Raw genomic sequence first — 144,179 nt, 5'->3', positions numbered from 1 at the left:
TTTTAAAAAGTCAAAGTAGTTAAAAATGGATTAAAAATCATGTCTATATCCCTAGTTGTTATCCCCCGTAGTGTTATCTTTATACTACTAAACTCAACTTTGTTTACATGCTTGAATATTTATTTGTTTGTCTGATTTGCTACTGGAGAGAATCTGCACTATGTGTAGAGCTGTAAAATAGTATGCAGGTAGAGAACAATTTTTGTTTTCAGACAGACTGTTAATCACACATTTTATTAAAGACGTTAATTAATTTGTTGATTTATTCATTGGTAGATTAACTACAGTAATTATAAGTTTCAAACAGTGGCTTTACTTTGACTGAATAGTGACGTAACATGATTTGTTTAATTTTTCATCAACAATGGCGGCTTCTACAGAAGAAGATTATGTTCCCATTCCAATGTTTAACACGTTCTAAAGCTAATTTTCTGTCGGCTATAACTTTAACAATACGTCCGTTTGCTGTATTTATTACGTTCGTACACTTATATCAATTTTTAACTGTCTTTTTACTTTCTCGTATATACGAAGTATAGAGAAAGTATTGTAAACGTGCAAAAAAAAAATCGAGATTTTTACAAATCTCGACGTTTTACACCTCACTGATACGGAAAAACATAATTTTGCAATCGTGTCCGTATGTCTGTGTGTCTGTGTGTCTGTGTGTATGTGTGTGTAAACACTATAACTTGAGTACCATTACAGCTAGGATGATGAAATATCATATATAAGTATTTTATCAAAATTTTAGATCCGTATCAACTTTTGTGCGAATTCCGATAACCGGAAGTGGTACTTTTTCTACTTTGAATTTTTCAAAAGCCTATAACTTGAGTACTATTTCAGATAGATAAATGAAATTTCACATGTAAGTAAAAGATCTATTTTTCTACCTTCTTTCAAATTTTGAGTAATTTCAGTTGACCGGAAGTACTAATTTACTCAAAAAACGAATGTAAATTTATAAAGTACTAATAATATTGCGCACTATTATGCACATTTTGTTTTGGCGTTCGCTTGGTGCGCAATTGTTTTTCTAATAGATTCTATTCTATTTTTAGAATTTTAAGTAAACAAAAATCATGTCTATATTCCGAGTTGCCATTCACGTAGTGTTATATTAGAATATTCGAGAAAGTTTAGGGGAGATCACTCCCGGTTTTTTTATTAAAACAAACTACAAAATCATACGCCAACAAACATAGGTCCTTAAATCTAACAAGTACGTGAAAATTTAATTTACCAAAATGTCCATTTTATGTTTATGCTTAAGTTTGTCACGCTTGAGATTGTATATTTGTTTAAACTGTTCTTTAGATCCTCCTGAAACAAAAATAAGAACAACATGTTTATTAAGAGCTTAAAAGTCCTGTAAAAAAATAATATTTTAAACAATGCGACTTACCGTGGTCTCTAGGTTGGTCTCAACAGTGTTGAATATAGCGTTGTATATCTCGTGGGGGATTGGTCTCCCCTTAACCAGGACAAAAAGCCTGTGACGTGGAACGGTAATGACCCTTGTCTCCTTCGCTTTTAACTGGACAGTCAACTCGCTGACAAACTGGTGTGGACAACTTGAGGAGCTTCGAGGATGGTTTCTTGTACCCTGTATTTAAATTGGGTGTAGTAAAAACCTCTAGAAATTACTCGATCAGCATGTCTACATTCACGATATGTAGTACATTTCTTGATATTGCCAGCATTCACGATATGTAGTACATTTCTTGATATTGCCAGCATTCACGATATGTAGTACATTTCTTGATATTGCCAGCATTCACGATATGTAGTACATTTCTTGATGTTGCCAGCATTCACGATATGTAGTACATTTCTTGATATTGCCAGCATTCACGATATGTAGTACATTTCTTGATATTGCCAGCATTCACGATATGTAGTACATTTCTTGATGTTGCCAGCATTCACGATATGTAGTACATTTCTTGATATTGCCAGCATGCTACAGAATGATTGGGCTTTCAATAGCATACCTGGAATTTCAATTGGTATACAACTATATAGCTCGGGGTGGGGGTGGGGGGGGGGGGGGGGGGGGGCTAAACAAAGCTCAGCCAAAGGTATGGATGGCAACGACTATGATTCTATTTCCATGTTAAGTGCACGATACAAAAATTAAACTTGGAATCTGATGGACCATGCCCACTGTGTTTAGTCGAAGAGTAGCAATTGATTGATCGATTTGTATTACTTTTTACTTGCTGTTGGTCAGAGAAATCTATACAATGACGTTAAGCAGCCAATCTGGATATGGTTTGTGCATGAGATATTCAGATAAGATGACGTAAAGATAAGGGACAGTTACAATTAGAAAAGAGAATTCACTTTTTCAACTTAAAAAAATAGGATATAAAAAATAAAGTATTCTATAATCTTTTTCAAACTATTAGATTTCAGAAAAAAATTAATATTCCCTCATCTCCCATGTAGATCGAGGGAAGAAAGACAGTACAATCACATAAATCAAGTATACTGCTATTAAAGATAAATTCTACCTCTAATTTATTCACGTCCATTAAAGTATTACATGATTTACCTGAACAGGAAAACACGGAATTTTTTCAACAACATTTTGCTCCAATTGTTCTAGTAGACATTCTTCAACCTTTTGCTCTGATTGTACTGGTAGACATTCTTCAACCTTATTTTGCTCTACTGGTAGACATTCTTCAACCTTATTTTGCTCTATGTGTACTGCTAGACATAAAACAGTATTACATTTTAAAAAAATTGTAAGTTATATCAAACTAATCAAATAACTTAAGAACAACTATAAACAGTTTATTTTTATTGAACTTAGTTCTGGCAGCATAATAATGTAAAACAATTTTGTTCCTAATAACCATTGTTATTATTTAGTTATTTTTATGTCTTTAAAACGCGGGTTATCTATGCATGTATAAACATAATCAAATATGGACTGTTTAAAAACAAAAAAATAAATTTAAATTTACTTAACAAAACTAATAAAAACCTTACCATTCTTTATTGAAGAAAAACGTCTAGATTTTCGATGATAATCCATGCCACAACAGTATGGTGAAGTTCTTTTTTTAATTTTCTTTTCTGACTGTCTTAATCTAAAATATAAATATTTGTCTACATATAAACATTTTTAAAAAATATTTTAAAAAAAATGTCAAAGCGATAGAAGGGCTACTAATGTTTAATACATCTTTTTTAAAAGACATTTTTTTTTTGTTTCTGAAGATCTGATTTGCTATCAACCTTTGACCAAGGTTTTACCAGAGATACAGTAGGTAAAGCTGTAATGAAATATCGGTAATGTATTTTTGTAACCAAAGCATGATATAGCATAGGAAATGTGCTGAAATTTATTTATTCATGAATTTAAAAAATACATTTGTATTATAGTGATCTGCAATTCATTGCTGTTTTGAAGCCAATGGGACTATTTAATTAACATGTAAAGTAGGACTGGAATAATTTGTTTTTGTTATTTTTTAGATTTTTAAAAATTAAAGCTAATGAGTTTACATTTTTAATGCACTAGTTATAATAATATAATAAAGAAATTTAAACTTAAGAATAAAGACTCCATGTTTTAAATATATTTAAATATTTACTTTATAAAAATGAAAAGTACCTAAAATAAGTATGTTGATCCGAACATATTCTCCATAAATTCTTTGCCAATTTAAAATGATCCAGCTTCCAATTTTGCCATGTAGGGTTTTCTTTCTTTAAAAAATGATATATAACAACACATTATTAACAATTCTATAAAGAGAATATAAATTAAATGTTTTATCTAATTCTTTAGCAGAAATACAAATCCACAGTATCTATGTTCGAAGAATTTAACCCATATTATCCCAAGGTCTCAAATTTTTATAATTTTTTGATATGGTTTAGCTTTTGGGCACTGAATGAAGGAATGACTATGGATTTTTTTTAAAAATCAATACTTTTTTAAATATCGATTTTTAAAAAAACGTCCCATAAATGGGACGCTAGCAACGAACGGCCCCATGTACATTTATTGAAAAATAAAATCATTTATCACGAAATATGGCTAATTACGCGAAAATTAAGCTGTATACTGATTTTGCAGTGTTAGACCAATGATTACATTGTTTAGGACAGCAAAAAATACTGATAATGATCAATTGGGTTAGCCATACCATGGTCTAAAATGGAGAAATTATGTTCAAAAGTCTAGTTTTTTTCAATCTAGCATCCATCAAAGTGAACAACTCTTGGAAATAAGTAAAGTTGTGATTAGTACATCTAATTATACACACATGATCACAAATATTGTTATTATTCATCGAAACTGTAATATAATTTAATATAAATAATTGAATTTTTGGGGGTAGTACTTGATATTTTCAAGGGTGGGGACTTAAATTTCAGGGGAAGGGTGGACATTGGTAAAAGTATGTTTTGTATATAAATTCTATTTTGTTCTGGGGGCAGAGCCCCCCCCCCCCCCCACCCCCTCCTCCGAAATGATGCCTGAAAGAAACTCTGCCCTCAGTGAATTTGCAAAAGATGATCCGGTCGTCCCAGGTGTCATCCACCCATCTTCTCTTTTGTTACCCTCGCTATTCCCCCCCCCACAGGCGTATATTAGGAAGTCTGAGGGGTAGGGGTGTGCAAATCGAAAGTCTAAGGGGGGGGGGGGATGCAAATCGAAAGTCTGAGGGGGGGCGGTGCAAATCAAAAGTTTGTCCCCGGTCGCCGGGAAGGGTCGCTACGCCTCTGAGGGGCCCACTAACACTTTTTGCATAGGGGCCCGAAAATCCTAGCTACGCCACTGCATCAGACATCTTATTTCTAGGGCACAGATCCGTCTCTGGGGGCCTGTATTGAGTGTTCATGGCTCTCATCCATGTATGCACCTCACTATGCGAAAAGCTCCCAATCTAGCACCAGGAATCTCCTTAAAAAGTTAACAAAGTAAAACTGGTATCGGGAACCTTTGGAGGGAAATATTATTGGGGCATGACAACTGTACACAGCTAATTCACATTTCTGCTATATGTAGCTTAAGCTCTCTTATATGAAGATAGTTAACCAACCCCCATGGCTGAATCGTTTCACCTAAATCGTGGCCATTGTTATTATTCTGTTTTGTTATAATTTTAATATCACGCGCTAGTATATTTACAGCAATACTAAATTAGTTTGTATTCAATGGTATTAAATACTTCAATAAGTATAATTCTGAAAACTTAAAAATAAAATGTAAGTTTTTCAATATTTGCAATTTTTTTAATACAATAATATATAAGAAAATATAGCTCAAGGTCATAATTAAATATATATAAATACTACTCAACACCCCAAAGTCAACAGTTAACAAAGTCAACAATTGTTTCACTATAAATAACCATTTAACATGAATATTTGCATCTCTGTTTCTCGCTAGTGTCAAAAAATTGTGACATTTGTGTAACAATCTGCATAAATATAGGTCAAGGTCATAATTAAATATCTATAAATACTACTTAACACCCCAAAGTCAGCAGTTAACAAAGTCAACAAATGTTTCACCACAAATAACCATTTAACATAAACATTTTCATCTGTGTTTCTCGCTAGTGTCCAATAAATGTGACGTTTGTGTAACAATCTACATGGGGCCATTCGTTGCTAGCGTCCCACTTATGGGACGCTTGTTGTACACTTGATATAACCAAGTAGTAAAAAAAAATTTTTATTCTTAAATTTTTATCAGATAGAAATATGGTACTGCTACAAGTTTCAAATGTATTTTGCACTTAAAATGTTAATATTTTAGAAGATATGCATTTTCCTGTGCGCATGTTTTCTTTTTTCCGCCATTTTGACAAGTCCTGCAAATCCGGCACTATAACATTTTTCTAAATTAATTTTTTTCACAAAACACACACAAATTCAATAGTCTAGCCATTTCTAAATACAATGAAACATAATTTGTGTTTTAACTAGTTTTTAATAAATTTTAGCAATTTTTTTTGCAAGCGTCCCATAAGTGGGACGCTAGCAGAATATGGGTTAATCACGTCCGAATATTGGAATTGACATTTTTAAAATCTAAAACTTTTCACACAATGACTGCCTCCGTTAAGAAATATAAATTCAAATGTATCTACATTATTTTTTGTATAGTTTACCTCTTTAGGCCTAATTTTGATGCAAAAGTGTTTTTGTTTATAGACAAATCGTAATATTTTGGGCCATACAAATCTATGAATGCGGAAATTGTCTTTGTAAACTGTAATGCCATTACAGTTTACTCCGATATTAACGGGCACCTTGTGTAGATCTCTAGCTTTATGAAGATCTACTCCATACAATGCTAACTTTTTTACATTATCCAAAAACGCCATCTGTGCCTCATGGTGTGTTTGACCCCTGAAGGTAAAAATAATACATTTAATGTGTCGATTAAGGCATTATGCTTTCTGTCCTAATTTAAAGTTAATAGATTTCTTATGCATTAACTACAAATGATCCTTTTTTTTCAAGAGTATAATTAAATTGAGCTTTATTGTAGTTTACTTACTTGTGCTCTTTATGGAACTCTGCAATTTGGTCTAGTAATTTAGGCTCATGTTTAGCCAGAAAGATGTTATTGTGTTCGTATTTCGAACGACTTTCACGGACATAGTCACCAAGTTCTGCTTGCACACAATAAGATTCTAACAAAGCAAGCATTCCGAAACTGCAAGGCAGTCTACAAGGTATAGATTGTATTTGTAACTTTATATAGTTAAATTATACACTTAAACACCTGCAAAAAGCACATGGAAATTATTCAAATATTATTCACACACACATTATAAATTATATTTTGCATTGTTTTTAAAAACAACAGATACCAAATGTTTTCCTACATATTTAATAATTTGACTCTCAAAAATTAGCTTTTGACTCATAATTATTACATTTTGCAAAATTAGTAATATTTATATTGTAATTCGTCTTGATTTTAACCTCAAATGTTCAAAATTCACTAGCTTTCATTTAATCAATTTGGTTTTATTTGAACTATGGTTGTAGAAAACACTGTTACTTTTTTTAATTTGTATATGATCATATGACAAACACATTCCTCTTTATTATTTTTAATGCATGTTCATTTAATATTTAGAGAACTAATTAGTAAAGTAGAACGTTTAGCATTGATTAATGTTTTGTTATTTACCGTCCATCCAACAAATCTGTCCGAATCTGTAGAACGACCAGCGACCTGTAATACGTTTTTCAAATGAAAACTTTATGATAAATAAGGATGAAGTAGGTTTAAGTAAGTAAAATCATCCTAATCATAGAACGTGTGGTAATACAACACAAAAACGTAGTAGTCCGAAGGATAAAGTATATGCAAGTAAAATATGAAAATGTAACGTTATTTTGATAGGTTTTTTTTATTCGCTAAATTCGTTCAGGTAATGTAATATATTTATATTGAACTTGAATGCATTATGTTATGAAACTACAGACAAATGCATATTTATATTTTTCTATTTTTAAAAAACAGACCTTGTAAAAGTTTCTGTCAGTTTTGTTGGATCTGGAGGATAAAACTTCAGGGCAAATTCAAACTTCCAGTTTCCTCCTACCAAATGCATAATTTTAACGATTAAAAAGAAAAATTTCAATCAGGTGGAAGTTTATAAAATTATTATAATGTTAATAAAAGCAATACATTTGTAATTATTTCAGTAGAAGTAAGTTTATTTATATTTTTAGAAGCTTTATTAAAATAAATAGTTTTACAAGTGATTGGCAAAATCACACATTTCATTATGATTTAAAACTGTCATTTATTTGACAATAATTATTATAGTAGTAATTTTTAATAGATCATCGCGGGGTAATTGTATGTGAAATTTACTTGATTTAGATAATAATAATTTGATAATACAATTTTATTTATGGTTTTATATGTTAAATTTATAGATACATTAAATTTTTATAGCACATGGATAAGACAAAGTGCTTTTATATATTTTCTTTCAAACTGTTTGTATTTTCTTTTCTTAAAAAAAGTAACAACTATCATCTATAAACTTAATATATTACCCAGTGATAACTATTCCTGTTGCAGCATAATTCCATTTAAACTAAAAAAGTTGAAAACTCTGAAACTTACTCTTTATTTGAGAAGACATTGGCTTGTTTAATTGAAGCCAGAACTAAAAAATAAAAATTATACACACAATATATAATATATATATATATATATATATATATATATATATATTATATATATATATATATATATATATATATATATATATATATATATATATATATATATATATATATATATATATATATTTACAAAAATCTATATGAGATCGTTTATTCTTAGCTTTGATGCTACATTTTTAAACATGTCCTTGGGGCTAATGAAGTAGAGTTCACCTGTTTCCGTCCCCTCGCTATACAATGGGAACGTGTGATCCAGGGTCGGACTGACAGCACTGAAGGGATGCAAGGGTTAATTGTATGCACAATAAAAAAAAGTGCGAGAAACGTAACGTAGTGTACGTTTTTGTAGCCCTGATATACTGCTAATGCTGATGTTTATAGCTACAAGGTGTGAATGGCGTCAATTATGGAGTGTTACTTTAAATACTGATTACATTATTTTATTTACTAATGTATAAATACTAATTATGTATAAAATACATATACATGTATTTACTTATATATATATATATATATATATATATATATATATATATATTCATATATATGTATTTATATCTGTACTTCAATACTTTATTTATACTGTTGTTACCTTATGTTCTGTTATAGCATTTGGCTTCTTGTGTTGGCTTGTGTCAATTATGGAGTGTTACTTTAAATACTGATTACATTATTTTATTTACTAATGTATAAATACTAATTATGTATAAAATACATATACATGTATTTACTTATATATATATATATATATATATATATATATATATATATATATATATATATTCATATATATGTATTTATATCTGTACTTCAATACTTTATTTATACTGTTGTTACCTTATGTTCTGTTATAGCATTTGGCTTCTTGTGTTGGCTCAGAGGCACACATTCGAACACATTACTCTAATTGACACACATCAGAGAAACAACAATAAATGTGTCTTAGTTAAACATGTAAACCTATATACAATTGTTTGTCTTCAAACAGGAATACTAACAATCAGTTACTAAATATTAGGATAGACAAAACATACGTTTGATATACATCATTTGGAGGGATGATGAACATGTCTAGATATGTGTATATAACATACTGTAGGCTACATAAATATGCTATGATAAAATATACATGTCTTTAATTCTGTCTATTAAAATACAGTCATTAAAAATATACGGTCATAAGAAATCCTTGCAAAACATGGCAAGTGACAATTTTGAAAAAAAAGTAGTTATCTTTACGGCAATCTTAATTAAGAGTCAGTTGTAGTACTCTACAAACATTTGCTTGAAAACGTAAAAGCTTTCAGCAGTAAAATTTTGTAAAACATAAGATTAGTTAATAGTAAAAAATTAAGAGTCATTTTGTCCAAAGAAAAATTAGGTTAAAAAAAAAACGACTGAATTAAATTAAGTATAATTATAATTTACTTTCCACTTAGTTCAACTGAATATACATTTTGATAATAGTCAAACATCTGCTTGAGAAAATATAAATGCATTTGAATTTCAGATGATCGTTAAAAATTATATATTACCAGTTTTTTCTCTGGTGATAAAAGAACGGTGTATTTAAGACCAAAATAGTCTGTTTCTGTTACTTTAAAATGATTACAAACAGAGTTATACAGGGCTTGCCCTACGTCGTTAGCCTGAAATCAAAATACGTTTACTCTAGTTATCTATCTAAATATATAGGCATCTAAATAAATAAATTAATAAATACACACACACACACATATATATATATATATATATATATATATATATATATATATATATATATATATATATATATATATATATATATATATACATATACATATATATCAAATCAAGATACATTTACTCTAGTTATCTATATTATATAGTCATCTAAATAAATAAATAAATTAATTAATTAATACATACATACATATATATATATATATATATATATATATATATATATATATTTACTTATTTATTTATTTATTTATTTATTTATTTATTTATATATATTGACTCGCACATATTCTGATTGGTTGGGTTTTATCTTTTTACTTACATTTATATCAAAAGTTTTGCTGTCTCCGTCGAGAAACTGAACGGTGCAGTTGACTCTTTCACTGGGATGGTTATTGTCCATAGCATGTACCAAATGGCTGCTCATGTTTAAATGTATCTGCTCATCTAAAAACCTCAATTGTTTATCAAGCAAAAAGTGAATTCTATTATAAAATAATAATAAAGTAAAAATGTGTGTCGTAAAAAGGTAAAAATGAATTGTACGTGAAAAAGCAAAACGTTGAGTGTTTTTGTTGTCTTGGTGTTTTCTTAAAGAATTGTCTTCTTTACATCATAGTGAAATGTGTTGAAAACAGGCAATTGCTAATTTTTTTGTTGCAACTTTTAAGTCATATCTTTAGTCCCTGACCAGTTGTACAAAAGTAGAAGAATAAAATAGCTGTCAAAAACGATTCTCTAAATTTGAAGTTCGTGCAGACATACACATATTCCCTCATTTGTAAAACATTATAAATGTGAGCCCAAAAAGATAGTCTAGCTCATATCAAGTGTCTCTCTGTCTGTCTGTCTGTCTGTTTGTCTCTCTGTCTCTCTGTCTGTCTGACTGTAGACTGTCTGTCTGTTTGTTTGTTCAAAACGCACAAGCCGGAGGGTAGTCTGTTTGGTGGCATGCATATTAGAAGCATCAAACCGACTATCTTTTTAAACCTGCTATAATTTTGTAAAAAATTAACATGCTAGAGTATAATCCGTAAATGGTACATAACTTTAAAAAAATTATTTCACTGAAAGCGACCAATAATGAAATAATTAGTGTTTGTCTCCCCTGTATAATTTCGACTTTCATATATATATATATATATATATATATATATATATATATATATATATATATATATATATATATATATATATATATATATTTACAATGCAGTAGTATATACTTACTTCGTGACGTGGACAGCTTGACAAAGAACTGTAAGTCTACCTTGTCCTTATATCCATGTGTCTTGTCCTAGACAGCCGATACGCTTGTCAACAAGTGGGCTAAAGAAAGGCTTAACTCGAACTACAGACGTATTCTTAGAAATGTCTAAGATTGCGCAAGTTTCTGAGAACTCATGTCATGTAGAATAGGATACAACTGATATTTAGCAATGGTTTAGAACTAGTTATAAGACAGTGTAACCTATCGTTCTTTACCTGTGATTTACCTGTATTCTGTGTCATGGGCTTGATTCTCAGTCTGGATGGTTTTAGTTTTGTAACTCGGGTTAATAACACAACAAGAAAGGTGTTCTGATGTCAGTTTATGGACGGGTGGACACTTGAACACGTTTATGAATTCACCAAGTGCGTGTCTATGATGTATCTTCTTTTATTGTTAATTATAATATCAATAAACTTTGGCTGTCTGTGAGAGTATATAGCCCCAAACGTTCCCAACCACCACCTTTCATACCCTAAGTAAAATCTATCTTCACTGTCACTTCCTTTTAAATAGCTCCGATGCTATAGAAGTGTGGGTGCTCTGTGTTAACTATTTTAATATCAATACAACGAAACATACTATAGTTATGTAACTATGTAAACAAAAGTGGCGCTACTCTAAGTATATGCAAATACTTATAAGTAACAATGCTTGTTTATTAAGCTTATAGTCATTTAAAATTAAATTGAAACAACTGTAATCTCGTATTGGTATAGGTAGAACTCACTGAGTCCACCCAGCTCTAATGTCAAACTGACCTTCTTTAGGGAAAGTAGGTGGGGCATAGTGATGATCGCCTATCAAATTCATATGCCGCGGTCACCCAAACTGATGAGTTCTACTTCACCTGTCATATGGGCTGTCATGCTCAAAAAGATACTTTAGTTTTTTTCCTTTGTTTATTTTTAAATTTTAATATACGAGTCTTTAAAGACCATCTAATTTGGAATACCAACATCTGTCTTTGTGATTTGAAACAATTTCCTTAATGTTATAATCATACGTCTTTGGTAAAATAAATTGTCTAGTTAAACACAATAAACCAATTCATTTGGATAGTTCTTTTATTCATATAATCAATATCTGTTAACAGTTGAATAGATTCAATATAAAAATACTGCGACAGTAGCAATACAAAGCAGCATTCAAAGACACAGACGCGGATAAAGTTCGACACACACATGAACACAACACCAACAACCTTGTAGAGCCGGATATGTGACCGTGTTGTGCAAGCTTAAGGATATTAAAAACACTTTAACAACTTGTGCAATGATGCATGCCTGTAGTAGCTAGTGGTTCTATGATGTTTATGTATAACCAAAGATCAACAACAAAATATAATCGAGGCACAAATCAATTGTTGGGCGTAAGATAGGTGTAAGAAAAATCTGATATAGACGAAACATAAAAGAAAGACTTTAACTGAAGGTATTTCAAATAAAAAACAATCGAAGAGTTAGTGCTAGGTGTTGTGTATGCAGGTATTTGTATCCACCACTGTCTACGCCTCTAATAGTAACAAATGTGTTTCAGTAGATATTTAAAAATTGATCTGATATCGTAGTGTTGATACATCTGATTACAAAAAATATATATTTTATAATATAATATATATTATATAAATATAATATTATATAGTATATATACTTTTTTTATATTTTTTTTTATATTTTTTAATGTCATGTACAGTAACATTAAAAATGTTTCAGTGCGTGTAAATTAACGGTAAAAATATAACGGTATAGCTCACCATAATTAACAAAGCAAACACACTTTAATTTAAGCTAAGAGAACATGAAAACTTCATATTTTGGAATAACGTAACAATAGGAGATACAACCATATGTTGTGTTTTAAGGATCAGTTGTTAATTGCTAGATATTTGTTTTTTATTTTTATTTTACACATAGTTAACGTTAGTCTAACAGAAATGTGTGTTCTTTTTCTCCAAAAAGTGACAAGGTCTGGTAGGCTACATGATAAAAAGATCTGATCGATATTACATTGTAACACAATATAAAAGACTACACACCTTCATTTTCAAGTCGGCTGTCATCTTAACTATATTTAATTTCTCACAAAAAAACGCCTATGTTTTTACTATTAACATAATTTTATGACTGACACTCAAATATCTACGTTTGTTAAAACAAAATTAACAAGAATGGTCTAAACTCTACTGGGTTAGTTATGAACTTCAACATAATAAAAACGATGTTGAGCTGAACGTAAATTGAATATCACTTCAAGTACCAATCAACGTAAAGCGAATGTCGAGGTGAATCAGGCAAAGTGGAGCTACTGTTGTGTCAGTCAACACACGAACACACACGCAGGGACAACACAAACATACGCACACACTTATTCGAACACAAACAGAAATGCCAACACACACCATGTACATTGGCCTACATATCCATCATGTAACAGAATGTCAAAGGCTTACGAATCAACGAAAAATGCATTTAACTTTAAAACCTGTTTCTTCACATTAGATTAACGCTTCCGCTTATTGTGCTTATATTAAGGGAGATAATATTTGAGTATGGACGTGTAGCTTTATAAAGGGAGGTAATATACATTTTATGGGGGATCTTTTATTTACTTAGGAAAGTAATGCTTGTACTTTTGTTTTCGGCTGAAGTAATTAGTAGCGTGTAAAGGCAGAATTAAGAAAAACGTGTGGAAAACTATAGTTGCTCAATTAAATTTTTCCATGTTTTTAAAAAGGCTTCTATATAATGAATATATTAATTCATTTCTTGGAAAAAATATTTTTTAAAAAAGGTTGTATTTGGAAATATATATTTTCCTCCATGCAGGCAGGCGGGCAAGCAGGCAGCCAACGAAAACATAATATTGCGCCAATTCTCACGCTGTCTTCTGACATTTCCATCTCATTACCGTCACGTGTTTAAAAGCTGTTGAAACGCTGGCCATTACCAGGTCAATTACTTAACATTTAACGTTTTTTGAACTTGCTCGTGAGTGCATACCTCCAGCCTAGATTACAGACATGCACTTACATACCTATATATACACTCATACATCCATACATGCATACATTAACTTACATACTTAACACGTTTATTTATTTGTTAAAACGACTGAATACTTACTATAAAGAGAACTCTCAATAAATTTTAAACAATTATTCTCATACATAAAGAGACACGCAAAATGACAATACTCACAGTCGCTTGTTTATAGGAAATAATATTATGTACATCCAACTGATCTAATCAATAGGGAATTGACAAAGTTGAATAAAATACAACAACACAGACTTGCCTACTTCGTCACGAGTTTTATATCCCAGGCTTCAGTCAGTCGTCCCTGAGTCCACCCTGTTAGGATGAGTACTTGACTCAAGTCAGGAAAAGTTAAGGCATTTTGGCATAGTGCTGACAGTACCATAACTTCGAATGACGAGATAACAGAAACATGCTAACCCGACTTTTAAATTTTAAAAAATAAACTCATGGTGCAGATGCTCTCATTTAACGGGACAAACAAACAAAACGAAAACATTTTTGTAAATACATAAAATAAAATAATAAACAAAATTCTCGATTTTAATAGTATTTAAATAAAACGAAATTCAAAGACTAGTTGAGAATATTTTTTTTAAAGTCGATTTCTGATAATTATTCTAATGTGATAATTTTTTTGGCTCAATTTACTTATGTTCAGGAACAACAGCTATGGTAGTAGAAAACTGTGTATAATCAGAGTTTCTTCCAGGCATCTCTACTGTGGGCCCCCCCCCCCCCCCAAAAAAAATTCTACCCCCCCCCCGAACGAAATTAATATAATTTATATAGAAAATATATACTTTTAACAGTATCCGCCCCCCAAAGAAAGTCCACAGTCCCCCCCCCGATATTTTCAAGTGACCCCCCCCCCCGGAGAAAAATATCTGGAAGAAACACTGTGTATAATGACATCGTAGATTAGCTGGCCTTTCGTTATATTTAAATACTTTGGTAATAGGTCTGGCGTTAACAGACTGGGAGCAAATTGCTGAAGAAACTTTTGAGTTTTACGTTGTTTTTTTTTTAATAAATTGTTTAGGTAACCTGCTACCATTACACTCGCCATTATACATTAGGTCATACGTCGCACACTTGAACAGACGTTCTATAAAGGATGGCATAGTTCAACAACCTTCTACATTTTTTTTTTATTTTACTCACGGCAAAAACATGCACGTGCACATGCAATATGAGCGTCAATAGTGAAAAAAAAAAACAACTCCAAATTGTTTTCTCACCTGTGGCCGCCTCGTCCTGATCAAGATACCATCACTCATGCTTTCATTTACTGACTTGCCGTGCTCTCCCCTATTTCTTTTTCTAAATAAATTAGTTACTTCCCTTTGAATGTGTTTTTTTAAATTCTCATTGCTTAACTTCTCTCAAAACATTTGACTTCCAATGATGATAAGACGTCCTCACATCAAATATTTAAAAAAGATTATTGTGTACTTTGTGTACTGTCCGAGACAAACCAGCTAACTGTAAACATGTTCCCTGAAACTGTCGATAGTCGACATAATCCATGAAGTTGGTTAACCAAAATGTTCAATGAAGCAGGTCAAAATGTTCCATCAAACTATCAAATTCTTCCAAAAAGCAGGTCGACATGTTTGTTCAATTAAAATTTCGACATGTTCCATGAAGCAGGTAAAAATGTTCCATGAAGCAGGTCAAAATGTTCCATGACGCAGGTCAAAATGTTCCATGGTCAAAATGTTCCATGAAGCAGGTCAAAATGTTCCATGAAGCAGGTCAAAATGTTCCATGAAGCAGGTCAAAATGTTCCATGAAGCAGGTCAAAATGTTCCATGAAGCGGGTCAAAATGTTCCATGAAGCAGGTCAAAATGTTCCATGAAGCAAGTCAAAATGTTCCATGAGGATCAGGTTTAATTGTTCCATGAAGCAGGTCAAAATGCTCCACGAAGCAGGCCAAAATGTTCCATGAGGATCAGGTTTAATTGTTCCTTTTGTCATGTGGGATATTCCCCTGAAACGATAAATTACACCAGCCTGTTATTATTTGTATTCAGCTCATTGTGCAAATGTCTGATAATAGCAGACGATAAAAATGGCGCCCAAATTATTCAACAAAAAATGTAACCGTTTACCTCATGAAATCGTTACATGAGAATCCACTTGAGACCATACCCTACCGCAGTCTCCAGCTCCGCATATATCGCATGTTACAATAGAGATCCGCGCATCTCATTCGCGCATGATCAGTTCGACACGGCAGACTCAATTATAAGCCAACATTGGCCGGAGCACTAGTTTTTATTTTGCTGTGTCAATCTGACCCAGGCACAGCGAGGTTCTAGACAGATGTATCGCACGCGTCTAGAGCTGAGCACACGGGTTCTACACAGGGGCAGGTAGTATCTGGTGCTAAATTTGTGATCTGTGGTTCCAGTGCCGAATTTATGTAATATTTTGAAATTTCGCTGAACGGTTCTACGCGTGAAAGTTTTATCTGATCAAATCTACCAAACTGACCTATTGTACACCAACCAATAAGACTAATCGGTGAGTAGTCCTGGTTGTTATTTCGCTTTAAAAATAAATGTATAAGTTAACATTTCTATTTGGCGTAGTCTGAATACATTAACGGACAATATAGGACAGAAGCAATGTGGCCAAACAAAGACTTAGACTTAATTGTAATTAGTTTATTTCTGCAGCAATCAATGAGTGATTTTAGGCGCTTTAAACGCAGGTGTTTTGATCAAAGGTGCTTTGATCATAGGAGCTTTCAACACAGGTGTTTTCGCAAATGGTACTTAGATCATACATGCTTTGAACACCAGCTAAACACATCACGATTAAATACTTTCTCTATACTCTATATACAAGGAAGTAAAAAAAAGTCAGCTATTTTAAAGCCACATACACATGGCTGTGGCTGTAGATGTTTAAAGGTTCACTATCGACGAAGTGTTGTCTTACCATTTCAACAGTTTTAATACGATGGTTTTTGTTATCCCGTTTGACTTTTTTATAATTATCTGAAGGGTTGAGTTTACAATCCTACTCAATAAAACGTTCGAACCGACCCGCGGCGTTGAATGCGCCGCTATTTAATGAAACACGATTATCCTCAACCTCTCTTCTCGCCCCCCCCCCCCCTCTCCACCGTGAAAGCAACTGTCCGTGACGACAATATACAGACGTCAATGAAAATATCAAGCAGAACTTGTTACCTCAATCGTTTAAAAACTAAATTATCTGCTCCTAATAGCCGTTACTTATTCGACCCGGCTCTACGTTTGTAAACATTCGGCGTTAACCACAGCTCAGCAGACTGGCGGGGGTGGGGGGTGATATGGTCAATTGCGCATGCCTGGAGAGCGAGGGAGGAGGCGGGAGGTGGGTTAGATAACCGGCTTGCGCCGTGGTGGTGTCCTAGTAGAGAATTACTTGATAGATTAATCCAGAGGCGTAGTGAAGGGGGGGGGGGGGCGGATGGACACATGTCCCCGAGCGCCGACCTTAGGGGTCGCCAAAATTGGTTGGAAAAATAAATTGAAAGGTTGAGGGGGGCGTGTGCAAATCGAAAGTTTTAGGGGGGGGGGGGTGGTGCAAATCGAAATCTTGAGGGGGGGGGGGGGGGTGGGTGCAAAACGAAAGTTTGAGGGGGGTGCAAATCGAAAGCTTGTCGCCACGCCTCTGGATTAATCCACTTATTGGGTTTAGGGTATCTATGTAATTTTGTGTCTATTGTTTTAACACAATTGACAATGTTTAGAGAAATCTGGCCCTTAATTGTCTATTTATCCTGGAATACTATTTTTGTATTTCTTAAGAATGCATCAAATTTAACTCAAGAATCTCATGGACTGTTTTCGTTTTCAGTATAAGAAATAATGCACGGTGAAGTCACTACCCTTAAGTTTTTATTTTCTCGTATACGAAGTAGGCCTATAGAGAAAGTATTGTAATCGTGCAAAAAAAAATCTCAACGTTTTACACCTCCCTGAGTCGGAAAACATAGTTTTGCAATATAGTCCGTATGTCTGTGTGTGTGTATGTTTGTGTGCGTGCCTGTAAACACGATAACTTGAGCATCGTTACAGCTAGGTTGATGAAATTTCATATATAAACATTATATCAAATTTGTAGATACGTATCAACTTTTCAGCGATTTCCGATAACCGGAAGTTGAACTTTTTCTACTTTCAATTTTTCAAAAGCCTATAACTCGAGTACTATTTTGAATAGATCAATGAAATTTCACATGTATGTAAAACTTCTAATTCTCTGCCTTCTGTCAAATTTTGAGTAATTTCTGTTGAACGAAAGCAGTAATTTACGCTTTTACCGATCTTTCAAAAAACGCACGTGAATTTATAAAGTACTAATAATATTCCGCACTATTATACACATTTTGCTTGGCGTTCGCTTGGTGCGCAATTCTTTTTTCTACGAGAATCTATTCTATTTTAAAAAGTTTAAGTAATAAAAATCATGTCTATATACCGAGTTGCCATCCCCCGTAGTGTTATATAAAAATATTTGAGAAAGTTTAGGGGAGATCACCCCCGGTTTATTTCCTTCGGACATATACCGAGCAAGTTTCCCTCATCAATCTCATTGTAAGATTTAGGTGGTTGCCACGGTTTATTACCTGAAAGTACACAAACTTTTCTGATCTATAATTTATGATTCTATAAATATATAACCATTTGATCTGCTATTTTTATTGTAAATTCCAGAGTAAAACAAATATCGTAAAATACAAAACTAGATCAGCTGACCTAATTGTTTAAGTGACATGCTCTGGAATGTGTTCCACAGGTCGGACCAGCTAAGTGCATTTGATAGTTGAAAAGGTAAAGAAAACATGGCGCCTGCTCGTATATCTCTTGTGTCTCTAGTTGCTGCACTCGTTCTATTGGCTGGTGAGTTGATTTGGTTTATTTTATTTTTTTTTTATTTGAAAAATGAACATCAGATACATGTTTAGCTGTTGATTCAAAATACTCTAAAACAAAAAATAGTTTAATTTGATATATATATATATATATATATATATATATATATATATATATATATATATATATATATATATATATATATATATATATATATATATATAAGTAATTGTTTTATCAACAGGTTACCTGAGTGTGTGTGACTGCACTGAGTGCACCAAAGCACATGAAACTGTTGCACGCTGCTTCACAGACAACCGTCTAACCTCTGTCATTAAAGACGACAAGTCACCCTATGTGCTGATGTCGTACCTGAACCAACAGCTCTGTCAACAGCAAGAGGATGCTGTTAAAGCAATCAGCTGCATTTTCCAGTTCCAAATAGACTGTGGCCCTCGAGCAGCTGGCATGGAAAGCTACTTCACTTCTCCAAACAAAGCTCAAGACATCGTTACTATGACTTGCAAACAGTTCAATAACATTGATATCACGTGCGCCAATAATCGATTAGGTCAAATTGTCGCATGCGCTAATCCCCCGAGGAATCAGACGGAAATGCCTTCTGCATCTGACATTGGGAAACTAATCTGCAAAGCTCACGAAGCGACTTCCTCCTGCATGAGACCACACCTAGAATCGTGTGGATGTGCCACCTATCAGGTGATGGATGAAGTGTACAGAGGACCAGCATGGCCTGTCTCGTGCACACGACCACAGGTCGGCCCTTATCGGTGTGATCCAAAGAACCGGAGTCTATTTTTAGACGTGAAGGACTCCAGTTCACACATGATGCCGAGCGGATTGGTCTTGTTTGTTGTAACTATCCTAATGCTACTAGGCTTAGAGTAGCTATCTGAGCTAGTTAACTAGTTCACCAAAATAGTATTCCCAAAACACACGGTTTTCTTTTGGTAAATATTCTGTCACCTGTACACGCCACACTCTCGATATGTTCACCCCATTTTTCTTTAACAATACTCCCGAGAGATACCCTTAAAATAAAGAATCACTTTAACAAACGTTACAACACTTATCAGCAATAATATCAGCGATATACTTAATAAATTATTCCACTTAGGAATTTCAGGTTAAAGTTTAAGGTTTACTTTCACATACTGTTATATCTAAATTTTGAAAGGACCTCACTCACGAATAATGTTTATGTGATTTTAACGCACGGTATTGTAGTGGTTAAGCGATTGCACAAAATTACTGTTTACTTTTTTTTAAATAAAAAAACTTATTACAAAATAGCAATGCTTTCTGTAGAATGTGAGCTATTCAGTTTGTACTGAAGTGTTCAGTGTGTTTTGTTGTGTTTATAGATTGTGAACACTTAAATGATTTTTTTTTTACTTTTGTGAAATCTTTAAATTAAAAAAAAAACAACCTGCAATCTGCAAATGAAATTAGTTACTACAGCAAGGTAAACTGTATTACTGTATTACTTAAATAGACCTACAATGCTGGTGTATTTAGTATCCATGTCTTACGTCAAAGTGGGCGGGGGGCGCATGGGTGGGTTGCCCCCCCCCCCCTAAGTGGGCGGGGGCGCATGGGTGGGTTGCCCCCCCTAAGTGGGCGGGGGCGCTGGGGTGGATTGCCCCACCCCCCCCCCCAAGTATTCGGTAAACAATACTAATTTTCTAGTAAACAGGTTTATTAGGTAATTTTAAATATTGGAAGCCGTATATATTATATTTTTCTTAACTCTCAAAATTTCGGTCGAAAATTGTTGCTTTTACACACCCGCTCCGAACGTATGCTATTTTACTGATCATATAGCGACACAAGCTCCTTGATATTAATCTATCTTTAAAACGGTGGATCCAGGCAAGATGTAATGCTATCAAGCAAAAGTATCTAATATTTCACGTTAAGTTTACAGAATCGTAAGAATCGTACAAAGAACTTGTGCCACCCCCACTCCCACAGTTGGAGGGGACGCGGTGGGTTGCACATATTGAAATCACAAAGATAATTCGTATAGTTTATAAAACAACAAACCTGCATAAAGAATGTAAAAAGTAATACGGAAGTGCCTGTTTTATTTTAACCCAACTCAATTGACGATTTTGTCACGGCCGACCTAGTTAGGCCACATATGAATTAAACTTTTAAAAACTTTTTAAGGCATTTATTGTTAGTTAACGTTTACATCGGGTGTAGAGGGCAGGAATGACTTTCTTCTGGATATCCAGTTTTTTGTTGACCTCATAAAAGGATGAAGGTATGTCTATTTTCCTTCGAGGTCGTCCATAAATGACGTCACATTGGTAGGGGAGAGGGGGGGGGGGTCCGTAATTTTGTGACCGTGTGTGATGAGTGGGATGGGGGGGGGGGAGTTAGAGGGTGCGACGTCACACTTTAGCATTATTAAAAAGCAATGTTTGAAAACGAATTTTATACGTTATTTTGCGTTTTAGAAAACTGTTTTAATAAATTGTAATAGGAATCGATTAAAATACTCTGTTTTGACAGAGTTCAGACAAGATTTTGGTAAAAAAATATCGATGTTTAAAAAAAATTAAACTGCAATTTTGATGGGGTTGTATGTAGGCTGAGGTGTGACGTCATTTTGACGTCTCTTTGTTTTGGGATTTTGTTTAGAGTTATAACTATATCGATATTGAAGGTCTCGTTTTTTTTGTTATTTTGGTTTCAAGCGTCTTTTTCATGTTGTGTATGGTGGGGCATTCTAAATATATGTGCGTTTCGGTTTCGGGTGTGTTTTGTCTGCATAGTGGGCAAAATGGTTTCTGTTGTTTTGCTAGGGGTGTTGAGTTGTAGATGAGTCTGTATGTTATTTCCCTGGCTTTGGGTGTGATGATGTAGGTTCTTGAAGTTGTCTATTGTGTCTGTTAGAGCGTATTTCCTACACTATTTAATTCTGTTGTACAGTGGGGTTGAGATTTTTTGCACTAACTTTTTGTAGATGTTTTGTGATTTTTCGTGAACAAGGTTTTCGTTGTTTTTTAATATTTGTAAGCATTCTGTGTAAAAGGGACTATGTTTTACTCCTATGTAATATGGAGTTGTATTATTGATTTTGTAAGTTTGTTAAGCTGAATATAGTAGTAAACTAGAGGGTGAAAGTTTGGTTGGCTAATTATTCTGCTAATGTGTGTTAGTGTGAATGTATTGATTTTGGTCTGTATAGCGTGCAGGTTTATTCCTCGATGAAGTTTGGTTTAAGCTAACGTGTTGTGGCTAATGTTTGTAATTGTGGTCTGAAATATGAACTCTCTATTGGTTTTATTCAGATGTTTAATTCTTGGCTTTGGGATTGTTTTAGTTGTGGCTATATAGGTAATTTTTGGGATGACGTACCTATTAATTATAGATGACCTAGCAAAAATTGTTGTTGAGCTAAATTTATAAAGTGCTATGGTGTTTTGGATTTTGCTTGAGACTTGTTTCCATTCATCATCGTTATTAGTGGGTTATATTGTGGGTTGCTGTAGTGGGTTATGCCGTAACGCTTTATTTTGTTGGTACCTAGCATGTTTAGTGGGTAATTTGGTTTGTTGATCCACCGTCCAAGTCCTATAATTTTGGTTTTCATTAGGTTAATTTTTGACCCGCTACTTAGCCCAAAGTCAAGGAAAGTGACTGTTATTAGAATGATAAATTTTTCGGTTTGGAGGGTAAATGCTGTATCATCAGCGTACGCTAGAATTTTTTTGTTTAATTGATTTGGAATGTCGATTCCTCTGATGTCTCCAGTGTTTCTAATGCATTCTAACAGGGGTAAATACAGAGTATAGAGAAAGTTTTGAAATCGTGCAAAAATAAAATAAATCGGTAGTGATCTCCCCAAAACTTTCTCGAATATTCTTATATAACATTAAGTGAGATAGTAACTCGGGATATAGACAATATTCTTAATCTATTTTTAATTATTTAATCTTTTTATAGTAGAAAAGAATCTCGATGAAAAGAGAATTGCACACCAAGTGAACTCCAAACAAAATGTGCATAATAGTGCGGGATATTATTAGTACTTTATAAATTAACATGTGTTTTTTGAGAAATTGGAAATAGGGCACCCCACCCCTGCGCCCCCCGCCAATTTAGGAAGCGGGGCACCCTATACCCAGCGCCCCCCCCCCGCTTGTGATGGGGGGCACCCCATACCCAGCGCCCCCCGCCCGCTTGTGATGGGGGGCACCCCACACCAGCGCCCCCCGCCCACCTAGGGGGGGGGGGGTACCCCACCCCAGCGCCCCCGCCCACTTAAGGGGGGGGGGGCACCCCACCCCAGCGCCCCCCGCCCCAGCGCCCCCCGCCCACTTAGGGGGGGGGGGGCACCCGACCCCAGCGCCCCCGCCCACTTAGGGGGGGCACCCGACCACAGAGCCCCCGCCCACTTAGGGGGGGGGGGGGGGCACCCGACCCCATCGCCCCCCGCCCACTTAGGGGGGCGCCCCGCCCCAGCGCCCCCCGCCCACTTAGGGGGGGCACCCCGCCCCAGCGCCCCCCGCCCACTTAGGGGGAGGGGGGGGCACCCCACCCCAGCGCCCCCCGCCCACTTAGGGGGAGGGGGGGCACCCCACCCCAGCGCCCCCCGCCCACTTAGGGGGAGGGGGGGGCACCCCACCCCAGCGCCCCCCGCCCACTTAGGGGGAGGGGGGGGCACCCCACCCCAGCGCCCCCAGCCCACTTAGGGGGAGGGGGGCACCCCATACCCAGCGCCCCCCGCCCGCTTGTGATGGGGGCACCCCACACCAGCGCCCCCCGCCCACTTAAGGGGGGGGCACCCCACCCCAGCGCCCCCCGCCCCAGCGCCGCCGCCCACTTAGGGGGGCGCCCCGCCCCAGCGCCCCCCGCCCACTTAGGGGGGGCGCCTCGCCCCAGCGCCCCCCGCCCACTTAGGGGGAGGGGGGGCACCCCACCCCAGCGCCCCCCGCCCACTTAGGGGGAGGGGGGGGCACCCCACCCCAGCGCCCCCCGCCCACTTAGGGGGAGGGGGGGCACCCCACCCCAGCGCCCCCCGCCCACTTAGGGGGAGGGGGGGGCACCCCACCCCAGCGCCCCCCGCCCACTTAGGGGGAGGGGGGGGGCACCCCACCCCAGCGCCCCCCGCCCACTTAGGGGGAGGGGGGGGGCACCCCACCCCAGCGCCCCACGCCCACTCAGGGGGAGGGGGGGGGGCACCCCACCCCAGCGCCCCACGCCCACTTAGGGGGAGGGGGGGCACCCCACCCCAGCGCCCCCCGCCCACTTAGGGGGAGGGGGTGCCCCCCCCTCAGCGCCCCCCGCCCACTTAGGGGGAGGGGGTGCCCCCCCCCTCAGCGCCCCCCGCCCACTTAGGGGGAGGGGGGGCACCCCACCCCAGCGCCCCCCGCCCACTTAGGGGGAGGGGGGGGCACCCCACCCCAGCGCCCCCAGCCCACTTAGGGGGAGGGGGGCACCCCATACCCAGCGCCCCCCGCCCGCTTGTGATGGGGGCACCCCACACCAGCGCCCCCCGCCCACTTAGGGGGAGGGGGGGGGGCACCCCACCCCAGCGGCCCCCCCCCACTTAGGGGGAGGGGGGGGGGGCCGTCTGATGTTGTAGAGTAGATGACAATCTTCTGATTTCATGAGAAAGGTGATCTATTTAATTGAAGCCTTTAACATAATTTGAAATAAAAAAATTCAAATATTCATAACGAAATCTACTGCACAAATATTAACATTTAATTGTAAGCCTTTATTTGAATACATCTTTACAAAACATCTTAGGGTAGTCATGTCGGTGGTATCTAGGTGCAGCTCATCTCTATCAAACAAGGCATCTGTACTTTAATTACCAAACTAGTAACTTATACTTTATGAACAAAATAAACTGGACTGTAAACAACGAACGTGCACTTAAAATGTTAAACAAGGAACCTGCACTCTAATACATATGTTTAAAAATTGACGTACAACTGATATAAAATCTAAATAGAAAATATTTTACATTAATGTTTGAATGAACACATATGGGGGGGGAGGGTGTCATCCGTATACAATGTCACTGATTTGTCACTCATTACCTCCCTTTATCCCCATCCTCGTAAACACCCTCCCCCCTCAAATGACGTAATATTTTTTATCAAAATTAAAGTAACATTTTCTGAAACTCCTCCCCCTTATCATACATGTGTTCCGTCGGTTATGGAAAATTCACATAACATATTTACAATGTAAGAAAAACAATTAAAAACAACCTACTGGTTTCTTTCTTCTGAAAACCGGGAAACTTTGTTCATCTTTTGGCCTGTTGGTTCATCGTTGTTTCATCAGGGAAAGAGTGTTGACAATATAAGGTGCCGTTAATCATCTTCACAGCAACGTGTTGGTAACGTATCTACACAACAAAGTGCTGAAATCTTAAAATTTACCCAACAAAATGCTGACTTCTAAACAAAAAAATGCCGACTTCTAGTTGACACAACAAAGTGCTGGCATCATCAAATTTACCCAACAAAGTTCTTACATCTAATCTACAAAGTGCTGACTTCTAGTTTACACAACACAGTGTTGACATCCAATTTACAAAACAAAGTGCTGACATCTAATCTACACAACAAAACGGTGATGTCTAATCTAAACAAGATAGTCCTGACATCTAAACTACACAACAAAGTGCTGACATCTAATCTACACAACAAAGTTCTGACATCTAATCTACACAACAAAGTTCTGACATCTAATCTAAACAACAAAGTGCTGACATCTAATCTACACAATAAAGTGCTGACATCTAATCTACACAACAAAGTTCTGACATCTAATCTACACAACAAAGTGCTGACATTTAATCTACACAACAAAGTGCTGACATTTTAATCTACACAACAATGTGCTAACATCTAATCTACACAGCTAAGTGCTGACATCTAATCTACACAACAAAGTGCTGACATCTAATCTACACAACAAAGTGCTGATATCTTCTAATCTACACAACAAAGTGCTGACATCTAATCTACACAACAAAGTGCTGACATCTTCTAATCTACACAACAAAGTGCTGACATCTAATCTACACAACAAAGTGCTGATATCTTCTAATCTACACAAAAAAGTGCTGACATCTTATCTACACAACAAAGTGCTGACATCTAATCTACACAGCTAAGTGCTGACATCTTCTAATCTACACAACAAAGTGCTGACATCTAATCTACACAACAATGTGCTAACATCTAATCTACACAACAAAGTGCTGACATCTAATCTACACAGCTAAGTGCTGACATCTAATCTACACAACAAAGTGCTGACATCTAATCTACACAACAAAGTACTGACATCTAATCTACACAACAAACTGCTGACATCTAAACAACAAAGTGCTGACATCTTCTAATTTACACAACAAAGTGCTGACATCTAATCTACACAACAAAGTGCTGACATCTAATCTACACTACAAAGTGATGAGGTCTAATCTACACAACAAAGTGCTGACATCTAATCTACACAACAAAGTTCTGACATCTAATCTAAACAACAAAGTGCTGACATCTAATCTACACAATAAAGTGCTGACATCTAATCTACACAACAAAGTGCTGACATCTAATCTACAGAACAAAGTGCCGACATCTTATCTAAACCAACAAAATGCTGACATCTAATCTACACAACAAAGTGCTGACATCTAATCTACACAACAAAGTGCTGACATCTAATCTACACAACAAAGTGCTGACATCTAATCTACACAACAAAGTGTTGACAATTGTTTTTCCTGACCTAATTTCCCAACATTACAGACCTTTAATGTATGGAGAATTGAGGTTTCCTGATAATAAAAGAAAAAAAAGCATAAACAACATATACATAGATCTAGTAGCTTTTACCTGTAATTCTTTACTAACTACTAAACACGCAACAATGAAATCGAATACGTGAATCAATCGCATAGGTTTACAAGCACACATGTTTAAAAGGGAGTTAACTTAAATGTTACTTTGATTACTTGTTAGAGGGAAACAGTTTTCAAGGGACTTAACTCTTAACTTGTCTTTTTCAACATTATAATATCATACTTTATCAATAGAGACTGAAAGATGTTTCATATTTTCTGTACATAACTAAGCAGATGAAGTAGAGTTAGCATTCTTTTTTTGTGCGACCGAGTTTATAAGTATTCGTCTTACTAGGAGGGGAGATTTGTCATTGAATGAGATTAGCTATGTAGTTTTTTTAGGGAGATAATCTTAAGAGGGGGTAGGATTTGGTGCTTGGCTGGAGTATGGGTTGGATCATTATTTTGTGATAATAACAAGGAGGATGTAAAAATGCATAACATAGCTGACGTTAAAGGTCGACACCACACAGCCGAGTTAAGTCGACCTCTCCACACCACGATTCAGGTTCCTGTCAAGCAAGTCCAACAACCCCACAACTGGGAGGTGACCAACAACCCTACAACTGGGAGGTGACCAACAACCCCACAACTGGGAGGTGACCAACAACCCCACAACTGGGAGGTGACCAACACCCCCACAACTGTGAGGTGACCAACAACCCCACAACTGGGAGGTGACCAACACCCACTTAAAAGACTACTGCTGACTTAAAACATTACTTTATAGATCTATATTTAATCATCTGAATGGGGTGGAGGGGTCTCAATTGTAAAAAAAAAATTGGTATGATAAAACTTGTCTGAAACAAAGATTTGATAGTTTTAGCTGTAAGTATTTATAGGTAATAATTAAAACATGTATGAAACTTCTCTGTAACAGTGAATCACAAATGAAGCCACATCAATTCTCTGTCGTCTGCCTCTTCGTTTGGTCAGGTAAATAATGGCGCTGGCGGGAGTTTCTAACTTGTTTGTAAACAAACACCTGAACAGGTTAGTGTTGGCCAGTTTTACGTAGGTAGGGCGAGGACAGTGGCGTAGCTTTGGCCAATTTTAAGTGGACAGTAGGATTTTGTTAAAAGAGGGTAGTTTTATATATATAGGGTATTGAGAGGATCAGACTAGTTGCTTTGGTCAGTTTTAAGTGGGCACGGCATCTCGATAACAGAGGCGTTGCTTCATCCGGTTTTATAAAATTAAGTAAACGCGAGTTATTACACAAAAATAAACAACAACATTCGGTGTCAGACATCGTTAACTTGTGCAAATAATAAGTCTCTCGATTAGTGTTGTTTCCCTTACTTACTCATCGTCACTCCATGTGGAGTATAGGGCAGCAACAAATCTTCGCCATACCACTCTGTCCTGGGCGAGCCACTATAATTCATTTCAGGTCTTGCCAGTAGCCTGCACTTCTTCTTCCATCTCTCTCCACCATGTTCCCGGTGGCCTTCCTCGCTCTCGTTTTCCAGGTGGAGTCCATTTTAGCGCTATGTTCGACAGTCTTCTTCTGTTCATGAACCCAGCCATCTCCATCGCCTCATTCGTACAACTGAGACAATGTCGTTTAAGCCTCTTCTTCGTCGTATTTTCTTGTTCGGGATTTTGTCGTCCCACTTTATCCTGACAATATGTTGGTTTGTCTCCCTTATGGTGTAGTTATGCACTCTGTTTATCTCCTGATTAGGTAAATACCGAACTATAGGTATGACGTAGGGCGTCATACAATGTTACATTAACAAATACTCGACGCTACTGTTTAATTAAAATAACTTTTTGTTATAAGAAAATACTCAAATAGTCATGTCTTTTTAAACATAATTAACGCCACACTGCTGATTATAGAAAACTACATGTTTAATTTATACCTACAAAATTAAAACATTTTAACTGAATTTGACAATGACTGTATATAGTATATATAAAAAGACTGTTTGGCAATGACTGTATATTTTTAAAAAGACTATTTGGCAATTGTAAAGTTTATACGTAAACAAAGCGGGATAACTCTCTCACCCTACAATGTTTTTAATTTAGTGAGTTCGCGTTCACGTCATTTCTAATGTTGACTGTGCGGAGATCACCCGCCTACATCAACTTTATACTGTCAAGTTTACATCTTCAATCAATACACAACAAGCTAAGTAGAGTCTTTTATTAATAGCAGTATAAATTATACGATTATTTCAAGGTATTGTACTTATAAATATTAAAAAAACTAAAATTAACTTCTGGTAGAATATTTAAACGGAATATTTAAAAAATACTTTGAATTTAAACTCTAGCATTTATACGTTAGGCTACCACAAATACTGGTAGCGTCCGTGTACTGTCCTTATGTACATAGGTAGCGTCTGTGTACTGTCCTAATGTACACAAAAAGCTCCTGTGTACTGTAGTCCCTACTGTTGTACACAAGTAGGGTCGGTGTACTGTGCTGTTGTACACCGGTAGCGTCTGTGTACTATAGACCCTACTGTTGTACACAGATATCTTCATGTGTTGTGTAAATGGGATGTTACTACACTTTGACTTAGTTTAAAGATAAATTTACTCAAATATTAATGAGGCTTAAAATTGTAGCTTATGTAAATAAAAATAACATCAAATAACAAGTGCCTCTATTTAGATTCTCAAACCAGTTTTTATATTAGCGGCGTGATACAACTTTTAGAAAACATTAATAAAGTTATTCAGTTAAAATTATAAATCTGTCAATAAACAAACCCAAATGAATTCAATATAAGCAGAGGCGTAGCGATGGGGGGGGGGGGGGGCAGGGGGGTACATATGTCCCCGGGCGCCGACCTTAGGAGGCGCCAAAATGGGTTGTAAAAACAAATTAAAATATCATTTTAGCCGCATTTTTACATTATAAATAGTTAGAGGGGGTGGGGGTGCTAATCGAAAGTTTGAGGAAGGGAGGTGCAAATCGAAAGTTTGGAGGGGGGGTGCAAATTGAAAGTTTGTCCCCGGGCGCCGGGAAGGGTCGCTACGCCTCTGAATATAAGCTGGTTACATAAAACGCTAACTCTACCTCATATGCCTGCCTGGTTTGAAGATATTTAATAGAAGTAGATGATACAATATTTATGATAAAATTATACTGCTGAAAAGATGAGTTTAGTCCTATGAAAACAGTTACCTTCTAATTAGTGCTCGTCTTAGTCTATATTTCAAGTTATCTCCCTTTAAACATTCCATGTGCATGTTTTGTACATACATAGGGCCTACACACGTCAACAATTACTACGGATACGTTGTTTTTCTAGATTTATTTTTCTTTATCAACAGTAAACTCACTTTTTCAAAAATTGACGATCTGTTCGTATGTGGTCAGAGGACACGGATGTCAACAGTGTCTTATATAGAACCAGATGTCATGTGTAGAGTAGATGCCATGTGTAGACCAGATGTCAGCAGTGTTGTGTAGAACAGATGTCAGCAGTGTTGTGTAGACCAGATGTCATGTGTAGACCAGATGTCAGCAGTGTTGTGTAGACCAGATGTCATGTGTAGACCAGATGTCAGCAGTGTTGTGTAGACCAGATGTCATATGTAGACCAGATGTCAGCAGTGTTGTGTAGAACAGATGTCATGTGTAGACCAGATGTCAGCAGTGTTGTGTAGACCAGATGTCATGTGTAGACCAGATGTCAGCAGTGTTGTGTAGACCAGATGTCATGTGTAGACCAGATGTCAGCAGTGTTGTGTAGACGAATGTCCTCACCTTATACAGGGTGCCAGCACTTTGATGATTCAGCCTGGCATTATTCCAGACCAAATGCTGGACAAATTTCAGATGGCAGGAAACTCGTGGTGAGCTGTTTTTTTTTATTGCTTACACGTTAGACACGTCATGTTTGTATGCCTTGGTGCTGTCTATAATCAACATTACATTACTATGGGTGGCAGAAGGGGGCGGGGGTGTTTTTTTTTACTTTTGTGACTATGTATCACGAAGGGGAGGGGTGGAGTTTCAGATAGTAACGACTCTATTGCATTTAAAAGTGATGTAAATTTAAACTCATTTTTTTGCCGTTATTTCGCGTTTTCAATGTTGTAATTAAAATGTGTATGTACTCAATGTTGACCGAGCCCAGTAGCCTATATGTTATTTTAAAAAATCGCTAAAAATGCTAAAAATGTTATTTATAAAACAATATCAAATTATGGTGATGAAAACAATTTGATTTTTATCAAAAGATGTCTCTAAATAAATCTCTGCTGAAACTTCATATACAACATTAATTCTATTGGTTCATACACATAGACTGGCCCCTGGACCTAGACAAATAAAGCTATTGATATGTAGTCTAAGTGAAGATATTAAAAGTATCTTTTTAATTACAGGTTATTAAGCACATAACATCAGAAGATTGTCACCTACCATATGACATCAGAAGATTGTCAGCTACCTCATGACATCAGAAGATTGTCAGCTACCTCATGACATCAAAAGAGAGTCAGCTACCTCATGACATCAGAAGATTGTCACCTACCATATGTCATCAGAGGACTATCAGCTACCTCATGACATCAGAAGATTGTCAGCTACCTCATTACATCAGAAGATAGTCAGCTACCTCATGACATCAGAAGATTGTCAGCAACCTCATGACATCAGAAGATTGTCAGCTACCTCATGACATCAGAAGATTGTCAGCTACCTCATGACATCAGAAGATTGTCACCTACCTCATGACATCAGAAGATTGTCAGCTACCTCATGGCATCAGAAGATTGTCAGCTACCTCATGACATCAGAAGATTGTCACCTACCATATGACATCAGAAGATTGTCAGCTACCTCATGACATCAGAAGATTGTCACCTACCATATGACATCAGAAGATTGTCAGCTACCTCATGACATCAGAAGATTGTCACCTACCTCATGACATCAGAAGATTGTCACCTACCATATGACATCAGAAGATTGTCAGCTACCTCATGACATCAGAAGATTGTCACCTACCTCATGACATCAGAAGATTGTCAGCTACCTCATGACACCAGAAGATTGTCACCTACCATATGGCATCAGAAAATTTGACTCTTGCAAAATGACATTAGAAGATTTGTCACCTGCCTAATGACATTAGAAGATTTGCCACCTGCCAAATGACAGAAGATTTGCCACCTTCCTAATGACATCAGAAGATTGCTACCTAACTCATGACATCAGAATATTCGACACCTGCCAAATGACAGAAGATTTGACACCTTCCAAATGACATCAGAAGATTGTCAGCTACCTCATGACATCAGAAGATTTTCAGCTACCTCATGACATCAGAAGATTGTCACCTACCTCATAACATCAGAAGGATGTCACCTACCTCATGACATCAAAAGATTGTCAGCTACCTCATGGCATCAGAAGATTGTCAGCTACCTCATGACATCAGAAGATTGTCACCTACCTCATGACATCAGAAGATTGTCAGCTACCTCATGGCATCAGAAGATTGTCAGCTACCTCATGACATCAGAAGATTGTCACCTACCATATGACATCAGAAGATTGTCAGCTACCTCATGACATCAGAAGATTGTCACCTACCATATGACATCAGAAGATTGTCAGCTACCTCATGACATCAGAAGATTGTCACCTACCTCATGACATCAGAAGATTGTCACCTACCATATGACATCAGAAGATTGTCAGCTACCTCATGACATCAGAAGATTGTCACCTACCTCATGACATCAGAAGATTGTCAGCTACCTCATGACACCAGAAGATTGTCACCTACCATATGGCATCAGAAAATTTGACTCTTGCAAAATGACATTAGAAGATTTGTCACCTGCCTAATGACATTAGAAGATTTGCCACCTGCCAAATGACAGAAGATTTGCCACCTTCCTAATGACATCAGAAGATTGCTACCTAACTCATGACATCAGAATATTCGACACCTGCCAAATGACAGAAGATTTGACACCTTCCAAATGACATCAGAAGATTGTCAGCTACCTCATGACATCAGAAGATTTTCAGCTACCTCATGACATCAGAAGATTGTCACCTACCTCATAACATCAGAAGGATGTCACCTACCTCATGACATCAAAAGATTGTCAGCTACCTCATGGCATCAGAAGATTGTCAGCTACCTCATGGCATCAGAAGATTGTCAGCTACCTCATGACATCAGAAGATTGTCAGCTACCTCATGACATCAGAAGATTGTCACCTACCATACGACATCAGAAGATTGTCAGCTACCTCATGACATCAGAGGATTGTCACCTACCATATGATATCAGAAGATTGTCAGCTACCTCATGACATCAGAAGATTGTCACCTACCTCATGACATCAGAAGATTGTCAGCTACCTCATGACACCAGAAGATTGTCAGCTACATCATGACATCAGAAGATTGTCACCTACCTCATGACATCAGAAGATTGTCAGCTACCTCATGACATCAGAAGATTGTCACCTACCATATGGCATCAGAAAATTTGACACTTGCAAAATGACATTAGAAGATTTGTCACCTGCCAAATGACATTAGAAGATTTGCCACCTGCCAAATGACATCAGAAGATTTGCCACCTTCCTAATGACATCAGAAGATTGCTACCTAACTCATGACATCAGAAGATTCGACACCTGCCAAATGACATCAGAAGATTTGACACCTACCTTGTTACATGAAACAGAACATATATTTTAACCCAAATCTTTATTAACTATTTTCTGGCTCCAAATTATAAGCTTTAGGTAATAACAAACTTTGCAATTGACAACAAACATAAAGTATTTTTACAAATACGAAGACACAAAAAAAACAAAGCTTTGTATAAATGCTTAAATTTGGAACCAGAAAATAAAAATAAAAAACATTTTATTGTTTTAAAAAGCTTGACCAGTTTGTGTCAGCTTTCCACGTGTTTTGTGTTCTTTTTATGGGTTTTAGTAAATGTGTAACTTCTTCCGTACTGGGGTGGGGTCATAAAAGTGGGCAACGCTCCCCCCCTAAGTGGGCGGGGGTGGGGCCCGGGTGGGGTTCCTCCCCCTAAGTGGGCGGGGGTGGGGCACGGGTGGGGTGCCTCCCCCTAAGTGGGCGGGGGTGGGGCCCGGGTGGGGTGCCTCCCCCTCCTCTTAAGTGGGCGGGGGTGGGGTGCCTCCCCCCTCCATTAAAGTGGGCGGGGGTGGGGCCCGGTTGGGGTGCCTCCCCCCTCCCCTAAAGTGGGCGGGGGTGGGGCCCGGGTGTGGTGCCTCCCCCTCCCCTTAAGTGGGTGGTGGTGGGGTGCCTCCCCCCTCCCCTCCGGGTGGGGTGCCTCCCCCTCCCCTTAAGTGGGTGGGGGTGGGGTGCCTCCCTCCTCCCCTTAAGTGGGCGGGGGTGGGGCCCGGGTGGGGTGCCTCCCCCCTCCCCCTAAGTGGGCCAAGGTGGGGCCCGGGGGTGAGGTGCCTCCCCCCTCCCCCTAAGTGGGCGGGGGTGGGGCCCGGGGGTGGGGTGCCTCCCCCCTCCCCCTAAGTGGGCGGGGGTGGGGCCCGGGGGTGGGGTGCCTCCCCCCTCCCCCTAAGTGGGCGGGGGTGGGGCCCGGGGGTGGGGTGCCTCCCCCCTCCCCCTAAGTGGGCGGGGGTGGGGCCCGGGGGTGGGGTGCCTCCCCCCTCCCCCTAAGTGGGCGGGGGTGGGGCCCGGGGGTGGGGTGCCTCCCCCCTCCCCCTAAGTGGGCGGGGGTGGGGCCCGGGGGTGGGGTGCCTCCCCCCTCCCCCTAAGTGGGCGGGGGTGGGGCCCGGGGGTGGGGTGCCTCCCCCCTCCCCCTAAGTGGGCGGGGGTGGGGCCCGGGGGTGGGGTGCCTCCCCCCTCCCCCTAAGTGGGCGGGGGTGGGGCCCGGGGGTGGGGTGCCTCCCCCCACCCCCAAAGTGGGCGGGGGTGGGGCCCGGGGGTGGGGTGCCTCCCCCCTCCCCCAAAGTGGGCGGGGGTGGGGCCCGGGGGTGGGGTGCCTCCCCCCTCCCCCAAAGTGGGCGGGGGTGGGGCCCGGGGGTGGGGTGCCTCCCCCCTCCCCCAAAGTGGGCGGGGGTGGGGCCCGGGGGTGGGGTGCCTCCCCCCTCCCCCAAAGTGGGCGGGGGTGGGGCCCGGGGGTGGGGTGCCTCCCCCCTCCCCCAAAGTGGGCGGGGGTGGGGCCCGGGGGTGGGGTGCCTCCCCCCTCCCCCAAAGTGGGCGGGGGTGGGGCCCGGGGGTGGGGTGCCTCCCCCCTCCCTCAAAGTGGTCGGGGGTGGGGTGCCTCCCCCCTCCCCCAAAGTGGTCGGGGGTGGGGTGCCTCCCCCCTCCCCCAAAGTGGTCGGGGGTGGGGTGCCTCCCCCCTCCCCCAAAGTGGGCGGGGGTGGGGCCCGGGTGGGGTGCCTCCCCCTCCCCTTAAGTGGGTGGGGGTGGGGTGCCTCCCCCTCCCCTTAAGTGGGTGGGGGTGGGGTGCCTCCCCCTCCCCTTAAGTGGGTGGGGGTGGGGTGCCTCCCCCTCCCCTTAAGTGGGTGGGGGTGGGGTGCCTCCCCCTCCCCTTAAGTGGGTGGGGGTGGGGTGCCTCCCCCTCCCCTTAAGTGGGTGGGGGTGGGGTGCCTCCCCCTCCCCTTAAGTGGGTGGGGGTGGGGTGCCTCCCCCTCCCCTTAAGTGGGTGGGGGTGAGGTGCCTCCCCCTCCCCTTTAGTGGGTGGGGGTGGGGTGCCTCCCCCTCCCCTTTAGTGGGTGGGGGTGGGGTGCCTCCCCCTCCCCTTTAGTGGGTGGGGGTGGGGTGCCTCCCCCTCCCCTTAAGTGGGTGGGGGTGGGGTGCCTCCCCCTCCCCTTAAGTGGGTGGGGGTGGGGTGCCTCCCCCTCCCCTTAAGTGGGTGGGGGTGGGGTGCCTCCCCCTCCCCTTAAGTGGGTGGGGGTGGGGCCCGGGTGGGGTGCCTCCCCCCTCCCCCTAAGTGGGCGGGGGTGGGGCCCGGGGGTGGGGTGCCTCCCCCCCTCCCCCTAAGTGGGCGAGGGTGGGGCCCGGGGGTGGGGTGCCTCTCCCCCCTCCCCCTAAGTGGGCGGGGGTGGGGCCCGGGGGTGGGGTGCCTCTCCCCCCTCCCCCTAAGTGGGCGGGGGTGGGGCCCGGGGGTGGGGTGCCTCTCCCCCCTCCCCCTAAGTGGCCGGGGGTGGGGTGCCTCTCCCCCCTCCCCCTAAGTGGCCGGGGGTGGGGCCCGGGGGTGGGGTGCCTCTCCCCCCTCCCCCTAAGTGGGCGGGGGTGGGGCCCGGGGGTGGGGTGCCTCTCCCCCCTCCCTCTAAGTGGGCGGGGGTGGGGCCCGGGGGTGGGGTGCCTCTCCCCCCTCCCCCTAAGTGGGCGGGGGTGGGGCCCGGGGGTGGGGTGCCTCTCCCCCCTCCCCCTAAGTGGGCGGGGGTGGGGCCCGGGGGTGGGGTGCCTCTCCCCCCTCCCCCTATGTGGGCGGGGGTGGGGCCCGGGGGTGGGGTGCCTCTCCCCCCTCCCCCTAAGTTTGCGGGGTTGGGGCCCGGGGGTGGGGTGCCTCTCGCCCCTCCCCCTAAGTGGGCGGGGGTGGGGCCCGGGGGTGGGGTGCCTCTCGCCCCTCCCCCTAAGTGGGCGGGGGTGGGGCCCGGGGGTGGGGTGCCTCTCGCCCCTCCCCCTAAGTGGGCGGGGGTGGGGCCCGGGGGTGGGGTGCCTCTCGCCCCTCCCCCTAAGTGGGCGGGGGTGGGGCCCGGGGGTGGGGTGCCTCTCCCCCCTCCCCCTAAGTGGGCGGGGGTGGGGCCCGGGGGTGGGGTGCCTCTCCCCCTCCCCCTAAGTGGGCGGGGGTGGGGCCCGGGGGTGGGGTGCCTCCCCCCAAGTGGGCCCGGTCCGGGCGCGGATGGGCCGGTTTGAAGTAAAAGTTGGAAATGTTTTAGCAAATCAACTCAGAAGTTGATACGTTGATTTGACAAATGCAATAATAAAGTCACTACACTAGCATACACAATATGAAACTTAAATTTATAATGTCACCGTAACAACTGTGTTTGCCATTTTATAATTTTACTGCATTTTTACGGTGGTTATAAACATGGGCGAACAGTTGCAGTGAGTTGAAATGATCATCATGTTCTTCTCCCTTTTTACACCTAAATTATATTAACAAGATTTACTACACTTGATGGGGTTTTTTTTTCATGTTTTTATTTATATGTTTTTAGTATAACAGTAAATATATAATACATATTTATATATTCAAGTATTTTTCTTTGTATATCATGTTGTTTAATAAATCAACGCTATGTGTTTAAAATAAGACTGATGAATTCGACTCACAGCACAGCCGTGTTCATAAATTCATCAACTTAAAGCCCGGTGTCGTGAATAGTTTTAGAGACTTTAAAATAACAGGAAGAGTAAAAGATCACATTTTCAATCTACAGTAGCCGAACTATGTCATACATTAAAATGACTGAAACAACAAAGTAAAATGACGATGGCAGAGAATAATAGACTAGAATTAAATAGAATAACCGCATATGGCAACACCTTCCCTAGCTTTTAAGGCTTTACTCTAAAGCTATAAAAACAGGAACCTTTTATTATGTGTTTCTTCAACGGGTACCTGACTCGAATGTTGGGTACCTGACTCAAATGGTGGGTACCTGACTCCAATGTTGGGTACCTGACTCCAATGTTGGGTACCTGACTCAAAAGTTGGGTGCCTGACTTATCCACCAGCACTAAAACTGTTATTAAAGTTTTGTGTCTACAAACAAAAAGCTCACTTTATTATCTACTTAACTGACGAACTTGTTCAACATTTTTATCTCTATGTAACTTGCAGTAAACAGGCGCTGTCGAAAAGCACAGTTATAGTTATTGACTAGACAATGGTAGCTGTGTACAGCAGGGGTCCACATGGGCAGCGCGCCCTTTTGTCTCATAGATCGATAAAACACCGGCGCCCCCGAGCTGCCTGGGCATGTGGGCGCCGTGTGGAAGTGGGCCAGAGATTCGGACCTAGCCGACTCCTGCATCACGTGTCTGCCCACGGTGATCGACTTGGACAGGCCGTGGGGATGTGAGATGACGACACACAGGTTCCGGCAAGTTTCCCAAAAATCTTGAGGTATGGCCTTGTACGTGACCAGCATCGATTCTTGTTGGTCCTCCAATATCGCGCACAGCTCATGGTCGTGTGTCACACAGCTGAGGTGCACAATGTCCGTCTCCTCTGAGCAGAAGTCGATGCCCACACACTGGGCGGAGCTGAAGGGGGTGTTCGTGTCAAAGAAAAACTCACATAGGGCGTGGGTGGCTTCCTCTTCATTGAACACGACGTGCCGGCTGGTGATGATCCGTATAAAGCCGTACACGTTGTGTCGCTTCTTGTTGTGTGAGCACTGTGGTATCGTGCAGGGCATTAGCTCAGTCTGACCAGTGATCCAGGCGAACCCTGCATTAGATTAGACATCAAGAAAAAATTAACTCTAGTCTGACCAGGCGAACCCTGCATTAGATCAGACATCAAGAAAAAATTAACTCTAGTCTGACCAGTGATCCAGGCAAACCCTGCATTAGATTAGACGTTAAGAAAAAATTAACTCTAGTCTGACCAGTGATCCAGGCAAACCCTGCATTAGATTAGACATCAAGAAAAAATTAACTCTAGTCTGACCAGTGATCCAGGCAAACCCTGCATTAGATTAGACGTTAAGAAAAAATTAACTCTAGTCTGACCAGTGATCCAGGCAAACCCTGCATTAGATTAGACATCAAGAAAAAATTAACTCTAGTCTGACCAGTGATCCAGGCAAACCCTGCATTAGATTAGACATCAAGAAAAAATTAACTCTAGTCTGACCAGTGATCCAGGCAAACCCTGCATTAGATTAGACGTTAAGAAAAAATTAACTCTAGTCTGACCAGTGATCCAGGCAAACCCTGCATTAGATTAGACATCAAGAAAAAATTAACTCTAGTCTGACCAGGCGAACCCTACATTAGATTAGACATTAAGAAAAAATTAACTCTAGTCTGACCAGTGATCCAGGCGAACCCTACATTAGATCAGACATCAAGAAAAAAATTAACTCTAGTCTGACCAGGCGAACCCTACATTAGATCAGACATCAAGAAAAAAATTAACTCTAGTCTGACCAGGCGAACCCTACATTAGATCAGACATCAAGAAAAAAATTAACTCTAGTCTGACCAGGCGAACCCTGCATTAGATCAGACATCAAGAAAAAATTAACTGTAGTCTGACCAGTGATCCAGGCAAACCCTACATTAGATTAGACATCAAGAAAAAATTAACTCTAGAACAAGATTCGAATTAGTAATCTGCAATACAATTTTTAAAAATTAGATTTCAATCAGTGGCCTCACTATGTCACTTACTTTGTTCGGTTTGTAGTCCGGCCCAGTCCGGCCCAGAGTTTCTTCCAGGCATCTCTTCGGGTTAGGGTTAGGCACCGCCCCCCCCCCCCCCAAACGAAATGGAATTTATATAGAAAATATATACTTTTGACAGTGTCCGCCCCCCCCCCCCGGAAACTTCACATGCACACCCCCCCCCCCCCCGGTGAAAAAAGTCTGGAAGAAACACTGATCGTCCTGTATCTCCCCTACGAATATATTAATTTAACTTGATAAAACATTATTTGACAGTACATTTTACGATTTATCCAAGTTTGTTGTTACCCTTCCCCCCCCCTAAATAATGTCACCCAGAAAAAATCTCATCTTCGGTACGGCATTCTGACGCTACTAATTTAAATTAGTAACACATTGCCTATCTAGGATTGTGAGAAAAAAATGTAACGCCTATAAATGGTATGAAGATCTATGAAAAGCTCATCGATTAACCAAAGTTGGGATCTACTAGTTAACTCTAAACAATATGTTCCCAAACAGACCTACCACAGTTTTATTTCAGAACAAATAATTATTTTTAAACAAAACCTTCCTGTGCGATCAAGCTACACAACAAAGATAGCGTCGGACTGGCCCATAGACCTGAAGTACGATAGATGTTATATAAAGTGGGAGGAAGCAACACCCATGTTATATAAGATGGGAGGCAGCGACACCCAGATGTTATATAAGATGGGAGGCAGCAACACCCAGATGTTATATAAGGTGGGAGGCAGCAACACCGAGATGTTGTATAAGATGGGAGGCAGCAACAGCCAGATGTTATATAAGGTGGCAGGCACCAAAACCCAAATGTTTTTTTTTCGCCCTGATTATTGTGTCAAGAAGGTAAACTCATACACCGCATTATTGCACACGTCAGACAAGTATAGGCTGTTAAATACAATACAAGACATGATGTCATACGTGGGGTGAGTTCAAGTCTGTTCAACAAGAGAAAAGGGTAACAGGGGCACTGATGAATGCGATACCACCACGTTGAGTAAATTTAATCGATCCACCCTCCCCTCGGCAAGATACATAAATCTGATGTACGACTCATTGCCCCCCCCCTTCCCCACCGTTGAGATACAACCATCTGATCTATCGCAAATTGACCCTTCCCCCTCCCCCCACCCCACCCCACCCCAGCCCCCCCCCTCCCCCAAAGGATACAGCCGCCTGAAGTAGAGCAAATTGCACTCGGGAGGAACCCTCCCCTTGATTTATATTCGTAACTATTAATAAACAATTTCGTGCAACATTTGTTCATTCGTTTAGATTGATTAAGGTTTGTTCTAATAAAAATGTTGCCAGGGGAGGTAACTAAATAAATAATTTGATTATTATCCCCACGAGTTGAAATTCTTGACGGCATAATTATCACTCAAATTAAACTAAATTTACTTTTGTAATACTTAGTTTATATTTTTTTTTATTTTTTTTCATTTTTGTTAAATAGAATAGAATTGAGTACAAAAAAAGTGGTGCACCAAATGAATGTAAATATTTCGTGTATAATTAAAAAAGTTAATGCTTTATAAAGAAACTAAATTAAATTTCTAAATTTTTATTGCGCATCTAACTAAGTCACATTTTATATCAAAGTGCACTGTCTTCGAGTTTTGACCGACATGTAATGTTTGAAACAAATCAATCAGTTATAAGTTAAATACCGTAAAGTAATACTCTCGTAAATAAACCGGGAGTGATCTCCCCTAAACTTTCTCGAATATTCTTTTATATAACAACAGGGGATGGGAACTTGGGATAAAGACATGATTTTAAATCCATTTTAAATAAACTTTTTAAAATAGAATCAAATCTCGTAGAAAAAAGAATTGCACACTAAGTGAACGCCAAATAAAATGTGCATAATAGTGCGGTATATTATTAGTACTTTATGAATTTACATTAGTTTTTTGAAAAATCGTAAATAACGTAAATTGCTACTTCCGGAAATTACTCAAAATTTAACAGAAGGTAGAAAATTATTTCTTTTACTTACATGTGAAATTTCATTTATCTGTCTGAAATAGTACTCAACTTATAGGCTTTTGAAAAAAATTAATGTAGAATAAGTTCCATTTCCAGTTATCGGAAATCGCTCAAAAGTTGATACGGATCTACACTTTTGATATTATACTTATATATGAAATTTCATCAACCTAGTTGCAACGGTACTCATGTTACCGTGTTTACAGTCACACACAAACACACAGACATACGGACAAGATTGCAAAACTATGTTTTTCCTATTCAGGAAGGTGTAAAACGTCGAGATCTGCAAAAATCTCAAATTTTTTTTTTTGTGCACGATTATAAGACTTTCCCTATACTTCGTATATACGAGAAAGTAAAAAAAAAATTGATCAAGAGAATATGATCTTACACAAATACACACAAAATTGGTTCATCTAACTGAAATTTTACTTACATTATGTAGAATTTATAACTCAGAAATAGAGTAAAATACAACTTTCTGATATCGGAGGTCACTCTAAATTTGAGAGTTAATATAGTATACTAGTCGACCGCTAAAAATATTTGTTTAAAAATTTCAAAGATTTTATTATGGTGAAATACCATTACATCTAGCATTAATTTCAATGGCATTTCGCCCTACCAAATTTTGAAAGTTAAAACAAAAATATTTCTATATTGTTTTGTGTTACACAACCTAGCCAGCTAACTCTATTACTGTTAGTACAAGAAGATCAATGGTTATATTGACGATGTATATGTTAGTTTATGAAAGTTTCGGACTCCACAAAAGGTAGCTTTTTCAAAAAAGTCATGACGCTTGCACATTTTTTTACTTTTAGTACCCTAACTTAGATATACACAAATAAATCAATAAAACGTTTTAATTAAGAAGTTGGTTCTGGAGCCTACCCGCTTAAGAAGATACAGGCATATCTTTTTGAACGTTTGGTCCTCGCATGACGACTGAACCAATTTTAATCTTGAGTTTATGCCGAGGCATGCCAGTAGGGGTAAGACTGTTAGGAAATTCTTCGGAGAATGAAAGTTGATCTGCGGGGTCGTCTGTGACGATGGCGTCAACGCTGGTGAAAGTTACTTGGTCGGTTGGGATAAATTTTTAATACTGTACAAAGTAAAAAAAAAACCATTTAAATTATGTTGTAATAACAAGTTTCAAATTTCACTGAAAATAAAGTTCAAAAAATATTTTTCTTTCTTTAATAAAAGCATTATTATCAGTGTCTCCATTCACAGACCCAGACATAGCGTTTTTAAAGCGTCTTGTTAAATGCAACCCACGCAGTGTAACTCAATACAGTTTACTGAACTGTTCAAATACTCGGTAATAATAACATGACCGAGTCGTCCCTATTTATCACCCGTGTCTAGCACGAATTATTGATTGATATTGATGCAATCTTGAGGCTGCAGAAATAGACTGCGCAATAACTTGCGCATGCGTATTCATAAAAGCGAATGCATAATGTTTTGTAAAGATCGACCTGGGTCATTCAGTTCAAGGTATAGAGCTAGGGGCGAGAGCCTACAAATGAACAACTTCAGACTCAAATGTATTAACAGTAATACCCTACGATCTGTCGCTCTGTATTGTGTCAGAAACAGAAAACTAATGTGCATTCATTATTTTAATTTGAAAACTGGATCGTTATTCCAGCTGTTGTGACGACGTTGAAAGAGTTGCAGTCATTTGGGATTGCTAGGTTGCTCATGTGAGGCGCGTCAGTTTGTTGAGCTACATCTGTTGTACGCGTCATTTAGTTTCCTGTAGCGTTAAACAGAGTGAGACAACAAAAAACATGGCTTCTGTTCGTGTGTCTTTGGTGACTGTAGCTGTTAGGTTACTTCTATTGGCTGGTGAGTTGATTAAATATTCATTTGTTTTTTTTTGTTTTTTACAATATTACTGGACACATTTTCTTATTGAAGTTACGTTTTTGACCCATAAAGATGCGCTTACGATATGATTATGTTTAGCTAGAGATATAATTGAGTTTTGAGTATCATTAACAAAAATAAACAACTTCAAATATATCGATATGGCTAATAAAGCTTACATTATTTTATCATATTATTGTGATTATTTACGCTTTTAAATGTACAAACATACATATCTATATAGGCCTCTATCTCTTTGTCTTTCTCTCTCTCTCTCTCTCTCTCTCTCTCTCTCTCTCTATATATATATATATATATATATATATATATATATATATATATATATATATAATATATGTCGCTTCATAGAATCATACTGTTCTAACAATAGGGCCTGTAAGTCATGGTCTCTCTCGATTAAAATTCGAAATCTCGTTAGCCAGTGAAAAAACTACATTTTCGAACTTAAATAATTGTTAACATGATTTCAATGTTAACAAAATTATTGCAGCTATTTGTTTTTAGGCCTAGCGGAAGAAACTTTTGTTATTCTTTTGTTTTTCTTGTAGAAATATTTGCTGGGAAGTAGGAAACCGACAAGTTGGTGACCTACTTTTTTCTGTTTCTATTTGTACCCAAGACACATGGGACAGGTGAAGTAGAATTCCTCTGCTTCAAAGACCTGGGCATATAAAGGGATAATATGGTCAGCACTATACCCAGCCGCCGTTACTTTCATTAACTCGAATTAGGTAGGCCTACTCATCAGAAGTGGATGGGTTCAGGGACATTCTATTGACTTGAATCTGGAATCGAACTCGAAACTTTCGGGTTAGCAGTCTAGCTGTCTACCGCTAGCACAAGCTGTCCGGTGACCTACTTACAAGCCCTATGTGTCTGTACTAAAATAAAGAAAATACAAGGAATTTTTTTAAAAAAATATAATGAACCAATTAGTGTAAGAATAAAGAAATATTTTGTGTTGAACACATTTCTAATGATTTCAACCGAGAAAGTTAGAAGACTAAAATGTTCGATCTAAACCACGACATTGTTTACACACCATCAACTTATGTTTCTTCTGATGTAATCTAAAGGCTTTCTTGTTACCATGACAACGGTTGTTGTGAACACATTAACACGCCTGTAAAAGTAATCAAATACGACGTTAAACGTATAAGACAAACAACCACAAACGGGTTACAAAACACAAGACAAAATAAAACAAAGACTCGTTACAAAAAATATACTTAAAGTTTAATAGCGGTCTACACTATTTACATAGAGATAAACACCGGGTATTCGATATGAGTAACACAAAGGAAATCGATACTCTAAAATACAGTGACTAGTACACAGAACTAAACTGAATTAACTTGATAGCATGATAGTATTTTAGTATTGGCTTGTTCTACATAGCCACACCCCCTTTTATTCCCGTACAAAGTTTCAATGAATGACCACTGAAAACTAAGACATTTTTTTAGTAATGATTTCTTGTTGATTCTAACTAAGAAGGGATGAGAATATTCTTGGTTTTATATCAATTATTGTTCCATGAACAGGTGTTCTGCATGTGAGCCACTGTGCTAACTGCTCGCAGCCTATGGAGACGATGGTACAATGTTTCACAGACAACCACCTGACTTTACCTACCAACATGGACTCCCAGTCGCCCACCTCACTGTCGTACTTCAATGAACAGCTCTGTAAACAAACAGACGACGCGGCTAAAGCAATCAGCTGCTTCTTTCAGTTCACAATAGATTGTTCAGGTAGTTTAGCCCCTGATTTAGCGGGTTACCTCCCTTCACCAAACAAAACAAAAGAGCTGGTGACAATCATGTGCAGGAACTACTCACTGTTTGATCAAGTTTGCTACAATAATCAATCAGAAATAATTGCGACATGCACTGAGTCACAAGTGGAAAAAATAATGAAATTACCCAATATGGATTATGTGAACATAACGTGCAAGTCTATGGAAGCCAATTACGGCTGCATGAAGCCAGCTCTAGGATCGTGTGGATGTCAAACCTATAAGGTGACGGACGACGTCTTCAAGGGTCCAATGTGGCCAGATAAATGTCCTCGACCACAGTTTGCCAATGTTCAATGTGACCCAAAAAATCCGAAGCTATTCTTAGACTCCGGGTCACATATGGTGCCAAGTGCCATTCTGTTGATCTGTATAACCCTCATTAAGTTGCTGTTCTAGAGTTTCTTTTTATTTATACATCTTACTTCATCAAAGTTCGTAGCAATAATTTAAGCCTAGATTTAATAGCTTCTCCTCTTTTAAAAAATGTATAATATTATGTTTACATATATTTTATCCCTTACAAAGTTTCTGTTTTTAAATACATTATTATTTACGTTTTTTTCTTGCTCTCCACATCAGTTGTTATAGATGTAAATTACATTAAGATATTGTACCCTGATTGTTTCTAACAAAAATATGTATAAAATTATATTACAATGAGGTAGAATACTGTTGTAGAATTTATAATCCAAAAGAGGTACCCATTTAAAGTTATTTGTTATCTAACATTTTTTGTGTGTAAATATTTCAAACGCAAAGGACCTTGCTTTTTCCACTTGCAATATTGACTGATTATTATATAGTATCAATGCGTAGGCCTTATTTTACAAGTTGAGAATCAAACGTTATATAAATACCACTACATGTGCATTTGATATTGATGTATTTAAGTCAATAACATACTTTAATGTATTTGTGTTCAAAAGTGTTTTAATTTTAAACAATTTGTGTTATCTATACAACTGTTTTGTATATTTGCTTTAGCCTTTACTACATTGATTAATCTTTACACAATCTTTACATTCGCGCTTACGCCATCATCGTTTCACTTTCATGCCCAAGGCATAAGGGGCAGATGAAGTAAAGTTCATCGATTTCAGTGACCCCGGCATAATATAGTTTGGTCAACACTATGTCCATCCGCCTTAATTTTCCCTAACGTGAGTTAGGCACCCATCAGAGCTGGGGGGATCAGGGACGTTCTTTTAATTTGAACTCGTGTCCTTCGGCTTAGCAGTCTAGCGCGCTACATCTAGGCCACCTTGTCCCATGCTTATGTACTGTGACAAATTTGGCAACTCTTATGTTAGAATATTGTTTCGCTATTTCGCTGTTTCATGTGTTCCAAAAGAGATTTAGTATTTACTATATGATTCAACACAAAACGAATGGTGAAGAGGTCAATAAAACTAAAACTAAATCATAATATCTCTAGAACTAGTAGGTTGGTAGAGATGTGTACGTGCTGGTTAAGTGGGCCTATGTTCACTGAAAGTTTATTTTCGTAACCTCTGATTTTTTTTTCAACATGTCTTCAATGCGGGATCATTTCAATTTGTGGGGTCGTGACATTCAATAGGAACTACGCTTGAAATAATTTGAGTAGAATTTTGGTTCATTTCAGTTTGTGGGTGTCGGGGAATTCAATAGGTATTACGCTTGAAATTATTTCAGTAGAATTTTGGTTCATATTCATTCGCATGGTGCTGTTTTCAAAATTTGTAAAATTTGATCCAATTTTAATAAAAAGCTCACAGTTACATTTTGGTTTGTCAATAATTAGGTGTAGAAATGTTTGAATATGTATGTTTGAATTGTTAATGAATGGTGGGCATTTTAATAATCCGGTTGAGTATTGATTGAGCAGGATAGCTATTTCTGATTTCTATATCCATCTGAATTTCATTGGTGCTTATGTTTTGTTTTAAATCTTTTCTTTCTCTATAATATACGTTATCCTTTAAATCTGCCGATCATAGGTGAAGAATTAGAGTTCACCTGTTAGTAAGACCTCGGGATATTGAGGGATACTGTGGCCGGGCTACACAATAGAGCTGAGTAGAGTCAAGGAAGTCGGGATACTAACTCGAGACTTTTGAGTTAGTGATCGGGCACTCTAACACTCTTATCACGCAGTCCCATAGTTTATTTTATATTAAAGCACATTTTATATAGTACTGTAATTAATTATTTAAAAAGTGTCACGTCATGATGATATCACGCTAGATGTGACATTTTTTTTACCCACAGCCACGTCAACAACAAACATTTAGACTATGCACGTCATTGCATAGAATTCCCGAAAACGTGTATGGAAAATCCATTTGGGGAAATTTGGTGACACATACTTCTGTTGACTTGATCTTACAAATCAAATAGTGCCACGCCCAACCAGCAGAGATTCAAATATCAATAGACCGGTGCATGAAATCACGTGATCGTATAACGCCAACCGTCTTCACCTACTCTGTATTGACACGGCCTGGCTTAAAAAACAACGCTACAGATCTTTGGGCACAGGGCTTTACAGTACACTCTCTACCTGTATGTAACACATTTCATACATCATTTTGTAAACTTAGATTATAGCTGATATTTTGTCCAACATTCGTAATAAATCAATATAATTTATAACTGGGTTTTTATAGTTCAGTGAAAAGATTATTTATATTTAGTTTTGTCAAACTGTATTGATGGTATTGAGAATTCTGCATCTGTTGCAGATGGTGAAATACATTGTAAAAATTCAAGCACGTCTTCCTTACTTGTATTGATTTTGGCATACATGGCAACAGATATTTTAATGTATGCACATATTTATTTATGCATATATAATTGATTGAATAAACAGTGGTACAGTGGATGTGGGCCATTGTACGAGTCAAGCAATAGAGGGGCGAGTGTCAAGTAGCACACTTTTCACTGTCTGCACAAAATATACATATTATATTCTTTAAAAAGGCGTTAATCTGAACTATAGGAACCTACGTAGGGAAACGTTGCAAATCTCCAATACATCTATTATATACGTTATACATCTTCGGGTTTTATTAATTTACACGATTGAAAGCTACAACATAAACGGTATATTTCCCTCATATGCCTGAAGTTACAAACTATCGGCAACATTGCTAGTGACTCATGGTTTGACTAGAGACTGTCACCAGCTGTCGTTTAGTGAATTGTTATGGCTAGCTCTGAGTAATTGATAAGTGTACGCAGTACGACTGTGTGATGCTAATTAGTATGATGGTAGGATGCGAATATTGAACGTGATTAACCTCATAGTAGAAAGAAAATAGTGTGAGTGGCGGGTAATGATCGATTAAGCCTGGGTAAAATATTGGCCTGTGATCAATAATGATGTAGGCTGCAACAATTTGTGGTCTTATGATGTAGGATACAACAGTTTGTGGTCTAATGATGTATACCAGTTTGTGGTCTAATGATGTTCAAGTAGTCGACCATTTAGCTAACACTGTTATAGTTTACAGAAGATCTCGCAGACGTATATAGCTACAATTAAGAATACATCTAAAGAAACAAACCACAATATGTTTTGTTTTTAATTTCAAATAGCCATAAGCACAATACATAGTGTTTTATATGTGTAATCTGATTATAGACAAATAATCTAAAATATACACATAGATAAGTCATTTTATTTTTACGAATTAGTTTGCAATGTTTGTATTAGCTTGGCATTAAAAAAAGGAAAATTGTTTTGATCGTTAATTTGGTTATCTCATCTTGTCTTCAGTGACATGGCGTACAAGAGAACTTTAAAAACTTGTAGTGTTGTTACAAATGGCGTGCTTCTCCTGGTATGTTTATAAGTGTTTCATGACAATATAACATATCCATATAGCAGATAAGATACCTCAGTATCAATTTATCAGACAATATGACAAGATGGTTTAGTAAAGTTTTATAAGATATCTAAGACAAAATCTGATTAGAATATTTAAGAAAATGATTCAGACAAATTTCACAGACTAGATATGTAAAACCTAACCAAACTAACGTTAACTTTGCTTCGATTTATTTGGTAATTTTTATAAACTTATATCTTTTTTCCCTCCTTTTAAAGATGTTGGTAGTTTACTTTAATGTACAGGCTGGACAAGCCAAAGTAAGTTTGTTACAGTGTATGTTTTCTTTGTTAACTTAATAGAAGAGTAACTTGTAGTCAAATAAAATAAATTTCTTTATTATTTAACACACAGTTATGAATTAATACAAAATTACGCATTAGTTTGGGATTTTTGTTTTGTATATATATATATATATATATATATATATATATATATATATATATATATATATATATATATATATATATATATATATATATATATATATATATATATATATATATATATATATATATATATACTAGCCGTCCCGGCCAGGCCCTGCTCTGGCTTCTGTGAAAAACCTTTCTGTTAAAGACCATTACCTGTGTGTTTAGTAATCATCATAAACCCGGCGCTGCCCACCCAAACCACAACCAACCAAAACAACAAAACGCAAACATAACGCTAACACAATTACAAATACAAACGAAAACAAAAACCTAACAACAAACCCAACCACAACCACAAACACCAATACAAACACAAAGAAAAACCAAACAAAAAAGCAAACGAAAACAAAAACCTAACAACAAACCCAACCACAAACACCAATACCAACAAAATAAAAAAACAACGAAAAAGCAAACGAAAACAAACCAAATCCACACGCAAAACCAACCAAAAACACAAATACAAACCCAAAGAAAAAAACACAAACAAAAACGAAAAAAGAAAGAACAAAAACGAACCAAATCAAAACGCAACCACTAACGCAAACCCACCTAAACACAAAGAAAACACTAACGCGAACATAAACGCCCGGGGCGGAATCACCTGTTTTAGCTTAATGAACGACTATAGTACCCCAACTTATTCATAGTCTCTTGCACTCACTTAAATGAACAATTATAATACTCCAAGCTTATCCGTAAAATACCTACAACATTTGCCCTTGATCAATCCCCGCTAATTATGTAATTATTTTTTTTCCCAACACCAAAACAAAGTAATTAAAAAGTAAATTCTTTTCCACAAAATGCAATGGTTTTATAAAGGGAAGTAATTGTGTTTTCCTAATTTATCAAAGGGAAGTAAGTGCTATAGGACTAAATAAAGACATAATTAGAATTGTTGTAAAAGATGATATTTTTTTAAAACTCGTGTTTAATGAACATGCCGACAATTATTACTATAATTTGAAAAATGAAATTTATTTCCCAACACTTTCAATAGTAATTTTTTAACTCATAAATTTAGAGAAATGCGCACGATAATATTATAACACTTTAATCCATGCAAGACCAACGACAAACATATGCATTACATACAGAACTGAGCTTTATATATTAGATATAGATATATATATATATATATACATATATATATATATATATATATATATATATATATATATATATATATATATATATATATATATATATATATATATGATTTCTGCTATGTCGGTAACTAGAAGGTGGACACCACATTTGATCTGAGATCGATGTCAGTTGAACAAGCCTTGACTAGAGTCAGACAAACATTGCAGGCCTTTGAGACACGTGAGTAGAGTTTAGCTTCTTCAGCCCAAAGTTTGTCTGGCAGAACTGTTGTCACTGGTGGAATCTAATTCATGCATTAGTCGGTTGTCATTGAATTTTGTTAAGGTTTTACTTGTGTCGTTGTCATTGAATTTTGTTAAGGTTTAACTTTAACTGTCGTCATAAGTTTTGTTAAGGTTTGACTTTAGACGGTTGTCATTGTTTTTGTTAAGGTATTAATTGAGTCTGTTGTCATTGAGTTTTGTTAAGGCTTTACTTGTGTCGTTTTCATTGAGTTGTGTTAAGGTTTTACTTGTGTCGTTTTCATTGAGTTTTGTTAAGGTTTTACTTGTGTCGTTTTCATTGAGTTTTGTTAACCCTTTATTTACGGAATTAGGTTCCTAATGACATTTTATCTTAAACAATGTGTTATCATATTGCTTTTGGCACATTTAAAGGATATGTCGAAGGAAATTTTGTTTCATAAATTTTTAAGGGCCCAAACATATATTGGTACTTATAAGTACCGTCAGGAATGTGGGATATTTTTTCCAAAAATTAAAAATTTTTCACACATAAAACCAGCACAAAAGTATATTTTGAGTACGATTTTTACTGGATTTTCTAGCGGAACATATCTTAGACCTCAAAAACAGCAAAAGGTGCCTACATGTCATGCTCCCTCATTCTTATTCTTGCTACATTCTGGTCTGTCGTCTTTCTGGTGTGGCAACAGTTGCCGGTCTGAACCTGCTTTTTCTGGAGTCTTCCAATAGCCATTACAATGAGCCGCATAAACAAATATTTTGAAAACGGAATCCTAGTCATTCAGTACACTACTACTTGTAAAGCTAGTATAATTGTAGCCTACAAAAATGTTATGACAAGTCTACACTACACTACAGTGTAAAGTTCATAAATAGAAGTGAGCTCAATGTGTTTGGAATAGCCGTAGTGGTCTACTGTTTTGTGTTTACTGATTCAAAATTACAAAACGATCTATACTACATGCATATGTATGGACTATAACTAGTCTACATGTATACATTACATACACGCTAGCTATTGTAGGCAAGACAGTTTTTGCAACAAATATAACTTACAAATCTTACTTCTAGAACTAGACTTTGGTATACAAATAACGTATACTAAACCTAATAAACGAGCCTGCAACTGCCACCTCTAGTCTTGTTTTTCTTTCACTACTAGAAATCTGCAATTATTTACAATATTTCTGAGGAAAATCCTATGCTTACCTTCTTATGAATGCATTAATATATATTTTTTAATACATTTCGATGATTAATTATCAAAATAATATTTACGTCACTCCAAATCGAAAATCTGCAATTTCCAAGAAATCCTAAAAAAAACGTCCGTGTGCCCTGACGGTACTTATAAGTCCACTTGTAAACATCGATCTATTACAAAGACAATTTGATAAAAATTGTAAAACTAGAAGCTAAATACATTGACCTGACTATTAAGGATGCCAATAAAAAATATTCGGTGTTGAAAACTTGAAGAATAAGGTAAAATAAAGGGAAATCAGGAACACATGTGAGATATGTACAGAACGATTGTGAACTACCGATACAGGTAGAGATTGAAAGTGGCGCCACACCAGAAATTTTCAAAAAACATTGATCCCTCCACCTACCTGTGACTCAGGGGAGATTATACTATCAATTACATCAATAATTTTTTAAATTCGTCTTAAATTAAAAAATAGTACAGGCACTTAATTAAAGTGGTACTTATAAGTACCGTCAGTAGATAAAGGTTTTACTTGTGTCGTATTCATTGAGTTTTGTTAAGGTTTTACCTGTGTCGTTTTCATTAAGTTTTGTTAAGGTTTTACTTGTGTCGTTTTCATTGCCTTGAAGACACGAATGTGCACTCGTCCACACGTTAATATTTCAGTGAGTGAGCAGTCAGGTCCAGTGGATGTGACGTTTATCACAGGAACTGGCAAGAAGATTCAACCTGCAGTTTATGACCAACTGGACAAAAAAGGTTATAGGTAAGTTGATCAACATAAGAATTTATTCGCTTTACAATAGTGGTCACTAGTTGTTAACTTCAATTTAAATAAATCAAACAGAGATTACACAATGTTTGATTCTATCTTTAGTCCACATCGTTATACCAACTTTACTACCGTCAACTAACCCTTCTACCCATCTTGTTCTCTATACCCACAATTGCTCTATACATGGCAATATATAAATACCAGGGTTAACTTACACACGCACTATCCCCTGAGTTCTAAACCATTCTAACCTAACCTCCAAAAGACCACGAACAACAAAATATTATAAAAACAAAAATGCTCACATGTTTTTATAAATATTTTCTAGAGATATTTTGTTTTTTACATGATTATGCGATGATGATAAAATGCATTTGTTCTTTAGCCTGGTTTGGAAAAGAATAATACCAATTTGAATCGAAATTGATCATAAACTACTTTATATAACTTTTTTTAAAGTTAGTTTTTAAAGTTTTTCTATAAACTTCCACCCGTTAAAATAATACAAGTTTTAAAATTATGTAAAGGTATATATGTAAAGATGCGTATAATCACAAGTGATGTGAATGGCTACTTGCAGAGTCAAATGGAACATGAAAGAAGGCAGTGTGATTGTATCTGTAGAGGGAAATAAAAGAACAAAGACGGATCTTTAAAACGTTTAATATTATCATGTTAACTATCTTCATTTTATGATTTGTGTATATGTCTTTGCCAAGTTTTATGATTATGTACTAATTGTTGGTTATTAAATTATCATAATTGCTAAGATACATGGAGTGAATAAAAAAATGTATTGTGTTTGTAAATTGCGTTTTTTTTTAAATTTTAGCTGTTGCGCGTGTCACAATTTTACCCAGCAGATTTAGTAAACATCTGTCAAATGGAAAAATAGAAAAATAAAATAATAAGACAAGTAAGCATTGCGTTGAATGTACGCTATTGTGAAGTAGTAGAGCTATCGATTTTGAACTAGAAAGTCTACATTTGAATGTCCAAATTTTAGTGCAAAGAGCGGATCTTAGAAAACTCTGCACTTGTGAGTATTTGTCTGAAATTCGGGAAAACATCTGTGGTGTTGGAAATACAAACGATTCCTTCAATTTCCGTGGTGAAAAACAATTAAACCGACTCAGCACTAGAAATTGTCAAGTATGGTGCTTTTTGCTTTATTATTTTCTACCTTAGCGTTTTGGCCAGTTAATCTTTAAATACAAAAGAAATATATTTTAAAAACAATATATAACGGACTTTTAAAAGCATATCTTACAGTGACTTCCCCTTGATAATTTATCTGTCTTATTAGCAAAACAAACAAGTAAAGGAGCAACTGCAAACTAGACTTCCATTTACATCAGGTTTTAAGGGAAACAATCATTTATATAAAACGATTGTTAGCTTAAATTTGCAGTTGCTTCCCTTTAGTTGTTGAGGTCACAGAATGCATCGCCAGTCGTATAGTTTTAGACGCATGACGTGTTTTCTAAATATCAAGAATACAGGCCCAATGTCATGCGCAACCGTGTCCCTATTGTAAGGCGCTCTTAAACAAAAACGTAGGCGCCATTGTGCTCACGGGGAAGCCCGGGATGCCCCAGTATGCACCTGATTTAATTTAGTGAACGTTCATAGTAGCTTTTGGATCCATAATGTAATGCATTCTTCATAACGAACGTAGACGCCATAGCGCTCAGGTGTGAGAACAATACGCCAAATAACAACCCGCCTGGGGGAGGGGGGAAATTTAAGCGCGCCTGAATCGGTATAGTGAGTGATTATAGTAGCCTATTATATACATTGTGTATCGCATTTTGTAAAATGAACGAGGGTACCATAGTGCTCACGGGAAAAACCCGGGGAGCTACACTAGACCTTGCCAGCGCGAAACAAATTCGAATTATTTTTTAGCAGAAATCTCCCAATGGGATTTTCTTAATATTTCTTCAAAGTTGAATTACAATCTGATGAAATGTGAAGTAATGCTTAAACAACACAACTCATACATTCGTTTATTGGGCGCGGAATCTTCCACACTACCGCCCAAACATGAGGTAGAACACACATCGGCGACCGATCAAGTGTTAGAGACACGTCCCTTGGCGTACATGGAGCCATGGTGCTTCTTCGGTGGTTTTATTTCTTGTAATTCTACTGATATCGTGCATAGAATGATTTTGTAAGAAGAAATATCATTAAAAACACTTTTCAATAATGCTTTTTAAAATAGGCCTTTATTCTACGACATCATAAGCTTAATGAACAATATAATGATATTAAACAACTTTATTAAACAACTAATTCTGGGCCCCCCTATATATAAATAAATAAATAAATAAATAAATAAAAAAAAAATAAATAAATAAATATATATGTATCTATAATAATAGTTTCGCTGTCTCTCTATCTATCTATCTATCTATCTGTCTGACAAGAACGCTCTAGAGAAAAGACAAGCAATTTAAAAACATGCATAGTAATTCGAAAAACGAAGTATGACGTCGACACATTTAGCGCACAGAGTAGAAAATAATCTCACAGTAATATAATGACGTCATTGATTCTGGCGTAAATATTGAATAAAGAGGAAATGTTGTCTAATCTAAGTGGTTTGCGTGAAGAGTTTCTTGCATACAATTCTTCGGGTAGGGGCGAAGCCCCACCCCCCGCGTAAGAACGTCTGAGCCCCTCCCCCTCCCCAACTCAAAAGAAATTTCTTCATCGATACTCTATAATAAAATTACCGCCTAATTAATGTGTCTAATCTAAAAAGTGGTTTTCTTGCAATGGGACGGTAGACATGATTTTTTTTGGGGGGGGTGGGGGGGTGGAGGGGTTGGGGGGGGAGTGTGTGTGGGGGGGTGGTGTGTGTGGGTGGGGGGGTGTGTGGGGGGGTGGGTTGGTTTCAGTGTTTCTTTCAGACTTTTTCCTCCCCGGAGAGGGGTGGGGGTACTTGAAATTTTCGGGGGCGGGGGTAGAATTTTCTGGGAGGGGGCGGACACTGGAAAAAGTATATAATTATATTTCGTTCAATGGGACGGTAGACATGTTTTTTTTGGGGGTGGGGGGTGGTGGAGGGGTGGGGGTGGGGGGGTGGTGTGTGGGGGGGGGTGGGGGGTGGGGGGTGGGTTGGTTTAAGTGTTTCTTTCAGACTTTTTCCTCCCCGGAGAGGGGTGGGGGTACTTGAAATTTTTGGGGGCGGGGATAGAATTTTCTGGGAGGGGGCGGACACTGGAAAAAGTATATAATTATATTTCGTTGAATGGGACGGTAAACATGTTTTTTTTTGGGGGGGGGGGGGGGGGGTGGGGGGTGGGGGGCGGTGTGTGGAGGGGGTGAGGGGTGGGGGGGGTGGGGGTGGTGTGTGGGGGTGGTTGTGGTGTGTGGGGGGGTGGGTTGGTTTTAGTTTAGAGAAAAGAGACAGCACTATCAGCCTAGCGCCCGTTGTACCCTTCCTCAACGGGCCATTTTTCTCGTCTATAATAATAGTTTCGCTGTCTGTCAAGAACGCTCTGTCTGACAAGAACGCTCTAGAGAAAACACAAGCAAAATAAAAACATGCACAGTAATTCGAAAAACGAAATATGACGTCGACACATTTAGCGTAGAGTAGAACATAATCTCAAACCAGAGAGTGCACACAGTAATATGATTATCGCGTAAACATTGAAAAAAAGGAAATGTTGTCTAATCTAAATGGTTTGCGTGAAGAGTTTCTTGCATACAATTCTTCGGGTAGGGGCGAAGCCCCACCCCCCGCGTAAGAACGTCTGAGCCCCCCCCCCCCCCTCCCCAACTCAAAAGAAATTTCCTCATCGATACTCTATAATAAAATTACAGCCTAATTAATGTGTCTAATCTAAAAAGTGGTTTTCTTGCAATGGGAAGGTAGACATGTTTTTTTTTGGGGGGGTTGGGGGGGGGAGGGGTGGAGGGGTGGGGGGGTGGTGTGTAGGGGTGGGGGGTGGTGTGTGGGGGGGTGGGTTGGTTTCAGTGTTTCTTTCAGACTTTTTCCTCCCCGGAGAGGGGTGGGGGTACTTGAAATTTTCGGGGGCGGGGGTAGAATATTCTGGGAGGGGGCGGACACTGGAAAAAGTATATAATTATATTTCGTTGAATGGGACGGTAGACATGTTTTTTTTGGGGGGGTGGGGGGGTGGGGGGGCGGTGTGTGGAGGGGGTGGTGTGTGGGGGTGAGGGGTTGGGGTGGGGGTGGTGTGTGGTGGGGGGTGGGGGTGGTGTGTGGGGGTGGGGGGTGGGGTGGGGGTGGTGTGTGGGGCGTGGGTTGGTTTTAGTTTAGAGAAAAGAGACAGCACTATCAGCCTAGCGCCCGTTGTACCCTTCCTCAACGGGCCATTTATCTAGTATATATATATGTATGTATGTATGTATATATATATATATATATATATATATATATATATATATATATATATATATATATATATATATATATATATATATATATATATATACAAACACAGAATACAAACATTGGATAGTCATTTCAGGCCCAATCGGGTATTGAAAAAAAATGTTTTTTTTTTCAATTTAAACAAATTTCATGTCAAGTCTGTGAGTACATTAGTCTGTTTTGATTTTTTTTTTTAGATTTAGAACTAGTTTATTTTATATGTTTGCTGTGATACGGTTTACACTTAGTCGGTCAAAAGAATATTAAGCGTGAAAGCTTTGTATGTGTATTGGTTTCTCGTGTTATGTTTATTTTTATGTTTTTATGTTTTATTGTATATGTATTTTTTGTTTTAAATAAATTTTCTTTTTTATGCTATGTCAATCTTTAGTATGTATTTTTTTTTAAAAATAATAATGATAAGAAGTAATTGCTTTTTAATTTGTTTAGTACAAATATATTAAAAGGAGCTTATGAGATCCCATTTTAAAAAAGGGAAATAAGTCATGGAAACGTTTTGAACGTTTGTCTTTCACACTATAGCTCAGGCATATATATATTTTTTATGCAACAGCATGAGTTAGCTACTGTATAACATCATTACTGTAGTAGATATGTTTGTTATTTACAAAAGCTTTTACCGTCAAGTCAAAAATGCAAGAAAATTTATTTTCTTTAACTGTAAAAAATGTACTATGGTCGGCTATGGGCCCCTAAATGGCGTGCCCCCCCCCCCCCCCTCCGCATTGCGGGGTCTGGCGGCACTGTAGTTCCGCCCCTGTAAACAAACATGATCAGCAAATTAATATATTTATAGATTTAACATTTCAATTCTTTATTTTGAAGATTGATGAAGTAGACTATCAATATTTACCCTCTTGATGGCTGATACTTTGATGATTTAACTTTATGCTTACACTTCAGTCTTTTTGTGGCAAAATATAAAATATACTTCTACAAAACTGTTTTTGCATATTACATTAGATAAATACATAGTTTTTTGCTCTATAACAATGTATGTGTTTAAATTATCCTTCAAACATAATACCTTCTATGTTGTAGCAACTCACTGATTTATTAGAATTTAAGAAAAGACAAAAATTAATACAAAATTGTGGATTAAAATCCATAACAGATAATGATATACCTTGCTATCATAAATGCTCTAAGAAATGGATTATGCCTACAGAAAACTGAGGATAAAACTAGTCACAGTTTGTATAAGCTATAGAGACTGATTTATATTCCTTTTTAATAAATATCACTTATAGTCCAGAAATCTGTATAGTCAGTTACTCATAGTCATGAGGAACGATTTACACATACCTTGGCATGAATATCTCATCAATTATTAAATTAAAGCCAACCCCTAATTAATGCAATCCTTCATAGTAGTAGCATTTTGGTTAAGTTATAGACACATCCGAAATGTTTAGTCTGTAACTTACATACTTTAATTATAAAATAGCTTATGGAGAGTAGAGCAATCGAATGAAAACAATCATACTAGCCGTTACGGCCAGACACTGCAAAACCTATCTGTAAAAGACCATGAATTGTGTCATTATTAAGCAGCACATTCGCGGCATTGCTCGGGTTTAAGAATATATTACTTTTTGAATTAACTGTAAACACAAAAAACCAAAGAAATAAAAAAAAAACGCAAACATAACACAAACGGAAACACAAACCCAAACACAAACGAAATCTCAACAAACCCAACTTATTCATAGCCTTTTGCTCTCACGTAAACGAACTTAGGTGCCATAGCTAAAACGGTAAGGTCCAAGGCACTAAATAGCACCCTGTAAGGGCGCCGGAGGTCGCCCGATTCGATTCAGTTAAAGACTATAGTAGCCTTTCTTATCCATAGTCTATCGCACTGCTTAAAACGAAAGTATGCACCAGGGGGGCAAATCGAATCCTGATTCAATTTGTTGAAGGACGGAAAAATAGAAATTAACGTAGAGGACATTTAGAAGATATCTTCTAAAAAATATTTAGTAAACAGTACGTTCAGTGTATAAAATAAATAAAAGGCAGTATTTAAAATATCTGTTTTACTTTCACATTTCACTTGATCAATCATTATTTTTTCCCTACACCAAAACACAGTAAAAAAAATAATTCCCCCACCCTTGTAATGTTTTTTTTTACTTGTGTTTTACCTAAATTATCAAGAGACGTAATAAGTTCTAAAGGACTAAAAGTAAATAATTTTCAGCAACAATATAAATTTTGTGAAGGGTGATGCATTTTCTTTAACTGTGTTTAATGCCGCCATTTAACACATTTAGTTAGAAAAAATGAAAATTGTTTTATAACACCTTCCATATTAAATTTTAAAACATAAATTTAGACAATGAGCACTTTAGATATATCACGCAATTAAGTCTATTTTTTTTCTTATAATTCCTTTGTAATCATGGGTCCGTCCGCTTTCCGCTGCATACAGAAATCCCCGAAAGCTGTGCTGCTAGACCTCCGATCTAAAAAAATGAATAGCCGGCCTACTAAACTGTGAAACTACAATAAAAATTTTAAATTACCAATTTAATCTTCTTACATCCGCTTCGATTTCTATTTCTATTTCTTTCTAAGGCGCCCCTGGTTATCCTGTGAGCGCTCGGGCGCTTCAGTTTGTTTTAAACAAGGCGATAGACTATGGATAAGACGGGGCGTTAAAGTCGTTCATAAAATTGAATCAGTCCCGTTCGCCGGCGCCCCGACAGTGTACAACTTGGCGCCCTGAGCTCTCCCGTGAGTGCTATGACGCTTACATTCTTTTTAAACAGTGCGATAACTATAGACACTATGTGGCCTTAAAATCGTTCACTAAACTTAATCAGGCGCGTCCACCGACGCCCCGGTAGGGTGCGATTTGCTCCCGGCTATCCTTGGCAACGCGCGCGGACAGGCTCGCTAGTTATACATAAAGCTCCGTCAAAATAGCTTAAACTTTAACAAATACACACACACAGATACACATATTTACAGATAAAAAATTCAAAACTGTTTTTTTTTTTATTTTGGGAAACGTAAAACTATTTTGATTGTTGCACAATTACAATACTTTTTCTATACATACATACGAGAACTTTAAAAGAACATTTGTAAAATGAGTATCCATTCGAACATGTTCCATTTTTTTAAATTGCTTTTGTTTCATAACAAACTAAATTAATTTTTAAACATATTGCATCGAACAAATTTTGTATATAGTGGTGGACCTTAGATGCCGATGAACGATATTACCTTACCTCATCTAAAAAAGCCGAGCGAATTTCTCACCCGTTTTTAAACTCATGCTCGATTTGCTCTGTAATTAATCATGTTGAGTCAATGAAGGGCCAATATTAAAATAGTTCCCCACACACACAAGATTGTCTTGTTGCATTGTTTGGATTTACACACTATCCATAAAGAGTTGCTGTTTAAAAACGATGAAGACCTTGGTGCTAAAAGTACTTAAGTCACAAAAACATTTTGAGATAAATGAGTTAAAAGATTAACATTTACAATAAAACATAACGTTTTTAAATTATATGTTTGTTTGAAAGAGCCTCTTAAATAAATACTTCAGTGTTAATACTTGTACATAAGATAGAGCTAAAATAGAGGAATAACGATCAAAGCTTTGTTATATTTTCACGAAAATGTGATTAACTTAAGTACTTTTAGCACTAGGCTCCACTTAACCGCTTCAACGTGTTTCCTACATACGAGTGGAAAGATTGACTGAACAAAACCACTTGAGCGAGTCGCACGATATTACAGAGACAACAACTTAGCCGTTCCGACCATCATGGACGTTCAGTCTCCACGTCGCTGTCGTACGTGAATGTGCAATTATATAAAAAAAAAACCAAGGCAATTAGTTCCTGTTTACTTTACACAAAATTTTGTATAACACGGATAAGTTGAATAGTTCAGAAATTGAAGCAAAAATGTGCAAGTCTCTTAATGCGACTTACTTCTGCATGAGGCTATATCTAGAATTCTTTTTTTTAATAAAAACCTTATAAAAAGATGCGTCAGTTTGGTGTGGTGGATTATATTTGGAGATTCCGTGCTTTGCACTTGGTATGAGGTCAAGTCGCGTGTTGGAAGATCTCTGATTTATTCGTGTACCAGATGGAAAAATATAACATGTATCCACAAGCACTCGAAAAAAATAGAATGACACTTGATTTCTATATTCAAAAAATAATAATAAGTCACAATAAAACGACAAACTGTAAATTCAAAGTTAACATGTCAAATGCCCTTGAGTTTTATAATTGCAGTCGCAACGATAGTGGCCCACGCTAATATATATTTATGTATAATAGGTATATACTTGTGCTTTATCACAGTGAATCTTTTTTAAATGTACCAACTTGGAAACAGAAAAAAACCAAACAGAAACACAAACGCAAACACAAATACAAACATAAAAGAAAACACAAAAGAAAACACAAAACTCAATCGCAAAACGCAAACTAAAACAAAAATGACGGAAGGAATGACGGATTGACGGACTGACAGACGGACTGACACACTACCTGGCCGCTTTTATTACGGACGAACTGACCCGCGACGTAGCATACGCCGCTATTTAGTTTAATTTCTACTTTTCAGTGATTCATAATTTGTGAATTCGACACTACCAATGCTGCGACTGAAAATATTTTGCTTTAAAACACTATCAGTAGCTAGTGAAGGACGATTATCCTCCTCCCCCCCCCCCCCCCCACACACACACATCTCTCGTGAAAGCAGCGGTCCGTGACGACAGTTTACAGACCACAATAAAATATATATGCTCAAATTAATGATCGTTTCATAGGTTTGCATAGTGTGGCAAATTGTTTTAGATTACTCGAACCAAAAAACATAGTCAAATTACCAGAGGCAGATATTTTAAATTCGTGAAAAATTTCCAAAACTGTATCCAGAGATAAATTGTCCTGAATTTCAAATTCAATTTCTGAATGCTATTTCAATTGCAAAGAATGACTTGATGGAAAATATTTAAATTAAAACGTTTGCAGATTTACTTCTCACGAAGTACACTTGTTTAGAAAGTGAATTTTCAAAAATCTTTACAGGTTTCTAGTTGTATTTTAATCTTCATGTATCAGTAGCAAGTGTTGAGAGGTCATTTAGCAAACTTAAAATGGTCAAATATTAAAAAGGAATTCTATTAGTAAAATTAGGCTACGTTAGCTGGCTATCCTTAGTATAGAACATACAGAAGAAGCTAAATTGAACCTCAGGGAACTTATTAATCATTTTGCAAACAGAAAAGCGAGAAAAAAAAAACAAATCTAAATAAAGCATAAGCAACTTTGTAATATTGTGTTTGGTTACTTTTAAATTACAGGCTTACATTCGATGTTTATTTTATATAAAAGTGATATAAAACGAAATGTAACTAACGTTACATGGTAGGCGACTACATAATGATACAATATAATTTTATGTACAATCAGGACGAGTAAAAAAATTGGACAGAGTATTTATGCTAATTAAAACCTCTCCCTAATGTTGACTTCAGTAGTAGTAGTCAGTGGCGTAGCGAGGTCGGGTGTCACCCGGTGCGGCACTTAATGGTGACACCCCCCAGAGGCGTAGCCACCCTTCCCGGGGACAAACTTTCAACTTTCGATTTGCACCCCCCCCCCCCCTCAAACTTTCGATTTGCACCCCTTCTCTCAAACTTTCCATATGAACCTCTTAAAACACTTTATTTACACGAACTAATCACTTAATTAAGTGGAGTTATCATTTTTCTCTATATATTTTGCTATTTTTTGGCTTGGTGTCACACCACTAAATGGTGTCATCCGGTGCGGTCCGCACCCCCGCTCCCCCCCCCCCCCCCCTCGCTACGCCTCTGGTAGTAGTCGATTTCTTCGCTGCTCACTTTTAATGCCGTTGCAGCATAGCGGCTGATGAAGGGGCCAACTAACAGTTTTTGCATAGGGGCCCAAAAATTATAGCTACGCCTCTGGCTATGCTGTGAGCACTATGCGTTTATATTTGCATTTGAGTTTATGTTCTGCGTTATTGTTTTCGTTTAGCTTTGATTTTGTGTTTACGTTTGTATTTGTGTTTGTGTTTGAATTTGCTTTTGATGTTTGCGTTGTGAGTGTGTTAATGTTTGCTTTTGTATTTTCATTTGTGTTTGCTCTTTTAATTGCGTTTTTGTTTGCATTTTTGTTTTGGTTTGTGTATACGTTTCTGTTTGGGTTACGTTTGCGTTTATTTTTGTGTTTTGGGTTTGGTATCAATTGGGTGTGGTTAAGGATTCGAAAAGTAATATATTTCCTAAATCCGGGCCAGAGGCGAAACTAGAAAAAAGGGCCACCCCGCACTCTCTATAATAAAAAGACTGACGTTACGGTCTAATTCATGTGTCTAATCTTAAAAGTGGTTTGCGTGCAGAGTTTATTTCATGCAATTCTTCTGGTAGGGGCGAACCCCCACCTTCCCCCAAATATAATTTATGTAGAAAATATATTATAATTTTAACAGTGTCAGGCTCCCCCTTCGGATAATTTTATTCGCCCATGCAAAAATTCAAGTGCCCCACGCAAGGAAAAATATCTGAAAGACACATTGTCTGTGAGAGTGAAGTTTGTCGGCCAAAAGTAGGAAACGAGGTAATGAGTCTTAATTATAGAAGCAGGCTCTACCTTTAGTCTATATGATATATAAATACGACCGGTGTTTCTTTCAGACTTTTTTTCGCCGGCGGGGGGGGGGGGGGCGGACGCTGGATGGACTAAATTTTCTGGCAGGGGGCGGACACTGGTGAAAGTATATTTTCTATATAAATTCTATTTCGTTGAATGGGACGGTAGATGTGCTTTGGGGAGTGTGTTTGGGGAGGGGGGGGCATGTAGAGTGGCAAAAAGGAAACTCTAAATGCGACTTTTGTCATGATTTAGATTAGGTGCGAGGTTTAGGAGTATGGCTTAAATCCGATTAAAGAACCGATTCTGTCATTTTTCTTTTCCGGTTAAATTTAATGAAGGTGATGATTTTGGTTTGGTTTTAGTTTAGAGAAAACAGACAGCACTATCAACCTAGCGCCCGTTGTATTCTTCCTCAACGGGCCATTTATATAATATATATATATATATATATATATATATATATATATATATATATATATATATATATATATATATATATATATGTATGTATGTATGTATTCAAACACAGAATATAAACATTAGTATTAGTCATTTCTGGCCTGATCGGGTTTTGAAAAAAAAAGGTTTTTTTTTCAATTTAAACAAATTACATCATGTCTTGTGTGTGAGTGCATTTGCATGTTTTGAATATTTTTTTTAGATTTAGAACTTTTTTTTTGTATGTACATTTCATATTTAATTTCACTGGAACTCACACACTAATCGTTCTAAAAACATTAAACCCACACTGGTGCCAGTGGACTTCCTTAATATCTTTCTGACCTAAATGCATGAACAACAGCTGGGGCGGGACACCTGGTTCTTCTTGGTCTATTTGACTATTTAAAAAGGGAAATAAGTCTTGAAGTGTTTTGAACGTTTGCCTATCTTTCACATTTCAGCTCAGGCACATGTATATTTTTTTTACGCAACACCATGTGTTAGCTACTGTACAACATCACTACTGTAGTAGATCTGTTTGTTATTTACAAAAGCTTTTACCGTCAAGTCAAAAATGCAAGAAAATATTTTTTTTAACTATAAAAAATTTATTATAGTCGCTTACGGGCCCCTAAATGGCGTGCCCCCCCCCCCCCCTCGCGCATTGCGGGTCTGGCAGCACTGTAGTTCCGCCGCTGATCCGGGCAATGCCGGATATATGCTGCTTAATAAACACAAGTGTTTACACAAAAGTTTTTCACACAGTCTAAGTGCGGGGAAAAGGCGTTAGTTAGTTGAGCTACATCTGTTGTAAGAGAACTAGTTCTGCTGCAACACCCAACCTAAGAAAAGTATAACCAATATGGCTTCTGTCTGTGTGTCTGTGTTATATATAGCTGTTATATTAATTCTACTGGACGGTGAGTTTCGTTCATGTTTAATTAGTTTGCTACATAAAGGAGACAAAAAATATCAATGATGCGTTTATGGAAAATATTTCATGTTTGAAGGAACGACATAATTATTTAACTAGAGATAGAAAACTATTTTAGGTAATGATAGTTAATGAAAATCCCATTTGAAGTAGAGGCATAGTTAATTAGTAGAAAAATATTTTAACATATATTATATATACATACATACATATATATATATATATATATATATATATATATATATATATATATATATATATATATATATATATATTCAGCTGTTTGTCAAGAACATTATGCTTACACTAAAAATAAAATAATAAATATAATAGTATACTAATGGTAATATAAGAGGCGCTAAACTATCACGCCCGGTAGTGAACATTCAACGGATGGGAACGCTTAAATGTTAGTTAAACCACGCCAATGTGCGTTTACCAACAACATACCTTATTGCTCTCTTTGTAATCTAAAGAGCAATTTCTTTGCGGTGTTTAGGGGAGAATGATACGAGGTAATTTGGTGACGACATTTTTAAATAAATAAATAAACTACATTTTACAGTTGAAAGTAGTGCATTGTAATAATGTAATAATTTTACTACTTCTTCATTACTGACTATAACGAAATGGATAAGCGATATGTAATCTATACTTCAATTTCTGTTACATCGACAGGTTTCATAAATGTTTGTGACGGCAAAGACTGCAACAAACCGTTGGAACAAGTTGCGCGGTGTTACACAGAGAACCACTTGACCTTCCCGGCCAACATAAGCACGTCAATGTCGTACGTCAATGAACAGATGTGTCGAAAACCCGACGATGCTGCTAAAGCAATGAGCTGTTATCTACAGCGCCGAGTAGATTGTATCGGTGCTAATTTCGGCGGTTACCTCGCTTCTCCCAACAAGACAAAAGAGGTGGTTGCCATCGCTTGCAGGAAGATTACCCTGTTTAATGAAAAATGCTCCAAAAGTCAATCACCTAAATTCTCGTCATGCGTACAGAATAAGTTGATAGCGATAGCTATGTCTTCTGATACAGACTTTAGACAAAAAATGTGCAAGACACATGAAGCAACGTACTCGTGCATGAGACCAGCACTAGGACCGTGTGGCTGTGCCACCTATCAGGTGATGGAGGAAACTATCAAGGGTCCATTGTGGCCAGCTTTGTGTTCCCAACCACAGCTTGACTCGTATCACTGTGACCCTAATAACCCGAATGTATTTTTAGATTCAGGGTCACAGATGGTGCCAAGTCTCTTGCTCTGGTTAATTATAATCCTAACAATATTGCTCTTTTAGAATATATGTGCATTTACACATCCGGCTTTATCATTTTTTTAATCAAGTAGTTTAACTTTATTAGCATGTTTATTTGCCTTTTATAATGTGTTTACTTATATTATTTTACTTATAAACTTGCTGTTTTAGAAGAGATTTCTGTCCTCAACATTTTTCTAATATTAATTTACGTGAAGTTACTGTACACTACTTTATATATCTAAGTGTGTTGTTATGTATAACTTAAGAAAATAATGAATATTGTTGTAACATTGGTTATCTACTGGAGCTTTTGAGTTTTGAAGTTAGTTGTTTAGGTGTTTCTCTTTATTTAAGCTTTTTTAAACCTAAAGAACTTTGCATTTTTCACCTTTGTGCTTTTAAGTTATATCCTATTTTGGTACAAAACGTAGGTTCATTTAACAGGTATACTCAATCCATAACAAAACATAGCCACAATGTACGAAATAAAACATGTATTTTAAAAATGTGCAACCATCTCCACGAACATATACAGAACAAACACATACAAATCATTTACTAGTGTACAAAGGCTAGAGACCATCAATGCACTCTACAAGGATTTTAAACTGGTATCTTTGCATTCTATACGGAGTTTATACTAGTATTATTGCACTATACATGGATTTTAGTCAATGTTTAAAGTGAAAAATGGAGATAATTGTTATAAAGTTATAAAGTGTGGCGATCTATTAGACGTTGATACATTAAGAAAAAACATTTTGAAATTATAGACGAATAATTTTCTTTTCGAAAATGATTTAAAAAAGAGTTTTTTTAAATAACTTGATTTATGATAAGCTTTAGTCTTAATTCCAATTATTGATCAATAACTTCACAATGTTTAAATATATGATTTAGGTCTACACGTCTACAACTCTTATGCACCAAAATGTTCGGCTAATTCAGTGTATCACTTGTTCCTAAACAAATTTAGCATTAACACAATGGAAAGCTTACCAATAAATGGAAAGTGAAAGCACGTTGAAAACGAAACTAAGCCATGGAATTTCTAAAACAAGTATGTGGGGGCTATGACCAGAAAGAGTGTTGTACCGTATCATTTTCTTTCATTGGCCTAACTCTTCAGGTTATGGTAAATGTGAAGTTGTCGGGGTATTCAATTAGAATTACGCTTTAAATTATTTGAATTCATTATTGGGTCTGCTTAATTTGTATGGTGCTGTTCAAGATATGTAAAATTCACTCTATTTTAATAAAAGCTTTGCAATAAAATTTTGATTTTGTATTGCGTGTAGAAATGTCTCATGTAAAGGCTTGTAAACTGGTCCATGCAGTCGTTTTTTATAAAGTGGTTTAAAAACCTAGTGCTAAAATGAACACAAAAATTAGTTAAAATTGAAGTTGGAGGGATACTATACTTACCTGATTAGTTTGTTTGCATGTTTATGTCATGTTTTATTTCTTGGGCTAAAATAATCGTAAAATTAACCATTTATCCTTTGTGATTTATGGTGCAGATGAAATATATTTCAACTATTTAAGAGACCTCGGCAAATAAAGTATAGTTTGGTCCGTTAATTATTTGAGCTGAAAGTACTCACTGAGGTCGTGATAGCAACTTGAAACTTTCGAGTTAGTAATTACTACCCCCACACAGTCACATAGTTTATACTATATTGAAAGAAAATTATAAATAATAGAAATACAACACATTATTTAAAAAGAGTCACGTCATTTTGATGTCACGGCGGACGTGATCTTTTTTAACTAAAACTACGACAAAATGTCGATTTATACTATGTACGTAATAAATTACTGTTTAGAATTCACAAAACATTTATGGGAAATCCTATTGAAAATATTTGTTTACACACTATTCTGTTGACTTGATCTTACAAATCAAAAAGTGCCACGCTCAACCAGCAGAGATTCAAATATCAATAGACCGGTGCTTGAGATCACGCCCACCGTCTTCACCTAAGGCCTCATGACTTCAATTTCGGTGCTCTTGAGATAAACCCCTCCATGTCATTGTTTCTAACACTTGGCGTCTATATTCGGCTTTAATTATTGTTAATTTGGCACATACAACATCGTTAATATCCGACCTGTCGCTTACAATAAAACATACTCTAAACACAATTCTTACCTAACAAAAACATTGTGTTTTTGAACGGTGCAGACAGCCGGATCAGTAGGTTTCTGCGATATTATATTTTTGGGGGGCTCTGGCCTAAAGGTTACGGTCTAACACTAGCAGGTTATTTCTTATTAACAATTAGGCGGATTAATCATAAACAAACTTGTAGTAAATCTTGTTTTTTAGTTTGTTTTAATGGGATTCAAATTTGTTTTACTGACTTATTCTGGTGAACCCATTATTGTGCCAGAAAAAAAGTATTTCTATTGTTTAAGATGAGTCGCTTTAGGTAAACAGCTTCCATGGGGAATCGATGACAGCTGCTTTAAACACTGGAACCGGGACAGGAATAGCCTGTAATTTAGACATTAAAACAACGAATTATCTAACGGAAATAATCGCCTGTAGAAATAAAAAAAATGAGTTTTTGGGGCGAATTTAGGGGCCCCTTACAATGCTGCTTGTAATAATGCTTGCGAGTGAGATTTAATAAATAGTGTAGACCCAGAGGCGTAGCGACCCTTCCCGGCGCCCGGGGACAAACTTTCGATTTGCACCCCCCCCCCTCGAACTTTTCATTTGAACCCCCCCCCCCCCCCCCCTCAAACTTTTAATTTGGCGCCCGACTAAGGTCGGCGCCCGGGGACATATGCCCCCCCCCTCCCCCCCCCCGTCCCCCCTCGCTACGCCTCAGTGTAGACCCTTTGTCTAAGAAATGTGCTTTATTTTATTATTACTCCCTTACTACACAATCTGGCGTCATCTGACGAAATGACTTAAAGTCTATCTTACTGATTTAAAGAGGGTCAATCGTAAGCCCTGGACATTATGGTCTGAATTATGCTGCTGTTTGTGGTATTTTTTAAAACTCTAAAATCATTTTATTGACGTAAGAGAACGCCGGTCCGGACTATGTTATTCTAGGGATCATCAGCTTAATATAAACAACTTCTGAGTTGGAGGTGATGACAGCTGATATTTATACTAAACTGCGTGCACGTATATGATACTAGCCGTCCCGGCCAGGCCCTGCTCTGGCTTCTGTGAAAAACCTTTCTGTTAAAGACCATTACCTGTGTGTTTAGTAATCATCATAAACCCGGCATTGCCCACCCAAACCACAACCAACCAAAACAACAAAACGCAAACATAACGCTAACACAATTACAAATACAAACAAAAACAAAAACCTAACAACAAACCCAACCACAACCACAAACACCAATACAAACACAAAGAAAAAACAAACAAAAAAGCAAACGAAAACAAAAACCTAACAACAAACCCAACCACAAACACCAATACCAACAAAAAAACAACGAAAAAGCAAACGAAAACAAACCAAATCCAAACGCAAAACCAACCAAAAACACAAATACAAACCTAAAGAAAAAAACACAAACAAAAACGAAAAAAGAAAGAACAAAAACGAACCAAATCAAAACGCAACCACTAACGCAAACGCACCTAAACACAAAGAAAACACTAACGCGAACATAAACGCCCGGGGCGGAATCACCTGTTTTAGCTTAATGAACGACTATAGTACCCCAACTTATTCATAGTCTTTTGCACTCACTTAAACGAACGCGCCTGTTTCAATTTAATGAACAATTTTAATACTCCAAGCTTATCCGTAAAATACCTACAACATTTGCACTTGATCAATCCCCGCTAATTATGTAATTATTTTTTTTTCGCAACACCAAAACAAAGTAATTAAGAAGTAAATTCTTTTCCACAAAATGCAATGGTTTTATAAAGGGAAGTAATTGCGTTTTTCTAATTTATCAAAGGGAAGTAAGTGCTATAGGACTAAATAAAGACATAATTAGAATTTTTGTAAAAGATGATATTTTTTTTAAAACTTGTGTTTAATGAACAGGCAGACAATTATTACTATAATTTGAAAAATGAAAATTATTTCCCAACACTTTCAATAGTAATTTTTTAACTCATAAATTTAGAGAAATGCGCACGATAATATTATAACACTTTAATCCATCGAAGACCAACGACAAACATATGCGTTACATACAGAACTGAGCTTTATATATTACATTTTGTAAAAAAAAAACGGTAACAAATTGTGATTTAATTAAAATATTGATTTTTATAGTAAAAGTAAAATAAGTGAAAATTTCTGGACCCTAAAAATCGGTGGCCCCTGACTGCAGTAGCCTCAGCCCCCCCCCCCCCCCCCCCCCTAAACGCTATTGGATCCTACCCATGGAAAAATGTACAAATCTATTATACGCTTTCGAGTTTTATTAATTTACACAATAGAATGTGAAAGCTACAACATAAACTGTAGTTTCCTCTTATGCCTGAAGTTACAAACTAACGGTAACATTGCTAGTGACTCACGGTTTGACTAAAGGCTGTCACCGGCTTCGTTTAGTGAATTGCTATGACTAGCTCTGAGTAATTGATAAGTGTATGAAGTACGACCGTGTGATGCTAATGGGTATGATGGTAGGATGCGAATATTAATGGGAAAAAACGAATAGTAGGAAGTAAATAATGTGAGTGGCTGGTAATGACTGGTTGAGCCTGACTAAAATATTGTCCTGTGATCAAAAATGATGTAGACTACACAAGTTTGTGGTCAAATTATGTACATCAGTTTGTGGTCTAATGATGTCAGCCTTACGGCTTTGTGTTCTATTGATGTCAGAAACAAGAGTTTAACAAACTAAATTTGACCAAACGTCTGTTTATGAGTCGAATTCAAGTGATCGACCATTTAGCTAACACTGTTATAATTTACAGATTTTACATGCGAATATAGCTATAAAAATAATGCCTCTAATAATATAGTCCAGTCTTACGAAACAACAAAACAGAATGTTTTGTTTTTAGTTTCAAGCTAGACTACCCGTAATCATTAGATAACTGTGGGTTTCGGGGGTCATCCATAAAAATCATCACTTTTGTCACTTATCATAACAAAATAACCAGATCCACTTCAAAAAGACGTCACACCTCAGTCGTTTTTGTCTTTTAAAAAACACCGATTTCGACTGAACATGGGTTTGTCCACACTATCCATTCATATGCTGAGGTCACAAAAACATGTGAACTCTACTTCACCTGCCCTGTGTCTCCCCAACTCAGACATGTTTTTGTCTTTTAAAACACCGATTCCGGCTGAGCATGGATGTGACCACCCTATTTCCTCATATGCTGACGTCACAGGTGAACTCTATACCTACCCAACTCTACTTAACCTATCCAGTGTCCCACTAAGTCTCAGACAACATGTTTTTATCGTTTAAAAATGATTCCGACTCTGATCACACTATCCCTTCATATGCTGAAGACACAGAAACAGATGAACTCTACTTCAACTGTCCTGTATCCCACCAAGTTCCGATGGGCAACTCTATCATTGATATCTATAAATTAAAAAAATAAAAAGTTAACTTTGACATTATGTTTTACGAATCCGTGCCATCCGCATGGTAACCTACTACACTATCACCTTCGCTATCTAGGCTCATAGAATCACCTACGTATTTTCCTAATTATATATTTTACTTTTAGTCTGCGTAAGAAACTTCATTTACGAAGCGAATAGGCCCTAGTACTATTTCAAAGTAAATATCCCAAATCAGCCAATTCCATAGTTAAAACAAACAAAGATTTATAAAAAAAAAATTAAGGCCTGAAATAGTTTAGTATATAAATTCTAGATCTCGATTATAGATGTAGAATTTACGTTAAGTCTAGATCTAGATGTAGAATAAGATGAGCATTTAAGCTTTAAAGGCAAAGATTTATATCACATATTTAATGACTAACATAGTTTAATAAAGAAACTCAATGATTTATTGTGATTTTATAGTGGTATTTGTTTTTAACTAATTAATTTTGGTTTGATCTAGATTCTACCTTTAGAATTACCTTTTCCCTACCTTCGACAGCTGATATAGACTATATACCTAGAGAAATTTATTGCATATTCAAATTAAAAGAGCTGTTGAAAATTGATAATAGTGTTAGAACCTTATAAAAATAGAAACTGACGTATCCTTACTTTTGAAAGGGCAATAAAATCTTGTAAGGACGTCGCCAGTATTGTTTTAGTAAGTAAATAAATCATGTGACGTCACTCAAGTAATGTCATTGTTCTGAACTTTTATAATTAAAGTGGTCAATATCCATAGAATGTATAAATACATTAATTAATGTCTTTAAATTATTTTTTTTATTAAAAGGTGGTCCTATGTGCTTTGACCACAAGTGCTTTGACCATAGGGGGTTTGACCATAGGGGCTTTGACCATAGGGGCTTTGACCACATGGGGGGGGGGGCATAATATATAGAATTTAAAATAGAAATTATAAACTGATATTTTCATATAAATTTATGATACAATTGATACCATTTAATACATGTTTTCTGAAAGTCCATTAATAGAAATTAATATGTATGCCTTCTTTAAAAAGTCCTGAACGATATTTTAGTCTTCACATAAAGGCTGGTACTAGACCTCATAGATTTATTTTAAATATAAATGGAACTTAAATAATCCGACGTATAACAAGTTTCACAAATAAATAATGTAGATGTACTTGAAAATACATAACATATATAAAGGATAAAAAGGATAAAAAGACATGCCAACACTATAGTCAAGGAGGTAATACTTGTATGGTTAACAAAATGACAGATGAATTAACATACTATTACATCCTGCCGCAATTTAAAATATAATTACACAACTTTTAAAATTAATCCTTACCATAAATGGACAAAGCGCTTGTTATCAAACGCCAGCATTGGACAAACCACACGTGATCAAAGACCCTATAAAGACAAAACACCTGTGATCAAAAACCCTATATAGACAAAACACATGTGATCAAAGCCGCACACAGCGCTTGTTATAAAACACCCGTTGACAAACCACCTGTGATCACAGACAATTTGCTGAGAAAACACCTGTGGTCAAACCCCCTATGGTCAAAACTCCGTTATAGTCAAAGCCCCGCTGTGGTCAAAACCCCCATGGTCAAAGCCCCGCTGTGGTCAAAGCCCCTCTGTGGTCAAACCACCTATGGTCAAAGCACGTGTGGTCAAAGGTCCGCGCACCTAAAAGTTTAGTCGAAAATAACATTGTTCTCTACGTAAATACTATTTTACAGCATTTACACATTGTGCAGATTATCTCCTGTAACCAAATAGACAAACAAAAAAAATAATATTCAAACATGTAAATAAACTTGAGTTTTATTAGTATATAGATCAGCGCAATTTATCGTTCTGTAATATGTGTAATGTGATTATAAAATATACACATGGATATGGCATTTATTTTCGGTAATTAGTTTGAAATGTTTGTATTAGCTTAGCATTACAAAAAAGAAAAGTATTCGATCCTTAATCTGGTTATATCAGATCTTGTCTTCAGTGACATTGTGCAGTGGCGTAGCGAAGAGGGGGGGCGGGGGGGGGGGGGTTGCGGACCGCACAGTGTGACACTATTTAGGGGGGTGACACCAATGCAAAAAATAGCGTAATATATAGAGAAAAATGATGATTCCACTTAATTAAGTGATTAATTGGAGTTTTAAATAGTCTTTTAAGAGCAAACTTGACAAATACTGACAAGGGAAGAGGAGGGGGGAGGGGTGACACCAAGACGTAAACCTGCTAATGATAGAGAAAACATGCTACATCAAGCTGTATTTATAACCGTCTATCGATAAAAAGTATTTAGTGTTATATCTGAGCATAGTTTAAAGCAATTGCCGTGGGGGTGAGTGGGGGGAAGTTACAAAAACTCAACGTTGCAAAATATGCCTGAAGTAAACGATTTGGTTGAGGATCGTAATAACTTATGTGTTAATCTATGAATGGGGGGGGGGGATGAGGTACATAAAAATATATGTGAATACATAAACACATGCGTATATACATGCTTACTTATATGTAATGGTCGTTAGATTTGTCCAGATGAAGTATTTTCTTATATATGTTTGTAAATAGTAAATTAAGACTACGTAATTTGATATATGTACAGGGAAGGTAACTTTTTAAAGTAATAAGTTTTAAATTCTTTTTTTACTATTTGAAAGAAAAACAAAAATCACAAAGTATAGCATTCGTTTAAGTAAATATTTCGTTATAAATTATTTTATGTATTGTACTGAAATTGTACAATTTAATTGTAAAAGTGAATTTAGTATAATATTTGATTTATACTTTTAATGAAAGCCTTTACCTTTCTAATAATCTTGCGAGTAATAAGTTTGCGACTACACCACCAATGCTAGCATGACATACAATTACTCAGACTGTTTAAACTTAATTCTCTGTAATCACAAATTTATTTCAGCTCTACTTAAGAACCCAAATTCCACCCCGTCCCCCCCCCCCCTCACCCACCACGCCGAGGGAAAAAAATCCCTTGAATCATCATTTAATTACACATTTGCATTTTCAGGTTGTTATTTATTTATTTATTTATTTATTTTATTTTTTTATATTTAGACGTTTTGTATTAGATCTATGTATAAGTAAACCACCTTAAATGAATGAAAGTAGGCTTCAAGTAAGAAAGAAATATTACTATTGTAAATCTGTCTCAGTCCTCACAAGCCGATGATGAAAACTGTAATACTAAAGCGAACACACGACTGACGCTGTAAATTACATGTCTGAGGCAAAAAAAAGAGAAAAAAAAAGGCCATAAACACTCCAAGAATAAAAAAGTTACCCACTTAACATGATAGGTACCAACAAACTAAAACTTTACGGCACAAACCACTACAAAAGCAACACACACACCGTTTATTGTGGTTTTAGCCTTGAAATAACAAGACACTATCCTATACATTTCAGGACACTTAATAAACTACAAAAGTGGCGATGGAGAGAGGTTGGTACATTCGACGGGTTAAGTTGTTACTTGTGTTAATATTACAACGATCTAGAAAATCATGTTGAAAATGTGAAGACATTTTGTCTTCGTTGCATTGTCGCGTCAAGTTTGTTTAAAAACATCTTGACAAGATTTAGGACGAAGATGTATGGTTAACTGACGTCAAGTTTGTGTCAACATTTAACACAACCCGAGCGTGAATACGTCATGACATGAGCTTGCTACATTAAGGTAGTTTTAACTTCTCACATCAAATTGTTATCAAAATGACCCGATAACATTATGTGATTTGTCAAGTACGTGTAACATCTTCTCCATTAATGTTGAACTCTTCAATGTTTTGATTTAATTAAATGTCTACAACGTATCAGCTGCTTGCTACTGTACTTCATAGACGGCTAAAATTACAACAAGATCACAGAAAACTTAATATAAAATGTAGTGTCCAGTAAAGATAACTAAACTTTGATTATCGTTTCCTATTGATTAAAAAAGAATAACCTATTATCCTTAACTATAAATCACATATGGGATACTTCATGTAGCATATCCATGCTTAGGTTCTAGATTCTAGACAAATTGTAATTTACATATCAGGATGGTGGGGTAACAATATTGTATTCGCCTTTGGTTTCACAATTTACGGTTAAGTTTGAATGCATAGACATTATTTTTTTTTTCTGTATTAGAGTAAAAATGTATTATTAACATTTGTTTATTGTATTACGTTAATATTATGTTATGTAGATTATCTTAAAAAAATACTAAATTAAACTACCAATGTAGATTACCAGAACATGGTGTTAAATTTTTTTTTATCAGAGTAAGTTGATTTGTGTGTTTACCACATACACTACAATCCTAATGAAGAACGGGCAACGATCTGACCAGATGCCGCCATATAATTCATCTCAGAAAGTTACACTCCAGGAACTACACACAATGAGTCAAGAGCGATAACTAAAATATTAAGATACAAAGGTAACGTGACATTCACATCGAGAGTTAGCGATCCCAACTATAACAAATATATTTACGTTATTTTACTGTCTATGTTAGTTAAATACAGCTTGATTTCTTAATATTTTAACGCTTAAAATCACACTTGAACCATTTTTTTAATTAACAATTAAAAACAAAATGTATCAAATAAAACATACAGTTGAATATAGTAATAAACCTTGTCTTTGCAAAAAAAAAAAAAAAAAAAAAAAACCACTCCACATAACAGCTAATCACCAATTAATTAATCATTCTAATTCTCAAAATTTTTTGAAAACCTAAGCGAAGCTATGCAGTATGCTTAGAATATATATATATATATATATATATATATATATATATATATATATATATATATATATATATAAGTAAATATCCATATTGGTGTATATATATATATATATATATATATATATGTATATATATATTTATATATATATATATATATATATATATATATATATATATATATATATATATATATATATATATATATATGTATATATATATATATATATATATATATATATATATATATATATATATATATATATATATATATATATATATATATATATATATATATATATATATATATATATATATTTATATATATATATAATTTTTTACGGGGGGGGGGGGGAATGACACCATTAAGTGCCGCACCGTTGACACCATACCTTGCTACGCCACTGACATAGTGTACAAGAAAAATTTTAACACTTGCAGTGCTGTTATAAATGGCGTAGGCTACTCTTCCTTGTATATTTATAATAGTTCATGACAATATAATAAAATATTCAAATAAGTTTGCTTTTCTCTTTATTTGGTAACTTTATAAACTTCCTTTTTCATTTTTAAATATGTTGGTAGTTTACTTTAAAGACAGGCTGGACAGGCCAAAGTAAGTTTGATATATTTAATATTTTCTTTGTTAACTTAAAAGTAGAGTAACTTGTTAAATAAAATATCTTTCTACATTATTTAACACACTGTTATAAATAAATACAAATATACACATAAGTTTAGATTTATTGTTTTTGTATATATTATTTTAAGACGAAAAAAATCATGTTTAAACTCATACATGGCAGTCGAGAAAAGTGAAACGCTACAAAATAAAGTATACTAATTTACCTTCTATCTGTGATATCTGCTATGTCATTAACTAGAAGGTGAGATCGATGTCAGTTGAACAAGCCTTGACTAGAGTCAGACAAACATTGCAGGCCTTTGAGACACGTGAGTAGAGTTTAGCTTGTTCAGTCTAAACTTGTCTGGAAGAACTGTTGTCACTGGTGGAATATAATTCATGCATTAGTCTGTTGTCATTTAATTTTGTTATGGCTTAACTTAAACTGTCGTCATAAGTTTTGTTAAGGTTTGACTTTAGACGGTTGTCATTGTTTTTGTTGAGGTTTTACTTGTGTCGTTGTCATTGAGTTTTGTTAATGTTTTACTTGTGTCGTTTTCATTGAGTTGTGTTAAGGTTTTACTTGTGTCGTTTTCATTGAGTTGTGTTAAGGTTTTACATTAAACTGTTGTCATTGAGTTTTGTTAAGGTTTTACATTAAACTGTTGTCATTGAGTTTTGTTAAGGTTTTACTTGTGTCGTTGTCATTGAGTTTGTTAAGGTTTTACTTGTGTCGTTGTCATTGAGTTTGTTAAGGTTTTACTTGTGTCGTTGTCATTGAGTTTGTTAAGGTTTTACTTGTGTTGTTGTCATTGAGTTTGTTAAGGTTTTACTTGTGTCGTTGTCATTGAGTTTGTTAAGGTTTTACTTGTGTCGTTGTCATTGAGTTTGTTAAGGTTTTACTTGTGTTGTTGTCATTGAGTTTGTTAAGGTTTTACTTGTGTTGTTTTCATTGCCTTGAAGACACGAATGTGCACTCGTACACACGTTAATATTTCAGTGAGTGGGCAGTCAGGTCCAGTGGATGTGACGTTTATCACAGGAACTGGCAAGAAGATTCAACCTTCAGTTTATGAACAACTGGACAAAAAAGGTTATAGGTAAGTTGATCAACATAAGTATTTATTTGTTCTACAATAGTGGTGACCTGTTGTTAACCCCTAATTATACAACTGCAACACATTTTGCTCTACGTTTTTTCTACTAGTTGTGCCCACTTCCCTTCCGTCAACAATCCTACCACTCATGTTGTCTTTTATGCCCACATTTTATCTTGGCAAAACAACACATAAATACCCTAGGTTAACTCACACACGCAAATCCCCTGAGTTCTAGACTCTAGACTATTCTAGCCTAACCTCCAAAGACCTATAACAACAACAAAGTATTATAAAAATAAAAATGCTCACATATGTTTGAGGGGAGTCATTTTACATGATTATACTATGATGATAAAATGCATTTGTTCTTGAGTCTAGTTTGGAAAATAATTTTAATACCGATTTGGATCGAAATTGTATAAAACAACTACTTTAAACATCAAACCTGACGAGCATTTTTTATTTGTTTATTTCAATTTAGTTTTTTTTTTCTATTGAATTCCTTCTGTTCAAATAACAAGTGTTTCGATTTTGTAAATGTAAATGTGGATGTACCTAAGCGTGCGTATAATTATAAGTAATGTGAATGTCTACTTGCAGAGTGAAATGGAACATGAAAGAAGGCAGTGTAGTTGTATCTATAGAAGGGAATAAAAGAATAAAGAAGGATCTCTGAAACGTGCATTGTTTATCAAGTTTTTAATCTTCAGTGTACGATTTGTGTATGTGAAATTACAAAATGTGATGATATACTAATTATTGTTAATTAAACCATCATAATTATAAAGATACAAGCAGTGAATGAAACATTTTCTGTTTGTGAATTTCTTTTTTCATTTGAGCTGTTGTTTGAGACATAGGACTTATATTGATATTTTTACCAAGAATATTAAGTAAAAATTGAAAGTCGAGCTTGAATAGTGGGTTAAAAAATATGTTGCTGTTAATGTAAAAGATTCCTGCTAATGATGTGCTGGAATAAAGAAACTCAGCTCTTACGACCGCCAAGTGTAGTGCTTTCTACTGCCATTTAAACCAGGTTTTAAGGGAGACAATAATTTTATGTAGATAGATTATTAGTTAAAATTTGCAATTGCTTCCCTTCAGCAAAAAAAAAATAGATGGCGTTGTTTTAATTTTACAACAATTTTACATTATCGAAACGAGGATTAAATTAAACAGATTCTGATATAGCACCAAACATTCTATTCGTGAATCAATCCAAGGCAACAATCTTGGTCAATGAATTGTGTTTTTAAGGGCTATAAACATCATATTGCCGTTGCATTTTTAGCTACATTTTACCCGACTTCTTCCAATTACCATCACTATTCGCTACTAAAAAATTGCATGTTAAACGCTGATGTGTCGTGCAAATATTTCACACGAAAATAAGAGAATATTATGCAGCTACATTATACACGGCTTCTTCCAAATAACATTATTTGATCCTAATAAAAGAATGTAATTTGCAATTATTATTTAAATATAAAATTATAGCGTGATATAAAATAAAACTATAATTATACAGATCACATGATTCGAACAAAATGTAAGTCTTTTTCGTGATTTACAATAATTGCCCGAATACCAATAGACTTTTATCAAATCTGAATTTACATTGTTTAATGTTCCAAAAGGAAATAATTTACTGTTGTATGTTTTACCTAAAACAGCTTACCTGATTTTTTTGTGCCACTATTGTTGTTGTTTTAACAGCAATATATGTTTTCTGGTACTGATCGTACTATATTTTTATCTCTCAAGGTTTCCAACAATGTTACCTGCTATTGTACCAATATTTTTTTCAATTATTGGTTTTGTTATATTACATTTGGCGAATTCATACAGTGCTAGATATAGCTTGTTCTAATTATGTTACCTTTAACTCAGGGGCGTAGCGAGGGGGGGCGGGGGGTGCGGACCGCACCGGGTGACACCATTTAGGGGGGTGACACCAAGGCAAAAAATAGCAAAATATATAGAAAAAACCTCGAGGGGGGGGGTGCAAATCGAAAGTTTGAGGGGGGGGGGGTGCAAATCGAAAACTCGAGGGGGGGGGGGTGCAAATCGAAAACTCGAGGGGGGGGGGGTGCAAATCGAAAGTTTGAAAGTTTGTCCCTGGGAAGGGTCTCTATGCCTCCGGGGGGGTGACACCATTAAGTGCCGCACCGGGTGACACCCGACCTCGCTACGCCACTGCTTTAACTTACACATACAGTGTTAGATATAGCCTGATGTATGTTACATTTAGCTTTTTTATACAGTGTTAGATGTAGCATGTTCTAATTATGTTACCTGAAACGATTTTAGTGCCAAGTATTCGCGAACGGCAGGGTACACTTTTTCCAGATCCTGTTTAAACTTTAATGTGCTAGAATCATCAATTTGAGAAGAGTAAAATCATAAAATGCAAACGATATACAATGACAGCTCGTGTATCTAAAGTTTGCTTACATACCTGGTGTTATTAAGTCAGACAACTTTTTTATGAATTTGAACTAGAATAACGAAAACTACATTTTTTTAAACCACATACGTATTTTAGTTTAATTAAAGAAAAAACAGAACAAATAACTTTTAGGGACTCGGCTAAAATAAAGATAAAAATAATAGACCCGAATTATTGCTATATCAACAGGTATCATACGTGTTTAATACTGTATCGGCTGCTTACAACTGCCATTGACTCTGACATCCACATAAACTGGATGTCAAAGTCGAACTTAATCAGACTCTATCAACAGACTCTGTTCACGACCGCAAATTCCACTTATCAGTGTGACCCAGATAACCCGAATCTATTTTTAGACTGTGGAGACTCCGGGTCACAGATGATGCCACATGTCATTCGCTTTTTTCTTATAACCATTACAGTGCTACTGGGTTAGAATCAATGTTATCTGAGTCATTCGTTTTTAAACATCGTAAGTTCAGTATTTATCTTTTTTAACTGCATCGCGACTGAACCGTGTAACACAAAACGCTACCTTTATGTCAATTTTTTATTATTTAATGGCTGAAATTTCAGTCAGTTACGCATTTTTAATGTTTTAAATAGTTTAAATAATTTTTATTTTTAAATTTTGCCAATAAAATTTGTAAAAAACAAAGCTAGTCTGCTGGTGATCAGTAAATATAATTATAATTAATTATAATAAATACAATTATAAAATTATGCAAAATACATACGTGTAGGTGTAGTTTTAGTAATTGAGATGATTTGAATGCAGTGTTTCTTCCAGACTTTTTTCTCCGGGGGTCACTTGAGATTTTCGGGGGGGGGGGCGGTCAACATTTGGGGGGGGGGGGGGACACTAATAAAAGTGTATGTTTACTATATAAATTCTATCTCGTTCGGGGGGGGGGGGGGCGGTAGACTTTCTTCGGGGGGGGGGGGGGGGAGGGCTCTGCCCCAGATGCCTGGAAGATACTCTGTTTGAATGTTAACTAGCAGCATCAACTGACATGCATTACATTGGAATCCTTAAGAAAAGTAGGTATGCCAAAACAAACTTTGAAAACGTATGCTTTCAATTGAGAAGAGGCGACCGGGAAGTTGTGGGCCCAGCTTGGATGAATCGCCTAGAAAAAAGTACGATGGAGAGGTGTCAAATAGTGTTTGACAAGACACATATTTCCTCACACATCAACAGTATTACCCGAACTCCATGATCCGACACCTAGCCCCTAACTGACTAGCTTACATTGCATAGCAACAACGTTCTTACTTCCTTATACGTTACTCTCTTTTTATCCGCGTCATATCTAAATTCGTTTAACAATCGTCCTCACCAAAATTCACTCGCACCAATCTATACTAGCAGAACATGCATCATAGCAACCAGCACCAGCGCCATTAACAACACCAACAACAACAAGAGCAAATATACAAACACCCCAGCCACTCAAACACAGTTCAAAATTAGTAATTGTTATCACATTACAATGTCAGTCAGAAGTAAACACGTTGAACTACCATTTTACGTGACACTGAAAAATATAGCAAGCAACCTATAAAACAACCTATACATTAGCTACTTGTGTTAATAGGCGCAATCTAGTCGAGCTAATTAAAAGAGAATTAGTATAAATAATTTGAAACGAAGAGGGAGAACGTGCTTAAAAAGTGTGGATTATATAAAGCCTATTAATAGGTTGATATTTAACACACTTCAAACATTCACATCTCTCTCTCTCTCTCTATCCCTCTCTTTCACACCCATACACACACTAACCCTTCCATGTTCATACTTAATAGATATGAAAGCCGAATTACATGCACCAGATAGCAAGACTCAAATATTACGTTTTGATGCTGCCAAGTAATGTAGCTTGAGGTCTTTGGGTCTCGAATGTGTCGGCCATGCATAGTTCACTGCACCTTTTAAACGTAAGACGACATAACAGGGTACCTTGAGATATTTAATAATAACTCAAGCAGTTAAAATTGTAAGGATGCTATTGTGAATGTGTTAGGTGCGTCCGTGGCGCAGCAGAATTGAGCTGCGCAAAAGTCTGCGCAGGAGCCTTGAACTAGATACTTTAGTGAGGGGTAATTGTTTTTTGAAAAAAAATACTTTCACGTTGAAAATCTGCAATGGTCTGTAACATTTTTAAAAAGCCTATTCAATATTTTAATTTAAAATAAATACTAACAATATTAACAATAACGCAAATGAAAAAAGTAATATTTTTGAAACACGTTACTTCCGACCATGATGCAGTTCGCCGTCTCGTGCCACTAAGCAGCAGGAGTGCCAGGCTCTTAATATTTTAGAGGTCAGGCAACTGATTCAAATACTCTGTAGGTCGTTCAGTCGAGCTGCAACGTTACCAAGCGGGAAGGCTGAGAAAAACATGGAGATTGCTGGTGTATCTCAAGCTTTTCTTTTATCAACTTTATTTCTACTGACTGGTAAATAATTTTTTTGACTTGTATAAATTTTTTTTCGCAGATGCTGAATTTTTAGTGTGGTGTGTGTGGCTTATGAAGAAGAAGGTTATTTTTGTATGTTGTTGATCAATTAGAGAAATATATCGCATTTAAAGTAAAATATCTTATTTATGATTCCCAATGAGGACAAACTTGCGTCCCAACAGCTATTATTTAAAAAACAATGAAGTGCTGAAATGTTTCACATTTAAATACATTTCTGGAAAACAAAGCACACCTTTAAAAACATGATTGACAACGTTTTGATGAACAACATAAAAATCTGCCTCACTTTGGTGTAATGGACTAGATTTAGATTTCTGTAAGGGGCCAGCAAGTACTTACTTTTAGTGTTGAGATAAATCCCCTCCAGCAAAATTAAGTATATGTGTCAACATGTTATGCGCCATTGAGGCCATTGACTCCAATGACAGCCTGCTTTTCGTTTAGGATTTGCTTCCTTTTGTTCAACCAAAAACAAACCACAAGGCAGTAGTCGTTTAATTTTGGCGTTGTCTCTCCTAGAACTCTGCCAAAGGGTTCGAACTCGTAACTTTTCGGTTAAACATCCATGAGCTTTACCGACTCGACCACGCCAATCATTTGAATTTTTATTCTTTCAAAGTCGCAGGTGCAAAAAAACATATACATTATAAAAATTAATATTCAAATACAAAATTATGTCCTGTCCTTTATCATCTAAATTTTCTAATTTCTAGTTTTTTTTAATTAGTTAGATATTTTGATGGTTTATATTTACAAACGCAGAAATTCCATCACACTAAGTGCAACCTGCGCCAACCGACTCGATACAGTGTACTGAACTGTTCAAATACTCGACATTTTTAATTAGAAAAGCTAAGACAATAACACCATGACTACGCGCTCAGCCTCCGATACGCCTGTCTAGCACAAATTATTGATTTGTATTGATAACATCGTGTGGCTGAAGACATAGACTGGGCCAAATCATGCGCATACCTCTTAATAAAACCAATTGCATTATGTTTTGTATATATTTTACCTGGTCTTATAACGTTTAGAGTTTGGGAAATAAACAATTAACAAACACCCGGCACTAATGTAGTGAAAATAAATTATACGATCTGCCTTTTATATGTTAAAAACAGAAAACTAATATACATTCGTTATTTTAATTTGAGAACTGGATCAATAACTCAGCTTGTATGACGAAGAACTCTGAGTGGCAGGCTTTTATATTTGTTACGGAGATCATGCAGATTGGTCATGTTGTGTGCGTCAGGTAGTTAAAGCTACATCTGTTGTATGAGTCAACTAGTTTTGCTGCAACAGCCAACCTAACAAAAGTATAACAAAATGGCTTCTGGTTGTGTGTCTGTGGTGTCTCTAGCTGTTATATTTATTCTACTTGCTGGTGAGTTGATTCAATGTTTAAGTAGTTTTCTACACACAATGTTACAGGAAAAAGAAAATTGTCAATGTTGCATTTATGGCCGCTATAGATAGTAAATACTTCATGTTTTAATCAATTGTAACAAAAAATTAATCTTTAATAAAGAGTAATAGTTAATCAGGATGAAGTTATTTTAAAAGAAATGTATATATATATATATATATATATATATGTATATATATATATATTTATTTATTTATTTATTTATCTATATATATAAAAAGCAATGTATGTCTGTATGTGTGCCTGTCTGTCTTTTATGCATAACTACACCTCTCATCACGTCGTTGTGAAACTTTGCGTAGTTGTTGAGAATATTCCTGGGAGGTTTCTGCGAAATAAAAAATTCAAATTCGAAGGGGTGGCCCCCCGGCAGGGCGCGATTTGTTTTTTCTCAATATACGGTATATACAAATACAAATCGATTTTGACTTGACACCGTTCATCCGATAGGCATGAAACTTCGGCGAGTTCAATATAAAGCTCCAGGGAAGGGTTCTGTAAAAAATCATTTTTAATTTTGCAAGGGCGGCGCCACAGGAGGGTGCGATTTTTCTCTATATACGGTATCTAAAAATAATAGTCGATTTTGGTTTGACACCGTTCATCCGATAGCGCCCATGAGAATTTGGGGGAGTTGAATCGAACACTCTGGGGAAGGGTTGTAAAAAAAAAGTCATTTTTATTTTTGCAAGGGCGGCGCCACGGGAGGGTGCGATTTTTCTCTATGTACGGTATATAAAAATAATGAAAGAAAGTGAATTGCAGTGACACCGTTCACACGATCGCCATGAAACTTAGTGAAGATATTGAGAATTATCCTGGGGAGAGATATCTGCGCGAAAAACATTTTCAAATTTGCAGGGGTGGCGCCACGGCAGGGCGCGATTTTATTTCTCGCTATATAAGGTATATGAAAATAAAAGACGATTGCGGTTCGACACTGTTTATCCGGGTGCCATAAAACTTAAGGGAGTTGATGAATACTCCCGAGAAGGCTTCTGTGAAGGGGGGGAAGGAGAATGGGGGAGGTGGGGGAATGGCGGGGTGGGTGTGTGGTGGTGGGAGAGGGAGGGGGGATTTAATTTTGAATGGGCAGCCCTCCGGCTGGACGCGATTTGGCGCTCTGGTCTTTCTCGTGAACGATATGACGACTACGTTTGGTCTAAACAGTGTGATAGACAAAAGGATAGGATGGGGCGTTAAAAACGTTCACTATATTAAATCAGGCGTGTCCGCCGGCGCCCTGGTAAGGTGCGATTTCGCTGCAAACAAAAATTTCAGTTTCGGCCCCCAGAGGCTCACATAGGCCGCCTAAGGGCCATGTAATACGTTTTATTTTAATAATCAGAAAAATTAACCAAGGTTAGATTATTAACTCGGATGTTTCTTTTTTTTTCGTAAAAAAAAAATCCAAACAGTTTCGTCACTTTGCGAATGATGCAATCAGCATCTGATTTTAGACAATTCAATCAGAAATCGATATCGAGCATCTAATAATAGACCATTAGTAACGCTGACATATTGCATCAGTCACACTGATGTTTAAAACACGTCAAATATTTTTTTACGTGTCAAAGAAAAAATCCTGTTCATTTGTGTCACTTTAGTGAATGACGCAATCTGCATGCTATTTGGGACGATGGCGTCTGTTAGTTTTAAGGAGCCAGGGGCCGTACGCGGCGCCTATGCGGTAGTGTAATCGGGGGGGGGGGGAGCTCCTGAGAGCGCCCTTCTACGTCCCTGACGTAATCTACCTCATTATTTCGGTGAGTGATTAATGTACATTGTTTACATTTAGATAATCACTTTAAAAAACAAGGTCACGAGTCTAAGAATATATGATTGGTAACTGTGATGGTACGAAATAATCTTGGTTAGAAGTTCTTCTTGTTGCACCAGTTGTGAGGGTGGGGATTTTTAAGAGGGCGTCACAAATCCAATTAACACACCTTTCAAGTTCCAAATACAAAGTTCTTTATTCAAATGTATATAATCAAGTTTCTACCTAACTAGCCTATTCTATACTCTCTACTGTTTACTACTACTACTAACTGTTCACTATACTACTAACTACGCACTCCCATGACCAATCCTAACACTAATTTTCTGTTCTCTACATAACTACGTCTGCTCCATTCTACAACCTAACACCTTCTGCACTCTTCGCTAGCTACCTATCAACTGCTGGCCTATCTCTCTACTGCCCCACGCCTCAGCGGTCAGCTGACCGTCCCACGTGACCGGTCAGTTCCTGTATTTTTATTGGTCTCTCTCTGACCAACTCGCTATAGCCTGTTTCTGCTATCTACCTGAGCTCTCCGACGCAACCTTGCGTCATCACAGTAACTCTTCTTATATATTTCGTCGGACTTTCTTCTATTCCCGCGGCAACGCGCGGGGACGGGTGCGCTAGTATTATATATATATATATATATATATATATATATATATATATATATATATATATATATATATATATATATATATATATATATTCACTTTTAGAAAACAAGGTCACGAGTCTAAGAAATTATGATTGGTAACGCTTTTTATATATTTCGTCGGACTTTCTTCTATTCCCGCGGCAACGCACGGCTACGCTAGTATAATATATATATATATATATATATATATATATATATATATATATATATATATATATATATACATATATATATACATATATATATATATATATATACTTAATCATCTACTAGTTATACCACGCCAATCTTTTTATACGATGAATAGGCCTTATTGCTCTCTCTGTAAAATAAAGGACAATCACTTTATAGTAACGAGTTAAATTGGTGACGACGTGTTTTAATATATTACTAAAATTTACAGCTGAAAGTAGGGCATTGCATTAATTTTACTAATTTTTCATTACTGACTATAACTAAACAGAGAAGCGATATTTAATGTACACTTCAAATCAATTGCTGTTACTTCAACAGGTTTCATACATGTTTGTGACTGCGCCAACTGCACTAACCCACAGGAACAAGTTGCTCGATGTTTCACAGACAACCGCCTAACCTTCCCGGCGAACATGGAGGTTGATTCTGCCACGTCATTGTCTTACGTCAACGAACAACTGTGTCGACAACCCGACGACGCTGCTAAAGCACTCAGCTGTTTTCTACAGTACGCAATAGATTGTACTAATGCTTCTATACCTAATTTAGCCGGTTACCTCCCTTCTCCAAACAAGACAAAAGAATTGGTTACCATCACTTGCAGGAATTTTACCCTGTTTAATCAAACATGCACCAACAGCCAATCATCGAAAATCTCGTCATGCGTACAGCCTAAGGTAGAAGAGATAGCTAAATCTTCTGGGTCGGACTATGGAAAAATAATGTGCAAGAAATATGAAGCAACGTACTCGTGCATGAGACCAACACTAGGGCTGTGCGGCTGTGCCACCTATCAGGTTATGGAGGAAACTATCAAGGGTCCATTGTGGCCAGCTTTGTGTTCCCAACCACAGTTTGACTCGTATCACTGTGACCCTAATAACCCGAATGTATTTTTAGACTCAGGGTCACAGATGGTGCCAAGTCTTCTGCTCTTGCTCATTATAATCCTAACAATATTGTTTTTTTAGAATAGATGTATATTTACACATCCCACTTTATCATTTTTGAAGCAAGTAGTTTAGTTTTGATAGCATATTTTTTTTGCCTTGTATTAATTATATTTTATGACTAATATTCTTGCTGTTTTAGAAGGGATACCTGTCTTCATCATTTCTCTAACATAAATTTACATTCAGTAACTGTACATTACTTTATATATATATATGTTTTATTGTGTATAACGTAAGTTAATAATGAGTTAAAAAATCGTGTTGTAAAATTCGTTATCCACACTGGAGCTTTTGAGATTGAAGTGAGATGTTTTAATTTTTTCTTTATTTAAGCTTTTTTAAACATAAAGGACCGTACATTTTTCCAAATCTGTCCTTTTAAGTTATATCCTAATTAATTACAAAACGTATGTTCTTTTAATAGATATTTTCAATCACTTTACAATACATAGCTACAACTTACGAAATAAAGCGTGTACTTTAAAATTAAAGAATATATATACCACAAACGCACACACAGAATTTACTAGCGTACAAAATCTAAGGTAGAGCCTACTAGTATCATTGCACTCTACATGGAGTTTACTCTGGTATCATAGCACTCTAGGTGTATTTTACACTAGTATCAGTGCACTATACATGGAGTTTACACTAGTAACATTGCACTCAATATGGAGTTTACACTAGTATCAATGCACTCTAGGTATATTTTACACTAATATCATTGCACTCTACATGGAGTTTACACTAGTATCAGTGCCCTATACATGGAGTTTACACTGGTATCATTGCATTCAATATGGAGTTTACACGAGTATTATTGCACTCTAGATGGAGTTTACATTAGTATCTTTGCACTCTACATGGAGTTTACACTAGTATCATTGCACTCAATATGGAGTTTACACTAGTATCAGTGCACTTTACATGGAGTTTACACTGGTATCATTGCACTTAATATGGAATTTACACTAGTATCAGTGCACTATACATGGAGTTTACACTGGTATCATTGCACTTAATATGGAGTTTACACTAGTATCAGTGCACTATACATGGAGTTTAGTCAGTGTTTTAAGTGAAGAGTGGAGATAATTCTTATAAACTTATAAAGTGTGGGGGGAACTTTTAGACGTTGATATATTAAGAAAAAAACAACATATTTTGAAATTACAGACGAATAACTTTTTTCTCGAAATTACTGATCAATAAATTCAAAAGTTTTAAATATATACTTTAAGTATACACGTCTACAACTGGTATGCACAAAACAATGATTGGCTAATTCAGTGTATCACTTGTTCCAAAGCAAACTTATCATTAACACAATGCTAAGCGTACTAACAAATGAAAAATGTAAGGTCGTTGAAAACGAAACTAAGCCATGGAATTTCTAAAACACGTATGTGGGCTTTTGTTCAGGAAGAGTATAGTATCGTGTCATTTTTTTTTCTTTAATAACTAACGGTAAATGTTGGGGCATTCTTTAGGAATTACGCTTTAAATGCTTTGAATACATTATTGGGTCCGCTTAATTTGTAAGGTGCTGTTCAACATATAAAATTCCTTATATTATAATAAAAGCTTACAATACAGTTTTGATTTTCTATTATGTGTTGAAATATCTCATGTAAATGCTTGTAAACTGGTGTATTTCGTTGTTGTTTTAAAGGGGTATTTAAGATTTATTAATGAAAGAACACAACTATTAGATCAAATCAAATTTGGAAGGACACAATACCTACGAGTTTTGTATGTTTACATATTTATGTCTTGTGTTATCCCTTGGGCTAGAGAACTATTTAAGTTAACCGTTTATTCCTTGCCATCAATGGTGCAGATGAAATATGTTTGAACTGTAAAAGAGACCTGGGCTGATAAAAGTATAGTTTGGTCCGTTAATTATTTGAGCTGAGAGTACTCACAGAGACCGTGATAGCAACTTGAAACTTTCGAGTTAGTAATTACTATCCACCACACAATCACATAGTTTATAATATATTTAAAGCAGATTATAAACAATAGAGTTACAACAAATTATTTAAAAAGTGTCACGTCATTTTGATGTCACAGAGGACGTGACATTTTAAAACTAAAACCACGACAGTGAAAGTGTTGATTTATACTATGCAAATAATAAATTATTGTTTAGAATTCATAAAACATTATTGGGAAATCCATTTGGGGAAATTTGGTGACACACTATTCTGTTTACTTGATCTTAAAAATTAAATAGCACCCCGTCTAACCAGCAGATTAGAAAATATCAATAAACCGGTGCATGAGATCCTGTGGCTATATAACGCGTACCGTCTTTATTAACACGGCCAGGATTACAAATACTTTACAGATCTATGGGCACAAGGCTTTACAGTACACTTTATAAATTTACATGCGTTTTTTGAGAAATCGGAAATAACGTAAATTAGTACTTTCGTTCAACGGAAATAACTCAAAGTTTGACAGAAGGCAGACAATTAGATATTTTGCTTACATGTGAAATTTCATAAACGTAGTTGAAACAGTACTCAAGCTATAGGCTTATGAAAAGTTGAACGCAGAATAAGCTAAACTTCCGGTTTAACGGAAATCGGTGAAAAGTTGATAGAGAACTACAAATGTGATATAATACTTATATAGGAAATTTCCTCAACCTGGCTGTAACGGTTCTCAAGTTACGGACAAGATTGCAAAACTGTTTTTCCGACTCGGCGAGGTGTAAAACGTCGAGATTTGCAAGAATTTCGATTTTTTTGCACTATTACAATACTTTCTCTGTACTACGTATAAGAGAAAATATTATTTTTTCGCAAGTACTAAATATAATTTATAAATGTATAACTGTGACCTACGTAGGGGAACGTTTCAAATCAACTATACATCTATTGTACACATTATACAACTTCTGGTTTTATTAATTTACACTATTAAATGTAGAAGCTACAACATAAACGGTAGATTTTCCTCTTATGCCTGAAGTTACAAACTATCGGCAACATTGCTAGTGACTCATGGTTTGACTAGAGGCTGTCGCCGGCTGTCGTTTAGTGAATTGTTATGGCTAGCTCTGAGTAATTGATAAGTGTACGTAGTACGACCGTGTTATGCTAATGAGTATGATGGTAGGAAGCGTCAATTGAAAGGGATAAAACTCATAATAGAAAGAGTAACTGTTAATGATTGATTAAACCTGGATAAATTATTGGCCGGTGATCAATAATGATCAATAATGCTACAGGCTGCACCAATTTGTGGTCTAATGATGTACACCAATTTGTGGTCTAATTATGTATAACAGTTTGTGGTCTAATGATGTATAACAGTTTGTGGTCTAATGATGTATACCAGTTTGTGGTCTAATGATGTATAACAGTTTGTGTTCTAATGATGTATACCGGTTTGTGGTCTAATGATGTATAACAGTTTGTGGTCTAATGATGTATAACAGTTTGTGTTCATAATAGAAAGAGTAACTGTTAATGATTGATTAAAACTGGATACATTATTGGCCGGTGATCAATAATGATAAATAACGCTACAGGCTGCAACAATTTGTGGTCTAATGATGTACACCAATTTGTAGTCTAATTATGTATAACAGTTTGTGGTCTAATGATGTACACCAATTTGTGGTCTAATTATGTATAACAGTTTGTGGTCTAATGATGTATAACAGTTTGTGGTCTAATGATGTATAACAGTTTGTGGTCTAATGATGTATAACAGTTTGTGGTCTTATGATGTATAACAGTTTGTGGTCTAATGATGTAGGATACACCAGTTTGTGGTCTAATGATGTACACCAGTTTGTGGTCTAATGATGTATAACAGTTTGCGGTCTAATGATGTAGGATACACCAGTTTGTGGTCTAATGATGTCCACCAGTTTGTGGTCTAATGATGTCCACCAGTTTGTGGTCTAATGATGTATAACAGTTTGTGGTCTAATGATGTATAACAGTTTGTGGTCTAATGATGTAGGATACACCAGTTTGTGGTCTAATGACGTATACCAATTTGTGGTCTAATGATGTATAACAGTTTGTGGTCTAATGATGTATACCAGTTTGTGGTTTAATGATGTATAACAGTTTGTGGTCTAATGATAGTTACTGACTTGAGGTCTAAAGATGTGCACTAGTTTGTGGTCTAATGATGTAGGCTGCTCTTTTTTTTTGTCAAATGATGTACACCAGTTTGTGTTCTATTGACGTCACACACTAGAGTTTTAGACAAATTTCAGAGACTAGATATGTAAAACCTTACCAAACTAACGTTAACTTTGCTTCGATTTATTTGGTAATTTTTATAAATTTATATATTTTTCCCCTTTTAAAGATGTTAGTAGTTTACTTTAATAGACAGGCTGGACAAGCCAAAGTAAGTTTGTTACAGTGAATGTTTTCTTTGTTAACTTAATAAAAGAGTAGCTTGTAGTCAAATAAAATACATTTCTTCATTGTTTAACACACAGTTATGAATTAATACAAATATACGCAGTAGTTTGGAATTATTGTTTTGTATTTATATATATATATATATATGTATGATTTCTGCTATGTCGGTAACTAGAAGGTGGACACCACATTTGATCTGAGATCGATGTCAGTTGAACAAGCCTTGACTAGAGTTAGACAAACATTGCAGGCCTTTGAGACACGTGAGTAGAGTTTAGCTTCTTCAGAATCCAATTCATGCATTAGTCTGTTGTCATTGAATTTTGTTAAGGTTTTACTTGAGTCTGCTGTCAATTAGTTTTGTTAAGATAATACTTGTGTCTGTTTTCATTGATTTTTGTTAAGGTTTTACTTCATTATGTTGTCAATGAGTTTTGTTAAGGTTTTACTTCATTATGTTGTCAATGAGTTTTGTTAAGGTTTTACTTCATTATGTTGTCAGTGAGTTTTGTTAAGGTTTTACTTCATTATGTTGTCAATGAGTTTTGTTAAGGTTTTACTTCATTATGTTGTCAATGAGTTTTGTTAAGGTTTTACTTCATTATGTTGTCAATGAGTTTTGTTAAGGTTTTACTTCATTATGTTGTCAATGAGTTTTGTTAAGGTTTTACTTCATTATGTTGTCAATGAGTTTTGTTAAGGTTTTACTTCATTATGTTGTCAATGAGTTTTGTTAAGGTTTTACTTCATTATGTTGTCAATGCCTAGAAGACACAAATGTGCGTTCGTACACACGTTAATATTTCAGTGAGTGGGCAGTCAGGTCCAGTGCATGTGACGTTTATCACAGGAACTGGCAAGAAGATTCAACCTGCAGTTTATGAACAACTGGACAAAAAAGGTTATAGGTAAGTTGATCAATTTATTTGCTTTGCAATAGTTGTTAACGTCTAATTAAATATCTCCAACACAGACTAGACAATGTTTTGTTTGTTCTTTTCGTCCACGTTTTTCTACTAGTTATACCCACCTCCCTGCCGTCAACAATCCTACCTCTTATGTTGTCTTTTATGCCCACATTTTATCTTGGCATAACAACACATAAATACCCTGGTTTATCTCATATAAGCACATCCCCTGAGTTCTAGACTATTCTAAGCTAACCCCCAAATGACTTGTAAAAACAAATATGCTCACCTATGTTTGATATATATATTTTCTAGGGATATTTTAAGGTGGAGCCATTTTACATGATTATACGATGATGATAGGATGCATTCCTTCTTGAGCCCAGTTTGAAAAACAATTTTAATACCAATTTGAATATCAAACCTGACAAGCGTTTTTTATTTGTTGACTTAATATTTTTTAATTTTCTTTTTCTATTGAATTCCTTCTGTTCAAATAACATAAGTGTTTCGATTTCATAAATGTAAATGTGTATGTACATAAGGATGCGTATAATTATAAGTAATGTGAATGTCTACTTGCAGAGTGAAATGGAACATGAAAGAGGGCAGTGTAGTTGTATCCATTGAAGGAAATAAAAGAATAAAGAAGGATCTTTGAAACGTGCATTGATTATCAAGTTTTTAATCTTTAGTGTACGATTTGTGTATGTGAAATTACAAAATGTGATGATATACTAATTATTGTTAATTAAACTATCAGAATTACAAAGATACATATCGGTGGTGAAAAGTTTTCTGTTTGTGAATTTTGCTTTATTTTAATTTGCGCTGTTGTAGGAGACATACAACTTATATTGATAGTTATACCAAAAATATTAAATAAAAATAGGAAGTCTAACTCAAATAGTGGGTAAAAAATATGTTGCTATGAATGTAAACGATTTCTGCAAATGACGTGGTGAAAAAACGAACTCAGCTCTAACGACCGCAAGTTTAGTGCTTTCTACTGCCATTTAAACCAGGTTTTAAGGGAGACAATCATTTTTTGTAGAAAGATTGTTAGTTTAATGTTGCAGTTGCTTCCCTTCAGTACAAAAATACAATGCGTTACAACGATTTTACATGATTGAAACGCTGATTAAATAAAACAGATTCTGATATAGCACCAAACATTCTATTCGTGAATCAATCCATGGCAACAATCGTGGTCAATGAATTGTGTTGTTAAGGGCCGTAATCAACCTGTAGCTGTAGCAGCCCTTACCATGTACCACTCCTTGTATTCACAATGCTCAGTTGAGTCTTAAAGGGACCAATTGTTTAAGTAAGCTGTTTTTAGGTTTCGATATACGGCCATCAGTTTTTGGATTTTGTGATCAAAGTTTGTAAACTACACGTAATCTTTTTCAAATAGAGCAATTTCTTTTTATCTGGACAAATACAAACGAATATGAGACACGTGAAAAGAGACTGAGGTGCAGGTAATAAAATAAGTGCTGAGTAGGATTTGTATAAAAAGAATGTAAGTGAAATTAAGTAGGTAAAGGATATAGCAATTACATGTATACATGATGGATGTTGAATCATATGATCGTATTGAAGAAATAGCCTGATAACTGCAAAACAATGTATTATTTTGTTCTTCATTTACATATATGGCATACTCGAAAACGCTGAAATTCTTGAATGTAGAAAAATAAAAATAAGGCGAAGTCAGAAACAATAGGTATATTAGATTATTTTTATTTCAAACACAGCTTCTATATTTAATGCTATATTTAAATGGTTACATCATATAGATTTTAACTATATTCTGTATAAACTTTACAAAACATAAACTACACCAAAAAATAAGAATTGATATCTAGACAATTGACATCGTTTGTAGTAAATTATTAACTATTTAAAGGTTTTGCCAGAAAAGGTTTTTTAAATTAATTTGGTAGTAAGTTTCATTTCGTAAAATTAATATAATGAAAAATGTAATTGTTATGCAACATTTATATGCTGACAACATGCATGTACATTTTAATTGCGTTAAATTTATTAAAATGTACTTTCATTATATTATATAGATTGAAAAAACGTAATGAATATAATAAAATATAAGTTAAGATAATATATGTTATACCCTATATACGAGACATAATTTTTGTTCCTAAATCAAGACATGAATTTAAAATTCATCATTGTAAGATTCATTAACTACCTCAACTGTGAAGTAGCCTTCGTTCTGATTCCAGTAAGATCTGTTGAAACCAAGTACAAAAAAATAATGCTATAATAATTTTTTGCCTTCTAAAAAACGGTGAAGTTTCCGACTACAAAATTTAAAACATGGTATTGTTTTTGATAAACCCACACCTATTATAATCATCAAAGTTTTTAATTGCAAGTTAAAAGATAATGGGTCGTGCAAATATACAACACGAAAATTCGAACATTTTAATTACATTTTGCACGGCATCTTCCAAATACCATCACAATTTTCTACTTAAAAAGTTTTTTTTTACAAATTAAAATACAAAATAATTGCGTGATGTATAACATTATACAGCTCATAGGATTTGAACAAAATTTATGTCGTTTTCATGTTTAAAATATTTGCCCGATTACTGATACGCTCGTATTTAAACTGTTGAATGTTCACAAACGGAAATAATTTACCGGTACATATTTTACCTGAAACAGTTTATTTCACTTATTTTGAAACTATTGTTGCACTGATAGCATTATGTTTTTTTTTTGTTCTGATCGTACCATTTAATCTCATAAGTTTTCTAATCATATTACCTGTTATTGTACCAATATTTACACAAATTGTTTTAATTATGTTACATTTAGCGTATTCATATGGGGTTAGATGTAGCTTGCTCTATGTTACTTAGCGTATTCATACAGTGTTAGATGTAGCCTGATCTATGTTACTTATAGCGTATTCATACAGTGTAAGATGTAGCCTGATCTAATTGTATTACATTTGGCTTATTCATACAGTGTTATATGCAGCGTTTTCTAATTATGTTACCTGTAGTTATTTCGGGCCAGATATTCGCGAACGGCAGGGTAAACTCTTTTTCCAGATCCTGTTTCAATTTTAATGTGTATTTCTCTTTTGCCTGTTTGTTTTAGGTCTGCAAAGAATAATATACATGTAACACTTTCTCGTACTACAGTACACAAATGTGTTGAATACATGCGCCGCGGAATAGCTTTTGACTCGCTGAACAGAAAAAACAATCTCTTCATGATAAAAATGAATACAACTCTAAAGTGGTTTTTAATTTTAAAAACACCTATAAAACAAACTTACTTTAATAGAATTATTTTTTTAAGCTGGTATTTGTTGATTAGTATATAATGAAATTGTATACAATACACAAGAATTGCTAAATTTAAGTGAATCAGATGAAAGAACCACATATGAAACTGGAACAATTTGTTATTTTGTGTTTTACAGGAAGGGTGCTAGTCTAGAGTATTCTTGTTATTTAAGAGAAGTTTTAATTAGTAACTGAGTGTCGATGTTTGTACGAATGTTTCTGTAAGAGAAATATAAAAAAAATTGAAGGTTCAGGTAAACGTTATTGCTGTATGGATAGGTAAATTTGTCATGTTTTTGGTCATCACGCTTCACACACTTTTACTTACATTTCATTGCATCTTCCAGTTTCTTTTCCACCTTCAACAAGGAGTGTTCAACAGAAAGAGAACGCAAGTAAAGTGCCTTGTCGAAATCACTGCGTAATTAACAACAAATAAATAAACTAATTATATATTTTGAAATTCTTAGTTATTTAGGTAAAATGTAAAATTAAAATATAAATTATGTATTAAAACTTTTTTAATGGCGCTATAACAATTTTAAAAATTGAACTAAACAAAATATAAAGCGGTAGACCTTTCCCCAAAACTTTATAAATTATTATCCAACAATAATCGCTTGGATGGCACTTCCAGCGCAATCAAGCTGTAGAAATATAGAACTGTTGGACCAAAATGCTCGTTTTTCGAGAAAACATTTACAGGCGAAAATTCTAATAATATGTTGATTCAAATAGTATGGTACCAAATTATCGAATGCTCATGGTTTTATGAAAAATCGGAAATAGCGTGAAGTATTACTTCACTATAAAGTCGAAAATGTTCTCGGCATTTTAGAAAAGGTAAACGGAGTAAAATACTGTATCCAGAGATTGGTGAACACTAAAGTATTTTAAATTTTGTCCTAATATCCGAAAAAGTGCACAAGATAGTGTGTACCCATGGAAATATAGTAAAGTACCACTTCCGATTACCGGAATTAGTTCAAAATTGAAACGTATCACTATAATACTTCTAGTGATATTTCAGTCTCCTAACTCAAACAGTACTCCAATTTTCGGCTTTTGAGAAACCTCAAACGACTCCCGGTTAAGTAAAATCACTCAAATGTTGATATAATACGTATATAGGTATATATGAAAGATTTTTTTAGCATTTTACTTAGATACTTTATTAACAGTTAAAGTGATTAAAATTTGTGTTTGCTTAACGTGTGTGATGTTTATTGTAAGTCCTCGAGATTGATTCTATGCTAACAAGCTTTATTCTATTAATATCTAGTCTGTCAGTGTGCTCCGCAATGAAGTGAAGATTGAACATTGGTATTATATGTGTGCTTTTTATGTAACAGTTATTAACTTGGCATTCTAATTATATTAATTATTAATATGTACATTTATTTCTAATTATATTGAGACAAAACAAACACAAACAAAATTTATTACGTGATTGTGTCTCCTATTGTCGTTTCTGCATCCTGAAAATTAATATAAACATATTTGTTGCTGTGATTTCAAGCGTAGTTTTTCAGCAAGTAGAACCAGTATTGCATTCGATATACATACCGACATAAAACCTCTCAAAGTGAATATAACGAATATAAAATCAAGTATCTACTTACTTTATGTCTAGAAACGGAGTCTGTTTGCTTTTTTTCAGAGCTGTTTTTCCATATCTGTTGATTACAGAAAGAAAATGAAAATAATACATTATAATAACTCATGAACATCAACATCGTTCATATTTCCAAAAATTATATTTTAATTCTTGAGAGTATTGTTCACATGTTTAAACATTCAGGAGATTCTGCTGTTGTGATTGATAGAATATTCAAGATATACTGATGGTTAATGATAGGGTAGCAGGGGTCTCCAAACTTTTCAGTCCGAGGGCCGCATTAACTATCAAATTTCAGTTCGGGGGCCAGTTTCTTCCAGGCATGTCTTTGATTTTTCTGGGCAAAGTTCCTCAGCCATAACCAACTAACGTTTTTTCCTTGGACAAAAAGATATCCGCGGGCCGGATGAGAGGACCTCGCGGGCCGCATCCGGCCCGCGGGCCGTAGTTTGGAGACCCCTGGGGTAGAACAATGACTTACCACAATGAAAAGTATCATTAGTACACCTATACAAATGATTCCGGGGTATTTTATTCCTGGGTTCTCATGTGGAGTTCGTTGTCTAGGCTCGTCATCGTGTGGGTTCTCGTGGGATGGATGTCGTCGACGTAGCTGGTTGTGTTGTACTAACTGGTTCTGTTGGTCTAACTGGTTCTGTAGGTCTAACTGGTTCTGTTGTACTATCTGGTTCTGTGGTACTAACTGGTTATGTTGGTCTAACTGGTTCTGTTGGTCTAACTGGTTCTGTTGGTCTAACTGGTTCTGTTGGTCTAACTGGTTCTGTTGGTCTATGTGTTGGTCTAACTGGTTCTGTTGGTCTAACTGGTTCTGTTGGTCTAACTGGTTCTGTTGGTCTATTTGTTGGTCTAACTGGTTCTGTTGGTCTAACTGGTTCTGTTGGTCTAACTGGTTCTGTTGTACTAACTGGTTATGTGGTACTAACTGGTTCTGTTGGTCTAACTGGTTCTGTTGGTCTAACTGGTTCTGTTGGTCTAACTGGTTCTGTTGGTCTAACTGGTTCTGTTGGTCTAACTGGTTGTGTTGGACTATTTGTTGGTCTAACTGGTTCTGTTGGTCTATTTGTTGGTCTAACTGGTTCTGTTGGTCTAACTGGTTCTGTTGGTCTAACTGGTTCTGTTGGTCTAACTGGTTCTGTTGGTCTAACTGGTTCTGTTGGTCTAACTGGTTCTGTTGGTCTAACTGGTTCTGTTGGTCTAACTGGTTGTGTTGGACTATTTGTTGGTCTAACTGGTTCTGTTGGTCTATTTGTTGGTCTAACTGGTTCTGTTGGTCTAACTGGTTCTGTTGGTCTAACTGGTTCTGTTGGTCTAACTGGTTCTGTTGGTCTAACTGGTTCTGTTGGTCTAACTGGTTCTGTTGGTCTAACTGGTTGTGTTGGACTATTTGTTGGTCTAACTGGTTCTGTTGGTCTATTTGTTGGTCTAACTGGTTCTGTTGGTCTAACTGGTTCTGTTGGTCTAACTGGTTCTGTTGGTCTAACTGGTTGTGTAGGACTATTTGTTGGTCTAACTGGTTCTGTTGGTCTATTTGTTGGTCTAACTGGTTTTGTTGGTCTAACTGGTTCTGTTGGTCTATGTGTTGGTCTAACTGTTTCTGTTGTACTAACTGGTTCTGTTGGTCTAACTGGTTCTGTTGGTCTATTTGTTGGTCTAACTGGTTCTGTGGTACTAACTGGTTCTGTTGGTCTAACTGGTTCTGTTGGTCTAACTGGTTCTGTTGGTCTAACTGGTTCTGTTGGTCTAACTGGTTTTGTTGGTCTAACTGGTTTTGTTGGTCTATGTGTTGGTCTAACTGTTTCTGTTGTACTAACTGGTTCTGTTGGTCTAACTGGTTCTGTTGGTCTAACTGGTTCTGTTGGTCTATGTGTTGGTCTAACTGGTTCTGTTGGTCTAACTGGTTCTGTTGGTCTATTTGTTGGTCTAACTGGTTCTGTTGGTATAACTGGTTCTGTTGTACTAACTGGTTCTGTTGTACTAATTGGTTTTGTTGGTCTAACTGGTTTTGCTGGTCTAACTGGTTTTGTTGGTCTAACTGGTTCTGTTGGTCTAACTGGTTCTGTTGGTCTAACTGGTTCTGTTGGTCTAACTGGTTTTGTTGGTCTAACTGGTTTTGTTGGTCTAACTGGTTCTGTTGGTCTAACTGGTTCTGTTGGTCTAACTGGTTCTGTTGGTCTAACTGGTTCTGTTGGTCTATGTGTTGGTCTAACTGGTTCTGTTGGTCTATGTGTTGGTCTAACTGGTTTTGTTGGTCTAACTGGTTCTGTTGGTCTAACTGGTTCTGTTGGTCTAACTGGTTCTGTTGGTCTAACTGGTTCTGTTGGTCTAACTGGTTTTGTTGGTCTAACTGGTTCTGTTGGTCTAACTGGTTCTGTTGGTCTAACTGGTTCTGTTGGTCTAACTGGTTCTGTTGGTCTAACTGGTTTTGTGGTACTAACTGGTTCTGTGGTACTAACCGGTTCTGTTGGTCTAACTGGTTCTGTTGGTCTATTTGTTGGTCTAACTGGTTTTGTTGGTCTAACTGGTTCTGTTGGTCTATGTGTTGGTCTAACTGTTTCTGTTGTACTAACTGGTTCTGTTGGTCTAACTGGTTCTGTTGGTCTATTTGTTGGTCTAACTGGTTCTGTGGTACTAACTGGTTCTGTTGGTCTAACTGGTTCTGTTGGTCTAACTGGTTCTGTTGGTCTAACTGGTTCTGTTGGTCTAACTGGTTTTGTTGGTCTAACTGGTTCTGTTGGTCTATGTGTTGGTCTAACTGTTTCTGTTGTACTAACTGGTTCTGTTGGTCTAACTGGTTCTGTTGGTCTAACTGGTTCTGTTGGTCTATGTGTTGGTATAACTGGTTCTGTTGGTCTAACTGGTTCTGTTGGTCTATTTGTTGGTCTAACTGGTTCTGTTGGTATAACTGGTTCTGTTGTACTAACTGGTTCTGTTGTACTAATTGGTTTTGTTGGTCTAACTGGTTTTGTTGGTCTAACTGGTTTTGTTGGTCTAACTGGTTCTGTTGGTCTAACTTGTTCTGTTGATCTAACTGGTTCTGTTGGTCTAACTGGTTTTGTTGGTCTAACTGGTTTTGTTGGTCTAACTGGTTCTGTTGGTCTAACTGGTTCTGTTGGTCTAACTGGTTCTGTTGGTCTAACTGGTTCTGTTGGTCTATGCGTTGGTCTAACTGGTTCTGTTGGTCTAACTGGTTCTGTTGGTCTAACTGGTTCTGTTGGTCTAACTGGTTTTGTTGGTCTAACTGGTTCTGTTGGTCTAACTGGTTCTGTTGGTCTAACTGGTTTTGTTGGTCTAACTGGTTCTGTTGGTCTAACTGGTTCTGTTGGTCTAACTGGTTCTGTTGGTCTAACTGGTTCTGTTGGTCTAACTGGTTCTGATCGCCTGGTTGGCTGATACTTAAGAGATCTGACATGATTGCGTGGGAGTTCGAACCTTTATTGACTGCTTAAGGAGAATAAAATGATGTTGTTTATATAAAATTATATATATACTAGCCGTCCCGGCCAGGCCCTGCTCTGGCTTCTGTGAAAAACCTTGCTGTTAAAGACCATTACCTGTGTGTTTAGTAATCATCATAAACCCGGCATTGCCCACCCAAACAACAACCAACCAAAATAACAAAACGCAAACATAACGCTAACACAAATACAAACAAAAACAAAAACCTAACAACAAACCCAACCACAATCACAAACACCAATACAAACACAAAGAAAAAACAAACAAAAAAGCAAACGAAAACAAAAACCTAACAACAAACCCAACCACAACCACAAACACCATACGAACACAAAGAAAAAACAACGAAAAAGCAAACGAAAACAAACCAAATCCAAACGCAAAACCAACCACAAACACAAACCCAAAGAAAAAAACACAAACGAAAAAGCAAACGAAAACAAACCAAATCCAAACGCAAAACCAACCACAAACACAAATACAAACACAAACCCAAAGAAAAAAACACAAACAAAAACGAAAAAAAAAAAGAACAAAAACGAACCAAATCAAAACGCAACCACTAACACAAACCCAACCTAAACACAAAGAAAACACTAACGCGAACATAAACGCAAAGTGCTCACAGTCTAGCCCGGGGCAGAATCGCCTGTTTCAGCTTAATAATCGACTATAGTACGCCAACGTATTCATAGTCTTTTGCACTCACTTAAACGAACGTAGGTGCCAAACCAAACCAAATGAACAATTATAATACTCCAAGCTTATTCGTAAAATACCTACAACATTTGCACTTGATCAATCCCCGCTAATTATGTAATTATTTTTTCCCCAACACCAAAAGAAAGTAATAAAAAGTAAATTCTTTTCCACTAAGGCAATGTTTTATAAAGGGAAGTAATTGTTTTTTCCTAATTTATCAAAGGGAAGTAAGTGCTAAAGGACTAAATCTAAATAATTTTCAGACATAATTAGAATTTTTGTTATTTTTTTTTACATTGTGTTTAATGAACATGCCGACAATTATTACTATCACTTTGAAAAATAAAAATTATTTCCCAACACTTTCAATAGTAATTTTTTTACTCATAAATTTAGACTTATTTTTACATTGAGCTTTATATATATATATATATATATATATAAATATATATATATATATATATATATTTGTATATTTATATATATATATGTGTATATATATATATATATGTATATATGTATATATATGTATATATATATATGTATATATATATATGGATGTATATATATATGTATATATATATATATATATATATATATATATATATATATATATATATATATATATGTATATATATATATATGTATATATATATATATGTATATATATATATATATATATATATATATATATTATATTGTACAATGTGGTGCCTCTTCTTCGTTTTAATTATATTGGACAAACCCTCCTAAAACACTATGTATTATGTTGTGCACTATATTCCGACTGACTCCCGCTTCAGACTGCTTGCCTTCAGTGTTTCTGCCAGACTTTTTTCTCCGGGGGGCACTTGAAATTTTCGGGGGGGGGGCGGTAAACTTTCTTCGGGGGGGGGGGGGCGGACACTGTTAAAAGTATATATTCTCTATATAAATTATATAAATTTCAATTCGTTCGGGGGGGGGGCGGTAAAAAATTTTCGTGGGGGGGGGGGGGGCTAAGCCCCCCCCCCCCCCCGAAGAGATGCCTGAAAGAAACTCTGCTTGCCTTCTGGATTTTCTGACACGGCCTTTTTCCACCCAAGGGCAATTTGCAACGCAGTAGTTTGATATTAGATTTTTCTTTCCTGATGGGTTTCTGTATACAGATTAGTAGCCTTATCCGAACATGAACAATCGCCCTACTACCCGACCATGCCGCTTACTGTACTGATTTGCGTGTGTGCTGGTGTGTAAACGCGTTGACCTCAATTTAACGGCTAATAAAATCTATTTATTCGGTCTTGGTTTTCTGTTTGTTTGCCACCATAATTCAATTGATAATAATACTTTAAATATATTATGTTGAAATGTAGGCTATAACATATACTGAAGATATAGTTTAACTAAAAATCTATGTCTAACCTAAATTATAGATGGTATAGTTCATAACTCTAAGGCTTAGTTAAACCGTACAAGGTATAATGCTAGATCAACGTACCTTAAAAACAGCAGGATTGTAGATTGCAGATGTAGTTTTATTTAAATCTTGAGTTACACTGTTTGTTGGTCACCCAGCTAGGTTTTATGAACCTACACTGAGTTTGATACAACCTTGAGAATTTATCGAACTGTTTGTTGGTCGCCCAGCTAGGTTTTATGAACCTACACTGAGTTTGATACAACCTTGAGAATTTATCGAACTGTTTGTTGGTCACCCAGCTAGGTTTTATGAACCTACACTGAGTTTGATACAACCTTGAGAATTTATCGAACTAGACGTGGCCTTATCTGGTTTGCCAGTCTTGTGTTAAAAATAAATTACCCCATATAAAATCCCCCAGCGGTGATTCCCCATATTTTTATGCTACTAACGATACAGTTGGTTATTTTCTACTGAACTCACATACTTTAACACCTACGATTGGCCTCAATATAAGTGCTCTGATTTTGTCCACTCTAATTGAAAAGGTTATACAAATTGTAGTGAACACTACTTGAATCAAAGGGGTACAGGCTGCACATATTTAATTGTCTGTAACACTTCACCGTAGTTCCTGTTTTACAGCTTGTATTGAAACATTGTTTTTTTACAAACATACACTAGTTTTCGAAGTGAAGGGGGGGGGGGGTAGGGGGGGTTGGTGAAGTAGTCTTTTGTATGGGAAAGAGGAAGTTTAAGTTATCAGTTTTATGTTAAGTAAATTACGTGTTGCACAGAGCTATGCCCAACACGTAAGGGATTACAAGAAAAAGAATGTAGTCATATAAACGGATTTTCCCGACTTTTACTTTCGTTTTCGCTACGATAGACGTGTTTCTAAAAATCAATGTATTTAGTACAAGGTCACTTGATACTTTAAAAATATACGTTATTCTTTAGTCAAACCTTTTTAAACTAGTAAGGATTTTCATAATTGATATATGAACTAATGTAAATATGATATTATAATGAATCATAAAATGAATGCGGTCTTCATATTTACTGAGTATACAACAATTGCAGCAGTTTCACATCACATCTAACTAAGCTTAATGGTTTTCCAATAAATGACGTAACACTTCGGAGAAGAGTTCGTAGAATTGTGACGATATGTTATGGGTGAATGAGAGGGGGCTATATTGTGTTACGTCAGGCTTTTTTTTTTTAAAGAAAGTCAAGTTAGAGCTTTAATTATATAACCGTTATTTCAATTTCAGAAATATTTTTTTTAATTTGTTATAGAAATATATTTTAATATAGACTGCTCAACTTTTGGACAAGCATTGTTAATATTTTAGAAAGAAACTGATGTTTAAAAAAACAACAACATGAAACAGCTATTTTGAGTCTAGTGGGTGGGGGGGGGGGGGAGGAATGTGATGTGACTTCATTTTGTTTGGGGCGTGGGTCTGTTTTTTTTTTGGGAAGGTGAAGATGTAAAAACTGTTACGTCGTTAATGGATGACAACTGACTAATCTCCAACATTACAGGGTACTTAATTTAGTTGTTTACTATCTCTGATCAGTAAATATTTAAAACAAAAACATTAAATTTAAGACTTTAACCACTATATGACATTGACGTAAACACATTAACACCATACATTGAACTAAACACATTGACCACTAGATAACATCGCACTAAACACATAAGCACAATACAGTTAATTATACACATCGACAGGTCCTTTATTCCATTTAATTAAACACATTGGCCCCTGCATTATATTGAGTACAGTAGAGTGATCCATTAAATAGTTTACAATATAAACAAAGACCCCCCCCTCCAAACATTTAACATTTATTCTGTATGACCTTGTAACGCAAGAGAATCTATATTTGAAGGAACTAACATGTATGAATTGCTGGGTCGATGCCGTATCGAATCATTCCCCGAAGACCACTAACAAATAGCAAATATTTTTAAAAAGATGCACGCGTCAAATTTTAATGGTTGGAGCATTAGCGTATTGACGAGTTCTGTTATAATATCAAATTAAAACTAACAGATCACACATTTTAAGCATACCCGGATTAATGACTTTAATATTTACGAACAGATATTAATAAACTAAGTCCAGATTTGGATAATATGATGGAATAAATTACATCGTCATCGTTTTAAATCAACATTTCGGTACAGCAAATAATTATCTAAAGTGTAAAAACCTGTATCAAATCTCCAAACCAAGTTTACCATCCACCAAGGATGCAGTGCCAAGCTTGTGGAAATTTAAACTACTCTCAGTGTTTAAAAAACGGCACAGACATTTGTCAAACTCTAAAACCGTTAATTGTTGCGTTAAAACTGTGTGGCGTTTACTTTGACGCAGAAGACAGCCATTGTGTCCGCTGTGAAAGAGGAGCTAAAGATGGATTGACCACACACAAGAAAGGAAACGTCTGGCATTTTTTCTTTTGTCCACCGAACAGAAACTCTGAAGGGAAGGCGAGCTGTTGTAGTAGATATTTGTTTGCTCTGAGGTTGTGTTATAGCCTGCTGGTGTTGCTGGTTCTAGTGGGTAATATCGTGAGGATGTTGTACTCGATGGTGACCAACACAAAATTTGATTTTAGTACAACGTATTCGTTTCTTGTATGGAACTTCTATGTGGTCGCTTGTGTACTTTGTATGTGGTACTCTAGTGCCAATAAACGACATCTCAGGTAACTCAATTAAGCCACTTTATATGTAATAGTACTTAAATGTATACTTATATAAAAGAAAGCACTCTAATGACATAAACTAGAGGGGGAAGGAGGGGGAATTAGGTTATAGCTGTAGGAGACAGCACCATCGTGCCGCTTTCAGTGCTCGGATATTTAAAACCACAATGTTATGTTATTTCAACCGCTATAGAATATGTAGCATATATATATATATATATATATATATATATATATATATATATATATATATATATAAATATATATATATATATATATATATATATATGTGTGTGTGTGTGTGTGTGTGTGTGTGTGTGTAAACAAAGTGTGAACCACTCTACAATGTCAAAAAGTCTCCCTACCCCAACTAGTCACTCTTAACTAATGTTACATTGCGCAGTCTCATCGCATTCAGCCAATCCCCACCATAGCTCTAGCTACACCTACATCCCACCCAAGAAAATCTTTATAACGATAAATCTTTATAATGTTTTATCATAACAATGCCCAATGTGTTCTGGTTATAATTGTAATTGATTATAAATTAAGAACACATAATAAAAATTATACCAATGACCAATATGTTCTTGTAGACATGCTCAATATATCCTTGTAACAGTCTCTGTGATGTTTTCTTGAAACAATGGTAAAATAGCATGATGTGTTCATGTAACAATGCCATGCACTACCTATGTTACAGAACGTTCTACACAAAATGGCGGCAGTTATCTCAAGAGAAAGCGACAGAGGAGCTGGGTTTAAAGCCTATCACGTGTCGCCGATGGAGGAACAGGATCATGTTTGTCGGTTGTTTCAATGTGCTCTTCAATTTCGTTGCTTTCGCAACGATATTAATTCTTCAAGAGCCCACTATGGTGGTAAGTGTCAATGTTATGTCTCTCTCTCTTAATCTCTGTATATATATATATATATATATATATATATATATATATATATATATATATATATATATATATATATATATATATATATATGTATATATATATATATATATATATATATATATATATATATATATATATATATATATATATATATATATATATATATATATATATATATATATATATATTGTGGTTTGCATAAGTCAGTTGTACGTAACAGGAAATTTTAAGGGGATTACATTTATTTCGTTCTCATTAGTGCAAAACAAGAGTACAAAATATTAAAAACAACAGCATAACATTTCCTCTGTTTCAGCAAACCACAATTGCCCCATTTAGCTGTACACCCTGGACCCTATTCATCGCTATACTGGTCAATGGATGGAACTCTGCGAGCACCAATTTCATGCTAGTCTTTGTTTTGTTTGTAAACAAATTGTTCTGTGCACAGTTCAAACAGCTGACGGACGTCCTAGAAGCAGAAGTAAATATATTACAGTTAATCATTATTCAAAGTTTCACTTAATGGTTGTCACGTTCGTTCACTCTTCTGAATATCACATTGTTTTATTTAACGACCTACGTCGTTGTTTTTTTTTCAGATGAAACATTTTTTTTTTCATTCCACAGGTAACCAAAGCTAACGGAGTAATTCCGAATCATTTAAAAACAATTCGGATTTTCCACTCGAAGTTGTGTGATGTCTTCTATAGCTACAACAAGTTCCTCAATCATTACCTCCCTTTAGTCTATCTGTCGACCATCGCTGATAGTTGCCTGACCCTGTATACTGTGATAGTACACCCGAACTGGTCGCTCATTACAATCTTGAATGTGATTTGGCTTTTAGTCAACCTAGCCATTTGTGGTGTCTTGTCATTAAGTCTATCATCTGTACATGAAATGGTAAGTTTAATTCTTTTTTTAAATTGACGTCCAAATTAATTTGATATATATATATATATATATATATATATATATATATATATGTATATATATATATATATATATATATATATATAAATATTCATATATTATACGTAATATACGTAAGAGTTATACGTAAAATAAAATCACTTCAGACAATGCTAAACATAAGTTTTTTGACCTGTAGAACACACTGTTTTTGACATTATTGTTCTTACTTTAACATTTGTAATGTGTTCAGTGACTAGTAAAGTATTTGCTTTATATTAAGTTTATTGTAGAATGTTTTAAATCAATCAAATATGTTGTAGGCCCACTCTCCACTAGACAAACTGTATGATCTCAGAGAGACAGAAAACTCGTCGCCATCTCAAGTTATACAGGTATAACGTTACATTTATCTCACTTTAAGCAAAACACTGTATTTTATTATTGTTTAGAAAAAAAGTTTTTTAATTTGTTAAACTTGGATAGCTAGGCATGTTTAGCTACGCATTCTAACTAAATCATAATGCTGACTTACTTAGCGTTTAATTAAAGTCTTCTGATACAATGCTAGATAGTTAACAGGGAACTGCTATCATGAAATATATATGTTACATAACACATTATTCTAGTTATCTGGACTTATGAACTAAAGCCCTATAGTAATTAGCAGTGAGTCTTTCTATACTTGTAGTGTGTTTATATCGCGCGTGTCAGCCTCCACCTAAAACACCATCCCATCCCCAGCTCCAGCTGTTTTTGTCTCGTCTCACTGACACGACCATAGGGGCCTCAGTGCTGGGGATGTTTGTGGTGACCAAACAGGCTTTGTTGACGGTAGGTCAAAGGTCGATTGACTGCAAATGTTTAATACAGTGTGTAAGACGTCAATGTAATGCCAAATTATCATGACTATGACGTCTCTTAACTGCCATTTTTTAATGACGTTAGGTAAATCAACTTAAGTTGTGATTTGAAAATCTTTTTATTACTACCAAAATTTAATTTTACACTATACAAGTTGGATAGCTAGTTTAAAACACTTCATGATTGTTTTAGGATTTGACTCTATACCCATCAAGTAGAAACACCCTCCGAAAAATGTGTACATTTCTACTCACCAGATTGCTGGAGCCTACATCACATATTTTTTGTTGCTTCTACAGTTCAGTCCTTAGCAGATGGATAAATCATGTGGTTATTGATGGATATATAATACAGGCGTTTGTTGATAATTCATTTTGTATTCGTTACCTTAATTTATGTACTGAATAGTTAGAACACAATCCACTCATGTTAAAGCGTTTTTAATAAAAAAAACTTTTTTGGTATTTCACTTGCATTTATTAAAACGATTTCATGTATATAAAAATGTATGTTTTTTTTTCTTCCTGAATAACGACATCAGTGTTTTGTATAGGTAAGCTACAATCTCTGATTAGATCTCTTGGCTATGTTAAGTTTAATTAAATGTTTAGTTTGTTCAATGTTAAGTATATTAAATAGTACAGAGATTCACACGATTACATATCTTTGTATGTATTAAACCTACAAATAGAAGTTTTGCAATAACTAGTTTAATTTATTTTAAGGATTGAAAAACAAAACCAACCTAGAGGTTAAAAAAGAAAGTTTTTTTCGAAAATTCAAACACTAATTTCTCTCAACTAAACACGGTTCATAACTCATTATTCAAAGTTGTACATATGTACACTTTATCTACCACAGTACACGTCGAGTAATTAGCCCATTAGTTATTAAATGTACATAATTAGTCATTTGTGTTAGCCGACTAATAGAGCTTAATTATTTTATAAATATAAAATATGTTCAGGAGGTGAATTACGACAACGACGGTGTACACTTGTAATCAAGCAAGAATTTTAACAAATCACGATGTTTTACACCAGTGAGTTGATGAAACTTCTCCCCTGTCCATTGACCTTTAGTTAGACTTACTTTAAGGTAAGAACTCAATCTTCTATTGTTCCAGACTTTGTGTTTAAAATGTCATTTTAAATGTTTGACAAGGTAAGAAAATATAACATTTTAAATGATTTAAGATAAATTTCAGTATTAGAATCTACAAGATTGTAGGTTTTAATTTTTAAAGTTGTTTTTGGGTTACGATATATCACTGTTAGTTGGGTTTGTGTCCAAAGCGTTGAGCTTTAAATTTGATCCTTTTTCATTTCTGCAATTGTGTCTTCACCATATTGCTAAATATCCGCATAGTAATGCTTTATTTTGTTCTTCATTTACGTATATGGCATACGAAAATAGAAAATAAAAACAAAATAAAACGAAAAAAAAAATATTGGCATATGACATTTTTTTATTTAAACAGTGCACCTATTAAAAAGCTTATTTAATGCAATAGAAAAATGGTTAGAACATTTATATTGTAAACTATACAGAAACTAAAATTTACTAAATATACAGGACAAAATACTTTTAAAAAGATAACCAAATGTTTTACTTCGTTTGAAGTAAACTACTAACATCATAAAGAGTGCAAACAATTGTATTTTTGTAAAATTAATAAAATGAAAAATGTAATATTAAAGCAAGATTAGTAGGCTGACAACATTCATTCAAATTTTAATGGGTTTAAATTTAGTAAAATGTGGTTTCAATGTAGTGTATACTTTCAGGCATAAGTTGAAAAGGCGTAATGAATATGATTAATTACACTTTAATTCATACTATCCACTTCCACGTATAAGCAGGCATAAAAACTGTATTTATATTATTTTTATTCATCATTCAAGATATGAATTTAAAATTCATCTTTGTCCGTTTCTTTAATAACTACATTCACTGTGAAGTAGCCTTCATTCTGATTCCAGTCAGAACTGTCAATTAGAAAAAATAATTACATATGTTTTATTTATTTCTTTTTTTGCATTCAAAACAATGGTAAAGCGGCCGAATATAAAATGTAATAAATAGTAGTGTTGTTGATAAATTTATATTTTTTATCATCATTGTATTTTTCAAACAATCGTACTACTATTGAGATATTCTCAGATTATTTTTCTATTTCGTTTTACAATTTAACATGTGAAGCCTTTTAAATAAATTTGAATACTTTTGAAAACAATATCATAAAAACAGAAAAGGTAACAGCCATTTTGAAAAACTCAAAAGTTTTAGATGAAGAAGTTACCTGTAGTGATGTTTGGCCAGGTATTCACGAACTGCAGGGTAAACTTTTTTTCCAGATCCTGTTTCAACTTTAATCTGAATTTCTCTTTCCCCTGTTCGTTTTAAGTCTGCAATAAATATAATTCGTTTTATATTTTTCTCTTGCAATGTGCAAACATAGAACAATTACCTTTTCTATTGCTAACCACACTCCCTGAACATAAAAGAAATTTATTTACCGAACGCAGGCTAAGATTACTTTGTTGGGTCATGGCATGAAGCAATGTTAATTAACAGTAGCTTCGAATGGCTGGTTGTCAGTGTGGGTTTTTTTTTTTTTTTTTTTTTTTTGGTTCTTAGTTTTTTTATGTTGTGGCAAGTTGTTTCAGAGTAATTAACAATTGGAAGAAAATAATTTGATATCATGTGATCCAAGAAAACGTTTTTCCTGTAGGCTTATGGGGTGGGTGAACTAGTCATGTTTCTTGTCATATGTAATGACAGGATACTTAACATGGGAGAACACTGTACATGTCAACTTTTTACTTACATTTTCTCGCATCGCCCAGTTTCTTCTCCACCTTTAGTAAGGCGTGGTCAACAGAAAAAGAACGCAAGTTTACTGTCCTGTCAAATTCTCTAGTAATGAAAAAAAATAAAAATTTGAATTCTAAGTTGAGAAAATGTAAACTATTAAAGTGTATGTAAGTATTATAATTGGGAAGGAGTGGTCTAGCGGTAGAGAGCTGGACTGCTAACCCGTAAGTCTCGAGTTATTCAAGTCAGTAGACCGTCCCTGAATCCACCCAACTCTGATGTGTACCTAACTCACGTTAGGGAGAGTTAAGGCGGCTGGGCATAGTGCTGACCACACTATCTCTTCATATGCCGAGGTAACAGAAACGAGTGAACTCTACTTTACTTGCCCCATAGACCGTCAGGTTTGAAAGGGTAACTTTACTTTAAGTATTATAATTAATTGAAAAGCGTTAAGAAAAGTAAATATTGAACAAAACATTAAACAGTTTACGCGATGTTCGGACTGATTTTCGCTAGAGAGAGCAGTTCATGGATTACATTTATTTGCATAATTTACAGCGGCATTTAATATCTTTGTTTGACTCATCGGGCAGATAGAGTAGAGTTAACTTTCTTCTGTGATTTCGTTATGTGGTAGGATTTTGTTCTAAGCCACTTTACGTTCTCTTATATAAATCAGGTACTCAGCAGGACTTGGTTGAGCTTGAGACTTTCAGTCTATCAGCTGTCCACTCTACAAACCCAACTCGCAGTCAAATTCAACTAATAATGTAAAAAAAATTTTGATCACACTATTTCTTGTTTCTATTCAGGTCATTTTACTAACAGGTGATTTAAAATGTTATGTTTTGCTTACTGTAAGTCATTCAAAAGTTATCCTACAGTATAGGCCTACTACTTTATTGCATAATTATCTAGCTATTTTAGGGTGTGGGGATAGCATTAACTGCGCAATAGAGTAATGACGAGTATTTGTAAAACCTTTTCAGAAGAAGACCGGTATGCAATTGATAACTAGGCCTTCTAGTAATTGATCACATAAAGTATAAATTTTATCATTTATTCTAAATATATTGATACAAAAACTATATTTAAACCACGTACGTATTTTCCCGATTAGTTGAACCTGCAGCCTGAAAAAATAATATAATTGCATTTAAACAAAATTTAAAGTGGGGTTGACATGTTTGTCAAGCTAGTTATATCGACAGTTAGGTTCCACATTTTTACATTATACATCAATCTTATGACTCCTATTAAATGCTGCTTTTAAATTCGTGTTTATTCTTTAATAACCATTGAGTGATATTTCGAAACCCTGGCTAAAAGAAATTCAACATTTTCCTACCATAGTTTTAGTGAGTATCAAATTCTTTATCAACAACAAAGTTAACAAATGCGACAACTCAATAACTGTAGGATAACTTTATATGTCAAGTGTTGTTTTCAGCGCACATACCAACATACACAGCCTCATATACAATAGAAAGAAAGAAAACAAAATCAAGTATGTAGATGCTTACTTTATTGTTGGGATCTGAGTCTTCTTGCTTTTGTGCGTGCGAGCACTCCAATATCTGTTGATTACAATGACTAAATAATATATAGGAATACCTCAAGAGCATCTTCATCATTATTACGTTTAATAATTCGAATAGTCGTCTCAATGCTATTGTTAAGAAAAACATTTGTTTAAATGTTCTGAGTTTATGCTTTTCAAGGGCTAAGACTTACCACAATAAGACATAGTAAAAGACCTAGGCCAATATTTCTCTTGTTAAACATTTCTGGTTTGTTGGCTGGTGTGTGATGTCTTGGCTCTCCTACTAAGTGTTCTGCTGGGGTGGATGTCGTAGACGTAGCTTGTTCGGTTGTTTTAACTGGTTTTATTGGTCTAACTTTTGGTCTAACCGGAGCTGATGACCTGGTTGATAAACGATAAGACATAATAGCCAGGGAGATTGAAAGTTCATGAATTGCTTTAGGAGAAAATATATTGTTTCTACAAATGTATGGTATGCAAACATAAGTTGATAATAAAACAAACTAAAGATATCTAAGGTCAGTTAAATTGTTTAAGGACGCACAAACACACATACACACGGTCAAACACATGCACCCCCCCACACACAAACACACGCAATCACATAAATACTCATACACACACATATATATATATATATATATATATATATATATATATATACATATATATATATATATATATTATATATATATATATATATATATATATATATAAGCTTTCTTCTTCTTAGAGCTTAATTCCAATAATGGTGAGGTTTTTTTCATCAGATACAACATTTTAGTTTCAACATGCCATGCGCCAAACGGCCGGATTTCATCCTGCTTTTCATTTTCGATTTTCTCCTTCTCCCACAGCCTTTGTCTACCCAAGGGCAATAAGCAAAGCAACAGGTGTTTTTTTTAGGGGGAGGGGGGAGTTTTCTGTCAAAATGTGATGCTTTCCACAGCTAAACATCATCATTAAATGTTTGGTGTTTGAAGTAAGAAGACATGCACTCTCCTGACCGACCACCCAGTCCACAGCTTTAATATGTCTGATGTTCAAAACGTGATAACATTAATGAATCATAAGTATTAGGACATACATTTTCTGTCGTATTACCAACATACTTGTATTAATAATATTATTTATTTATTTAAAATCGCAATATATAGCTTAAAATATATTGCTGACCTAATGCACAAGAACTATACATCGGAACTATTACATATGTGCTATAAACTAATCTACTTACTGTAAAACACAGGTGTCGAAAAGATCAATACAAAAATTCTCGAGCAGTTGAATCACACTGCTTATCTTTTGCCTAGCTAGCTTTTATAAGGTCACGTTCACCTTGATGCAGCCTTGAGAATTTATCGAATTAGACGTGGCCCGTTCTGGTTTGCTGGCCACGTGTTAAAAAAATACCCAACATAAATCCCCCATTGGGGATTCCCCTTTTTTACTTTCTCGTATATACGAAGTATAGAGAAAGTACTGTAATCGTGCAAAAAAAAAATCGAGATTTTTACAGATCTCGACGTTTTACACCTCACCTGATACGGAAAAACATAATTTTGCAATCTTGTCCGTATGTCTGTGTGTGTGTGTGTCTGTGTGTCTGTGTGTGTGTCCGTGTGTAAACACGATAACTTGAGTACCGTTACAGCTAGGTTGATGAAATTTCATATATAAGTATTATATCAAAATCGTAGATCCGTATCAACTTTTGAGCGATTTCCGATAACCGGAAGTGGTACTTTTCCTACTTTGAATTTTTCAAAAGCCTATAACTTGAGTACTATTTCAGATAGATAAATGAAATTTCACGTGTAAGTAAAAGATCTAATTCTCTACCTTCTGTTAAATTTTGAGTAATTTCCGTTGACTGGAAGTAGTAATTTACGCTACTTCCGATTTCTCAAAAAACTAATGTAAATTTTAAAAGTACTAATAATATTGCGCACTATTATGCGCTTTTTTTATTGGGCGTTCACTTGGTGTGCAATTAATTTGTCTACGAGATTTTATTCTATTTTTAAAACTTTAAGTATTTAAAATGGATTAAAAATCATGTCTATAGCCCGAGTTCCCATCCCCTGTTATTTTATATAAGAATATTCGAGAAAGTTTAGGGGAGATCACTCCCGGTTTATTATCATATTAATATTAAACCAGTGAGATTGTTTGTAATCTATTACATTTAAATACGTGTACATTTAGACTTCGTACCAATGTCATATTAATGGTTTAATTATAAACAAAAACTCATTTAAATGTTAATACATCTTTTATGTTGCAATGAAGCATTTTAAAAACTTAAAAAATAAACTGTTAGCTGTAGTTCTTTGAAATATTGAATTGAGTGTGAGGTAGATGCGGTATACATAAACGGTGCTATTGTTTTGTTTGAAACTGTGGGGGTACACTAAACATTTCTCCATGTGTGCAAATCATTCTCCATGTTGGGATTTTAAAATATTATTTACTAAATTGATAAGTATGTAGAAAACAAAATAAGATGTAAGATTATTTTTTTTGCTTGTTAAATAATCAACTTAAATTTCATAAATTGTTTCTTTACCCAACGTGAGTTAAGTACTGGTTAAAGTATAGTGAAGCTTCTCTCACTTAAGACATATAGTTGAACTCAGGACATTCGGGTTGGCAATGTGTGCTCTACCACACAACAGTTCACGTGTATTCTTGTTTTACAGGCTATATAGATATAGGGTTAGTTACGGAATGTGACCAACGGAGCATCATTAAGGGCATGAATAATCTAGGATTTCTAAAAATTTAAAACTAACATGGGCTATACAGTACTTAGTGTACAACCGTACAAATGATGTAGATATTTTACTTTTCTTTTTAAATCACCCTAGTTTCTGTTGTGTTTAAGTTTGCCACGAATTAGCATGGGAAGGGGGTACAGGTGAAATATGTAAATAAAATTTTATGTAAAAAGGGGAAATAATAAGATATCAGAGCTTTACCCAACACGTAAGGAGTTACAAGAAAAATGTAGTCATTACGGATTTTTCCTACTTTTACTTTCGTTTTCACTAGCTTCGAGAGACAGACGTGTTTCTAAAATTAGTTTTATTGATTTTATCGTCAACGCCAACTTAAATATATACTTTACTTATGGATTTTCAGAATTTTTATAATGAACTAATGAATACAAAATAAAATAATGAAAAGCATAATGAATGAATTTTAATGCAAATATTTGTTAACAATAAATTAGAATATAATGAAAGGTCGTTTATCAGTTAACTTTGCTGAATTTGAATAAGTTGTCATGTTATTTCTTAGTATAGAACAATGAAAGGCTTTCCACATAACATTTACCTAGGATACCTGATTCCAAACAATACAGTTGACTAGTGTAGTACATATGCTCTCATTGAAGTGTTAATCGATTTAAACATTTACCACTCAATTATATCGACCTGAACCCATTACACTAGGTTACATGGAGCTAAACAAAGTCACCATTAGATAACATTAGACACATTAACCGTGGAACGGTGTGGCCTAGCGGTAGAGCGCTAAACAGAAAGTTTCGAGTTCGAATCCGGGATTAAATCAGTAGAACGTTCCTGATTTCACCCAGCGCTTATGGGTACGTAACTCACTTTAGGGAAAGAAAGGCGGCTAGACATAATGCTGAACACACGTTCCCTTCAATAGCCTTGTTGACAGAAGCAGGTGGACTGTACTTCAATTGCAACTTGGAACGTCGATTTGGAAAAAAAAAAACTTCAATCACAAGACACCAGTGTATTCAACACATATTGACACCTCCTTTAATTCAACTATTAACATTCACGTCAATACATTGAAGCAAACCTATTGACCCCTTCATTTCATCAAACTATACAAATAACCGCAACAACCAAATCTATCTTTATTTCGGTATGTCTCATTTAGCATTTCGTGATATTATTTCTACATGTGTATGTTTGTGTCTGTAAGTGTGTCTGTAATATATCTATGTGTTTGTATTGTAGGTGGAACTCAGTATGTATGTGCGCGTACGTATCTTTTTTTCTTTTATTTATTCTGCGTTTTGAATGACTATGACACACTATTTGAAAGAACTAAATCTCATTATCTGATGGAGCAATGCCAAATTGAGTTATTCCCCAAAGACCATTAACAAATATTACACATTTTAAACAAAACAGGTTCACGTTAGATGGTTAATGCATTTTTTGTTGGCGAGCTCTGTTATATACTCAATTAAAACTAACAGAACTACTTTAGAGTTTTGAAGGATACATGGATTCATGACTTCAGTTTATTAGGACATATTTAAATTAATAAAATAAGACATTTTGATAAAAAATTTAGTAGGCATTAAACGTGGTTTTAGCGTTAAAAACAACGATGCAGTGCCAATCTTGTGAAAGTTTCGAAAACGGCACGGACATTTGTCAAACTCTAAAACCGTTAATTATTGCGTTAAAACTGTTTGGCGTTTACTTTGACGCAGAAGACAGCCACTGTGTCCGCTGTGAAAGAGGAGCTAAAGATGGATTGACCACACACAAGAAAGGAAACGTCTGGCATTTTTTCTTATGTCCGCCAAACAGAAACTCTGAAGGGAAGTCGAGCTATTGTAGTAGATGTTTGTTTGCTCTGAGGTTGTGTTATAGCCTGCTGGTGTTGGTTGTTCAATTGGGTAATATCGTGAGGATGTTGTACTCGATGGTGGACAACAGTAACTTTAACTTTGGTTTAACGTACGGGTTCCTGTTGTGGGACTTCTATATTTTGGGCTGTGTACTGTGTATGTGGTACTCTAGTGGCAGTAAACGTCATCTCAGGTAAATTAGATAACTGGCATATCACTATGTATTTCTATGTATTTAAATGTATTGAGTTTTAGTAGACCGGTAGATTTAATGATAACATAAGATGAAGCCAGCGTTCTATTAACTGTAAGTTAATAATTTAAAACATAGTTGTTTTACAGAGGGTTGTCATTAAATTTTTGTAACAATACGTCAAATGCGTAAAAAAAAGCATCCATTTTGCTATAAATAATCAACTCCATATTTATTTCCAACCTCACTTCTACTCCTCAACTGTTGTTGTAATAATATCTACGATAAGTCTTTGTAACCATGACTATGATTGAGTTCATGTTAAAAAGTCCATGTTTTATAAATAAGAACAGGTGTTCTTGTAAAATGCCCATGATTTTTCAATTTTACTAAGAACATGATTTGATTTATCCATGTAACAAAGATTATGATCTTGTAACGATGTCGAATGTTTCCATCATAACAATGAGCATGATTTGTTCACGTAACAATGTTCATGCACTGACTCACTGACAGGTTGTTCTACACAAAATGGCGGCAGTTATCTCAAGAGAAAGCGACAGAGGAGCTGGGTTTAAAGCCTATCACGTGTCGCCGATGGAGGAACAGGATAATGTTTGTTGGCTGTTTCAATGTGCTCTTCAATTTTGGTTCTTTCACTGCCGTTCTATCTCTACAAGAACCCACTATGGTGGTAAGTGCCAATGTACTTAATGTATATATATATATATGTATATATATATATATATTTATATATATATATATATATATATATATATATATATATATATGTGTGTGTGTGTGTGTATAAATATAAGTTTTTTGTATGTGGATTTACCCTTTATGCATTACTACACCTTACAATCGATTGCTATCAAACTTTGGGGAAATTATTAGAATTCTCCAAAAAGGAGATTTTATAATCATAAAAAAATTAATAAATTTTACAGTGACGGCGACCCGGCAGGGTGCGATACGAATATTCGCTGTGTACATTTTAAAAAAGTCGGATGCGGTATGACACCGATCATCCAAATGTCATAAAACATTGGGGAGTTGATGAGAATATTCCAGGGAAGGTTTCTGCGTAAACAAAAAAAAATAATTTCTTAGGGACGCAACCCCAGGTGGGTTTGAATTTTCTCAATATACAGTTTGGCGCATTTATTTCCAGAACGGCTATCTTAGAACTTAGCATCCGTTGATTGGTAAAACTACACCAAGCGCATTAGCCGGCGCCCCGGCGATTGAGTGACAGGAGGCAACCTGGGCTCACCCGTGAGCAGTTTTGCGCCTACGTTCGTTTTTTTTAAAGTCTATACAATAAGGACACAATGTGCAATAATAATCGTTTACTATATCGAGTCAACGGGCGCTCAGGCATGATGCGATTTGGCGTCTCGGGCTTTCCTGTGAGCGCTATGGCGCATATGTTCGTTTTAAAGAGTGCGATAAGCTATGAATACGACGGGTTACTCTAGTTGTTCACTAAATCAAATCAGGCGCTTCTTTCGGCGCCCTGGCTGGGTGGTATTTGGCGTCCAGGGTTTTCTCGTGAAAGCAATAGCGCCTACGTTCGTTTTAATGAGTGCAATAATCAATGGAAAAGAAGTGATAATAAAGTCGTTCACCAAACTGCATTAAACGCATCTGCTGGCTTCACCTTACAGGGTGAATTTTAGCGCGCCAGAGGGTGTGCTGGACGTTATTGTGGGTAAACCCATGCCCCGGCAAATGTGATCAAAGAAATATATCGTAGGCACCGATTACATTAAAATAACTCAGTTTTAGAAAACAAGGTCACACATCTAAGAATGTAGGATTGATAACGCAATGAAGAAACTCTTAAAATATTTCGTCAGACTTTCCTCTGAGACCGCGGCAACGCGCGGAGACAGACACGCTTGTGCATGCTAGTATATATATATATATATATATATATATATATATATATATATATATATATATATATATATATATTGTATAAGATACGAAATAAAAGAGTATAGAGTTTGATGTATTTCAGCAAACAACGATTGCTCCATTTAGTTGCACAACTTGGACCATTTTCATCGCCGTACTGGTCAATGGATGGAATTCGGCGACCAATAATTTTCTACTAGTCTTCGTCGTGTTTGTCAACAAGTTGTTCTGTACACAGTTCAAACAGCTCACCGACGTCTTAGAGGCAGAAGTAAATATGCAGTAGTTAATCATTCTAAGTTTTTTAAAATGGTTCGTTCATCCACACTTGAGATTATATTTTAGATTTATTTATATAGACTTAACGGCCTATATTGTTTTTCTTTTTCAAAAGAAATATATTATTTGTTTCCACAGGTAACCAAAGCTAATGGAGTAATTCCGAATAATTTAAAAACGATTCGCATATACCACTCCAAGCTGTGCGGTGTCTTCTATAACTACAACAAGTTCCTCAATTATTACCTCCCTTTAGTCTATCTTGTGACCATAGCCAATAGTTGTCTGACCCTTTACAATGTGATAGTGCACCCCAACTGGTCGTTAGTCACTCTCTTGAATGTGTTATGGCTGTTAGTGTCTCTAGCCATTTGTGGTGTCTTGTCATTGAGTCTATCATCTGTGCATGAAATGGTAATTACCTTTTATAACTAAATGTTTAATTTTTTTAATAAATGGTATCGGTTTTATTTACAAATACGTTTAAGAAGTAGAAGAGAAAAATTGAAAACATTTTGGACACATTTCTATCTGTATTTTGTAATGTTAACTGTAGTGGACGGATTGGATAGTAAAACGTATTTCCTGTCTGTAATTTTTTATTTTAACATTGGGAATGTGTGCATAGAGTATTAAAGTAGTAGCGTTATACTGAATTTTCTGTTTATTGTTTTAAATGAATCAAATATGTTGTAGGCCCACTCTCCACTAGACAAACTGTATGATCTCAGAGAGACAGAAAACTCGTGGCCATCTCAAGTTATACAGGTATAAAGTTAAAGTCATCTCAATTTTAGCAACAACTAGTTGAAGTTTGCTAGCTAGACATATGAACACTTCCATTATTACATTGATTATATATGCATGTTAACTAAAGTCTAATGTTTATTGGCTATAAATATATAAATAATATTTTATGTTGTCTAAATATTGTGTTAGTAAGTGGTTAATACGTGAAGCAATATGCATATGAAATATAATTCTTACTCTAATTAGCTGGGTGTATTTACTAGACTCCTATACAAATTAGCAATTCAAATATGTTTATAATTGTTTTTGTTTATAACACACGCCCAAGCCGCCACCTAAAACACCATCCCATCCCCAGCTCCAGCTGTTTGTGTCTCGTCTCACTGACACGACCATAGGGGCCTCAGTGCTGGGGATGTTTGTGGTGACCAAACAGGCTTTGTTGACGGTAGGTCAAAGGTCGATTGACTGCCAAATTTTTATGAAAGTAGGTCAAAGGTCGATTGACTGCTGAATTTTTATGACGGTAGGTCAAATGTCGATTGACTGCCGATGTTTGAGTACAGTGGGCCAAACGTTAATCGACTGCCTAGTTTTGAAGACGGTTGGTATCTCAACTACCAAATTTTGGTGGTAGGTCTCCTAATTGCTAAAATTAAAAATGACGGTAGTTATATCATCTTAAAGTGAGAAAAAAAATTCTACATTTTTATTACTAAATTTTAATTTTATCTTATGGAATTCGGACAACTATCTCAAAACATTACTTCATGATTGTTTTAGGTTTTGTTTATACACATCAAGTAGAACAGAGGTGTAGCGACCCTTCCAGGCGCCCGGGGACAAACTTTCAATCTGGCGCCCCCCTCGGGAGCAAACTTTCGATTTGCAACCCCCCCCCCCCCACCCCCACCCTCAAACTGTTTATAATGCAAAAATGCAGCTAAAATGATATTTTAATTTGTTTTTACTACCCATTTTAGCGCCCCCTAAGGTCGGCGCCCGGGGAAATATGTACCCCCCTACCCCCCCCCCCCCCCTCATCGCTACGCCTCTGAAGTAGAAACACCCTCCTAAACAGTTGTACATTTTTACTCACCAGATTGCTGGAGCCTACATCACATATTTTATGTTGCTTCTCCAGTTCAGGCCTTAGCAGATGGATAAATCATGTGGTTATTGATGGACATATAATACGATTTTTTTTAATTTACATCTTTATTTTATTTTCTATTTGTTTAACTAATGTATCTGCTGAATAAACAGAACACAATCCACACATATTATTCAAGTGGTGTTTTGATAAATTTGTTTTGTATTTAGCCTTTAATTTGTAAACTGAATTTTTACATGTATGTATGGTTTTCTCTTCTTTCTTTCTACAAAATGACATTAATACTTTTGTATTGGTCAGTCATAATCTTTAACAAGCTCTCTTGTCTAAGTTAAGTTTCGAGTTGTTGAACCAGCTGAAAACTGATTTAGCAATTAAGTATAACAGATAGGCCTACTTGGACTTCTTATGTGAACGTAACTAAAAATGTATCACGTTGGCAGGTATAGATTTTGCAATAAGAAACGTTTTAAAAATCTGAAGAACAAAAAATATTATAAACGTAAAAAAAGACAATTAAAAAGTGTTAATACATTAAAACCTCGTATGCATAAAAACTCCAGGCATCATTTCAAGACAAAACTCATAAATTCAAAGTTTTGCGTGTTAACCTTTATCGTTTAGCTTCAGGCACAGTTTAAACACTTGATCTACCACAGCAGCACTAAAAATAGAGTAACTAAACCATTAGTGACCTAATGTACAAACATGGCGTGTTCTCTACGGGGATTAAGTCCATTGTTGCAGAGCTAGAGATGCATCATTCGTCCAATTGACTACAGCATGATTTTAGTCGTAAAATCTCATTTAGGATGTTTGATAAGTAAATACCAAGCAAGAACAGTTTGAAATCAATTAAACGTAATGACATTTAACATGACTAAAAGGTTCATGACAGAATAACAACGATTCGATTTTTACAAAACTGTTGTTTTAATTCCAGAATTATTTTAGGTTAACGCAGATGTATGTGTGTGCAGTTTTTTTTTTGAAAATTCTGATCGTATTACACACATAATGTTAAAATACATTATAGTTGGATGGTTTGTAACGTTGTAAACTTTATTAGGTGAGACGTGGTTCACGAGTTATTTAAGAAATGGCAACGATGATGTGTCGAGGTAATGCTATCAAACCTGACAGTGTACAGCCTACGGGTACTGCAGATCTAAGGACTACGCTTGCTCCATTGCTTGTCTTTATAAAACTATTTGGGATGTGGAATCTTGTTGATGAGAACACGCCGGATAGTGTGGATAGATTTGACGACACGTCTACAGAAAGTGTATCATCAAATGCAAGTCAGAAATGTGAAGAATATAAAGGAAATAAAACCTGGAAAGTGAGACTGTACCAAGTGTATTCCGTGTTGGTGATTGTGTTTTTTTGCTGCAACATTGCTCGTCTGGCTTATGTGTTGGTTGTGTACTCAAACGACTCAATGGCCATGAAAATCCCGTTCTTGATCTGGTGCTTTCAAAACGTGGCTTGCATGATGTGTGTGTTGTATTCGTGTGGAAATCCAACACACTTCAGGTAAGGAGTAAAAAAACGTATCTGTATGGCCCGTCACAATGTTAAATAGTACATACATATATTTCAGTGTTATGGACACTTTAGCGAAGGTGTGGCCTTGCGGAAGAGCGAACTTTTAGTTCGTTGGGGGAAAAAAAATACCACATAGGCCAAAATATCATAAAAATTAAATACTTGTTGGCAAAGATTGGTCACCTCCTTTAGTTATATTAAAGTCACCCACCAGGAAATTAAAAGAAGCGGAACCAATATTCATTTATAGGGCCTCAGATTTTCTTTTTGGAGTTTTGTCAATATACTTAAAAATAAACCTTTTCCGATGGAGTGCAAATTACCCCCCCCCCCCCTCCCCACAATGATCACTTGAAAAATATCACCAATGTCTGATACTGAGTTTTGTTCTCAACACACAGAGCGTTTTTCGACCAATGGAATGATTTGTTTACCTATGCCATGTCACATGACCTGGAATTACAGGCGCCAAGAAACAAGAAAATGATAACTTTTATCATTGCAATAACTGTCTCAGCCATGCTTTCAAATGCTGGGGGTATCATCTTTGCTCTTTGGGTAGATGAACAAGTTATTACGGTAAAATCATTATTTTTTTAGACAAAAAATATAGATAAATCTATTTACATATTACACATCAAACTGTCTCATTTACAGATTTGAGCATATGTCGTCCTTTTTAGTCGGATATCTGCTAGTTAAACAGAAATATGATGGAAATAAGAGATAATGATACATGATATTTTGACATAACATTTTTAGATAATATATATTTAAAATTAAAAGTGTTCACTTTAAAATTAAAAGGCTGAGTTACAATAATGCTAAGACGCAACTAAAAAATAAATTAACATTTGGACACAGGAATACATGCGCAGTTAAAAACTAAATAAAGTGTCTGATCATTAGCTCTCCTCAATTCCGAACGTATTTTGGACTTCCTCTTTTTATATCGTTTCATACGTTTTACCTTCGATTATAGAGAACATGAAAGTTATTTTTACCTATATTTTACACCTACACCGAATATTCTCATCATGTCTTTATACTTTATATAAACATTATTTACGGGAATAGATACACGCAGCTATATATATATATATATATATATATATATATATATATAAAGATATATGTGTGTGTATTTTATATATATATATATATATATATATATATATATATATATATATATATATATATATATATATAAATATATGTAAATATATATATATATATATATATATATATATATATATATATGTATATATATATATATATATATATATATATATATATATATATATATATATATATATATATATATATATATATATATATATATATATATATTGGCTATATATATATATATATATATATATAGGCTATATATATGCGTTTGAAATAGGTAGGTACAGTATATGTTGTTTTTTTTTATTTTAAAATTCTTCAAAACAGAAACCACAAAAATATCTAAATAGTGTTGTTATTCTGATTATTTAGACGCTTAACTTAATACTTCCAGCCATCACTGGTGATGCCGTTCCCTGACAAAGTTTGGATGAAATGTTTGGCTGTTCTCCTCCACGTCTCAAATGTAACTGTTCAAACTCTCGTTACGGCCTTTGTTTATGTCATCAATCGTATTATATTCACGGTTTTTCACCGACTCACGGAAATTTTACAGATACAGGTAACACTTGTAATACAATTATGTTTCCTATATATATTTTTTTCTGAATGTTGTATTATCAAATAGTATTTGAGCGATTTAAGTGAGTAAATGGAAACAAATTAAATTCTGAGATTTCTTTGAAAAAAAAGTCCACATTCTTTCAGCTTTAAAAACGAAGACAATATTGCTACTCCGATAAGGGAAGCAAGGAAGGCCGGGCACACTACCTAGCGGTTTATATGTGTGTATGTGAGTGTGTGTGTGTGTGTCTACGACGGATTCCCAAATGGACGATTTCCGGAATGCGACAGATGCTGGATGGTATATATGATGTATTACATATATATATATATATATACGAGCCGACCCGCGGCTTATCTACGCCGCTATTTAGTTGTTTTATTTTCTACTTTTCAGTAATTCATAATTTGTGAATTCGACAGTACCAATGCTGCCACTGAAAATATTTGCTTTAAAACAGTAGCTCGTTAAAAACGATAACCCCCCCCAACCCCTACCCACCCCCCCTGAAAGCAGTCTCCTCTTAGTTACCTCCATTAAGTTTAAAATTATTTCAAACTAAATTATCTGCGCCTAATAGCTGTCACTAACCCGGCTCTACGATTGTAAACATTTAGCGTGAACCACAGCTCACCAGACCATGTCTATGCCTAGAGTGGAAGAGAGGGGACTGCAAGGCGCGCTTACAGCTTGTTTTCTAACGTCTCCAAGAAGAGAATTATATATATATATATGTATATATATATATATATATATATATATATATATATATATATATATATATATATATATATATATATATATATATATATATATATATATATATAGTTTAAATTCCGGTGCTCTAAAGAGAGTATCACTATGTGATAATCTTGAGCCTTGCTATCTGGTTAACAGACATTCTTTTATTTGTACTAGATAGTCCGTTCCAATGGGAAGATCCCAGAGACCTTAAAAGAGATCCGCCTGTGTCATCTGAAGCTCTGCGACGCCTGGGAGAGCTACAACAAGTTCCTCGACATGTACCTGGCCTTAATGTACGCCGTGGCCATCGCAGAAACCTGCTTCGCTCTGTACTGCCTGATCTTTTACAAGGCACCGTGGCTGACGATTCTTATGAACACAGCGTGGCTAGTGTTTAATCTCATCATCGTTGCTGTCTTGTCAATCAGTTTAACCAGGCTTCATGAATCGGTAAAAATGATTAGCGCTTTACGATATGATCATGTTTATACATTGTAGAAAAAGCAATAATAATAATAGTAATAATAGCAATAATAATAATAATAATAATAATAATAATAATAATAATAATAATAATAATAATAATAATAACAATAATAATAATAATAATAATAATAATAATAATAATAATAATAATAATAATAAATATGGCAAGTATTCGTATTTTGTAAGCTGTGTATAAATAAATAAATAAATAAATAATTATTTATATATATATATATATATATATATATATATATATATATATATATATATATATATATATATCTAGAGAGAGAGAGAGAGAGAGAGAGAGAGAGAGGGAGAGATAGATAGATAGATATATAAACAATTATATATATATATATATATATATATATATATATATATATATATATATATATATATATACGAGTATACATTGATATACGTCAGATATAAATGCTATTAAAACTCCCAGGCACATGCCCCTCTAGAGAAACTGTACAAAATTCAGGGAGCTGAAATACAAAACTGCTGCCAAGTTATACAGGTGACGCTTAAGCTTAAGGTTTTGTTTGTATGTAGACTATTGCTTGCAACGGTTATTTAGTTCATTCATTACAGTGTCAAGAATGATTTAGATATGTTTGTGTAATTTCCAGTTGCAACTCTTTTTGTCAAAACTGACGGACACAAAAATTGGAGCGACTGTACTTGGAATGTTTGTGGTAACTAAGGAGGCTTTGCTTTCGGTGAGTTTGATGGGGTCAGTGGTTGATCACAGCCACCGTAAGTATTAAGATGGCACTGGTCTTTTCTATTTATCTTAAATGAATTCAAGTAGCCTACTAATAATACAGTCCTTGTCACTGTTGCTCCATATTTTTATACTCTTTTATTTACAATGTCTGTAGTTTTTTGTTTTTTCTGTTTTTTTTTGTTGCTTGTTTGTGGTTTTACGGCAAGACTTGCAACTCAATGTTCGTTCAGTTTGAACGCTAGAATTTTAAGATACGTGCGTCTCCGATGACATTGCAAGAATTTATATTTATTTAATCTAGTGGGACATTAGATTAGTCATTAAAATCCAATTCAAACATTACTAAAAAAAATCACTAATAGTAGTAGAGAAATTAAGATGTTAAATAAAAGAGATTTTTCTATCTACTTGACTGTCGACTTAAAATTTAATGAACTACACGTAAAGCCATTAGGTTAGTTAATTAAACTGCATCTTCGCTTCTAATTTTTTTTTACACATTAATATAAAAACGTGTAATTTATTGTTTTGTGATGTAATAATATACATTAATGATTTAAATTATTCTTATTGTTTATTTTTATTTTTTCACAACAGATTGTTGGCGCCTTCTTGACGTATTTTCTGTTAATGACGCAGTATAAAATTTGAATTTCAAAATTTCTTGCATAATTGGTGGAAGTATATATAGGTTTCTACACCGCCGAATAGTAATATTTACATTGAACATCATAGGTATATTTGTTAGCACAAAGGCCTAATTATAGAATTACCATTAATTTACTCAACTATCCACTGTTTGAAGATAGTACTCTCAGATTGTGCAGCAAAATATTAAAATAAACACATTTTTAAAATGTAAAATTGTTTTTCAATTGTATTCGAAAACGTATTATATTTCTATTATTATCTGCTTTAAAAAATCCGGATCAAGATTTTTAAAAATAAAGTTTTCTGAATGTAAAATTTGTATAATATATTGATAGGAGAGTTTCATTATGTTAGCAGAAGTGGTGAACTTTATAACATGTTTAACAACAAACGGATGAGTGATTGGATGTAGGGTATGTGAGAGCTAACCAAACGGTGATATGCACACAATAAAATGTTGTCATGGTTACGACGCTAATGGATGTAACATCAAGCTACTAACGAGCCAACATTTAGTGTGATTTTTGGCAATTTTTCAGAGATTGATCGATTTGTTGAGTCATAAAGGGAGAGTCCATTAGATTTGTTTGACACGCACCAGCTTCTAAAATAATGTAAATTATTAAGCAAATTTAAAATGTACGATCCCTTTCCAGGTTGAAACAGTTTTTACCGTAAAATACCTGTTTGATATGGATTTAAATGTCACCTGTCATTAGTTGATCTTCATGTAACACGTATTAATGTGTAGTTTAGGAACATCAGTTTGGTGGATGTAGGTCCAATATTTTCACGTAATTATTTGGTGTCTTAAAATGTTCGACATGTTTTTTTAGTATGTTGATCTCTAATTAGTCTTTGATTCAACAAAGGGCTAGAGTGCAATGTTACGCCTGGTCCAAATAAGTTTGATAAGTAGCCTGTTACATATTAGCGTTTTATGACTGTTACTGATAACAGTATAACATTAAGTATCAACGATGTCAGGTAAAGTATCATACACGATGTCAGCTAAAGATGTTTCTGATATAAGAAAGTCACTGTCTGTGCTTATTACCATCATGAAATGTCTTGGGTTGTATTTTGATGTGGAGGAATGTGATGCGGGCTTACACGAAGACGGTAAACTAGTAAATGTTGCAGTAGCTGATCAGGTAGTCCCAAAGAGCTGGAGGGCTAAGCGTCGACACGTCAGCAAAAGACGATGTCTGTTTCTGGTGAATGTTGTCTACGTCATCGCCGTGTTTTTGCTACTGCTGGCCAATTGTGTCCGGCTGATTTATGCCATTGTCCAGAAACGAGAAATCATGGCATTGCAGTTCGCATTTCTCGTCTGGTACCTGCATAACGTTGCCTGTGTCACGTGTCTGTTCTATGCTTGCGGCAGTAAGGGCCAATTAATTAAGGTAAGAGTTTTTTTCTTTTCACTATGTAAAATAACACTTCGCCTGTTCTATTATTAATTGTAGATTAACCTTGTAGAAATAAAATAACACTTCACCTGTTCTATTATTAACTGCAGTTTAACATTATTAACTGTAGATTAACTTTGTAGAAATAAAATAACACTTCACATGTTCTATTATTAACTGCAGATTAACCTTGTGGAAATAAAATAACACTTCACCTGTTCTATTATTAACTGTAGATTAACCTTGTAGAAATAAAATAACACTTCACATGTTCTATTATTAACTGTAAATTAACCTTGTAGAAATAAAATAACACTTCACACGTTCTATTATTAACTGTAGATTAACCTTGTAGAAATAAAATAACACTTCACCTGTTCTATTATTAACTGTCACCGGGTGACACCATTTAGGGGGGTGACACCAAGGCAAAAAATAGCAAAATATATAGAGAAAAACTTGAGGGGGGTGCAAATCGAAATTTTGAGGGGGGGGGGGGCAAATCGAAAACTTGAGGGGGGGTGCAAATCGAAAGTTTGAACGTTTGTCCCCGGGAAGGGTCGCTACGCCTCTGGGGGGGTGACACCATTAAGTGCCGCACCGGGTGACACCCGACCTCGCTACGCCACTGTACACAAAGAAACTTGTATTAAGATCTGTGTATATTACATTGAACCCAACTTTCTATCTCCTTCCGCAGAGAGTTCTACAAACAATGGAGGGATTTGTTTAATGACCCAGAGACCCAGGAACTTGCTCTGAAACCCGAGACGTGTCGTGTGCTGATGACGTTGATGTCTGCACTGTGCACGATCCTTCTGCTGGTCAACGTCTGCGGAGTGACGTCAGCTCTGTTGCTACACGATAACGCGATTAAGGTATCATTCAAGGCTATACACATATTAATCTTAAACAAACGATACAACACTAGTTTAATCAAACCTGTTTGTAATTTGTAATGTAATTGAAACAAATACAGAACTGGGTTAAACGTGTACTTTAACGTATTGTTGTCTGTAGGCCCTACATATTACCAGCAAAATGGCAATGTTACACAACAGATGTGGATTAACATTAACATCTCCCCATTCCAGCAGCCGGTAACCTCCCCCTTCCCATTAGATCCAGTGTATATCATGATGGCCGTGGTACTGCATGCCTGGAACCTCGCGGTTCAAATCGCGTCACTCATCTTCGTCGTCTACATCAACAGTTACATCTCAAGCACGTTTGGTGGCGTGTCATCTTCACTGGATCTTCAGGTGAGATTATCACGTGATTGTGCTGGTCAGGTGTTAGTTGTCAGTGACTGAACGTGAAATAAATTTAACAATTAATACGTCTGTATTTTTGTGTACCTTAACACAAATGCTCATGGGTGAAGTAATAATAGGTCTCACGTAAATGATGTATAAGCATTCAAGATAAAATATTTCACTAGCCACTGTTAAGATTCATATGTATTTGAATTTTTGTATTAAGTTATCAAATCCCTCTGTTTTTTAAATGTCTGTATGAAAAGATCAAACAGGCCAAACGTAAATCCCTCGGTTTTTTTTCTATGTCCTTATAAAATAAAAAAAAATAACAAGCCAACAGTAAAATCACATTGGTTTTTCTTTCTATATTAAAGATCAAATAAGCCAACCGTTTTTTCTATGTCTGTATGAAAAGATCAAAGAAGCCAACGGTAAAATCCCCTTATTTTTAAATGTCTGTATCAAAAGATCAAACAAACCAACGGTAAAATCCCCACCAACCTGAAGATGATCCGTGTCTGCCACATGAAGCTGTGTGACGTCTTCTCCAGCTACAACAAGTTCCTCAACATTTACCTGGCCCTGGCCTACGTGGTGACCATAGGCGAGAGTTGCCTGACGCTCTACTACCTCATCAAGTACACCGTGCCCCTGATCACGCTTGTGCTCAATGTACTGTGGCTGGTCTTTAACCTGAGTGTTGGCTGCATTATGTCCATCAGCTGTTCCAGGCTACATGATAAGGTAATTTATTATAAGGTGATTTATGATAAGATAATATACGATAGGGTAATTTATGAGAAGGTAACATGATAAAGCAACTTGATAATGTAACTTATGATAATTTAACTTATGATAAGGTAACTTTAACGTAACGTATAATAAGGTAACATGATAAGGTAACTTATAATAAGGTAACTTATGATAAGGGAGCTTATAGTTAGGGAAATGACGATACCGTGACCTATCAACTATTCTATTCTTCACTATAACGTAATTTTTGATAAAGTAACTCATGATAAGTTTAACCTCAGGTCATTTTAGTTGTTTTTTTTATGATTCCATTTGCTGCTAAATACTTCGACATAAGATAACTCATGATAGGTAAAACAATCAGCTTTTTTCGTTTTGAATTTATATTAAGTTGCTACACACATGAGCATATTTTGTTTATATTCTAGGCACATTCTCCTTTAACAAAACTCCATCTAATCAGGGAAACAGAAGAGATTGGTACACCCCAAGCCGTACAGGTTGGTACAAAAATTATACAGCAACTAATAACGGATCTAAAACAATGATAGACTAGTACGATACTGATCCACTTTTTTTTCTCCTGCAGCATGTCATACACATATTTTAAATACTAAGGTTTAAGTGTATTATTCTAGCTGCAGCTGTTTATTTTTTTCGCATTCTAGCTGCAGCTGTTTATCTCCAAGTTGACCGACACGACGATTGGCGCCTCAGTTCTTGGAATATTTGTCATAACTAAACAAGCTCTAGTCACGGTGAGTTCTCCCTCTTCAGAAGACAGAAGGCTTTCATTATGTTATCTCAAAGACACTGTTGGGTTATGTTTATCTTTGTTGTAAGATAAAACATTCGAGTATATCTGTATCCAAAGAAGTGCTTTGTTTTTGTTTAATTTCGAGCGTGTTTCTCAAATAAAGCACAGAAATATTTATGTTAATTCTGCGTGATAACGCAAACTTTGGGCTTAAATTAGATTTAAGGTCGCATGCATTAAGATATATTTGTATTTAAGATTTAAACGTTATATAAACTTTGATAACTGACGTATTAAATCCAATGGAATTTTGACTTCTAGCGTTTTTCTACAGTTGAAAGATGTCTCGTCCACAGATAGTTGGAGCTTATCTGACGTACTTTCTCTTGCTGGTACAGTTTGCAGTCTAACAGTCATCTGTCTATACAGTACAATTTCTGATACAGTCGATATGTTAAGTCTTCTGATGCAGTTGCCGTTCTGGTACATTTTAACTTCTGATGAACAGGGACGAAGTACCACTTAAATGTAGCCTATCTTTTAACCTCATTTGCTCCAGGGTTTTAAGTTAAATGACTCACTTTGCCACTTGATGTTAAAATAAAGTATGCTTTAAATATATTCATTTTGTTGTCACTTTTCTTTTTTAAATGTGCATTGAATGTTGTTTAATATAATTCAATACATGTTTAAATGTGAAAATATTATTCCACATACAAGCTGTTGATTTCCTCATATAGGCCCTAGATATACTTGCTTAAAACAAAACTAATTGCAAAGCTAATATGTATTTCTTAACAAAATGACTCGCTCGTGTTTAAGTAGTATTAACTAACCGATCCTAAAACATTACACATAGCTACATAGCTAATAATTGTTAATGGTAAATGAAGGAAAGTCATGATATGGAAAAAACATCCTCCGATGAAAAAAGACATGATATTTCGTCTTAAATGGCATCTACTGATATTCGAATCTTTGAAAACATTGATTATAACTTGTCTAAACACAAAGATAAAAAAATCAAATTTAAATTTTTAGTCCAAAATGTTTGCAAAAATTTATTTTAAATATGTAAGGCTAAAAACCACTACATTAATGATTGTGTTTTATTGTAGTTATATTTTTAACAAATTAATTTTGATTTAGCCTATAATATAATCTTTCTCTGATGGCTCAAATTCATTATGCTTTCGATTTAGAAAATCTGTCAAGCGCATCTTATTAAAAATTAAAATATTGACGGAACCTAAATTAAATAACAAATAAATGTATCATTATAGTTATAACTGGAACATAATGCATTTTAACGCTTTTCAATCGGCAAACCTGATGAGCGGTGGCGGAACTAGAAAAAAAAAGGCCGCCCCGCAAAAATATTTTTTGGCCCCAATATAAATCATATAGGCCTATATGTTACGGTCAAAGCCCGAAGTGCGGCCAAAAAATTTAACATTTTTATTACTAACTTTTAATTGTATCTTATACAAGTCCGACAGCTAATTCATAACACTACTTCATGATAGTTTAATTAAAAGGTTTGACTATATACACATCAAGTAGAAACACCCACCTAAACAGTTGTACATTTTTACTCACCAGATCGCTGGAGCCTACATCACATATTTTATGTTGCTTCTCCAGTTCAGTTTTTAGCAGATTGATAAATCATGTGATTATTGATGGACATATAATACGATGTTTCTTTTTTGCCTCTATTCGTTTCATTAATTTATGTGCTGAATAAAGAGAACACAATCCACAAATATTCAAGTGTTTTTTTTTAATAAATTTGTTTTGTTGTTTGCCTTTAATTTTTGAAATTATTTTTACCATATAAGTATGTATGGTTTTCTGTTCTTTCTTTTCAAAATGACATCAGTATTTTTGTATTGGTCAATCATAATCTTTAACAAGCTCTCTTCTCTAAGTGAAGTTGAAATTTGCTGCACCATCTGTACACTGATGTATGCATTAAGCATGACAAGGACTACGGCTTTTGATTTTTAAAAAACTAATAATGTATTAGGTTAATACGTATAGATTTAGCAATAAGTTGTAGAAACCTTATAGAAATGTGAAGAATAAAAAATGTTAGAAAAGTAGAAAAGAAATTATAAAAAATTCTAATAAATTAAACTGGTACGCATAATAACCTCAGGCAACATATCAATATACATAACTTATAATTCAAAGGTGTGTATGTTAACCCTTTATCGTATAACTATTGTACATTGTAAAACTCGGTCTACCAGAGCACACATCGAGTAATTAACCCATTAGCTACAATGTAAAGACATAGCGTGCTCTCTACGGGGATTAAGTTCATTGTTGCAGAGCTAGAGATGCATCAGTTGTTCCATTAGTTGCTGAATGAGTGAAGTCCTAAAATCTCATTAGGGATGTTTAATAAGTAAACAAAAACGCAGGAACAGTTTGAAATCAAATAAAAGTAATGAGATTTAAGGTAACTTAAAGGCTCATGACAGAATAATAAACGATTCGATTTTACAAATCTGTTGGTTTAATTTCTAGAATATTTTTTTGGGTAATCGCAGTTACATGTGTATGCAGTTATATTGTGAACATTCTTTTCGTATTACATACAAATGTTCAACTACATCATATTTGAATGGTTGTAAATTTGTAACGTTTTAAACCTTTTCGGTGAGACGTGGTTCACGAGTTATTTTAGAAATGGCAACGATGTGTCGAGGTAATGCTATCAAACCTGACAGTGTACAGCCTACGGGTACAGCAGATCTACGGACTACGCTTGCTCCATTGCTTGTCTTTATGAAACTATTTGGGATGTGGAATCTTGTTGAGAACACGTCCGATTGTGCGAACATATGTGACGACACATCTACAGAACGTGTATCATCAAATGCAAGTCAGAAATGTGCAGGATATAAAGGAAATAAAATTTGGAAAGTGAGACTGTACAAAGTGTATTCAGTGTTTCTGATAATGTTTTTGTGCTGCAACATTGCTCGTCTGGTGTATGTGTCGGTTGTTTACTCAAACGACTCACTCGCCCTAAAAATTCCTTTCTTGATCTGGTGCTCTGAAAACGTGGCTTGTATGATGTGTGTGTTGTATTCGTGTGGAGACAAATCACATTTCAGGTAAGATAAAATAAACGTATTGATGTGATCCGTTTCAATGTTAAATATTAGAAGCATATTTCAGTGTTATGGACACATTAAAAAAGATTTGGACTTAAGAATGAGTGAACGATAACAAGCCCGAAGGTTTAGGTTCGATAAATAAGGTGGGCAATTCGTACCAGTGTACAATTCGTATCACAATCGTTCCGTTAACCTGACCGCTAGAAAATCGTGGGAACACATTGATATTACTTTGGATGATAAAATATGTGTGCTGATCAAAAATAGTTTAATCGATCGTAAAAGAGAAGCCATGTGTCAGTTTTTGCGTTTTGTCATTATCTGTTACGTTTTAAGTCTGTCTTTTTAAATCTGCTACGCTAAATGGAACACACGTATCTTATTAAAAGCGTACTAACGTACTGATACAATAACTTAAATTTAGTATCTCGACAAATATAATTGGTGGGCACAAATTGTTATAAGTCACAGCATACATTGATATAGAGGGTAAAAAGTTAGTGGTACTAATTACCCGACCTAGGAGTTATTATATTATTAATATTAGTAAACATTATTTTGCGTTAGACTAGTTTTAGAACTTGTTCTATTAAGCTAACTACATCACATATCCAATTTATTTTTCTTCATTTACGTATAACTCTATAAAATTTTTATTCATTTTTATACACATACACAATTTTTTTAAAATTATTAATATTTTGTTACATCATTGCATTAAAGCGATAGACAACTACAATGATTGAAGCACTTCAGTCCTACAGAGATGGTATTAGTGGTCATTTGAAAAGAAAAAATTGAAAAATAGTCACGTATTACCTTTTTAGTTCGTTGAGGAAAAATCAACCTACCACATGTCGAGATATAAATATTAAATTATTGTTGGCAAATATTGGTAAACTCTTTCAGTTATACAAATAAAGACAACCAGAATTGAATTAGCGGTAGGTGAAGCTAATACCTACTTATAATTTATAGGGCCTCACACTTCAATCCATAATTTCTTATTGGCTTTTATGATATCACCTGGATAAATTCTGAAGTGTTTGTCTATGTGCTTCCAAGTAAAAGTAAATTCTTTCCGGCTAAAGTTGTTTTTTCCTTTCAATATTCATGTTTTCTAAAGAGGTAAGAATACCCCCTCCCCCTACACGTTATCAGTGTTTCTTCCAGACATTTTTCTTCGGGGGGGGGGGGGGGGGCGGTACTTGAAATTTTGGAGAGCGGACTGAAATTTCCGGGGGTTGACACTGTTATAAGTATATATTTTCTATATGCATTCTATTTAGTTCGGGGGGGGGGGGGTAGACATTCTTATTGGGGGGGGGGGTGGGGGGTGGGGAGCGTGTGTCGTCGTGTCCTCCTCCCCCCCCCCCCCCCCTGAAGAAATGCCATGAAGAAACTCTGTACGTTATGTTCCCTTTGACACAATGTATACCTGATGACTTAAAACATATCACCAATGTTTGATACTAACTTTCATTCTCGCCACACAGAGCGTTTTTCAACCAATGGAATGCTTTGTTTACCGATCCCGTGGCACGTGACATGGGCTTACAGGCGCCAAGCAGCAAGAAAACGATAACTGTCATCGTTGCACTCACTGTCTTATCCATGCTCATGAACGCTGGGGGTATCACCTTGGCGGTTTCGTTAAACGAACAAGTTGTTACGGTAGAGTTATTGTTTTTAAAGACAATTATTGTTTAATCTATTTACATATCAAATATCAAACTATATCAAAATCGAAATCGAGTTTAAAAAAAACAAACTCGACGTTTTATGCCTGGGTCGGAAAAAAGGGTCTTGCACTTTTGTCCGTATGTCGGTGTGTGTATGTCTGTATGTCTGTAAACACGCTAACTTGAGTGTCGTCCCATCTAGGTTAATGAAATTTCCATTTCAGAAGTCTATAACTTCAGTAGTGTAACTGATAGATGGATAAAATTTTACATTTAAGTGAAAGTTATATTTAAATACGTCTGAGTGTGTTATATATATATATATATATATATATATATATATATATATATATATATATATATATATATATATATATGTATATATATATATATATATATATATATATATATATATATATATATATATATATATATATATATATATATACTATATAGATATGCCTTTTTTTATGTGTATATACATATATATATAGGACTATAATAATACATACATATATATCTTTATATATATATATATATATATATATATATATATAAAGAAATATTTATTGGTATTTAAAAAGTATAATATATATATATATATATATATATATATATATATATATATATATATATATATATATATATATATATATATATATATATATATATATATATATATATATATTATACTTTTTAAATACCAATAAATATTTCTTTATTTTTCAAATCTTCTTAAGATTAACCAGAAATAATGTCTAAATTATGTTGTTATTCTAATCATTTAGACGCTTAACTTAATACTTTCAGCCATCACTCGTGATGCCGTTCCCTGACAAAGTTTGGATGAAATGTTTGGCTGTTCTCCTCCACGTCTTAAATATAACGATTCAAACTCTCGTTACTGCCTTTGTTTTTGTCATCATTCGTATTATATTCAGTGTTTTTAACCGACTCACGGACATTTTACAGACCCAGGTAATGATATTTCTTTTATATGTTTAACTTGCTGTTTACTAAATATTGTATTATCCATTGGTATTTGAGCAATTAAAGTTGATAAATTGACAACACTCAAAAAATGAGATTTCTTTAGAAAAAACTACCAAATTATTCAAGCTTTAAAAAAAAGACAAAACTGCTATAACGACGACGGAAGGATAGAAGGACCAACAAATTTATAGACCAGTGGCTTATATATATATATATATATATATATATATATATATATATATATATATATATATATATTAATATATATATATATATATATATATATATATATATATATATATATATATATATATATATATATAGAGAGAGAGAGAGAGAGAGAGAGAGAGAGAGAGATAGGATTGTATACATATGGAAAAATGTTTGAACCCCTCCCATAACCAATTCCTGGCTACGCCACTGGTGCCGTTGATCTGGTTAACTAATATTGTTTTATTTGTAACAGATGGTAAAGTCACATGGGAAGATCCCAGAGACACTGAAAGAGATCCGCCTGTGTCATCTGAAGCTCTGCGACGCATTGGAGAGCTTTAATAGATTCCTCGACCTGTATCTGGCTTTCATGTACGCCGTGGCTATCGCCGAAAGCTGCTTCGCTCTGTATTTCTTAATATTTTACAGTGCACCATGGTTCACGATTCTTATGAACACGGCCTGGCTGGTGTTTAATCTCATCATCGTTGCTGTCTTGTCAATCAGTTTAGCCAGGCTTCATGAATCGGTAAAATGATTAACGATGTATGACATGATATTTATATATTGTAAATATTATGTTATCCAGAGACTAAGTACGCAATACTACTACTACTACTACTACTACTACTACTACTACTACTACTACTACTACTACTACTACTACTAATAATAATAATAATAATAATAATAATAATAATAATAATAATCATGATGGCAGTTATTGTACTATATATATATATATATATATATATATATATATATATATATATATATATATATATATATATATATATATATATGTTACGGTCAAAGCCCGAAGTCGGCCAATACTAGGATTGGCCGGCCAATCCGCGCATTGGCCAATATCGCCTCCCATAGGTCGTTCAAAGTCCGAAACTTTGCTTGATTTCGGCCTTTGGCCGGCCAATCCGCAGACTGGCCATGGTGGACCGGCCAAAGTCTTAATTAGAAGATCATCTGGCTAGGGACGACCGGCCAAAGTCCGAATTAGAAGATCATGAGCAGATTTGTTTTTTTTTATGCCGTAAGGATCATGAAATTAAGTCTTTATTGATTATTAAATAAAGTAAATGACAGAAACATTCACATTTTTTATTGTACTATAGTCTCATTCTATCAATATCATCATTTGTTACAACAAGTTGAACTTTTATAACATTTAGAATTACATAGCAGCTTGTTATTTTTACACTTGCAGCGATTTGTTGTGCACTTAGTTGTGCAATTGCAGCGAGTGTAGCCTTGGCCCCCAGTCAATGATTGTGAAGATGCGATGGTTCGTAGTGATTTTTCCTCAGTGCCAACTGACGACAATAAGAGCAGTTTTTCGTGAAGAATTGAAAACTCACTTCTAGCATACAGTTTTTTTAGAACACCATGTTCCGTTCCTAATTTGTAGAAACCGCCCTCGACGCTCATGACAACTGCAATCACGCTTCGGGGATCACCGTGACCCCTGTCAACATCTGGAAAACGGATGCGTACATTGTCACCCACTTCATTATCTTTAAATTTTGTATTTGATGTTTTAAGCATCTTAGCACCTTGAGTTTGCAAGCCAGTATGAGCTGCTTATCTGTGTTCCATGATGTCTTGTTTGTTGTGACACAATCTGCAGGTAATGTTCCCTCCGTACCCTTCGTCTGCTTCATTGGGTATTCAACAAATAGCATGGATATCGTTGCCACAGGATCCACAAGAGTGAGCTGCACTACAATGTTTTTCACAAACTATACAAAATCTGTTGGCCACATTATTGTCACGCAACTGGTCTGGACGTTCCGCCAAGGCAGTAGATGTGTTAGCTGAGGATGTCGTTGCATTTATGGCAACCTCCATTTCTTGTTCAATGTTCTCAATATCTTCCTCAGTAACTATTTTATCGAGAGCCCATATATGAAAACTAACATGGATTTACATTTTTTTCTTTTGACATCCATCTGCTATGTCTGTCTCATGGTCTGACGGCCCTTTTGATCCATGTCGCCTTGCATATAGAATGCTATACAAACAAGAGCTAAACAATACGTTACTCTCAATGAAAACGCACCCAGAATAATGAAAATGCGATCACAACTTAGTCTAGATAGAACATTGGCCAGGACATCCCGGCCAGTGCGCGCATTGGCCGGCCAATGTACAAAATACGCTGTCAAGTTTAAGCGTTTCAGACTTTGGCCAGTACGTCCCGGCCAGTGCGCGCATTGGCCGGCCAATGTACGAAATACGATCTTAGTGCTAAGTTTTTCGGGCTTTGGCCAAGAGAGTCGGCCAATGCGCGGATTGGCCGGCCAATCCTAGCATTGGCCGCACTTCGGGCTTTGACCGTAACATATATAACTCGAAAAGTAATGTATTTCCTTAACCCGGGCAATGCCGGGTATATGCTGATTACTAAACACACAAGTCATGGTCCTTTACAGATAAGTTTTTCATAGAGGCCAGTGCAAGGCCTGGCCGGGACGGCTATATATATATATATATATATATATATATATATATATATATATATATATATATATATATATATATATATATATATATATGTGTGTGTGTGTGTGTGTGTGTGTACATTAAGATATAGCTATATACATTTATATACGTTAGATATAGAAGCTTTAATATCTCCCAGGCGCATGCCCCACTAGAGAAATTGTACAAAATTCAAGAAGCTGAGATACAAAACTGCTGCCAAGTTATACAGGTGACGCTTAAGCTTTTGTTTGTAGGTCATCTATTGCTTTCATCGGGGATTTGTTTAATCCAATGCAACATGACACAATAGAATAATCGATCATTGGGATATTTTTGTGTAATTTCCAGTTGCAACTGTTTCTCTCAAAGCTTACGGACACAAAGATTGGAGCGACTGTGCTGGGAATGTTTGTGGTAACTAAGGAGACCTTGCTTTCGGTGAGTTTGATGGTGTCAAAGTTTGTTCACAGTCAACTTGCTTATTTGGTTCGCACTGGTCATTTCTAGTAGGTTTCTTATACACTTTTATATAGTTTACAACGTCTGATGTTTGTTCTTTTTTGTTGCAAGTATCTGGGTTTATAGCAAAGCTTGATTCTAACTCAATTTTGACCAACTTTGAACGCTAGAATTTCCAGATACGTGCGTCTTCGTTGACAATGCAAGAATATATTGTCTTAATCTATTCAGATATTAAAATCCAAGTAAAAGATTACTAAAATCAGTAATGATACAAGAGAAATAACAGATATGACTCAATTTACTCGACTGTCAACTTAATAATTTATGAACTACACATAACAACCATTATACAAGTTATTTTAAATGCATCTTAGCCATCTATTTCCCTTTTTGTTTAATTAATAAAAAAGCTTATTGCTTGATTGTTGTTGTTGTGTCCTATTGTACATTATAGTTTCAAACTATAACTATTTGATTGCTTCTTTAATTTTTTTCACAACAGATTGTCGGCGCTTTCTTGACGTATTTTCTGTTAATAACGCAGTATAAAATTTGAATTTTAAAATTTCTAGCCAAAATGAGTTATCTCTATAAGTTTCTACAATACAGAACAGTCTTAATTACATTTTATATCATAGGTAAATATGTAAAACCTAATTGTAGAGTTACCTTTAATTTAACAGTCCACTTTTTAAAAATAATACTCTCAAATTTTGCAGCAAAAATATTAAAATAAACACATTTAAAAAATGTTAAAATAGTTTCTCAATTGTATTCGAAAACGTGTTTTATTTCTCTGATGGTCTGCTTTAAAAGTCCGGATGAAGTTTAAAAAAAAAATCTGAATGTAAAAATTGCATGTATTGTTGGGAGAGTTTCATTATGTTGGCAGCTGTGATGTGTTTGGTAACATTTTTAACAACAGACGGATGAGAGATTGGATGTAGGGCATGTGAGAGCAAACCAACGGGGGATATGTACACAACAAAGTGTTGTCATAGCTACGATGCTAATGGATGTCACATCAAGCTTTTGACGAGCCCAGGTTTAGTATTTTTTTTGGCAACTTTTCAGAGATTGATCGATTTGTTAAGTCATAAAGGGTAAGTCCATTAGATTTGTTTGACACGCACCAGCTTCTAAAAAAATGAAAATATTAAGCAAATTAAAAATTTTCGAAATCTTTCCAAATCAATCAGTTTTTACCGTAAAATACCTGTTTGATATGGTTTTAAATGTCACCTGTCTTTAAGTGGTCTACATATAACACTTGTTAATGTGTAGCTTAGGAATATCAGTATTATCAGTTTGGTGGATGAAGGTCCAATATTTTCACATAATCAACTTGTGTATTAAAACTAACGACAAATTCTACAGCAGGTTGATTTCTAATAAGTTCTTGAATCAACAGTGGGATAGACTGAAATGTTACGTCTGGTCCAAGTATGTTGGTTTGATAAGTAGCCTATTACATATTTTCATTTAATAAGTTTTACTGATAACAGTACAACATTGAGCACCAACAATGTTAGGTAAAGTATCATACAAGATGTCAGCTATCAACTATGTTTCTGATATAAGAAAGTCACTGTCTGTGCTGATTACCATCATGAAATGTCTTGGCTTTTATTTCGATGTGGAGGAAAGTGATGCGGGCTTACAAGAAGACGCTAAACTAGTAAATGTTGCAGTAGCTGATCAGGTAGTCCCAAAGAGCTGGAGGGCTAAGCATCGACACGTCAGCAAAAGACGATGTGTGTTTCTGGTGAATGTTGTCTACGTGATCGCCGTGTTTTTGCTACTGCTGGCCAATTGTGTCCGGCTGATTTATCCCATTGTCCAGAAATGAGAAATCATGGCATTGCAGTTCGCATTTCTCGGCTGGTACCTGCATAACGTTGCCTGTGTCATTTGTCTGTTCTATGCCTGCGGTAGTAAAGGTCAATTAAGGTAAGCGTTTTCTTTTACTTTTTACTATCTAAAATAACATTTATCCTGTTTTATATATACTGTAAATGCACCTTGTAGAATTAAAATAACTGATCTAGATCTATATTCAGGCGATTAGAAGATTTTGAAAACACAAAAAATATATATTTGATTTAAAATGTACGTGTTTCAACACATTTTCGAGTATTTTAAATGTTAAGCTGCTAAGTATTTCAATTTTTAATTTAATTTTACGTTGGCCA

General features: G+C 35.7%; 10 protein-coding genes across 12 annotated transcripts; 6 read left to right on the top strand and 4 right to left on the bottom strand.

Annotated features, from left to right (window-relative positions):
• Positions 1–1,175: 1,175 nt before the first annotated feature.
• LOC131940865 (uncharacterized) lies at positions 1,176–3,080 on the bottom strand. The gene is made up of 4 exons (XM_059299764.1): positions 3,004–3,080; positions 2,561–2,718; positions 1,409–1,609; positions 1,176–1,326 (listed from the first exon to the last, which is right to left on the bottom strand). Exons 1-4 carry the CDS (start codon positions 3,047–3,049, stop codon positions 1,243–1,245), a joined length of 489 nt encoding a protein of 162 aa, XP_059155747.1. The 5' UTR covers positions 3,050–3,080; the 3' UTR covers positions 1,176–1,242.
• Positions 3,081–3,612: 532 nt separating this feature from the next.
• On the bottom strand, positions 3,613–11,167 carry LOC131940894 (band 4.1-like protein 3). Its single transcript, XM_059299799.1, has 10 exons — positions 11,146–11,167; positions 10,238–10,370; positions 9,729–9,842; positions 9,031–9,096; positions 8,132–8,174; positions 7,519–7,594; positions 7,181–7,225; positions 6,539–6,709; positions 6,147–6,387; positions 3,613–3,726 (listed from the first exon to the last, which is right to left on the bottom strand). Exons 2-10 carry the CDS (start codon positions 10,340–10,342, stop codon positions 3,613–3,615), a joined length of 975 nt encoding a protein of 324 aa, XP_059155782.1. The 5' UTR covers positions 10,343–10,370; positions 11,146–11,167.
• A 5,313-nt stretch (positions 11,168–16,480) lies between these two features.
• LOC131940864 (uncharacterized) lies at positions 16,481–20,402 on the top strand. Its single transcript, XM_059299763.1, has 3 exons — positions 16,481–16,753; positions 19,022–19,125; positions 19,343–20,402. Exons 2-3 carry the CDS (start codon positions 19,068–19,070, stop codon positions 20,005–20,007), a joined length of 723 nt encoding a protein of 240 aa, XP_059155746.1. The 5' UTR covers positions 16,481–16,753; positions 19,022–19,067; the 3' UTR covers positions 20,008–20,402.
• A 22,495-nt stretch (positions 20,403–42,897) lies between these two features.
• Positions 42,898–46,821, top strand: LOC131940926 (uncharacterized). Its single transcript, XM_059299847.1, has 2 exons — positions 42,898–43,230; positions 44,817–46,821. Exons 1-2 carry the CDS (start codon positions 43,173–43,175, stop codon positions 45,467–45,469), a joined length of 711 nt encoding a protein of 236 aa, XP_059155830.1. The 5' UTR covers positions 42,898–43,172; the 3' UTR covers positions 45,470–46,821.
• Positions 46,822–47,347: 526 nt separating this feature from the next.
• On the top strand, positions 47,348–79,310 carry LOC131940928 (uncharacterized). 2 transcript variants are annotated; one of them, XM_059299850.1, is made up of 6 exons: positions 47,348–47,617; positions 48,834–48,897; positions 49,164–49,205; positions 50,624–50,711; positions 78,410–78,509; positions 79,110–79,310. In XM_059299850.1, exons 2-6 carry the CDS (start codon positions 48,838–48,840, stop codon positions 79,183–79,185), a joined length of 366 nt encoding a protein of 121 aa, XP_059155833.1. In that variant the 5' UTR covers positions 47,348–47,617; positions 48,834–48,837; the 3' UTR covers positions 79,186–79,310. The 2 variants fall into 2 exon arrangements, with proteins under 2 accessions (XP_059155833.1, XP_059155832.1); XM_059299849.1 differs by lacking the exons at positions 78,410–78,509; positions 79,110–79,310 and adding exons at positions 52,614–52,713; positions 53,303–53,515 and having other exon boundaries at positions 47,351–47,617.
• Positions 65,038–67,726, top strand: LOC131940927 (uncharacterized). Its single transcript, XM_059299848.1, has 2 exons — positions 65,038–65,177; positions 65,870–67,726. Exons 1-2 carry the CDS (start codon positions 65,120–65,122, stop codon positions 66,499–66,501), a joined length of 690 nt encoding a protein of 229 aa, XP_059155831.1. The 5' UTR covers positions 65,038–65,119; the 3' UTR covers positions 66,502–67,726.
• Positions 79,311–83,130: 3,820 nt separating the features above from the next.
• Positions 83,131–89,071, top strand: LOC131940868 (uncharacterized). Of its 2 annotated transcripts, none has more exons than XM_059299766.1 (2): positions 83,131–83,427; positions 87,841–89,071. In XM_059299766.1, the coding sequence occupies exons 1-2, from the start codon at positions 83,370–83,372 to the stop codon at positions 88,491–88,493; spliced, it is 711 nt and encodes a 236-aa protein (XP_059155749.1). In that variant the 5' UTR covers positions 83,131–83,369; the 3' UTR covers positions 88,494–89,071. The 2 variants fall into 2 exon arrangements, with proteins under 2 accessions (XP_059155749.1, XP_059155750.1); XM_059299767.1 differs by lacking the exon at positions 83,131–83,427 and adding an exon at positions 84,737–84,841.
• A 6,888-nt stretch (positions 89,072–95,959) lies between these two features.
• On the bottom strand, positions 95,960–100,777 carry LOC131940893 (putative mediator of RNA polymerase II transcription subunit 26; the record flags this gene model as incomplete). The annotated part of the gene is made up of 6 exons (XM_059299798.1): positions 95,960–96,032; positions 96,812–96,917; positions 97,435–97,523; positions 98,553–98,584; positions 98,729–98,782; positions 99,206–100,777. Coding segments are annotated over 6 exons (1,926 nt in total), but the record flags the coding sequence as incomplete, so codon positions are not given.
• A 10,399-nt stretch (positions 100,778–111,176) lies between these two features.
• On the bottom strand, positions 111,177–115,454 carry LOC131940938 (uncharacterized). The gene is made up of 7 exons (XM_059299863.1): positions 115,320–115,454; positions 114,274–114,463; positions 114,063–114,116; positions 113,644–113,672; positions 112,550–112,638; positions 112,022–112,127; positions 111,177–111,707 (listed from the first exon to the last, which is right to left on the bottom strand). Exons 2-7 carry the CDS (start codon positions 114,322–114,324, stop codon positions 111,632–111,634), a joined length of 405 nt encoding a protein of 134 aa, XP_059155846.1. The 5' UTR covers positions 114,325–114,463; positions 115,320–115,454; the 3' UTR covers positions 111,177–111,631.
• Positions 115,455–118,783: 3,329 nt separating this feature from the next.
• On the top strand, positions 118,784–123,045 carry LOC131940892 (uncharacterized). Its single transcript, XM_059299796.1, has 5 exons — positions 118,784–118,902; positions 119,419–119,596; positions 121,243–121,518; positions 121,801–121,872; positions 122,957–123,045. Exons 1-5 carry the CDS (start codon positions 118,784–118,786, stop codon positions 123,008–123,010), a joined length of 699 nt encoding a protein of 232 aa, XP_059155779.1. The 3' UTR covers positions 123,011–123,045.
• The last annotated feature ends 21,134 nt before the right edge of the window (positions 123,046–144,179 follow it).

The sequence above is a fragment of the Physella acuta genome, unplaced genomic scaffold (genome assembly GCF_028476545.2).
Source record: "Physella acuta isolate Inbredline_101_S28 unplaced genomic scaffold, ASM2847654v3 ptg000335l, whole genome shotgun sequence".
NCBI classification, from domain to species: Eukaryota; Metazoa; Mollusca; class Gastropoda; family Physidae; genus Physella; species Physella acuta.
The sequence above is the reverse complement of the archived record's forward strand: the minus strand, read 5'-3'. Positions and strand labels throughout refer to the sequence as shown.

Coding starts and splice junctions, on each gene's coding strand:
- LOC131940928 (XM_059299850.1), top strand. CDS start 48,838: ATGGCGTACAAGAGAACTTTAAAAACTTGTAGTGTTGTTACAAATGGC. Junction 49,206..50,623: donor TACAGGCTGGACAAGCCAAA/GTAAGTTTGTTA, acceptor GTCGGTAACTAG/AAGGTGGACACCACATTTGA. Junction 78,510..79,109: donor CTGGACAAAAAAGGTTATAG/GTAAGTTGATCA, acceptor GTCTACTTGCAG/AGTGAAATGGAACATGAAAG.
- LOC131940865 (XM_059299764.1), bottom strand. CDS start 3,049: ATGGATTATCATCGAAAATCTAGACGTTTTTCTTCAATAAAGAATG. Junction 2,719..3,003: donor TTTTTCTTCAATAAAGAATG/GTAAGGTTTTTA, acceptor TATGTCTAGCAG/TACACATAGAGCAAAATAAG. Junction 1,327..1,408: donor AGACCAACCTAGAGACCACG/GTAAGTCGCATT, acceptor TTTTTGTTTCAG/GAGGATCTAAAGAACAGTTT.
- LOC131940938 (XM_059299863.1), bottom strand. CDS start 114,324: ATGTTTAACAAGAGAAATATTGGCCTAGGTCTTTTACTATGTCTTATT. Junction 113,673..114,062: donor ACTCAGATCCCAACAATAAA/GTAAGCATCTAC, acceptor TTATTTTTTCAG/GCTGCAGGTTCAACTAATCG. Junction 112,639..113,643: donor TCAACTAATCGGGAAAATAC/GTACGTGGTTTA, acceptor TTTCATTACTAG/AGAATTTGACAGGACAGTAA.
- LOC131940892 (XM_059299796.1), top strand. CDS start 118,784: ATGGTGGACAACAGTAACTTTAACTTTGGTTTAACGTACGGGTTCCTG. Junction 118,903..119,418: donor GGCAGTAAACGTCATCTCAG/GTAAATTAGATA, acceptor ACTCACTGACAG/GTTGTTCTACACAAAATGGC. Junction 121,519..121,800: donor TATCATCTGTGCATGAAATG/GTAATTACCTTT, acceptor AATATGTTGTAG/GCCCACTCTCCACTAGACAA.
- LOC131940927 (XM_059299848.1), top strand. CDS start 65,120: ATGGCTTCTGTCTGTGTGTCTGTGTTATATATAGCTGTTATATTAATT. Junction 65,178..65,869: donor TATATTAATTCTACTGGACG/GTGAGTTTCGTT, acceptor TTACATCGACAG/GTTTCATAAATGTTTGTGAC.
- LOC131940864 (XM_059299763.1), top strand. CDS start 19,068: ATGGCGCCTGCTCGTATATCTCTTGTGTCTCTAGTTGCTGCACTCGTT. Junction 19,126..19,342: donor TGCACTCGTTCTATTGGCTG/GTGAGTTGATTT, acceptor TTTTATCAACAG/GTTACCTGAGTGTGTGTGAC.
- LOC131940868 (XM_059299766.1), top strand. CDS start 83,370: ATGGAGATTGCTGGTGTATCTCAAGCTTTTCTTTTATCAACTTTATTT. Junction 83,428..87,840: donor AACTTTATTTCTACTGACTG/GTAAATAATTTT, acceptor TTACTTCAACAG/GTTTCATACATGTTTGTGAC.
- LOC131940926 (XM_059299847.1), top strand. CDS start 43,173: ATGGCTTCTGTTCGTGTGTCTTTGGTGACTGTAGCTGTTAGGTTACTT. Junction 43,231..44,816: donor TAGGTTACTTCTATTGGCTG/GTGAGTTGATTA, acceptor TTCCATGAACAG/GTGTTCTGCATGTGAGCCAC.
- LOC131940894 (XM_059299799.1), bottom strand. CDS start 10,342: ATGAGCAGCCATTTGGTACATGCTATGGACAATAACCATCCCAGTGAA. Junction 9,843..10,237: donor GCAAAACTTTTGATATAAAT/GTAAGTAAAAAG, acceptor TTTTGATTTCAG/GCTAACGACGTAGGGCAAGC. Junction 7,595..8,131: donor AATGTCTTCTCAAATAAAGA/GTAAGTTTCAGA, acceptor TGCATTTGGTAG/GAGGAAACTGGAAGTTTGAA.